The sequence below is a fragment of the Pipistrellus hanaki genome (genome assembly GCF_964339955.1).
Source record: "Pipistrellus hanaki genome assembly, chromosome: 8".
In the NCBI taxonomy this organism is placed as follows: Eukaryota; Metazoa; Chordata; class Mammalia; order Chiroptera; family Vespertilionidae; genus Pipistrellus; species Pipistrellus hanaki.
This window is the reverse complement of record NC_140510.1, coordinates 10,243,067-10,361,088: the sequence shown is the minus strand read 5'-3', so window position 1 is coordinate 10,361,088 and position 118,022 is coordinate 10,243,067. Positions and strand designations below refer to the sequence as shown.

At 43.9% G+C, this 118,022-nt stretch overlaps 2 protein-coding genes across 6 annotated transcripts; one reads left to right on the top strand and one right to left on the bottom strand.

Moving 5' to 3' along the window:
• Positions 1-2,141: 2,141 nt before the first annotated feature.
• LOC311626612 (UPF0538 protein C2orf76 homolog) lies at positions 2,142-94,723 on the bottom strand. 5 transcript variants are annotated; one of them, XM_084892243.1, is made up of 8 exons: positions 94,659-94,723; positions 65,132-65,249; positions 64,706-64,762; positions 63,458-63,602; positions 46,204-46,254; positions 41,478-41,515; positions 38,080-38,171; positions 2,142-2,666 (listed from the first exon to the last, which is right to left on the bottom strand). In XM_084892243.1, exons 4-8 carry the CDS (start codon positions 63,588-63,590, stop codon positions 2,651-2,653), a joined length of 330 nt encoding a protein of 109 aa, XP_084748369.1. In that variant the 5' UTR covers positions 63,591-63,602; positions 64,706-64,762; positions 65,132-65,249; positions 94,659-94,723; the 3' UTR covers positions 2,142-2,650. The 5 variants fall into 5 exon arrangements, with proteins under 5 accessions (XP_084748369.1, XP_084748368.1, XP_084748366.1 ...); XM_084892242.1 differs by lacking the exon at positions 2,142-2,666 and adding an exon at positions 21,489-22,008 and having other exon boundaries at positions 38,090-38,171; XM_084892240.1 differs by lacking the exon at positions 2,142-2,666 and adding an exon at positions 28,186-28,454 and having other exon boundaries at positions 38,090-38,171.
• A 77-nt stretch (positions 94,724-94,800) lies between these two features.
• DBI (diazepam binding inhibitor, acyl-CoA binding protein) lies at positions 94,801-99,980 on the top strand. Its single transcript, XM_084892246.1, has 4 exons — positions 94,801-94,939; positions 95,974-96,091; positions 98,213-98,275; positions 99,691-99,980. The coding sequence occupies exons 1-4, from the start codon at positions 94,931-94,933 to the stop codon at positions 99,762-99,764; spliced, it is 264 nt and encodes an 87-aa protein (XP_084748372.1). The 5' UTR covers positions 94,801-94,930; the 3' UTR covers positions 99,765-99,980.
• Positions 99,981-118,022: the final 18,042 nt, after the last annotated feature.

Below are 118,022 nucleotides of genomic sequence, written 5' to 3'. Positions count from 1 at the left end.
CAAAGAAAGAGTCGTGGCTGGAAAACACCTCTACCGCAGTGATTGTCACCGGAAGAGGAACCTTGCACTTGGAGGGTCATATTCTACTCTGTGTCTTCCCACACAGAATGCTGGGAGAGTTAGGTGTAAAAAGAAGTGACAAAATATTTTGATGAAGAAAATCACTATTCAGGTATGACATGAGAACTAAGGAGCAACCAGAATAACTCATATTAGTTCAAGAGAGAAATTATCATCTCACTATTTGACAAGTTGAATCTCTTCCACAAGCACTGAAGTGGCCCTCGGACATGGCAGCGCACCTGCCCGGCCACTGCCCTGGACTCCGCAGGAGAGCAGAAACACAGTCCCACCTGCCCTCCAACTTTTCCTAACAGACATGTCAAAAATCCCTTTTTACTGACCTTAAATGAAATTCAGAAGTAATGTAACCTACCTAAACATATGGTTTTCAAACATCAATTTAAGGTCTTCATTGAAATAAAAATTAGAAATTAATTTAGTCTAATATATACTAAAAATGAATAGTAATTATAAGTAATGTCCTTGAAATAAATGAGTTTGTTTTATGAGAAACACAATGATATTCAATGAACTATCGTTTATCCTCTTTATAACTGACATTTTAAAATAAGGATAAAAGGGGTGTGGGGTGTGTGTGTGTGTGTGTGTGTGTGTGTGCGCTTGAAACTGTTGGAGACTGGGAGAAGTTAAGAAGAGTGATGACAAAGAAATGTCCACGGATTTGGAAACATGGAAACTTTTTATGGTGAGGATTTCAGTGGAGGGTTGGAGGTAAAACCGATGAGTGGGAGTGGGGACATGGACTAATTCTGCTGTGCAGTAGCGGAGAGCGGGTTGGCCAAGGGAAAGCGGGAGGGCACAGAGTAGATGCATTATTTTATCCATGGTTCTGGCATGAGCATGAGTTCCTTTTCTGGAGAAGAGCGCGATGAACAGGCCTGCTTGACACTGAGAGAGAATGAGCAGACCGACTTTTCAAATTCGAGAAAAGGCCCAGCACAATGAGAGGAGGGTCAGGGTTTGGTGATGTGAGTGCGGAAGTCTTCTGATCGTGTCTGCAGCCTTTCTAACAAAGTAGCCAATGCCACCGCTGAGAGTGACAGGGAAGGGAGGAGGTTTGGCTCTGAGGATTGAAAAGGGAGGAAGATAAAAACAAATTGTTGGGTGAAGTGAACAGGGAGCTGACCAGAGAAGCATGTTAGGGTTAGACAAAAGCAAACAAACACTTGATTATAATTTCTTTTTTTCTCTAAGGTGAAGCATACTCATTGTATTTCCTGGAAAGTATGCAAAGTGGTTTTTATTCAGTTAAATTCGTTGGTCCCACCAATTTCTGTAATAATTCCAGGTAGTTTGTTTTGGTTCCCTTTGATCTCTAACAGCTACTCAAAGTGCCTGGCTTCTTTTCGGTTTTCTGTGTCGGGAAATGAACGAGCACACATGGAGCCTGTGGTGCACTCACCAACCAGACAGCCCACTCCAACCCTCCCGCAGCGTGAGCTCTCACCCCTGGGCCAGAAGCCTCGCATATTTGTTCCCACACAGAACCTACTCTTGGACATTTAATTTTACTCAGCAGTTAAAACTTTTCCCCAACTAGAGAATTCACTGGGACCTTCACTTCCTGAAGAAACTTCCTGTACAAAGCAACTCGTTCCTGGGCAAAGGACATACTTTTTAATGCTGAACTCTCGGAGGTAAGAGAAATCAGAAGGGCAAAAACAAGTGGGACACACACACACACACACACACACACACAAACACACACACACACACACACAAGACAAAACCATACTCTCCTTGACTCCTGGCAGAAGCAAATTCAAATTCTTTTTTGAGAAAAACAGTGCCAGATCAGATCAACCAAATAGGAGCTCAAATCTAAAATCAACAAAACATCACTGAGAAATTAGCAGAAACACAACCCCCCAGGACATCAAAGAATAGAATTATCCAATGTAGAATGATGCACCAACTATAGAAAGAGTAAAATAGAAGTAAGGTAACCTACCTATACATATGGTTTTCAAACATCAATTTAAGGTCTTTATTGAAATACAAATTAGAAATTAATTTAGTCTAATATATACTAAAAATGAATAGTAATTATAAGTAATGTCCTTGCAATAAATGAGTTTATTTTATGAGAAACAATGATATTCAATGAAATATCGTTTTTATCGTCATAAAAACAAGCTATATGACACTATGCAAGTGTTGTAGGCGATGAGAACAGGTGTTAGACCTGTAGGGTCAGACAGACCTGGGTTTAACAAATCAATCCTTAAGTTCTGGCTAGGAGAGAATTCAGAGCCAAGACTCAAACTATAAGAGAACATTTACTTAGAAAATCGCAGAGGTACAAGAAGTAGCTCGTAGAAGAAATGGAATGTTAAGGGCAAAGGAGCTTGGGAGTGAGGAAGGTAATGGTAACCCAAAGTGCCCTGGGCGGGGGGAGGAAGGGGGGAAGGGTGCAGGAAGGGGAGTCCTCAGTCCTAAGGGTTCTAAGGACAGAGATTGTAGGGGTGGTCCTAGGGGGAAGCTCAATAGAATATTCAGCAGCTTTCCAGGTGTATCTTTTCAGAGTTGTGGTCTCTGCTGATTTATCATTCGAGGTCAGGGCTCTCTATCTCTCTTCCTCTCTGTAAAAAATCAATAAAATATATTTTTAAAAAATACCATCAAAAAGACTAAAATACTTAAGAATAAATTTAACACAATTTTGTAAGTACACTGAAAACTATAAAACATCATTAAAAAAATAAAGTCATAAGTAAGCAGAAAGACACCTGTCTTTAGGATTGGAATTTAATATTGTTAAGGTGACATTATTTTCCAAATTGACCTACAGATGCAATCTAATCTCAATCAAAATTCCATCTGATTTTTGTTCTTGTTTTCTGTTTTTTGTTTTGCAGAAATTGAAAAGCACATCCCAAAATTCACAAGGAAAGGCAAATACAAAATAGACAAAATTATTTTCAAAAAGAACAAAGTTGAAGGACTCACACTTCCCAAATTTAAAACTTACTACAAAGCTACAGGAAATAAGACTGGCATACGAATAGACATATAGATCAATATAATATAATTTAGAGCCTAGAAATAAATCTGTACACTCATGGTCAATTGATTTTCAACAAGATTGCCAACTGAATAGTGAAAGAATAGTATTTCAATAAAGATGCTAGGACAGCTGTATAGTCAAATGCAAAAGAAAAAAGTTAGACCTCTACTTCACACTATATATAAAAGTTAACTCAAATGAATCAAAGACCAACATGTAAGAGCTAAAACTCTTACACAGATGTGAATCTTCATGGCCATGATTAGGCAATGATTTCTTAGATATGGTACATGAAGTACAAGCAACAAAAGACAAAATAGATGAATTGAACTTCATCAAATTAAAAACTTTTGTGCTTCAAAGGACACCACCAAGAAATAAAAAGACAATGCCAGAATGGAAGAAAATATTTGCAAATCATTTATCTGATGAGAAATTGTATCCAGAATATATAAAGAATTCTTGCAACCCCAAATAAAAAGATAAATAACTCAAATTTTAATGGACAGAACCAAAATGGTGGCATAAGTAAACATCTATACTTGCTACCTCTCATGATCACATCAATACCACAACTAAACAGCAGAACAACTACCATCTAGAACTGCAGGAAGGCTGGCTGAGTGGAAGTTCCACTAGAGAGGTAAAGAAGGCACATTGAGACTAGTAAGAGGTGCAGAGGCGTGAAAAATGTTGGTACCTGGATGTGCTGCTCTTTCAATCAGGAGGGAGATACAAGCTCCCAATTGCTCTCAAGTCTAGTTCCCGGCAAGACTCTGGGGGACCCAGGCACATACAGGGAGAAACTGGACTGTCTGGCATTGGAACAGGAACATGAGGTTGGCTTTCTCTTAGAGAGACTCACAGCAAACATTGTTCCTGCACAAAGGTGCGGGATACAGCGAACCAGGGTCTTCTCTGGTTCAGGGCTAACTGGCAGACATTGCTGTTTGCTCTGCCCTGGTGATTCCCTGAGACCCCACCCCACCCAATTTACCACCCCACCCAATTTACAACCCCACCCAAGCTGTGTGCATTGGCTTTTGCATGTGAATGGCCTGTTCTTTTGCCTAAAACCTGTCAAACTGCAGCTGAGTTAGAGAGCCCCAGAGCTTCCAAAAGAAGGCCCACGGCCCTGCTGGCCTTGCTTCATAGCTGAGCCTCATCTGGGCTCTTCCAAGCACCATACAAAGAGGAGGAATCTAAAGATGTCTCTGTAGCTCCTGGTGGGCGGCCCCAGACAGTGACTGACCTTGTACCTCCTTGGAGATCAATGGTCAGAGTCAGACCATACAGGATTACAACTCCTTACATCTATAAGAGATACACTCAAGGGGCAGACTCAGGGAGTACCAAAGCCCCACTGAAGTGAACCCTGCCCCATAAAGGGTGTCTCCTGTGCAATAGATATTCCATGTAGACACAGCTGGTCATCATAACCAATTGGCCTGGAAGGACCATACCAACACACATCATAATTAAAATGCCAAGGGTAAAAGACAAAGAGAGAATCTTGAAAGCAGCAAGAGAAAAACAGTTAGTTACCTACAAGGAAGTACCCATCTGACTGTCAGCTGATTTCTCAACAGAAACTATGCAGGCCGGAAGGAAGTGGCAAGAGATATTCAAGGTGATGAATATCAAGAACCTACAATAAGGTGACCAGACATCCTGCTTTTGGCAGGACAGTCCCGATTTTTAACAATTTGTCCCTCATCCCGCGGTGTTTTAAAAAAGTCCAAAAGATTTAAAAGAATCTTTCCAAAAATCGGGACTTTTTTTTTAAATGCTGCGGGAACTGTCCCAACAAAAGCGGAACATCTGGTTACCTTAACCTACAACCAAGATTACTTTACCCGGCAAAGTTATCATTTAGAATTGAAGGTCAGACAAAGAGCTTCACAGATAAGAAAAAGCTAAAGACGTTCATCACCACCAAACCAGTATTATATGAAATGCTGAAGAGTATTATTTAAGAAGAGGAAGAAGAATAAAAAGGTAAAGATAAAAATTATGAACAACAAAGTGACAACAAATACATATCTATCAACAAGTGAATCTAAAAATCAAGTGAATAAAAAAATCTGATGAACAGAATAAACTGGTGAATATAATAGAATCAGGGGCATAGAAGGGGAGTGGGCTGAAAATTCTCAGGGGTAAGGAGGTAAAGAGGAAGAGGAGGAGAAGGAGAAGGAGGAGGAGGAGGAGAAGGAGGAGGAGGAGGAGAAGGAGGAGGAGAAGGAGGAGGAGGAAAAGAAATTGGTTTGTTGCTCCATTTATTTATGTATTCATTGATTGATTCTTGTATGTGCCCTGATTGAGGATCAAACCACAGCCTTGGTGTATTGGGACAATGCTCTAACCAACTGAGCTACCTGGCCAGAGCTGGATTTGTTTTTAATGCACTTACTTATTAAATAAGGATCTGCCAAATCCACATCAATCTCTAAGATTTCAGTTATTTATTATTTAAATCTCAGAGTCTAAGAACTGTGATCCAGAGTCACACTGAGATCCAACACTCTTTTTTCTTTATTTATTATGGTATTACATATGTGTCCTTTTCCTCCCATTGCCCCCCCCCCTACACACACACACACACCTCATGCCCTCACCCCCTTGTTGTCTGTGTCCATTGGTTAGGCTTATATGCATGCATACAGGTCCTTTGGTTGATGTCTCCCCCTTACCCCCACCCTCCCCTACCTTCAAATGTAGGCAGATTGAGCTCACTTTCTGTAACAATCACCAACAGAATGAGGCAGTGGGGAAGCACTTGCTTGGGTTCCCACAGGCCTGGTCTCATCTCCCAGTGCAGCTCTGCCCTAGTCCACAGAGTGGCCCTGGGCAAATTTCACAGTTTATCTTAGCTCTGCAAAGGTGCCAGCTGTGGTGACAGATAAGAGAGATAGTAGGTGTTAAAGAAGATAATGCATGGCAATAATAATTCTGTGTAGCTCCACCCCTGCTACATACTAGCTCATAGCAGCAGTGTGTGTGTGTGTGTGTGTGTGTGTGTGTGTGTGTGTGTGTGTGCCTGGACATAACATTACAAATACATCTACTCCTGCAAGATGCCTCTATTGTAGCATCAACCTGTAAAAGTTTTATCTGAAGTTCCGGGATCCTCTGAGAGGAGTATGCTGTGTACAAGGTCAGATGCTTAATCAGAGATTCATTCTGCAGGCCAAGGTAGCAGCCAACCATCCTCATTTTAGTTCACCTTCACAATATCTGTCACTTCCAGATGGTGCATGAACTTTTTTCTTTATATCGATGTTTTCTTCAAATCAACTCACTTTTTGCTTTGAATACATTAATTTTTCAAGTGCTCCCTGTGGAAGCAGCATAGCACAGAGCTTAAGAACAGCATCTAGACCCAAATGGCCAGGTTTCAACACTGATTCCACCACTTTCTAACCAGATTTAACCGCTCATGCCTCAGTTTCTCTATCTATAAAAGAGGATTACAGTGGATAGAGTGTCGGTCCATGGACCAAAGAGTCCTGGGTTCGATTCTGAATGTATATTGGTTGCAGGTTCCCTGGCCCTGGTCTGAGTGTATGCAGAAAGCAGCCAATCACAGGGGCCCCAAAGCCTCTGCGCTAACCACTGTGTAACTGTGCCCATAGGATTCCCAGAGGGACCACCATGGGTCACTGGGTTTGTGCAGTTTTTATTTAGGTGTTTATGTCTGTGTCTTTCCCACATCAATGTTTCTTTCTGACTCTCTCTATCCTCTAAAAATCAATGGAAAAATATCCTTGTGTGAAGATTAACAAAACAAAACAAAAAAAAGAGGATTGCAGTTCTTGTCACAGACAGAGGTTTATAATTAGGTTATGGGACTCATAGAAGTTTCTCTTTGCAAAGTGTTTGAAACAGGCTTTCCACAGAATAAGTGTTATATGTTTGCTAAACAAATGCCCCTAATATAAATAGAAAGCCAGAATTACTTGCCATCAAAATCTTACAACAAATAAAACCTTAAAATAAATAAAAACAAAGTGGTGTTATTAAATCCTAGCTATAAATTTACCTGCTAGCATGCTTAGTGGAGTAGCCCTGGTCTCTCTTTGAAAGTATAAAACGGAGCCCAGCTGGCATGACTCAGCGGTTGAGCGTTGGCCCATGAACCAGGAGGTCACTGCTGGATTCCTGGGTTGCAGGCTTGATCCCAGTAGGGGCATGAAGGAGGCAGCCAATTGACATTTCTCTCTGGTCGATGTGTCTATTTCTCTACCCTTCTCCCGTCCTCTCTCTAAAATCAATGAAATACATACTTAACAAGGCCCAGTGCACCAGAGGGGCCCCTCAGCCTGGCCTGCACCCTCTCGCAATCCAGGATTCCTCAGGGGATGTGGAAGGCCCAGTCCCCGCAGGCCAGGCTGAGGGACCCACCAGTGTGCGACTCCATGCACTGGGCCTCTAGTATGATATAAGATCTTTGGTTAATCTCTTCCCGCCTCCCCGACTCCTTTCCTCTGAAATTCATCATTCTGTGTTTCCATGCCTGTGCATTGAATGTCTGCCCCCTGGTTGTCGTAGCTACCAGTAGAACAGTTGAACGGTCACCTAGGCTTTTATATATACAGATTATATATATATATATATATATATATATATATATACACACACACACATACAGAGAGGAGGGAACGAGGCTAAGGAAATCTCCAGGACAGGGCAACACCAAGCTGTGGCCTCCTCACTCAAGCAGAAGACTTGGAGGAAAAGCAAAGCAACCTTCCCACTGTGCTACCACCTGGAATCAGCCAGGCCCACCAAGAGAGAATGCTCTGGACAGTTCGGGGAATAGCCATTAAGATGTGGAAAGTCGGGAAAGTGAGAGGTGTCCTGAGCAGCACATATAAATGGAAATGAGACCTGCATTCCCATGTGGGTTCATTCGTCAGACATCCCTGTGTCGGGAGTGAGATATCTGACGCAAGCAGGTTGACTCAGAAAATGTTTTCCTTGTGAATTGAAGGTGTTGCTGCTGGGTCTGTCGCTCACCGAGCCTCCTCTCGGGTGACTCAGCATTTCCCCGAATGTGATTCCAGGTGACAGCCCACTGCCCACTTGCCTTCCACTCTTCTTCGTGGGCAGAGCCGGCCTAGTTTTCACGTGTTGATTTTTTTAAGCTACAGTGTCACCGGAGATGGATGACTAGCACGGTGGGCAGCAGACTTGGGATCGTGGCTCCGAGCCTCCCGTTGTGTGTGGCCACCTTGGGCCTGATGGGCAGGAGCACACCAGGGTCCCGCGTCCCTCCCTGAGCTGAGCGGGGGAAGGTGATTTAAGGGCAGTGCTCCAGCCTGGAGGCGGGGCCACAGACACCAGCACACAGTTCTGCACCATCATTCCCGCAGAACAAAAGTGGGAAGAGAGGATTTAAAACAATCCAAACTTCATAGTCCTGACAGGCATGTGATGGGAAAGGGAACGGGGTCCGTGTTGACAACGGACTAACGGGGGAAGTCCAGAGGACAAGGCCTGCTTGGCTGGACGAGGACGTGGCCACGGCCCCAGCAGCACAGCTCCGGCCCTCGGGTGGGCTCCTGGCACAGTCAGCGTCCTGCTGCTCACGCGGCACAATCATGGTCTCAGCCCAGGCTCCCCCTCCCTCTGAGCCTCGGCCCTTTCTCCCTGGAGCACTGGAGTCCCGGGAAGCCCTCCTGGGTAACCAGCCCCCAGTCTGGTTCTCCCTGTCCCTCAGCTTCAGAACCAGCAACATGCCCTGCTGACTGGTGCGAAGGGTGTGCACACCCAGTCATGGCAAGAGCTGTGCCCCTGGCTGAGCCTGACTTGAGGTGGCACAATGGTGAGCACTGGACAGAGTCCTGGGAGTTATTCTTGACCATGCCACGCACCAGGCCCCTCAGCCTAACTTCACGGAGAAGGAACATGGACTCAAAGTCAATTTCCCAGTGTCACATGGACCCCAGAGCCTCTGCGCTAACCACTGTGTCCCTGTGCCCATGGGATCCTGAAGAGACCTCCATGGGTCACTGGGTTTGTGTAGTTTTGATTTAGGTGTTTATTGTCTGATCACCTCCACCTTGAAAAGCTGTCACTACGCCGAGCGGCTGGTGGGCACCAGCCTCTGCTCACTGTACACTGTGCATCTTTTTTTCTGTCTTTGCCATCTAACAAGTAAATTATTTTTGTGTTTAGAACTTAAATGCATGTACATGGATAACAAATAAGAAGAAATAAATATGCCATAGGTGTTTGCCAACAGAATGTTATGGTTGACAGTTTTCTAAAGTATTTAACCCAGCCCTGGCCAGTGTGGCTCAGTTGGTTGGAGCATCATCTTTTCACAGGAGTCGTGGGTTCGATTTCTAGGCAGGGCACATGCCAGGCTGCAGGTTTGTTCCCTGGTCAGGGTGCCTATAGGAGGCAACTGATAGATGTTTTTCTCTCTCACAGTATCTCTCTATCTATCTATCTATCTATCTATCTCTTTTCCCCCTCCCTTCCTCTCTATCTAAAATCAATTTAAAAAACACATCCTTATTACATCAGATATTCTTCTAAAGGTTGCTGGAATTTATATAAAGATATTCAGATCCCAGCAATAATATCCAGATAACACAGCTGTGCCCACATTGCCTGACAAGATCATCGCAGCCTCGATGCTAGGACCACAGTTCTGTTTTTCTGGTATTCTCTCCACGCCCTGCCCCAGGGCTGGGTATGCACTCCCTGTTCAAGATGTATTTGTTGACTTGAGTTGGCAGGTGGGGGAGGGGACGGGGACGGGGGGGGGGGGGGGGGGGGGGGACAAAAGACACAGGAAGTGTAGACCTGCTGTTGAGGAAGGATCCTGTGAGGGAAAAGCCGCTAACAATCACTGAGACTCTGCTTCCAGGTCCCGGAGATGGCTGCACACCCCCAAAGCCCTCCAAGCTGCGCTGCCCAATAAAGGTCCTCCTTCGCCGCATGATTTGTTGCGGTAAAAACAAAGGAGGCATCTCGAGGCAGGTAAGGTCACTTTGTGCTGAGACTGATGGCGTGCTGTCATGTGAAAGCCGGTTCACAGTTACGGTGTCTTTCTCTCTCAGTGATTTCGTGCACAGTAGATAATTTTATTACATATGTGTATGTGGATGGCCTGGGCTTAACTAAATATTTTACTTTTAAGAATTTACAAAAAAATAAATTAATTAAAAAGCCCTAGCCATTTTGGCTCAGTGAATAGTGTCGCCCTGTGGATTGAAGGATCCAGGTTCGATTCCCGTCAAGGGCGCATACCTTGGTTGCAGGCTCCTCCCCTGGTCAGGGCTCATGCAGGAGGCAACCAAAGGGTGTGTTCTTCTCACAGTGATGTTTCTCTCTGTCGTCCCCTCTCCCTTCTACTCTCCCTATAAACCAATGGAAAAATATCCTCAGATGAGAATTTAAAAAATAATTTCATAAAACATGCAAACAAATGTGCATCTCTTCTGGAACCCTGAGCGGGAATGCAGGAGTACTGATGACTGTGGTGTGCTCTTCTGTAGATCAATGCTCTCATCTGGAATTCACAGCCCTGAGCCTATCTAATGCCCCTCCTTACAGGGAGAACCCAAGCTCAGACATGTTAACATGCCCACGGCCTCTGCAGCCAGTGCTGTACAGGGTAGGAGCGGAACCTAAGTTTATTCACAACCTACAGATATTCAAGTCTAATTTCATGGTGTGTGAGAACATGGTTAATCAGATATATATTTGGTAAGAGGTAAAATACATTTGAAAACAAGGAAAACCTCAAGTTTTGTTCAGAAAAACAAAGGGGAGTAGGACCTTGAAGATCTGTACAGGAGACATTTATTCAAAGACATGAGGAATGGTTTGATTGACTGAGTTTTTCAACACACATGTGACATGCACCTCTGCTGATTATGACGGAAACTGGTTTCCTCAAAATCCTTTCTAGGAAACAATAAGCTTCTCCTCACTCCTGAAAAAGGGGGCAAGATTCAGACATCTGTTTTGCTTGTTTTGTTTTAAGGAAATAGCATTGCTCTCACGTAAATGATGGAGAGGCAGGGTTGTGGGGAGGGAAAGAGAGGAGGAAGGAAATTCTGGGTTGAGGGCATGTTCTGTAAGATAACAGGTTGGGGTACAGTGTATACACTTACCAAAATGTAACTTAAGATCTTTGCAGCTTCCGGTGTTCAAATTGCACTTTAATTAATTAATTAATTAATTAATTTTTTAAAAAATAAAATTTTGTTGCCTTAACTGGTTTGGCTCAGTGGATAGAGTATCAGTCTGTGGACTGAAGGGTCCTGGGTTCAACTCCAGTCAAGGGCATGTACCTTGGTTGCGGGCACATCCCCAGTGGGGAGTGCGCAGGAGGCAGCTGATTGATGTTTCTCTCCCATCGATGTTTCTAACTCTCTATCCCTCTCCCTTTCTCTCTGTAAAAAAAAAAAAAACACAATAAAGAATATATTTTAAAAAATAAAGTAAAATAAAATTTTATTGGCTTAAGAAAGTCCTGTCCTCCCTCCACCCCCAACCCCCGGCCCACACTGAGTCTATAGCGGGAGCGGAATTAGTGTTGGGCTAAGAAAGGAGGATGGAGGCCCACTTGTCTAGGGCCCAAGGGCCAAACCCAAAGTGGGAACTAGAAATAACCAGAATGCTCAAATTTGTTGTCTCTGGGATTAGGGTGCTTTAATTTTTTTAGAAGAGAGGGAGGAAGTGATGGAGGGAGGGAGATTTCTAGTTGAACATAACAGACACCATATTCACTTTTTTACCTCCTCTGGAAACACCACTAAAAATGAAAGTAAAGGCATAATCCTATATAATAAAAGGCTACTATGCAAATCAACCAAATGAAGGAACAATCGGTTGCTATGACGTGCACTGACCACAAGGGGGAAGATGCTCAACACAGGAGCTGCCCCTTGGTGGTCAGTGTGCTCCCACAGGGGGAGCACCTCTCAGCCAGAAGCTGGGCTCAGTGGCGGTGGTGGGAGCCTCTTCCGCCTCTGTGGCAGCACTAAGGATGTCCAACTGACAACTTAGGCCAGATCCTCATGGAGCTGTCAGCTAGACATCCCTTGAGGGCTCCAGGACTGGGAGAGGGCACAGGCTGGGCTGAGAGATGCCCCCACAAGTGCACAAATTTCATGCATTGGGCCTCTACTTAGGTATAAACCCATGAAGACAAGAGAACAGCAGGGAAGACATCAGGGACAAGAGAGCTCAACCCATTTTTTAGGATGGAAAGTGGATAGAGGAGCAGGAATTGCCCAAGCAGATCTGAGAAGCTCCCACTGAAGTGCTGGCAGAAAGTGGCATCCCTAAGGAGCTGGCTCTTTCTCCTTCTGATCTGGGAGCCCCCCCGCCATTTCCTGGCAGGGACTGGAAATGTACTCTCGGGCTCTGGGACCTGGAACACCCTGGAAGAGCAGGTCCCACCAAAGCATAGAGTGCTTGCAAGGAGCTTTGGGGTACCTCATGCTTCAATATAAATGAAAGACATTTGAGGATGCTGGCACTATGTGAGAAAGAAACCAATGCAAGAGAACCCAGAGGAAACAAAGGCAAGGCAAGGGGCAGAATGAAATATTTAAAACTACACCTAACATTTTTAGAGAGAAAAGAGAAGATATTCCACCCATAAAATAAGAAAAAGATACTGTGGAAAAGAAATAAAGAACTAGAAATTGAAATTTGAAAATATAATAGCAGAACTATTTAAAAGGCAATAGAAAAATGGGAAGATAAAACTTAGTACATTTCCCAGAAAGGAAAAGCAGAAGACAAAAGATAAGGGCTGAATGAGCAATCCAGGAAACACAATACCTGGTGAGTAGGAATGCCAGAGAGTACAGAGGGAACAGCAGAGAGAGGAAGTATCGAAGAACCTGTACAAGGAAATTCCTGACTGAAGAAGGGTCCACTGAAACCAGCTGAGAGACTTAAAACTCTACCCACACCCACATACCAGACCTCTATTGATTAAGTCCTGACATATGCCAGGCAGTGGAGCAACAGTGAGACCTGATCCTAAGCTTGGGGAGAGCAGCACCTTGCAGGAAGATCTACACTAATAAAAGAGTAGCATGCTACTTGACTGTACCTTCGTCATGCCCACCAGCCAATCAGGAGTAAGAATACAAATTAGCCCAGCAAAGATGGTGTGTTAATTTGCATACACAGGCGCCCAGTGGCTGGGGGGGGGGGCGAGGGGGAGGGGAGCTTGCATCATGGCAACAACACAAGCTTCTGCACCACCCCAGCTGGGCCGCTGGGAAGCCTGGGAAGGCAGAAAGGTGGCTCTGGTCAGAGCGAAGGTGGTGCCGGCAGCCAGGGGAAGGAAGGCCCATTCCTGCACAAATCTTCGTGCATCCAGCCTCTAGTGGACATATAACAATGAAGCCGAGTGTGGAAAGTGCTATAATAGACTGGCCAGGGTGTGGAGGGATCTAAAGGAGCTTCTAGTCGGGTCTGTGGCCATGAGGAGGTGACAGGGATCAGGGAAGATGTGGATTCCAGGTGATCCGTGACACTGTCTCCCAAGCTGAAGGCAATCTGGTGGCAAGAGCGGGGAGGCCTGTGGCCAGAGCACCCGAGAGCAGGCTGTGGGGCAGGGGAGCTGCGGGAGGGGAGGAGCGGGTGCCAGGTCACACGGCGGGAGGAAGGCAAGAGGTGAAGCCAGGAACTCCGGTGCCTGTGGTGAGCTCTGCGTCCTGCCGGAGGGTCCATCACCAGGTCTAAACGGAGGGACATGGTCAGCTCGGTGGGTGAGTCCGCAGGGCGCAGCTCCGTGAGGACGCGGGAGAGGCGCCCCAAGGCCAAGGTGAGAAATGGTGAGGCCCCAGCACCTGGTCCCTCCTGACACCACCTGCACCCAGGCAGGCGGAGTGGAACTGTGAACGGAGCCCAGAGGCGGCGCGCCACGGCCACGGAGTCTCTGCCAGCCCACCAGCGCCCAGGACTGTGCTGTGATGTCTAGGTAACCTAGGAGCAAACCCCGGGGCCTCTTAAACCATCCAAAGGGCTCGGGTTTTGCCCACTCGCATGTGGGAACACACACACACACACACACACACACACACACACACACACACCCCGCTACCCGGAAAGGCAGGAGACACCACCTCAGGCCAATGGGAGTTCTGAGGCGGGGCGCCCTCCAGCGGGGGCTGTGCTCTGAAGGAATTTGTTTCAGCATCTCAGCTCTGCCCAAGGAAGTCACCCATAATGCCACGTGCTTGGGAGCCTTGGACAGAGAATCTGTTAGCACTTGCTTGTCACCTTGCAATCCTGGGCTTTCCAAATGTAATTTTCAGCAAGTAAGCTGGAGCATCTTGCAACGCGTGAACACGCCATCGGTATTCATTTCAAAAGTAAGGAAGGTCATAGAGGCCTAAGTGACTAAAGGTTTAGCTATTGGCTTTGAAATAATTAGCATTGACTTTTGAAATGAATCAACATGTTAGGCAGCAGCAAGCACATGCTCGCGTTTGAACATGAGTGTAACATTGCAAGTCATTTACCGCTGAAGGCTGTCCCTTCCAGCGCAGGGAGGGCTGGCCCATCTGGCAGGTGGACGGACCTACCCACCGGCTTTGAGAGAGGGCCGGGCTCCTCCGGCCCCCGGCTGTGAGGCCAGGCAGCCTCTGCTGACACCTGGTGGCCACAGCGGGTAGCGGGCCGAGGCCTCAGCCGGTTAACCTCCACCTGACCCGCTTCCTGGCCGCCGGGCCTGTGTCATGAATATCGATGAAAACCGCAGGGAAGGGGTTTCATTGGAATGGAAGGAAGAGCTGCTCCACAGATTGACAGATTAATGGCCTGGCATTAATCAGCACCAACTTTAAAATGTCGTCGGTCTCTAGAAGATTCAAATTGCAAAACCTGCCTGGGCGGGGTTATTCTTCCCCAGGATTCTATCTGTTTGAACAGCCCCCGCATCTACCTCAGTGTCCATTCGTTTCCCCCCTCCCCACCCCTCAGTCCCCACCCTACTCCTGTGTAAACCACTTATGCCCAGAGATTAGAAAAAGGGGAGGCTTTATTCTTCCCAAAAGTTTAAATTGTTCTGAGTTGTTAATGGACTCAGCCCTAATTGGAACAATTCCCACCAGAAGAAAGGGGATATGTGTCAGAAACGTCTGATAAGGGCTGTTTGCATCAAGGGCAAGGACCCTAGGAAAGAGAGTGGAAAGACAGATTTGGGGGGAATAAAACCTGAGTCCGCCCCCGGGTCCCCAGAACCCTGGGCTGCGCAGCTGAAGTGGACAGGTGAGGAGAGAGAAGGGGCGAGTGGCAGGGAGCACCTGCCTTCGCGGAGAAGACCTGGCTCCATGCCAACCTTGGAAGTGGGAACCCCTCATCCTGGGTCTACACTTCCCCTCTGTGTCACAGGATGAACAGTTCCCTGTGAAGTAGCAGCGAGACACTTGTCCCCAAAATAGAGCATGTATGTGCCAGGCACGGAGCCTCGGAGCGGTTCTGTGAGGTCCATGCTGTCCCTATTCAACAAAGAAGAAACCGAGGCTCCAGAGGCTGAGGGGCCTGCCCAAGGTCACAGCTCTGGGCTCGTCACAGCGCCTGCGTTTTCCCAAGCTGGGGCAGGCTGCCTTCAAAGCCAGTGTTCTTCACTCCTCATCACGTTTGCCTAAAGCAAACACTGGAAGATAAATAATTCCAATACATGCAAAAATGCACCATTTGCTGCTTTCAATTTGTATAATTTTAAATGTCACCACGAGTTCTCTTCTAGGTCACTTTTAAAACAAGCAACTTTGCTCGAAGGCAAGTGAGGGGGAGGGGGTCCCCTGCTGTAATTTGTATGGTTATAGACACCACCGTTCAGCCTTCTCCTCAGCTTTCCAGGGGCCGTTCAAACAGCACCGAGGACAGCTGGGACACCCCTTGCCTGCTGTGAGGAGCCGTGCGGCGTTTCCAGCTGGCAGGAGAGCCGCGGAGGAGGCGCGGGATCGCCCCAGGTGCTGGGAGGAACGGTGGGCAGAGAACTGTCAGCTGTGTGAACAGGCAGATGCAGCAGCAGCCACATTCAGACCAAGAGAAACAAATTGTTAACAAGATACTTAATCTCTTTTCCTAAATTCCATTGGAAACACATATTCACTCAGGCTACAGTGGGTATAAATCCAGATGACTATTTCAAGTAAAGAAGCTTCTAGAATTTATCCAATCTACATGTGTCTACTTTGCTATGAGACGAGCTTCAAGAATCCTGTAAAGTTTTGCTTTAAAATTGAAATACAATCTTAAAGTTATTCATTTAACCAAGAAATACTTATGCTGGCCCATTAAGTGCCAAGCACAGTTCTGTATATTGGGGACATTCCAATAGCAGGAGACAGGCCAGAAAATGGTGTGCTTTTTTTTGTTTTGTTTTTTTGTTTTGTTTTTAAGTAGAGTTAGAAGAACAGAGAATGCTGCAGAGGTATCTGCTGTTTTATATAGGACTAGAGGCCAGTGGCATAAATTCGTGCACGGGTGGGATCCCTAGGCCTGACCAGCAATCGGGGCCAATCGGGCCGTGGGAGGTCGGCCACGTGGAGGGGCTGCAGGAACTTGACTGTGAGAGCGCATTGACTACCAGGGAGCAGCTTCTGCATTGAGCTTCTGCTCCTGGTGGTCAGTGTGTCATAGCAACTGCTCGACCGACTGTTCAGTCATTTGATTACTTGGTAGCTTAGGCTTTTATATAGATAGATGAGCAGGGAAGTCTTCGTTAATGGCATTTGAATAGACAGCTGATGAAATGATGGAATAACTCACATGAATGAAGAGAGAGGCATTCTGAAGAAGGAAGAGCAAATGCAAAGGCCCTGAGGTGTATGTCTGGCCTACACCCAGAGGAAGAGAACCGAAGCCAAGGTGGCTGTTGCGGGATGATGGGAGATGCCAGTTGAGGTCAGAGTTGGCAGGGGCTGGTCAAGCCAGAAAGAGAGGTCTCACCAAAGAACCAAATCTGCTGGCACTTTGGTCTTGGATTTCCCAGGCTTCAGAACTGTGAGAAATAAATGTCTGTCATTTAAGCTATAAATAAATAAATAAATAAATAAATAAATAAATAAATAAGGTTGTGAAATTCATGAGATCATCACAGGAGTGGATATAATCAGCGAGGTCTGGAGACTGAGCCCGGAGTGCGCCAATGCTGAGAGGTTAAGGAGATGAGGAAGGACCAGCAAAAAAGAGGACAGTGGAGCACAGGAAGCCAAATGAAGAAACGGTTTGCAAGCAGGAGGTGTCAGCTGCTTCTCGGCATTAAAGCCTCTGGCAGGTTAGGGAACTTGAAGACAGAATCACAGTCCTTCGGCAACAAGGAACCAGTGGTGACTGTGACCAGAACTATTTTAGTAGAGTGATGGGGACAGAGGCCTGACTGCACAGTTCAAGAGAAAATGGGAGGAAAGTGGGGGAGAGAGGGTGTGGGAACATCTCTTAAGAAATTTTTCTACAAAGGGAAAATGGAGCAACTATTGGGGGAGAGTCAAGAAGGGAGACCTTACCGCATGCTGGTGGGAACCATCGGGGGAAGGGAGACGTGGTGATGCAGAGAGGTGCTCCTGAGCACTCAGGGCAGTGGGCGGGTGCTCCAGCCGAGAGGTGGGAAGGGGCTCTAGTCACACCACCACAAGGCGGGCACACCGGGCGCAGCATGAGCAAGCTATCTTCTGAGGGCCTCTACTTTCTCAGGAAACAGGAAGCAAGGATGGCGGCTCAGAGTGGGAAGGAGAGGTGTGAGGATTGAGGGCATAGGAACTACAGACATGTGGAACCTCAGGGCTGCGTTAGGAACTTACAAGCTTTGGAGTCATGAGCTAAAGCGTCGTTAGTTGGCCTGTTTTTACCCAGCCAGGTGCAGCTGTATCAGGGCAGGTGTGGAGAAGGTAGGGTGGAATTAACCCTGGGGCATGGGGATGGTAAGGAAAATGAGAGTCCATACGGAGGAATGATGAGCACCAGAGAAACTCAGTTAGGCTAAAGGAAGCGGCAGTGAAAAGACAGTAGGGTCAGTGACCTGTAGATCTGGTGAGGTGGAAGAGCTGCTGGAGGGGGCAGCGGAGGGACAGAGATGGAGAGACAGGAGCAGTGTTTGCAGAACGGGAGACACGATATTGAAATGATACTGTGGACTGGAGTGTGGTTGCTGCTGATGACTATGGCTAAGGTGTGATTGTGGGAGCAGGTGGCTGAGTCAGAGTTGATGATAATGTTGCAGTTGAACCGGGTGGGTGGCTCAGTGGTTGGGTGTCAACCTGTGAAATAGGAGTCACAGTTTGATTCCTGGTAGGGGCACGAGCCCAGGTTGTGGATTTGACCATGTGTGGGACATGCAGGAAGCAGCAGATTAATGATTCTCTCTCATCATTAATCTCTCTCTCCCTCCCTCTCTCTCTCTCTCTCTCTCTCTCTCTCTCTCTCTCTCTCTCTCTCTCTCTCTCTCTCTCTCCTCTCCCTTCCTCTCTGAAATCAATATATATATATTGTGTCCATCTTAGGCCTCACTGCCTGAATGGCAATACTTACTGAGCACTCAGATGAAGGCTCAGAAGCACAGAAAGAGCAGGGTCACTTGCTCTTTGCAATCGAGCTGGTCAATGACTCAAGAGGCCCCATGGTATGGGGAGGCTTGCCTACACTGGAGCAGGACAAGAGTGGTATTGGAGAGAGCAGCGGTGAGCAGGGAGCAAGGAGGAGCGGCACAGGGGCCTGCAGGTGTCTGCAAGAAGTGGGCGGGGAGGCAAGCAATGCATAGTGATGGCAGAAGATGCAAAGCTGCCTTTCAGGAGGAGGGGCCATGACCAGGAAATTGTGAGGGTTTTTTTGTTTTGTTTTTTGGGGGGTGGTGGTGATTGCTTAACAGAATTTAACACTGAAAGGACTGAGGATGCAGCTCTTGAACTTCCTGGCTCCCATTTCCCACCAAGTGAGAAGTGGCGGGAAGAAGCCCTCAGGATCCTCATCCTACCATTTGCCTTGGCCCTGTTAAGACTCCAAGAACTCTGGTCGCCGCTTTGATTGACCACAAGAACATCGTTGCTGCTGGAGAAATTTTCCTGTGTCTTCGTATGAAGGAGCTGAAACCAAAAGCTTGAGCCTCCGTGTCCACATTCCCAATCGTCTGCCTTCGCCTCTCTAAACTGTATGACATCGCCTGGGACCCAAAGAGGATTGTGTCCAGCTTGGGCCTCGCTGCCTGAATGGCAGCACTTACTGAACACTCAGGCGAAGGCTCAGAAGTCAGAAAGAGCAGGGTCACTGATCTCTGAAAAACCACACTGCACAGCAGCAGGACACAAATCCTCCTTTTGTTTCTTTTAAATCATCCCACATTATATGAGTATCTCACTGACTATCGAAAATGAGTCTCCAAAGGCCATTGTCCCAAGTCAACATTAGTCTTATAAACCAAAACGCACATTGGAGATGGGGAAGCGGTCTCAGTCTGATCCATTGAATAAATATAGCTCCTCTGATGGAAGGAAGGAACAAAGCTGCGCTCTCCTCTGCCCGGTCCTCACCCCCCATAAATGCTGGAAGTGCTGAGTGAAAGGTCAAGAGTGGCAATGAGTTCTATGCCGTAGGTTCAACATGAGAGAAACGTACTTTCCCAGCCTGCACACACCTGAGACCTGCTGTCTGGATGGTAGAGTTTGAAATACTAATCTCAAACCAGTTAAGTAGTTATTCTCCTTCCTCCGATTATCTTTGCTGATTTGATTAATCATGAAAGATTTTTAAAGCAGAAAATGAAGAGAAACTGTCAATAACCAAAAATCAGAGCCCTTTTCCCAACACACAAGTGTGACACACAATGAAAAGAAGGTGACAAGAGTCTGGATCCTCAGACACGGTCATACATGGACTTCTCTATCCGCTAGAGACATGGTACAGTAATCTCAGATTCCCTCTTCCCTCTCTGCCCTCCCCCCCCCCACCCACCCACCATTTTTAAAGGGGCCCAGGCCAGGCCACCTCTCTGGGTGTCCTAAACAGGCAAAGCATCATCGCCTCTCCTGCATGTGCCTGGAAGAGAAGGGAAATAAGACACCTTTGCTGTGGCAATAAGTTCCTCAAACTCATGTCACATTGTTAGCAGAGAATTTTGTTGCAATCTCTCCATTGTTAGTAGAAGTGGAGTGTCCACAGGTGGAAGTGGGGGATCCCTTTCCCCACGGGTGCTGGGGGTCAGGTTATTACAATATCTTGAGAAAAAGAATTTTCTGAGATTCACATGAAAGAATGAATGTTTTTTATCTGCATAGAATTATATCCCTAGGTTTGCAAAGTCCCATTTCCTTTAAACCAGTCCTGGAAGATGTGCAGCTGGGGCTTCAGCAGAGCCCAAAGCAAAGCCAGTGTCCAGTTTCTATCCCATAGTGGAGTGGAGCCGGCACAGCATAAACCTAATTTTAGTCCATCAAGCCACATATTTGTGGTCCACGTGGATGTGGACCAGTGTAGAGCGTGAGAGCACATGCCCTACAACAGGAATCCCAAGAGATCAAGAGGCCTAGACAGCCAATTCCGTGTTCAGGAGTTTATGTAGCTCAGATTTTACACTCATCTTGGCCAATGACCATCTCCCACGTGTGACTGACAGACAAGCACCCTCTCTACATTATTTAAACTTTACTGCATGAGTCTACTTGTTCCTTGTCCTGTCTCTTCCCCCAGGATCTATGGGGAATGAACCTGGAGAACACTAAGCTGCAGTTTTCTGGCACAAATGGCATGCCTGTATTATCTGACCTTTTCTTTTGCTCCTTTCTGGTTAGTTAATTAATATTATGATGATATCAAAACTAGGATACGATATTAAAACTAGGATACTTAATGAGGCAAGGGCCTGTATGTCCCTTGGTCATGAGAAAATAAGTTATCTTCAACTGAGAATGGCACAAATGCCATGTAGAAGGAGTGCCAGCCAACAAAAAAGGGACACTGTCACTTTACCCATGCTTGGGACAGCCTTCCTACCATGTTTCTCCAAGGGCCTCACACCTCTTGTTTTCAGAGTGGCAGAACATGGGATTTGAAGCCAGAAGAAACCTGCTCTTGGATTTATCATATTTTAGGCTTAGGAAAGTGGCTTAATATCTGACAGCATCAGAGTTCTTGAATCACATGAAGTTGATGCTCCTGAACTGCCCATAACAGTCATCGTAAGACATTTAATGAGCACTTACTACATGCTAGGCGCTGTTACTAAGTGCACTAGGCAATGTCTGCCTTGATCCCAGGGTTCTGTGAGGTGAGCATTATCCTCTCTATTTCACAGATTGACATAGCTCTGCCCAACTCCAGGATGTGGATGAGAGGACATACAAAACACTCATTCATTTGTGGAATATAATGAAAAACATAAACTGATGGACAAAAATAGATCCAGAGACACAGAAGCATCGAACAGACCATCAAACTTCAGAGGGAAGGCAGAAGAAGGGTGGGGGGTAAGAGATCAACCAAAGGACTTGTATGTACTAGTAAGCATAACCAATGGACAGACATTAGGGGGGTGAGGGCATGAGCAAGGGGTGCGGGTGGCCAGGGAGAGGCCAGTGGGGGAAAAGGAGACATGTGTAGTACTATATGTAGTACTTTAAACAACAAAGAATTTAAAAATTAAAAATTAAATCACATGCACTGTCTGGTACAGAATGATGATTCAAAACAAAATGAGACTCCTCAACCATATTGAGGAAAATGGTAATGTTTTAAAATACACAAAATGGTGGCCTGCTGGTGTGGCTCAGTGGTTGTGCGTCAACCTATGAACCAGGAGGTCACGGTTCAATTTCTTCCGGGCCGGGCACATGCCCAGGTTGCAGGCTCGATCCCCAGCGTGGGTTGTGCAGGAGGCAGCAGATCAATGATCCTCTCTCATCATGTTTCTATCTCTTCCTCTCCCTTTCCTTCTGAAATCAATAAAATATATATATTTTTTTAAATAAAATGGTCATACTTTGAAATGTATGTTTAAATAATTAAATGTGCACAGAAAAATTCTGAAAGTGTGAACACCAAGCCATGCAAGGAGTGAGCTTTGAAGAAGGGAATTTTTACCTTTTCCCTGATAATTGGTTGTTTTTAACACTCAAGTATTAGTTGTATAATTTAAAACTCACAAAAAAAAAATCAGAAATACTGAAAAATATACATAGGAAAAAATATTCTAGATGGAATATGACAGTGTTAATGGCAATTGTTTGATGGGTTTCTTCCTGATTCTTTTCACTTCCATACATGTTTTAGCTTTTATTAATTCTTAACTCAAATACATTCTCCTTATAAATAGTACACATAAGGCTTTTTACTACCCACACCTCCCAATTCTAGTCCCCTCTCCAGAGGTAGTCAATGTTACCAATTTGGTGTATATACTTTTGGGTATATGTATATGTGTATATCATGTGCATATTTGTATACATACGAAGTACATTATCCCTTTGTGCTTTTTTAAACAAGTGGCATCAGGTTATGAGTCCCTCTGAAATTTCATCCATCAAGATGCCTCAAAAACCATCCATCAGTAAATAATTTGGATGCCCCTTATTGTTTTAAATTAAGTAGTAATCCAGAATATAGATATATATGGATTATTTGGCTATCCCCCTACTGACATCACATAGGTTGTTTACGTGTCTTCCTATGACAAATAACGGCAGTGAACATGCTTACAAAGCCTCCTTCTGCAGGCTTGGGAGGGTTCTCTGGGACAGATTCTGAGAAGTAGAACTGCGGAGTCAGTGGAATACGCTAATTTGTTATTTTAATAGACACCACCCCAAGTTGCTTTCCTAAGTGACTGGACACAAATTTATACTCCCACTGACATTGTAGGCACACATCACTGCCAATACTTATTACCAAATCTTTTACTTTTTGCCAACTTGATAAATGAAAATGGTACCCTGGTGTTTTAATTTGAATTTCTATAAATAACAGGAGGTGCATCTTTTCACTTTTATAAGACATGCTTTCTATAATTTTATTTTTATAAAATGTGTCGTTTTCTTTTGTATATTTGTCCTTTTCTCATTGACTTACAGTTTTTCATATATTCTGAAAACAAATATTTTGTCTTTACTACCAAAACTTCCATCTATAAGCATGTAACACCTATATTTAGGTCTTTTATATCTTCTAGTAACATTTTTTAAAATTTATGGATTTGAGAGAGAGAAACATTGATTTGTTATTCCACTTGTTTATACACTCATTGGTTGGTTGTTGTATGTGACCTGACCAGGGATTGAACCTGCAACCTTGGGATGATGCTCTAACCAACTCAGCTCCCCAGTCAGGGCCTCTACTACCCTTTTTATAGCTTTTAAGCATACTTCATTTTAGGTTCATTATTAAGCACTCCGGAAGTCTCTTATTAGTTCTTGTAACTTTTCAGTTGATTCTTTTGCAATCATGTTGTCAGCAAATAAGCATTCTTTTCTTCCTTTCCAGTAGTTGTGGGTTTTCTGACTCCTTTTCTTATTGTCACCACAATGAGAGCTGAAGAAAGTGCCGAACAGTCCTGTTGATAGTGGTCACCCTTGCCCTAATCATGTCTAAAAGGTGTGTTCACACACATCTTCATTAAGTAGCTTTTTGCAGATAACGTTCATCAAGTGAAGGACATTCTGTTCTAAATTTTTACTCATTCATGGGACTGTATATCATCAAATGCATCTATTGAGATAGTAATTTCTTTCTTCTTTAATCTACAGATTGTGTGAATTACATCAATTGGATTTCTATAGTTTTGTACCAATGGAAGATTTCCATTTCTGGTAAAAGCCCATTATAATCATAATATATTTCTAGTCATTATTTTTACATCCTGTTTATAAGTGAAAAAAAGTCTGTATGTAACTTTCTAATAAGGAAAATAAATACACATCAAAAGGATTATATGTACATATTTTTGCACTGTTCATAAAAAGAAAACATACAGGTAAAGATATGCTTACTTTTTACTTAAAAACTTGTGTGTAAACTGAATGTTTATAAAATGATTAAATGAGAAGAAAAAGAAAATAACATAAAAATAAAATAAAAAACATAAATGAACAAATGGAATATGCTATAGTCTGTTCTTCTACTTACTAAATCCACGGTTTGGGTTAATGCTGTCACCATCAATCCAGTCACTTACTCAAGCAAGAATCACTGAAGTCTCCACACCTCCTTCTTCTCTTCCACCTTCCACCCCCAGTCACTCACCACGTCCCAACAATTCTACGGGCCATTCTGATACAGCGGGCAGATAGCTAGATATTAACAAAAGGGACCCCAGCAAACGGAACCAGGCATCAGATTAAGCCGGATTAACTAGGGAAGGGCAGTTTCAGCCACTCCAGACATCTGAGCAGGCAGGAATGATGCTGTTTAGTCCCCTAGGAAGCACCCAGCACCGTTCTGCCAGATTAACAGGAGGGGGTAGGGACCACCAAGGGAAATGCCTTTCACTAAGGGCATGTGCAGTGGAAGCCAAATGGTGAAGCAGAACTCTGAGGCATGCACAGGAGCCAAAATGGCAATCATAAAGGGGGTCGGGACTAGCCTGGGAACTTTGTGGGGAAAGATCAGTATGAGGGCAAGAAACCCTGGAAAAGCCAGGGAAGGGACAGGATGAAGGGAGGGCACAGGCAAAGCCCCGAGGGAAAGCCAGGAAAGAGAACGGATCATGTGAAAGAAAGTCTGATCTTTTCCAAACTCAAGAAAATATATGGAGGCTTAGCAAGGACTTCGTGCAGCCTGCCCACTCCACCTCTCTGAGGGTGTACCACCTCTTTTCACTCTAATAAACCTTGCCACTACTGCTTAAACTACCCCTCCATGTGTGTCCCAAAATTCTTTCCTGGGTGCCACAGAAGAATCCTATTTCCAGCCATGAGGGCAGCGCTGGGCTGTTCGTCCTCCAGTGATAATTCTACCTCAGACCTCGACCGAGAGGCCAGGTCAGCGTTTTTAACAGACCAGCCTCCGACCCCAACACACATCATTGCCTTGCCTTGAGTGAATCCCGTTACCTCTCTGGGCCCCCGTTTCCTCTTTTATAAATAGGTATGACACTATCAAGACTGAAGAGTTGTGTAAAAATTAAATGAGATCATGTATGCAGAGCACCTGACACAATGCATGACCAAAGGTTAACACTATCGCAAGGAGGTCTCCTCTTCTCCTCCCTCCGCGGTGTCCTAGGGAAGGCCTTCCCGGTTTCACCTGGTCTGTGACAAATGCCTTCCAGTCTTTCTGCCATCTGGACGATGCTCACTTCCTAAAATACAAATCTAATCATGTAATTTACCTGTTTACATCTTTTGACTGTCTCCCAGCTACCAACTAGATAAACTTCTAACTCCTTAGCATGACTTACAAGGCTCAACTTACCTCTGATTTTACCTTCCTCCACTTTATTTCAAGTGCTTTATACTCCAACTAGAGGCCCAATGCACACAATTCATGCAACAGTAGGCTTCCTTCCCGCGGCTGCCAGCACCGGCTGCTCCCAGCCCCAGCTTCGTCCGGAAGGATGTCAGGTCTAATTAGCTTATTATGCTTTTATTAGTATTGATGAAATTTGTACTTTCTAGTGAACACCCCACGCTTGTCCACAGTGCTTTGCCTTTATATATGCTGTCCTTCTTCCTCAATGCCTTTCCCTTATTTCCCACTAAGCAAAAATTCCTACTCAATCTTTTAAAATAAAACTTAATCCCACATAGAATTAATTATCCCATCATTAATGGTTCTGTAGCAGTTTTTCACTGCCATTAAAATTACTTGCTAATATATCTTTCCCCACTGAGGCAAAACTGTATCTTATTAGCCCCCAGAAGCCTAAATCATGTGTGCATTCAGCAGTTCACTTAATGAATGAAACAATAAATTTCTTTTAAAAATAGGCTTTATTAAATCTTTTAACAACAACAAAATCATCTTATTATGTTAACCACACTTTCAAAGTTGAGTTTTAAAAATAATGTTTTTTCTCAAGTTAGCCTCTACCCCCATGAAACAAACCAATTTGCCCTGATGGCAATTTTGAAGGTTCATGGAGTAATTCTAGTGCCAACAACCTGTCTAGGCGTTCCAATTAGATGCGAGCTGCCTGAGAGGCCCCTTTCAGCTCCTGCTCCTCAGGCGCTGGTGGGCACTACTCCTAGGAGCTGACGTTTTATTGCGAAAGAATGTGTCTTCCATGACTAGCCTTGTTCCCAACGAAGTGCAAACATCCTGGTACGTTCCTTCTCCAAATAAATGAGTTTGGTTTTATTGCAGTTTGCTTCTTAAATCAGAAAACATAGCTCACATAAAAATATTTCGGAAACGTTATTTGTGAGGCTGAAATATTGAAAGAAGAAACTTTCTTATATCAGAAAATCTTCCTAAAAAATATACTATTCAATTTCATGAGTGGTGGTGTGCATCACCGTGAGGTAAAAGATGGCTTTGATAGTCATAAGAGACTCTTAAAATCTCTGCTAGCCAAAGATAGCAACAGTGCCTTTAATGAGAAACTATGGAAAAATAAAGAACAAACAGAATCACATTAGTCTTACAATCTTTTTAAAGAACTCAGCATGCAAGTCACCCAAACAACCCTAACTCCAGAAAAACAAATTATGACTAAAGAACAAATATTCCATAGTGGTTTCTGGAAAACTATTTCTTCACTTTTAAATAATCAAACTTGGAAATTCTGGACTGGAGCTTTTAGTCAAGAAAGTGAAGTAAGTAAATACCGTTCTCACCTCCTCCCATGAGCTCATCAAAATTACAACTACACTACAGAGCAACCATCGAGAACTGCCTTTAGTCTAGATCACAAGTCCTGATGTTGTAGAAAACCAAGCAATACTTTTAGAGACAAGGAGTGACACTGCTTATTTACGCCAGCGGACTCGGAATAATTTTCCAAATCTGAATAAAGTAACATGCAGAGGGCTTCTTCTTTATAGCTCCCTGTGGTCTTTGTCCTGCAAATATGAATATGCTTCCGGTCCTTTCCTCAGGCATTGCAAGAAGGCCCCCGGGTGTTGTGGGTCTCCAGGCCATATCTGATGGTCTGGCCTGGCGCCAGCGTTAATAACCCTCCCTCCGGGCAGTGCACTGTTCACAGTAACAGGTTCTGCAAGACCAGTTCCTGGGAAAGAGGTAGTGACTTAATTATAGGTCATCAAGAATATACACTGGGCTTGCCGGCACAGATCCAGATTGCTAGCCCCCCAAACATCAGGGCTACATTGGAATTAGCCCTCTTTCGCCCTCTCACTGTAATTAAGGATGTGCAGAAGAAGCGTATGGAAATGGGTAGAAGGGGTGGCCAGGAGCTTGTCCCACACCCAGGTGGGGGGTTAAGGTAAGAAGGGAGCCCTGGCTGGTTTGATTCAGTGGATAGAGCATCAGCCTGTGGACTGAAAGGTCCCAGGTTTGATTCTCATCAAGGGCACATGCCCGGTTTTCAAGCTTGATCCTCAGTAGGGGGCGTGCAAGAGGAAGCAATGGATGATCTCATCCTTTATGTTTCTCTCTCTTTTCCTTCTTCGTTGATGTTTCTATCTCTCTCCCTTATTCTCTCTGAAATCAATAAAACATTAAAAAAAAAAAAAAGTTTAAGGGTTACCCTGAGGAGCAAGGAGTCCCAGTCCTGTACCAGGCTCCCCATCCCAGGGTTCCAGTGCCAGGAAGCAGAAGTTGTAAAAGAGGGAGACAAAGGGCTGTGGAGTCCCAGGTGTTCCCTTAAAGGGCCCATGCACAGACTTACTCAGACTCGCAAGCTCTGAGCTCCAGCACTGGGCAGGTGCTCAAAAAACTCCAGGGACATACAGGAAGGAACTGAATTGTCCAGGGCTGGAGGGGCAGCTTACTCCCAGACAGAAGTGCTGGCAGAGGCCATGGTTCCTTTGCTGCGTCCTCCTCCCACAGAGCTGGCAGACGGGTGCCATATCTGAGTCTCCATCAACCTGGCCCACCCTGCTTGCCCACCTGGTGATTCCCTGAGACCCTGCCCCACCCAACTTTCAGGCCCACCCGCGCCATTTCAAATGGCTTTTCCAGAAAAACAAATAAATAAATAATCCATCAAGCTTTTTCTCACAAATAAATATATTATTTTATAACCAGAAAGAAAGAAAAACAAGAATGGCAGAGAGAGAAAATACCACAGATTTTTACTCAAATAGCAGAGCCCAAGATTAATTTTTAAAGTTTATTTGTCAATTTAAAAACTCACTAGTGGAATAAAGAGCTTAATACAGGCATGCAAAAGGAAGCCCATGGGGTTTTCACCAGGATGAAATGGGATTAGCTTTGTAGTTCTTATAATCTTCTTCACAGAAGAATGCAATTTCAGTTTCATTGGCTGAAAAAAAGATAAACAGAAAGTGGAAAATAATTTTAATGTCAAATTGGATTTAAATAAGTATGGAAACCCACATTATTCTGACTTGGTGATTTAGATGCCTAAAGTGAGAGAGATGAGTTATTTGTTTGGTTTCACAGTTCACTAAATCAACAAGAAGTATAAATTGGAGTTATAACAGTGTAGAAATCAAGTAATTTAAAAATAAAAAGAATAATAAATAAAAAAACTTAAAACAATAATTAACACAAGAATCTGGTTTTCAGAAAATCATAAATTTAATCATTTATAGTCCTCTTAACAGTCCTAGAAAATAACAAACCTTTATTTTTTTCAAATTTGCTACTCAATTACTGAAGGAGGAAAAACTCTTTTTTCCTCTGAAATTAGCCTGTAGGTATAATAATTTAATACTCAGAGGATCAGTAGAATATTTTACAGATCACTTTACATTCTCCCTCATGACCCATCAAAATATGTGTCTGAAGAAGTTAATTTTTTGCCTGCCTATGATTAATTCATGAGGCTTCAACAATATGCAAAGTGAAAGACACAAATTGGCTTCTACCTCAATACCTTCAAATGCCTCTAATTATTCACAGGGGATACGGTGCAGCTAAAGGACCCGCCAGGTTCAGAGCAGTCACAATTCTTTCAACCTAGCAGGTCAAGGACTCTGTCTTCTAAAACAATAAGTCAGCACCATTATTAATTCAGACCGGAGACAAATCTGATGGAAAGCCTTCCAATTATTAAACATGCAATTCTTTAAGGTGTTGTGCCAACAATTCCACATTCGTTTCTTAAATTAAACCAGAAGTTAATACAGTCTGCTTAGCTCTTACCGAAAGAGCAAAAGGGCCTTCAGAATCTCGACAAGAAAACAGACAAGATTATTTGTAATGAATACTGATCAGTCAATTAACATATCCTCTAACAGCAGACAAGTAAACTCTTCAAGACAAATAAGGAGGGTAATGAGGAGGGGTGCCCAGGATCACCACTTCATTTACAATGCTCATCCCATCATCAGAATATGTCACCAAACAAGGAAATCAAACACTTAGTAGGACATTTCATTAAAATTGTTTTTGCTGGTTTTAAGAATATCCAATTTAATGTTTCCCAAGTGTAAGGTGCCCATGCTCATTACAGCAAATACAGAAATGTTGAAGAAGAAAATAAAATCACCCATAGCCTCAGACCCTCATTCTAGTCCACTACGCGAAGGTTCATCTTGATGAAAATCAGACTGCAAACTCTCATCACAATGAGCTGGGGGGGGGGGGGGGATGGGGGGAGGATACAGCAGAGAGAAACTGGGAATCAGCGAGGAGGAGCATTTCGTTAATTGCACCCAAAAACAGCATCTAAAAAAATGGGTAAGAGGCTCCAAATAGGAATCAGTAAAATGTTGAAAGGGGACTTTCAAAAAATCCAATATTCAAAGATAAGATATTTTGAGATCTATCCTTTATATAAAAAGCTCCTGGGGTTTCCTTTTGAAGGGAAGCAAAGCTAAAAGTAGACTTAATCATTTGCAAGTGATTTAATCATCTTTCTAATGGAGAACAAGCAAAAGCATCCTGTTCTTCATAATCACGCCAGGTTTCCTTTGCCACATGCTATTTACATGCAGCACTCCCCACAGCACCGCGCTGACACACACTACCTGTGATGACAATATTCACTCCCGGAGGCTGACGTTTGTCTGTGCCCCTTTTGAGAAACTAATGCAGCGTGCAGTAGCATTAGGTCCAGAATAAGCTGATGTAAAGAAAGGACTGACAGCATTTTTCTTTTGACAGCAGGTTCTCCTGGATCTAATTAACTTATAGATCAATCCATTATTCATATAAAGTATGTATGCCACCTCTCATAATACAGGCTCAAATGAGATAATCTAAGATAAAGATTTTATTGTCAGATGAGTGCATTTTTTTCAAGAAAACTAGATTGGCAAATGAGTTAAACTCAGATTCATCAGGTTGATAAAAAATTTTCACCCCTGCCCAGCTAGTGTGGCTCAGTGGTTGAGCACTGACCTATAAACCAGGTTACCCTTCAATTCCCAGTCAGGGCACATCCCTGGGTTGCAGCCTTGATCACCAGTAGGGGACATGCAGGAGTCAGTCAATCAATGATTCTCTCTCATCATTGATATTTCTTTCTCTCCCTCTCCCTCTCTAAAATCAATAAAAATATAGTTAAAAATTTTCACCCCTAACAAATTGGAAAACAATAAAAATTAAAAGTTAGTTTCTCTTATTTTTTTTTAAATATATTTTATTGATTTTTTTACAGAGAGGAAGAGAGAGATAGTTAGAAACATTGATGAGAATCATTGATCAGCTGCCTCCTGCACACCCCCTACTGGGGATGTGCCCGCAACCAAGGCATACGCCCTTGACCGGAATCGAACCCTGGACCTTCCAGTCCGCAGGCCGACACTCTATCCACTGAGCCAAACCGGTTTCGGCAAAAGTTAGTTTCTCTAAACATTCAAAAGTAAGATATAAAATGAATTTCTAACTTTAGGAATGTGGTCTCAAATAGAAATTGAATATGATGTTTCTTTTAAATCTGTAAAACTCTGTTGAAAATGTTTGAGAGAATGATTTAAAGCACTTATAATGCAAATTTAGTTGCCAATTAAAGTAAAATGAATTATGAAAGATTTCCAAGACCTCTACATAATCACCCTTCCCACCATTATCCCTTCAATCCTTGCTTCCCAGATTCTATTCCAATGGCTCCGGAGGAGCCTCGGGAAGCCCGCCTGGCGGTCCTCTGGGCGCTGGCTGTGAATTAAAGTGCTGCAGGCGGAGTGCACCGGTGCCTCCGTGTGTGAATGTGAAATGAACATGCAATCTAAAACCCAGCGAGCACACTGCCCGCTCCTCCCTTTGTCTGACTAGCAAATGAAACCAAGAGTCCTCCAAATACATCTGTGGATCATTTCAACACTGGCTTTCAATTTTAATGACATGAACACAAGCCAGCACATTCAAACTTTGGCTATAAAGTCAGTAATTTTGTTTCCAAACAGGACACACACACACACACACACACACACACACACACACACACACACACCCCTTTATCAGGAAAGTAATAATAATGACTCCATATAAACAAATATAAATACCAGTTTTAAATGTAAAATCTCAGGGGAAATGTAATGCAATGAACTCAAACCCAAATAACATCTCAATGAACTGGCTACTGATGAGAGTTCATGGCAGTTTCCAGTCCGAGCCGCGGCCCTGTCGGCAGCGGTGCCATGGGCACTGCACCTGCTGTCTGAGAAGAGAGCCGGACACATGACCCTGACTTTGTGGTTCAGACGAAGAAGGATCAGGCCAGGCTGCAATGTGGTAATAACTGCAGATGATTGGCAAAAGAACCCCAACCCCAAAAACTAATAGGAAGAGCTAGGTGTGGATTCTGCAGCAATTTGAGAGAGACCCAAAGGACAAAGTTCACCCTCCTTCCTGCTCCGGGCAAATACCCTATCCTTCCAAGTTTCATAAAATCCTAATCCACAAATCATTACAACTGTGCCAGCAGCTGAGTTATATTTCTAAATTTTCACCAAAGGAGGTCAGCCATCCAGGAAAGACGGTCCAAACTACTGTGCATTTATTTCCTGTTTGCTCCAGTGTCTGTTTCAGATAGTGGGCAGAGATTTCAAACTACAGTTTGAAGAACACAGTGAAATAAGCCTGGTATTTGGTAGGCAGGACACATGCCTGTGATTTCCACAGTGGGAGGGAGGAATAAGAGGAATGGCCTATTGGAGGCTCCTCTGGCCCCGGTCTGAACCCCGCTTGTTCGGCCCACACCTCTGCCCAGGCCCAGAGGAAAGCTAAACCAGAGAGGATTCAAAAAGTGTAACACTTGTAGAATGTAGCAAAACTAAAGATAAAATACAGTAGTGCCACAAAAAAACAACAACCCACCTTACATGCAAATTCATTGCTTAGGGGAATTAGTCCATAAAATTACAATAGTTAAAAACAAGGTAAACTTCTTTAAAGTGTAAGTAACAATTCTAGGCGGAGCCTTTTTCTTCCTTCCACAAAGCAAATCTTTTTGACTTATGTGCCAGCTCTGGTCCACAAACACCAACTCCCCACGTCAGGCAAACACACAGCTGGGATCTGCAGTGCAGATGAAAGGCCAGAGCGGGAACTGGAGAATTTCTCCAGGAGAAAAGAAATCTTCAAACAATTCTGTCCCCTGCACCCCCCACCCCCCACCCCCTCTCTCCTCTTCCTTTCATGACTCCTGCACAAAAGCCATAACGATACGTTCTGTTACCTTGGCATTATCCCCATGTCAGCTGGCTGCGAGAGCAGAGTGACTGCTCCACAGCCAGATCCGTGGTAAAGGGGAGAGTGAGGACTTGAATTTTTTTCTCTTAAACCTCTTAAAAAGCCAACCAGAGCAGCACCGAGGGAGGTAAGGTCCCCCAGGATAATCACACGCTTCAAGGATCCTTTCACACTGAAGCTCTCCAGGGTCCCCTTTCCCTGCACGCTGCGGCCTGTCCTCCGAGTGCATCACCACCGCTCTGGGCGACAGCGAGGGCTGTGCAGAGGAGAGAAAGGTCCCAGCAGTGGCCCAAGAGGCTCCTGACCAGGCTGCGGGCTGGCCAGCGAGGAGGGCAGTGGACATGCTCGAATCCCCCAGAGACTAGCGGGAACGCATGCGAAGGATCTGGTTCTGATCAAAGGCCTATGGCTGGAAAACGAGGAAGACAAACATGATGGAATTGATCCTCACCTTTACAGGTGACTCAGTACATGAATCTGAAATTAATGACAATTACGCCAACAATTCAATATTTTAATAAATTCAAAGCATTTGCCAATTATCTTCCCCAGAATGGTTCCTAAATAAAATGAATATTTTTGAGAGCTTTGCATGCATTTCTCCAGATGCTCTTGTATCCATGCTTTTACTCATCTTTGTGACGAGCCACTGAAATAGGCTTAATTACTTCTGTTTTGTTTTACAAAAGTCGAAACAGAAGTTCAGAGAGGCTGAACGGCTTACTGAAGGCCACAAAGTAAGTAAAATTCGAGCCTTCATTCAAATCAATTTTCTCTAACTCTAGGACTTTAATCTCTACACAAGTAGTAGATGTAATTTATATGTAAACTGTAGGCAAATTTTAAATTACAAGAACAATTCAACAGTATGGTGAGGAAAGAAAATTCAATTTTTAGCAATGTCACCTCCCTGAGAAACCATTTCTTTTCTCCATATACACATACAGACATGTAAATATGTACATTTTAAAAATATATTTTTGAGGAAAAACCAAGATGGTGGCATAGGTAAACCTAAACTGCTGCCTCACATAACAATTTCAAAATTACAGCCAAAAGACAAAACGTCTATCACCCAGAACCACAGGAAATCTGGCTGAGTGGAAGTTCTACAACTAGAAGGAAAGAGAAAAGAGCATTGAGACGTGCACAAATGCTGAAAAGCTGAGGAATGGAGGCACTCGAATCGGGCTGGTGGCGGGCAAATGGATGTGCTGTTTTCAACCTGAAGGGAGACAAGCTCCTGATTACTCTGAAATCCAGTTTCTGGGGAGACACTGGACTGTCGGCCAGGGTGACTTTCTTACAGAGGTGTGCCCAGCAATCATTGTTACTGCAGTGTGGGACTTGGGGACTTGGAAATGTGGAAACACAAAGAAGGCTGACTAGCAGCCATTGCTGTTTGCCACACCCTAGTCTCTTGGGGCCCTAAGACAGCTCCAAAACCACCAAACCCCAAGCAAAGAGGAGAAAACTGTAGTTCCTGCTGTAGCTCTTGCTGGGTGGCCTCAGACAGTAGCTGACCTGCACCCCATTAGAGATCCAGAAGCTAGTTGTCAGTGTGAGACGACACCAAATTTCAACTACTCTCATAAGGGACACGTTCAAGAGGCAGACTCAGTGAGCACCAAAGCCCCACTGAAACAATTCCTCCCCAATAAGCATGTCTCCAGCACAGCAGTTCTTCCACTATAGACACAGTGGGTCCTCATAGTCAATTCCTCCCAGTGACCCCAACAATCAAAACTTAACTACAACAAGGCTGTGCACACAGTCCACAAGAGGTACGCCAAGAGTGTCCATTTCAGGTAACTAAGAGGCTGACCCATTGGACACCTAGCACAAAAAGCCACCCTACCAACTCAGGGAAGCAGCGAAAATGAGGAGACAAGCAAACAGATCACAAACAAAAGAAATGGAGGGAAACAAGTGAATGAATATAGTGTTCAAAACCACAGTTATAAGGTTTTTCAAGAATTTCCTAGAAAAGGCCAATAAATTTAACGAGACTCTCTAGAAAAAGGACCAACTAGAAATTTAGCATACACTGACTAAAATAAATAATATTATACAGAGACCCACCAGCAGACTAGTGGAATGCAAGAATCAAGTCAAAGATTTGAAATACAAAGAAGCAACAAACACTCAACTGGAAAAGAAAAAAGAATCCAGAAAGTTGAAGATGGTGTAAGAAGCCTCTGGGACAACTTCAAGCGTACCAACATCAGAATAATGGGGAGTCCAAGAAGAGAGAGAGCAAGATATTGAAAACCTATTTGAAGAAATAGTGACCAAAAACTTCCCCCACCTGGTGAAAGAAATAGACTTACAAGCCCAGGAAGTGCACAGAACTCCAAACAAAAGGAATCCAAAAAGGACCACACCAAGACACATCATAATTAAAATGCCAAGGGCCAAATACAAAGAGAGAATATTAAAAGCAGCAAGAGAGAAACAGTTAATTACCTACAAGGGAGCACAAATATGGTTGTCAGCTGATTTCTCAACAGAAACTATGCAGGCCAGATGGGAGTGGCAAGAAATATTCAAAGTGATGAATAGCAAGAACCTACAACCAACATTACTCTATTCAGCAAAGTTATCATTCAGAATTGAAGGGCAGATAAAGAGCTTCACAGATATGAAATGCTGATAGGTATTCTTTAAGAAGAGGAAGAAGGAGAAAAAAAGTAAAGATAAAAATTATGAACAACAAATACATATCTATCAACAAGTAAATTTAAAAATCAAGTGAATTAAAAATCTGAGGAACAGAACAAACTGGTGAATTAAGAATCAGGTGCATAAAATTAGAGGGGATTGATAATTCTTAGGGGTCAAGGGGTGAAGGGGTTTCAGGAAAAGACTGGACAACAATCATACACCTATGGATGAGGACAGTGGAGGGGGAGGGTAAGGGCAGAGGACAGAGTGGGAATTGGGTGGAGGGGAACTATGGGAGGGAGAAACAACTGTAATAATCTGAACAATAAAGATTTATTAAATGAATATATATATATATATATATATATATATATATATATATATACACACATACATACATATATATATACATATATATATTTCAGAGAGGGAGAAGGAGAAATAGAAACATCAATGATGAGAGAGAATCATTGATTGGCTGCCTCCTGCACACCCCTCATTGGGGATGGAACCCACAATCCGGGCATGTGCTCTGACCAGGAATTAAACCATGCTGATTCATAGGTCAATGCTCAATCACTGGGCCACACCAGCTGGGCAGTACGTACACTTTTAAATAACAAAGGTATGACACAATATATTCTATTTCCAGTCAATAAATAAAGCTCCACAAGAGTGATTCACTAACGGGAGGCGAGAGAACACGGCCACCGCTCTGAAGACATCTCACTACCTCACAGCAGCCAGAGCTTGAGGAAGCAGGCTCCTGCTGGCATGGCGATAGATAAGACACCACGTTAAGTGTGAGGAAGTCCCACTGGTCAAACTGAAAGTTACAGGTAATGGACACTCCCACCAGTAGTTCTGAAATTTCCCCTTTCCCAGCACCAGCACTTTCCTCATGGCTGCTGGTCCTATAATCACCGCTGGTCCAAGGTCACCCAGCCAGTAAGTGGCAGATCAGCCATGAACCTGAGCACTCTGGCTCCAGGTCTAATTCCTAACCCTTAGACTAGTACACGACATATATCTATTTTCATGTGTATTTCTCATGACTAATAAGGTTGAATTATTTTTCATGTTAGCTATTTCTTCTATCAGAATTTCTTATTTATCTTTTTCAGACTAACTATTGGTGCTTCTTATAAAATCAGCCTCATGCATGTGTCATACATGATGCTAATACTTTTTCATAGTTATTGCTTCTCCTTTAACTCTGTTTATATTATTTTTAGTGCTTGTGGTCATGTTTAGAGATCTTCTCTTCCCCAAGATTATAAAAGTATTGGGCTACATTTTGTGTGTGTGTGTGTTTTTTTTTTTAATTTTACATTATAACACTTAATCCACTAGAATTTATTTTGGAATAAAGACTGAGATTAAAATTTTAATTGTAATTCCCCAAATGCTTTGGCATTGAGCCCGACATCATGTTTTGGTTAATTCATTCTTTTCTCACTTATTTGAGATGTCAAAAATTGATCAAATTGTGAAACCTTACTTTTTGTTAACTGGTTTTTAGATTTTCTATTCTTTTCCATAGATCTGTCGATTCCTGCATCAACACCAGTTGGTTATATTCATTATAGCGTTGTGCTAGGGGCCATGTGCCTCAATAACACAGGTGCCACCTGCTATAATAATACAACTGCATTTGAAGAAATATATACCAAAATAAAGTTTTTCTCAAATAATAACAATAAACTTTATGTATATGGTCAATCATAATATGAAAAGACACTAATCTAGCAAATAGCATGAACAAACATAGAAACCAAGTGTAACATTTCATAACATGTTATTTAAAAATCCTATTTAAATTATAAGATGTGTCAGTTACATATATCACTCAGAAGTAAATTCCTGACATTGGTGACTAAAGTGAAACAAGAAAACAAGGGAGGCTCCTAACACGGGCCCCCCGGACGTGCTCCTCAGAGTACATGTGGCAGCTGTGCAGTGTGGCTTGTGCCGTTTCATTAGTCATCAACCACAAAGGCGGGTCAGAGGCATAACGGCTTCGACTGCTCACCGCTCTCCCAGAATCAGATAAGCTTTAGGTGCGCATATAAGTAGAATTAGAGTGACATCTAATGGTCACAAAATATGTAACAGCATTTATTTAAACTATAACTGCAGGCCTTTTCCAGGTTGAAAAGGCTAAATCGGGCCATTTTTCAACTGTGCTCATGAGGCTCCTATTTGAGATTCCGTGACCTGGTTGGCCCGGAGTGATCTGGACAACTATGGAAACCATGCTGCCTGTGCTACAAGCATCACCTTCCGTATTCCACATCAGTTTCTACCAGGTCCACCTCTCTCAAATGAGGCTGATAAGAATAAGGAAGTTATTGAACAATAACCTGCCAATCATTTAAAATAACCCTCGCAGAATTCTAAGCACACCTTCCAAAAAGAACTATTTGTATTTGGGACATTTAGAGAGCGGATAACTACTGCCCTCGGTGAAATGATATGAATGTACATCCTTCTCATCCTCCTCTGAATAATTATCAGGCGGTGTTTAGGGCACCAAGAGTAGCCTTTACTTTGTGGTGAGTTATCCAAGTATAATCAGCCAGGGTCGCCATGCAGGCAGGGGCTCCTGCTGGCACCACACACACTCTTTCTCACCGATTCCAGCTGCTTTCAGAGTGTGGTCTTCTTTCAACATGAGTGTGTCGTCATCTTCCAAACTCAGCACAAGTTCGTTTGTCTAGAAAGAAGGAAAATCTGCATTTTAGCAGCACTTCTGTGCTTCGTATGTGGTGAGATTTCTCAAAGACACAGAATTGTTATGTCAGGACACAGCAATAACCCAAGTCAAAAAAATAATAATAATAACCCGAGTCACACTCGACTCCCACTACTGTAAGGAGAGGAGTGAATGGACAGTGAGCCCCTACGAAGTGCGCACACTGTGGAAAGCACCAGGGAGACAGTGCTGCAGCACTCTGCTTTGAGCTCCACCAATGTCCGGCTGAGTGCTCTCAATGAGCTACACAGCCTCTCTCAGACTTGGTTTCCTCGTATGAACAAAAGGGGAAAGGACACATCTTCTCCATTACTCTGTGGTGAGGATGAAATGAAACGAAGCATATAAAACACTCAACATAGTGTCGGTCACATAGCAAGAACTCTCCATTAACCGTTAACTGTTCTCTTGCTGCTACTGCCACACTACCACTACCACCATCATCACCATCTCATATCATCATCATCCTCTCATATCATCATCATCACCATCTCATCATCATCACAACCATCTTAGCCTACTACCACCATCATCACCATCATCATCATCATAATCACCACCATCTTATTCCACCACCACTACCATCATCACCATCTCATAACATCATTATCATCATCACTATTACCACCACCACTATCATCATCACCATCTCATATTATCATTATCCTCTCATATCATCATCCTCTCATATTATCATCATCACCATCTCATCATCATCACAACCATCTTAGCCCACCACCACCACCATCATCACCATCATCATCAGCAGCAGCACCACCATCTTATCCCACCATCACCACCATCATCATCATCATCACTATCTCATAACATCATCATCATCATCATCACCACTACCAATATAATCACCATTATCATCTTCACTATATATAGAAAATCCCAAAGACTCCATGAAAAAACTATTAGACCTAATAAACGAATTTGGAAATGTAGCAGGATACATAATTAATGCCCAGAAATCTATGGCCTTTTTATACACCAATAATGAACTCACAGAAAGAGAAAGGAAAAAAACAATCCCATTTACCATTGCACTAAAAACTTAAGATACCTAAAAATAAACTTAACTAGAACCTAAAAGAACTATACACGGAAAACTTTAGGACATTGAAAAAGAGAGAGGAAGACATAAACAAATGGAAGAATACACCATGTTCATGGATTGGTAGAATCAACATCATTAAAATGTCCATACTACCAAAAGGAATCTATAGATTCAGTGCATCCCTATTAAAATACAAATGGCATACTTCAAAGATCTAGAACAAATTCTTCAAAAATTTATCCAGAATAAAAAAAGACCTGAATAGCCACAGTAATCCTGAAAAAGAAGAACAAAGTTGGTGGGATCACAATACCAAATATCAAGCTATATTACTAAGCCACGGTTCTCAAAACTGCCTGTTACTGGCATTGAACAGACATATAGATCAATGGAATAGAATAAAGAACCCAGAAATTACCCAAACCATTATGCTCAATTAATATTTTACAAAGGAGGCAAGAGCATACAATGGAGTCAAAACAGTCTCTTTAATAAATGGTGCTGGGAAATTTGAACAGATACTTGCAAAAAACAAAACAAAATGAAACTTACACCATACACAAAAACAAACTCAAAATGGCTAAAGGACTTGAATGTAAGATGAGAAACCATAAAAAACCTGCAAGACTCCATAGGCAGCAAAATAGCAGGCATATGTTGTAGTAATAGCTTTACAGACACAGATCCTAGGGCAATAGAGACTAAGGAGAAAAGAAACAAATGGGACTACCTCAAAATAAAAAGCTTCTGCACAGCAAAAGAAACCATCAACAAAACAACAAGAAAGCCCACTGCAAGGGAGAACATATTTGCCAATGATATTTCTGATAAGGGCTTAATCTCAAAAATTTACAAAGTACTCATACAATTTAACAAAAGGAAGGTAAACAATCCAATCAAATAACGGTCAAAGGATGTAAATAGACAGTTTTGAAAGAGGACATACAGAAGGCCGAGAGACATATGAAAACATGCTCAAAGTCACTAATCATCCAAGAGATGCAAATCAAAACAACGAGGTCCCATCTCACACCTGTCAGAATGGTTGTCATCAATAAATCAACAAACAACAAGTGCTGATGAGGATGTGGAGAAAAAGGAACCCTCGGGCACCACTGGTGGGAATGCAGACTGGTGCAGCCACTGTGGAGAACAGTGTGAAGTTTCCTTAAAAAGTTAAAAGGGAACTCCCATTTGACCCAGTGATCCCACTTCTAGGACTATATCCCAAGAAGCCAGAAACACCAATCAGAAAGGATATATGTACCCCTACATTCATAGTAACACAATTTACCATAGCTAAGATTTGGAAACAGCCTAAATGCCCATCAGCAGACGAGTGGATTAAAAACTGGTACATTTACACAATGGAATACTATGCCGCTATAAAAAAAAGAAGGAACTTTTAACATTTGCAACAGCATGGATGGAACTGGAGAGCATTATGTTTAGTGAAATAAGCCAGTCGGAGAAAGATAAATGTCACATGATCTCACTCATACGTAGGAAATAATGATCAATATAATTTGATGAACAAGAATAGATCCATCCAGAGACAAATGGTGTGTGTGTGGGGGGGGGGGGGGCGCGTTTAGGAAGCAACCAAAGGACTTGTATGCATGGATAGTATTATAGCATAACCAATGGGCACAGATACTGGGGCGGTGGGAGCTTGCCTGAGGTGAGAATGGCTTGGTGGGGAGGGGATCAATTGGGGGAAAATAATTCATATGTAAAACTTTAGATGAGAGAGAGGTGGGGGAGGGAGGGAGGGAGGGAGGGAGGGAGGGAGGGAGGGAGGGAGAGAAGAAGAAGAGACGGAGAGAGAAACATCAATATGAGAGAGACACACTGACCAACTGTCTCTCACACACACCCTGACCAGGGCCAGGGATAGAGCCTGAAACCGAGTACATGCCTTTAACCGGAATCAAACCCGGGACCTTTCAGTCCATGGGCCAACAACACTCTGTTCACTGAGCCAAACTGGCCAGGACAAAAAAAATTAACCCATTTTAAAGAATCTACTATGAACAGGCATATGACTTAGACTTTTTTTTTTTTAATGGAAAAATAAAGCTGTAGTAGGGGTTTTTCCAAAATAAAACGCTGCTATGATGAAAATATTTTAGAAGTTCATGTCTTCATTCATTTATCACTAAGTCAATCAACACTGATTACTTGCTATGTGCCAGATACTGTACCTTTGATTTATGTGCTTGATGAATAATCTTCAATTTATCTGGGGGGAAAAAGCAAATTATCTTCTTACAAAGATTATTCTAAAACTTCATTTCTAATTATTAAAGAGAGATGAGGGAAAGGTGGCTATGACATTAAAATATTTAAGTCCTTACTTTATGACCAGGTTCTCTTAAAAGTCTACTATACAGTAAAAGGAAAATTACTTTTGTATATCATTAAAATTAAAGCTTACAGTACAAAGACATTTTAAAGCCTTGGTCTTTAACCATCCAGTGGTGTGTGTGTCATAACCTGAAGTCAACTCCGCACATGTCCCTCAGAACAGAAGACAAGTGAACCGTACCACTTTTTCCTGGTCTTTGAAGTTGCAAAATGTTAAGAATAGCAAACGGTGTAAAAAGTGTCTTAAATTAAGACAGACATTATCAAAAACAGTTCCAAAATATTCACTAATCACTCAGAATAGATCCAGTGGCAGGAGGTAAAAGGATCACAGTGACAAGTCATTAGCACACCAAGGACTCAAATGCCATCGCAGATCCCTGGAAACCCGAACCGCTGCTCACGCACAGGGAGTACCGACACCTGCCGCCCAGTGTTCACCCGCTGCCCAGGCTTCCCCCTCACCTGCTTCATCAGTCCCTCCTCCGCTCCTTCATCTGCTCACCCTACAGTGAGGCTGCACTGTGCTTTTCCAGTAAGAAATTCCTCCACACTGGGTATAATTCTGACTACCGATAACCAGCTCTTAATCATATACCGTATTTTTCGGACCATAAGACGCACTTTTTCCCCCCCAGAAGTGGGGGGAAAAAGTCCCTGCATCTTATGGTCCAAATATAGCCTACACATATACTGTAAAAAAAAAAGTTTTTTTACTTGCCCGGCTCTGTGTGGTCTCTGTGTGCTTGCCCGGCTCTAAAATGGTTCTAAATGCTGCTGTTTACTTTACAGGGTTGATTACATGTGTTTATGACTGTGATGTTGGGTTTTAATGCACATAAAATATTTTAGGACACTATTTGTTTCAGAATCTTTTTTTCTTCATTTCCCTTCTCTAAAAACTGGTGCGTCTTATGGTCCGGTGCGTCTTATGGTCCGAAAAATACAGTAATAGACATAGCATTCCACAGGTTTAACTTAAGATATTTTTCAATTTTCACTCAGTTTTACTTAAACATTTAATTAATGTATCATGATTACATGTATTATTATACCTGAATAAACTCTTAATCTTAAAGTGAAATTCATTTCTATCCATCACACTGTTTGATTCAATGACGAACCCCAACAGTAAAATGACATAACAGGATCTATTTAAAAGAAGAGGTCCTGAGCCCAGCCTGTGTGGCTCAGTGGTTGAACATTGATCTATAAACCAAGAGGTCATTGTTTGATTCCTGGTGAGGGTAGATGCCAGGATGTATGTGCTTGATCCCCAGTGTGGGGCATCCAGGAGGCAGTCAATCAATGATTCTCTCATCATTAATGTTTCCCGCCCCCTCTCTCTCTTTCTTTCAATCTCTCTCTTCATCTCTAAAATTAATAAAAATATATCTGATAAATAAGCAGACCCTGATTTAACTATGTTCTAATAATATAAGAGGACAGGAGTATCTATCCAGTTAAGAACTAGCACTCTGAATTATCCATTATTTTAAGTAGTCAAATTTCAATGATCTATTGCAATTCTTAATGCAAAGTCAGCCTAATCCTATGTATTGTTAAGAAATAAAAAGAAATCTAATCTAAGTAAAATATGAACATAAGAAATGTAAATATGCCACAACTGCTAAAAATTAGCTCACAAGGGTACAAAAGAAAATAAATAAATGTGGCTTTTGGATCATCGATTATTGAGTTATCTTCTATACTCCTTTTCTCAATATAGATAGATATCAGTTTATTAGACACAAGTTAGAGGACCCAATTCTGATTTTTAATTGCTGCTTAGTAAAAGGACAATCAACCTGCAAAACTGGAGTTTGACCTTATCAAATATTAATCATGTTCTGTATATTTTGTAATGCGCTACTAAATTAGAAATATCTTTGTTTTAATAAGTCCTGCAACACACAATAAAAAGGCCACATTGAATGGAAATTTTCACCAGATTTTTCTCTCCAACAGAAATTGGTAAGACTTGAAAGACACAGGAAAGAGAATCATGAGCTAGCAAAAGGTGTATTAATGTCCCTTCCTTTGCCCAATGATCTTGTGATTGTTTATACTTCTTTTTTAAAAAGCTTCAGAAGCAATATCTATGGGTATTGTTTCCTTAATGCAAATTCCTAGAGGAAAGTAACCTCATAAAAATAAAAATGTTTTATATTTGTGGGGTACTTAATGTGTTTGCATGTGCACTGTTTAATCTCATGCAGCCTTATAAAACAAATAGGATCAGCAGCCCCACACTGCACAATGGATGTGCCTGGGCAACAAGGATTTAAAAATAAAACAACATGCCCTGTGCTGTAGGAACACAGTCTGGTCAAGCTAAATAAAAAATAGATGTAGATGCCAACTAAATGAGAGGAATCCTATCTAATAAAAGGGTAATATGCAAATTAATCATCACTCAGTCACAAATATGGCAGCGCCCATAGTGGCCAGGGCGCTGGGAGAGAGGATGGGTGGGTGGGCCTCTGGCCAGAGGCCAGCCAGGGCACACAGGATGCTGACGTCATTGCAGGCCGGGCTGAGGGAACCCCCTGCCACTCTGTGCTCAAATTTCGTGCACCAGGCCTCTAGTCTATATATATATAAAAGCCTAAGTGACCTTTACGACCAAACAACCGAAACAACCAGCAGACCAGTTGCTATGATGCACACTGACTACCAGAGGACAGACTCTCAGCACAGGAGCTGCCCCCTGGTGGTCAATGTGCTCCCACAGCAGGAGCACTACTCAGCCAGAAGCTGGGCCCACTGCTGGCGATCACAGCTATGGCTCGGGACCCTCTCCCACATCCCTGGCAGTGCTGGGGGGGGGGGGGGGTATTGGAGTGGGGGCGGCAGTAACAAGCACAGCAGGGCCGAGATGAGCAGTAGCAGAGCTATACCCGGCCCCCGGCTAGGGCTCCTCCCTGGTCGTCTGCCACTTTGGCACTGCTACATCCCCTGAGGGGTCCTAGATTGTGAGAGGGTATAGGCCAGGTGAGGGGACCCTACCCATGCATAAATCCGCGCACTGGGCTTCTAGTACATTTATAAATGAATGAAGGGCTCTGAGAAACCTTAGACTCTCTGTGGCCCCGCCTGGCCGAGAACCAGCCCTTTGTCCCAGGGCAAGGAGTCAGCAACTAACAAAACTGAAATCCGCCTCTGTGCCCTTTCCACTCCCTAACACCCAAAGAGTTCTGTTCCCACAGGGCACGTAGCAGCCCTGGACAGTGACTGGTGAGAAAGTAACCCTTCAGCCTTCCTTGTTGAACACAAAGCAGCAGACTGTTGAGGAGCCAAATTCAGACAGAATCACTTGAAGTCTATCTAAGCCTTAGTACTTCTCTCATTTCTCACAGATAAGCATATTCATTTTTCCTGCCAATTCCTCTGAATAGTGCAGGAATACTGGGTTAAAAAGATATCAATCAGGTAAAATCAGGTAAAAGATACATACCCACCATGATGACTGGCAGCCAGGTATTGTGACCCTTTCATTACCTAAAACTTCTCTCTCATCTGAATATAGACACAAACCATGCAGAAGAGGGAAGCCATGAACAGTTTTTCTACGGAAATGGCGTCTGAAGACTGATTCAAGCTTCAGTTGCTATTCCAAGGCATCGTGTTTTAAAAGCCATGAAGGCCAGAACTGAGAAGTTTCATATTTACCTAATCATGCTTTTTATTCCTTTCTCTTACTCTGTATATAGTAGGTAAATTCTTTAAGTCCAATAAATCAAAGTACTTTCCACTCAGTGCCTTCAACTTCTGCCTGACTACCCCCAATGACCTCACAATTAGTCTCTGGATATTAAAATGCATACACACGGGGGAAGGCTGTGATTCAAAGAATTTTAGGTCAGAAGTTGCTCTACCAAATGGGAACAGAATTAAAAGCTACTCAAAAAAAAATTATCTAGGGTAATAAAATATTTATACTTTAAAATGTCTATACCAATTAGCAGAAATATTTATTAGATGCACCATAATTCTCGAGAGAAGTCTCAGTTTGGTGAGTATCACTATGCTAAAGGTTAATAACCAACTGTAGCATCTTTATAATGAACAGTGAAACCCAGCTTACTACTGCCTTATTACTACACTTTAAAATCAATAACTGAAACATGAAGGCCTGGGGTGGGAGGGGCGGTCTGGAGGGGGTCAACGGGGAAAATAAGGTGACATATATAATACTTTCAACAATAAACATTAAAAAATAATAACTGCAACATAAAAATTACTGCACAACACACTTAAGTTACTGGCATTTAAAATTTTAAATATCTTCTTTTTTATTCCTAGTCTTTAATCATTTCTCCTCTTCTGATTTCCCGGCAAAGAATTCATTTCAGACACAATTTGCCAACGTTAGTCCTCACAAATAGGCCATTTCCCTGCACAATCACATATATTTTAATGACATACTATCAGAATTTCTATATTTCTAAATAAATGTCCATATTGGTTTTTACTTACAAATTCATTTTTGTAAAGCAAATTTAAATTCTAATGTGACATTACATTAATATATGCTTAGAAAAAATAAGAAAAATTGGTTACCATATTTATAATTTCTGAATGGTGGTGGTAGGCTGGTCCTTAAAGGAATATCTGTAAGAAAAAGATTATTTTTATTATAAAAAGTATATGCAGTCTTTTGGTTCTGAACTCCCATAGCTCCAATCTAAACTACTTAAAAAAAAAAAAAAAAAACTGATGAGACATAAAATAAAGCTGACATCCTGGCAAGGTCCAAGATCATGTGAAACAAGGGAACCACTGATAAGATGCCGAGCTGCTACTAGCTGAGCCAAGAAGCCAGTGACACTACTGAGAAAACTGGCATTTTATTGGACACTAGAGGCCCGGTGCAAGGATTCATGCACATTGAAAGGAAATTAATTAGCAGAAATATTTTAGAGGCAGGGGAGGGACTAAGGGAGGTTGGCTCCAGGGTGTGTCTGGCTTCTTGCCCAGTCCGATCTGCTGGACCCCAGCAGCAAGCTCACCTACCGAGCGTCTGCCCCCTAGTGGTCAGTGTGCACCATAGTGACTGGTCGAACAGTCAGACACTTAGCAATATTAGGCTTTTATTATATAGGACAATCTCATCTATGTACATTTGAAATATAGAGTTCACATGTGTAACATTATCTTTTTATATAGTTGATGTTCATTTAGCATGTAAAATCTGGGAACCCCTTAAGTCTTTGGCCCATAGTGGAAACCAATGATCTAGTCTAGAATAATCATAATTATCTTACCAAAATTCAGATAACTCAGCAAAGAAAACAAAAACAGAGCAAATATTCTTTTTAAAACAGTATTACAAATATCAATATTAGCTTTAACTAATAACATCTGATGCTACTGTCCCTACAGAGGGCAATTTGGTAACATACATAAAAAATAACATGTGCATCAATTCCACTTAGAGATTTATCATATAGATTTTGCACTGTGTGTGCATGTGTGTGAAATGACACACATACAAATGTAGGAACTTTACTTGTTTAAAATAGCAAGTGCTTAGAAAAATCCAAAAGTCCTTCACTGGGGATATTTGTCAAATAAATTATAATATGCCCAAACAATGAAACATTTTTCAACTGCAAAACAATCAAAAAAAGGAGGAGGAAGTTCTCTACTAATACAAGATTTTCATGATATGTTGACAGCAAAGACAGCATAAAGTTTAACATTATTTAATAAGCCATCTTTGAGTAAAAATAAAAAATAAAAATGTATGTTTGCATTCACTTAACCTTCATGGGAGGGAGCATCTGTACTGGTCAGATAGAGAACATAAGTGGGAAGGAGACTTTCACTCTATTCCCTTTTATATTTTGATATTAAAACCACATGGATGTGTTACCTATTAAAGTAAACTCTAAAAACCCACACATCTGAATTAGGAAATGTGTTTTTGTTTTGTTTTTTAATTATTTGTCTTTTTTATTTTATTATTATTTTTTAATCCTCACTCAAGGATATTTTTCCATTGATTTTTTTTAGAGAAAGTGAAACAAAGAGGGAAAGATAAAGAGAAATATCAACATGAGAGAAACACAGTGATTGGTTGCCTCCTGCACACACCCTGACCAGGGCCCTGCCAGGAAGAAGCCTGCAACTGAGGTACATGCCCTTGACCCAAATTGAACCCGGAACCCTTCAATCCATAGGCTGACGCTCTATCCACTGAACAAAACTGGCTGAAGCAGGAAATGTGTTTTTTAAGTACATATGCTTTTTAGAGGTCAAACACATACAAATATAACACATTCACTTATGTTACAGCTTTAAAGAACCTATTACCAGATATTGTAGGGACAGAGTCAGTAAGAAGTTACCACCCAACCAGTGTTGAGCCTCGACCTATGGAGGTCAGGGTTCGATTCCCAGTCAGGGCATATCCCCAGTAGGAGGCGTGCAGCAGGCAGCCAATCAATGATTTTCATCATTAATATTTCTATCTCCATTTCCCCCTCTCCCTTCCTCCCTCTGAAATCACTAAAAATGTATTTTAAAAGGAAGTTTCCAAAAACAAGTTCCCACTCTTAAGAGGCCACATTCCTGTGAAAGTCCTGTAACAGAGGGATGTTCACAGCCAAGGCTACGTCTTAAGAGGGTGATTCTCACCTGCTGCACATTACAGTCGCCCAGCCCAGCACTAGAGCAGACTTGCAGCAGGCTGGTTCCAAGCATAAGCGTTTAAATATAAAATAAAAACTGCCTCAGATGATTCTGAGACAAACACATTTACAGGGGGCAGCCAGATGATATGAGTGAGTGAAGCGGGTCAAACAGAAGGTAGCCATGAGATCTGACAGCATTACACCTGTGGACCCTGAGAAAGAAGATACCTACCCATAAGGGCTACTGATGACTAAGTGGTCTCAAATTTAAAAGCAGAGCCTGGCAGCCATTTCTACACAGCTGCCTCTCATGCAAACCACACTTCAGAGAGAAATCTGCCTGCCTGCACTGTTCCTGCCATCTGAGCCAGCCCTTATAAAGGAGTTCCTGGGATCCTATTTCAAACAAAAGGATTGAGGCTTTCTCCATCCAATTGGAGCTGCACAGCGGTATCTCCCATCAGCATCTTCACTAATCAATCAGGGCAGCTCCATTCTGACCAGTAAGGACAGAGCCTTTTGAACCAAACTGTGAGAATTTGGAGTCCTCATTTGCATGAGCATGAACCAATCAGGGACCAGGGGTGCAGATTCCTGTCTAGTAAACTAGCTCCCCTCTGGCCCTGAACTGTATTTTTCCTTTCCACTGAAGACTGAAGACTTCTTTTCCCTGGCTGGAGCTGAAATATCAATACCAGAGATGAAACACTAAAGACATCTCACCAGACCACAGTGGAGCAGAGCAAACAGTGAGTAGTAGACTGACACAGAGCAAGTTGGCACTGCACAGTGCAGGGCCGAGTGAAAGAAGCAGGTGGAGCAGATCGGGGCTGCATCTCCCCAGGGCTACCTCACAGCTGTGCTGCTCTGCAGCTGTGATGCTTCACAAGTGAGCCTGCCCCCTTGAGTGTGTCGCTCATGTATGTGTAAAGTTGTAACATGGTATGTTCTGAAGCTGTCCACCAAGTGCACTGGCTCTGGGGCTTCTTGAGAGTGCAAAGTCAGCCACTGCCTGGGGCCACCCAGCAGGAGCTACAGAGAAATCCTCAGTTGGCTGCTGCTTGTGTTGGGCTTTAGAAGAGCCCAGGGGAGGCCAAGCTGTTCTGGACCTCTTATTGCTAGGTATGGGTCACACTGACCCCAGCCATTGCTTGTTTGAGAGATTTTAGCAGTCTAAAGCCTGACCCAGGACAAGGCATTCATATGAAAAACCCACTACAAACAGCTTGGGTGGGGCTTCAAATTGGATGGAGCAGGGCTGAGGGAATACCAGGGTGGAGTGAACACAGTGAACCACGCTGATGGAAACTCAGATATGGCTGCCAGTCAGCTCTACGGCTGCAAGGTCTCTGCACAGGAACAATGAACCCTGCAAGCTTCTCTGTCTGAGAGAAAGCCACTCCCATGCCAGACAATCCAGATCCTACCCATATGTCCCTGGATCCTCTCCCCCCCCCCCCCCCCCCCAAGCTGATGCCCCAGCGCGGGAGCTCAGAGAGAGTAAGTTTATGTAAGTTCATGTGCAGGCTCTTTAAGAGGAACTGCCTGGGATTCCAGCAGCCTCATTGTCACTCCATCACAATCCCCACTGGTTTTTAAAGCCGGAAGTTATGGGGACTTCTCTTCCTAGCTCTGGAACCCTGGGCTGGGCGTCTTGTGTGGGACTGGGACCCCTGGATCCTCAGAGGAGGCCTCTGCAGCTAAGATATCCCTCCTTATTATAAAAGCAGCACATGTGGGTGTTGGACCAGCCTGTTCTGTGCCTCTGCCCCTCCTACCAGTCTCAGTGCTTCTTTGCTTCTCTAGTTGTAGAACTTCCATTCTGCCAGCTTTCAGGTGGTTCTGAATGATGGCTGTTCTGTACTTTAGTTGTAATCTTGATGTGGTTGTGGGAGGTGGTAAGTACTGGTGTTTACCTATGCTGCCATCTTAGTTCTCTCCTCTGGCTGTTTTTCATGTTTTCTCTTTAGTACCAGTTGTAAGCAAATCGATTGATATGCTTTGGTGTAGCTTTTTTAGGATTTGTTAAACTGCCGGGATATGTGGGTTTATAATTTTCACCACATTTGTAAAATGTTCAGCCATAATTTCCTCAAATAGGTCTTCTGTTCCCTTGTCCCAGATCCTCTCCTCATGGACTCCAGTTACATGTATATTTGGCTACTGGAAGTTGAAGGTGCCCCATACTCCTCTCTTCTATGGCTCTGTTTATTTTTCTCTCAGTCTTTTTTCTCTCTGTGCTTTATTTCAGATATTTTGTGGCTATGTTTTCACATTTACTAACCTTTCTTCTGTTCATATTATCTGCATGTTAATGTGATCCAGTGTATATCTATCTCAGACATTTTATTTTCTATCTCTGGATAGTTGGTTTGGTTTTTTAAAAAAATATTTTCCATTTTCAACATGCTGAATCTTTCCTCTACCTTCTTAACTACTTGCAATGTAGTCATAAAAAAATGTTTTAATTGTCCTTATCTATAATTCTATCATCTGCAACATATCTGGATTGATTTAAATGGACTTATTTCTCTCCTAATTATGGTTTATGTTTTCTTTTTATATGACTGATAAGTGCTGATTTGTTACAGGACACTTACTGAGTACTGGATATATCTGCATTCTTATAAGCACCCTGAGCTCTGTTCTGGAACACAGTTAAATTACATGGCAACAGATGCTTTTGAGTCTCGCTTTTGAGCTTTGTTAGGTGTGAGCAGAGCAGAATCTAGCCTAGTGCTAACTTTTGCTTCTATCTTGCAGAAATCCCTTCTGGAAACCCCATGCAGTACTTGGTTTTCCACTGCAGCTGATGCAAAAAAAAAACTATTCCAAGCCCTTTATGAGCTCCGAGCATGTTGCCTTCTGTTATCGTCATGTGGTTCTCTGCATGGCTTCTAGTAGTTTCCTTACACACTTGTGCTGATCTCATTCAACTGATGACTCATGCTCTCCGCTTCATCCAAGTTGCTATGCATAATCAGAGCTCTCTCTCTGCACAGCGCTCTATTCCAGTACTCTGCCCTGTGAATTCTCTGGGCTCCACTCCAGACTGCGAGGTCTGACTCATACACTCATGGAACTTGCCAGGGTCTGCCTGGACTCCCTGCCCTGCTCTGTGGCCTGCACATTCTCTCCAGGCAGTAATCATAGGGGTCACCTGTTCATTTCCCCCATTGTGGGGACAACAGTTTTGTGCTTCTTGATGTCCAGTCTCTAAAAACCAATATTTCATTATTAGAAAGTTCACAAGAAGGTAACCACTAACTTTACTCATTCACTTAGGTCTCCAAAAGAGGGCATCTACAGAAAAATTATTAGACAAATAAGACAACTTAATAAATATACTGCTGGCATTAGAATGCCACAAAAAAAGTATAAAATGTCAAAACAAACAGATCAATATAAAAATCAATAAAATCTGAAAAATTATTAAAATATTAACGTTTAATAAAATAACTCATCATCTCACAGTAAAAGCTCTGAAAATAGAAGCAGTATAATAAGTAATAACTTATTACTAGGTGCTAGACCTATAATATCCTAAAACTCTAATCTAATAAGGGGTTCTATAAGATATTATGGTAATGTTCCAAGGGTAAGCTATATGAAATAACCTAACCATTAAAAGGTATGATGAACAGAATAAAAAAGTCACTGAACCCACCAACTAAGATTAACTAATGTGTACATATTGTCACAACTGCTTCAGATCCTTTATTTCTTTGGTTAAATATGATCTGAGCACAATTAAAACCTTCTTTCTGTCCTTCCCTAATCCCATTACCCTTGCCTTCCTAGAGTTAACCACTATTATTAATTAGTACACTCTCTTTGTTGTTATACTCATTCCATAAGTCACAGCCATAGGAAACAGTATTATCTTGTGTTTTAAATGTACATAGTTGAGCATTTAAACTAAAGAATCTATAGTACATTGTGTGATATAAATAGAAGAGCATCACTCCACACAGAGTTGGAAGGAACAGGTCCTTTGTGAGATGACAATGTGCTGTGACTCTGCTACTGAAAAACTAACCCATTCCGCCAAAACCGGTTTGGCTCAATGGACAGAGTGTCGGCTTGGAGACTGAAGGGTCCCGGGTTCGATTCTGATCAGGGGCATGTGCCTTGGTTGCGGGCATATCCCCGGTAGGGGGTGTGCAAGAGGCAGCTGATCGATGACTCTCTCCCATCTATGTTTCTAACTCTCTATCTCTCTCCCTTCCTCTCTGTACAAAATCAATAAAATATATATTTTTTTAAAAACTAACCTATTGCTTCCTAAAAAAGAGGAGCAGCCAGGAAGTGCTTCTTTACAGAAGAATGCCAGGAATCAAAGAGTAAGAAAAATAAAATCCCGATTTTGCAACATCAACAATTCATCAATAGGTGCTAAAACCACTGGAAACAATGATTACCACTCCATACAATACTTATTGATTTGAAAGATACTTTTATAACAGAGAAATCCGGTGGACAGTATCTTAACCAAGAGGATTCCATCTGTCTCATCAATAAGGGAACATAGTGGTATGCAGTGTCCTGATGTGATGAACGAGGAGGAACACAGATCAGGGGTCAGCGAACTATTTCTGTAACGGCCGGCTAGAAAATCATTGGGCTTTGAGTCATACAGTCACAACCACACAACTCTGCCAGTGAAGCACCACAGCATGTAAACACGTGGGTGTGGCTGTGTTCCAATAAACTTTATTTATAAAAACTGGAGGCAGGACTGCCTGGACCACGGGCTATAGTTTGTTGACCTGCAACCTACACAGTAATTCTGCTGAAAATGTTTAACCTGAATTGAATAATGAGAAAACAATCAGACAAATCCAGATTATGGGACACTCTATAAAACTCTGACATGATTTTTCTTTTAAAAAAATCAGTACAATGAAAGTCAAAATAAGGTGGGGAACTATTCCAGATTAAAGGAGACTAAAAGACATGACTTGCTGTGAAAAGACATAGACAAACCTTCATTCTTTCTTAATAAAAGAAGCCAGTCTGAAAAGGCTACATATTGTGTGATTCCAATTATTATACTGAAAAAAAATCAAAACTATAGAGACGATAAAAAAGATCAGTGGTTGCCAGGAACTTGGTGGGGAGGGTGAGTAAGTGAAGCACATGGGATTTTTAGGGCAATGAAACCATTGGAACATTATTCACTTGTCAAAATAGAACTTTATAGCACAGAGTGAATCTTAATGTATGCAAAGTAAAAAGAAGAAGAAAAAATTAGTAGGTCAGGGAATCCCAGGGAAGAATGAAGACGGTGACAAAACAATCTAACTCTATTTCAAATACATGAAACAACCTTACTGCAGGGAATGGAAGAAAGGATGTCGACTTAAATAACTTGGGCAATAAATGGATTTTGTAAGACGAAGGCCAAAGTAAATGCACAAAAGCACTGTTCCCTAGTTAACACCAAGCTGCATCCCACAGGCTACAGATGAACAGCTCTGACACTGCTGTAATGTACATGGAGTTAAACAATCAAGCAAATGGGTGGACGATGACAGGAGCCAGGCTTCTCACTGTTTGAGTTAATGCCATGTAATAACCCAGTTACCAATTTATTGAAAAGAAGCAAAGGGAAGGCCAGATATTTCGGGCATGTCATTTAGCAGCTTTGCCAGGAAGCTACAGTTTAGCCCATGCCCATTAAAGTCTGGGTGCCATAGGGAGGATACTTGTGTGTCAGTCACACCTGGGAACAGGTCACTGGCCAGAGTAGGTGTGGCCACTGCTAGCTTGGGAAGATCTGAGACACTTAAGTTCCTAAACAAAGGACTTTGCCCTCTTGTTGCCTTGGTTGGCACTCCTGGTTTGCAAACGCTCAAACTCCTGCACTCGTCCACAGGGCTCACAGGCATGCGGACCCCATACAAAATGGACTAATGGTGCAATGCCAACCTGGACCCAGACCTCTGGATGCTGGCTTTGCTAATAGCTCTGCTGAATCCCCAGCTGCACTTCTTCCAGGACTGGACTAAGGGAAATGGGACTTTGGAAACTGAGGAATATAATTCCATGCAAATAAAGCTTTCTACCACATCTCACCCTCCCGTGTGGGCCTCCTGATATGCTTATTCCAGCAGCACCCCAAGAACCCCACTCCCATTGGCAACAGAGAAAAGCCATCCATGCATATCTCCAATAAAAGGATGAGAATGTTCAGATCAGCAAGGGGAGGAAGCTAGAATGCCCATATGGTAGTGGATTAAAGTTGGAAACATCAGTAAGAGCTCATGCTTAACATATACATACAAGTGGTAACATGAAAATACTTATAGATATGTCTAGACACACAGGTTGAAAGGTTGATATATTTCTTTTCTCTGTCAGCTAAGAGAACCTAAAAGAAAATATTAGCAAAATGAGTTCACTAATATATTAAAAGTATCATACAACCATGATCAAGTGGGGTTTGTTTCAGAAATGCAAGGATGGTTAAACATATGTAAATCAATCAATATGATACATCACATTAACAAAATGAAGGGGGGGAAAATCGCATCATATCAACAGAGGCAGAAAAAACATTTGATAAAATTTAACATCCATTTAAAATAAAAACTCTCAACAAAGTAGGCACAGAGGAAACATACCTCGACATAAAAAGGTCACACATGACAAAAATCACAGCTAACATCATACACAACAGTGAAAAGCTGAAAGCTTTTTCTCTAAAATAAAAAACAAGACAAGGATGCCAACTTTACCACTTTTGTTCAACATAGTATTGGAAGTCCTAGCTACAGCAATTAGGCAAGTAAAATAAATAAAAGATGCTGTGGCTGGTGTAGCTTGGTTGGTTGGGATCAGCCCATGCACCAAAAGATTGCCAGTTTGATTCCTGGTCAGGGCACATACCCAGGCAGCAGGTTCGATTCCTGGTAGGGGATGTGCAAGAGGCAACCAATCAATGTTTCGCTCTCACAGAGATGTTTCTCTCCCTCTTCCTTCTTCTCTCTCTAAAAATAAACCAATAAAAATATTTTTAAAAAATAATTAAAAGGCATCCAAATCAGTAAGAAATAAGTAAAACTATTTTTAGAAAATTCTAAAGACTCCACCAAAAAAAATTAGAACTATAAACAAATTCAGTAAAATTTCATAATACATTAAGTCTGTGGTGTTTCTATACACTAATAACAAACTATTGGAAAGAAAAATTAAGAAAACAAATCCACTCACAACTACATCAAAAAGAATAAAATACCTAGAAATAAATTTAACAAAGGAGGTAAAAAATCTATACACTGAAAACTATGAAATACTGATGAAAGAAATTGAGGACACAATTAAATGAAAAAGTATTCCATGCTCATGAATTGAAAGAATTAATACTGTTAAAATATCCATACTATCCAAAGAAATCTATAATCAATGCAATCCTATCAAACTTTCAATGGCCTATTTCACAGAACTTGAATAAATAATTCTAGAAATTGCATAGAACCACAACAGATTCAAAATAGCTAAAGCAATATTGAGAACAAAGTTGGAAGCATCACACTTCTAATTTCAAACTATACTATAATAATCAAAACATTATGATATTAAAACAAAAACAGACACACAAACCAATTGAAACAGAATTGAGAGCCTGGAAATAAACCCACACATATATGGACAATTAACAAATGACAAAGGAACCAAGAGCATACAATGGAGAAAGGGAAGTTTCTTTGATAAATGGTGCTGGGAAAACTGACAGCCACAAGCAAAAAAGAAAAGAAAAGAAAAAGAAAAAGAAAAGAAAGAAAAACAAAGAAATAAACAATAAACTAGACCACTATCCTAAATCATACACAAAAATTAACTCAAAATGGATTAAAGATTTGAATGTAAGACCTAAAACCTAAAATTCCTCAAAGAAAACATACGTAGAAAGCTCCCTGACATCAGTCTTAGTGATGTGTTTGTGGATCTGGCTCCAAAGGAAAGAAAAACAAAAGCAGAAATAAACAAATGGGACTACATAAAACTAAAAGGCTTCTCCAGAGCAATGGAACCCATCATCAAAATGAAAAGGCAACTTACTGAATGAAGATATTTGCAAATCTATCTAGACTAATAAAAGGGTAATATGCTAATTCGACCTGGTTGACCAGACATCTTCTGGACATCCAACTTACTTCCGGACAATGCTACAGTCGGGCGATCAGGCCGGGAGGGGAGCAAGTAGTTAGGGGTGAGATCAGGCCAGCAGGGGAGGGCACTTGGGGGCAATCAGGCCAGCAGGCAAAGGCAGTTAGGGACAATCAGGCAGGCAGGCGAGTGGTTAGGAGCTAGCAGTACTGGATTGTAAGAGGGATGTCTGACAGCTGGTTTAGGCCTGATCCTGCAGGAGTCCAATTGGAGAGGGTGCAGGTGGGGCTGAGGGACCCCCCTCCCCCATGCATGAATTTTGTGCACCAGGTCTCTACTGTGTGTGTGTGTATGTGTGTGTGTGTGTGTGTGTGTGTGTATGCTTAGCGACCAAACAGCCTAATGGCCAGTCGCTATGATGCATACTGACCACCAGGGGTCAGACCCTCAACACAGGAGCTGCCCCCTGGTGGTTAGGGTGCTCCCACTGCTTAGCTGACCAATGGGTGCCAGACACTAGGCTTGTGGCTGGTGAGCGCAGCTGCACAGTGTGAGCCTATCCTGCCTCTGTGGCAGCACACTGAGCAGCAGTGGTGGCAGGCGCAGAGGGGCCAGGATGAGCAGGAGCAGCGTGGCATGTGGCCTGGGCTTCTCCCTCGCTGCCTGCTGCTTCTCACACTACTACATCCACTGAGGGGTCCCAGATTGCGAGAAGGCACAAGTCAGGCTGAGGGACCCAACCAGTGCACAAATCCGTGCACCGGGCCGATAGTATATAAGAAAGGGCTAAAAATCCAAAATATATAAAGAACTCAAGGCAACTCAACAACAAAAGAAAGCAAACACCCCAATTAAAAAAGTGGGCAGAGCCTTGGCTAGTGCTGTACTGGTCTGTGCACCAAAGGGTGATGGGTTCGATTCCGGTCACTGGCACATACCCAGGTTGGAGGTTCAATCCCTGGCCCCCTACTGGGAAGCAACCAATTGGTGTGCCCCTCTCACATCACTGTTTCTCTCTTTCTCTTTCTCTCTCTCTCTCTCTCTCTCTCTCTCTCTCTCTCTCTCTCTCTCTCTCCCTTCCCACTCCTTTTCACTCTCTCTAAAAATCAATGGAAAAAATACCCTCCAGTGAGGATAAGCAAACAAATAAACAAGCAAGCAAGCAAGCAGAGCCCTGGCTGATGTCGCTCACTTGGCTGAGCATTGTCTCATGCACCCAGAGGTTTGATTCCCGGTCAGGGCACTTGCCTGGGTTGGACACTCGATCCTCGGTGCAGACATGCAGGAGGCAGCAATTGATGTTTCTCTCTCTCCCTCTCCCTCTCTCTCTCCCTTCCTCTTCCTCTAAAGAATCAATAAAAAAAATTTTAAAAATAAAAAGTGAGCTGAGGATCTAAATAGGTATTTTTCCAAAGAAGACATACAGATGACAAAGAGGCACAAGAAAAGATGCTCAACATCACTAATTATTAGGGAAATGCAAACCAAACCATATTGAGATATGACCTCACACTTGTTAGAATGGCTATTATCAAAAAGACAAGAAATAACAGTGTTGGAGAGGATGTGGAGAAAAGAAAACCCTTGTACACTGCTGGTGGGATTGGAAATTAGTGTTGCCACTATGGGTAACAGTATAAAGATTCTTCAAAATGTTAAGAATATAAAATTACTATGTGATCCAGCTATTCCACTTCTGCATATTTACTCAAAGAACAAAAATATTCATTCAAAAAGATGTACATACCCCTGTATCCACTGCAGCATTATTTACAATAGCCAAGATCTGGAAATAACATTGTGTCCATCAATGGATGAATGGATAAAGATGTGTACAAATATACAATGAAATATTACTCAGCCATAAAAAGTATAAAATATTTCCATTTAAAATATGGATATACATTAAAGGTATACTGCTAGGGGAAATTAAATCAGAACGAGAAAGACAAATACTTCAAGTGTTCCAACATTCACATCATGGGGTGCAAGAAGAAGAGAGGGAGTAAGAAATTTAAAATCTACTTGAAGAAATAATAACAGAAAACTCCCTTCCCTGGTAAAAGAAATAGACTTACAAGTCCAGGAAACATTGAGAGACCTAAACAAGATGAGCCCATTGAGGCCCATCATAATTAGACACATCATAATTAAAATATCAAAGGTTAAAGGCAAATCTTAAATGCAGCAAGAGAAAAGGAGTAAGTTACCTACATGGGAGTTGATTTCCCAACAGAAACTTTGCAGGCCAGAAGTGAGTAGCAAGAAATATTCAAAGTTATGTAAAGCAAGGAACTACAATGATAGCAAAGCTATCATTTAGAATTGAAGATCAGATAAAGAGCTTCTCAGACAAGAAAAAGTTAAAGGAGTTCATCACCACCAAACCAGTATTACATAAAATGTTGAAGGGAGAAAGGCGAAGACAAAGACGAAGGTGAAGATGAAGATGAAGATGAAGATGAAGAAAAACTGATTAAAATACATGGCAATAAATACATATCTATCAATAATTGAATATAAAAATCAAAATAAATGAACAAGGAATGTAATGAGCAAAATAAACTGATGAATAAAATGGAACCAGAGGCATGGAAACATGGAACAGACCAATGAATCTCAGATTGAAGCAGGGAGAGGGTGGGTGGGAAGAGATTAATAAAAAACCTTATAGGCATATATGCATTACCCATGGACACAAACAATAGGATGATGAAGGCCTGGGGTGGGGCAGGATCTGGGTGGAAGAGGGCAAGGGGGTGGGGGAAAAAGGGGTGAGACATCTCTAATACTCTCAACAATAAAGATTTTAAAATGAAAATAATATTCAGAAAGGCAAGAAGGCATCTAAAACTACCCCCAAAAGATCATTAATCACAGTGAACATTGTATTTGTGGGTAAATTCACTAAGCCATAATCTCAAACCATCCTCTAGTTCTCAGATGAAAAACACTAAAGCAGTTGTGAATCCACTTGTTTCAATGATCCCACGTAAGCAAGGGAGGCAGTAGAGAAGAATAAGGGGCTCAGTGTTTCAGAGTACATACTGTTATGGTTAAACTACAGCTTTGCCTTTGATTAGTCATGTATCTCAGGCATTTTTTAAATATATTTTTATTGATTTCAGAGAGGAAGGGAGAGGGAGAGAGAATAGAAACATCAATGATGAGAGAATCATTGACCGGCTGCCTCCTGCACGGTCCCTACTGGGGATGGAGCCCACAACCCAGGCATGTGCCCTTGACTAGAATCAAACCTGGGACCCTTCAGTCTGCAGGCAAACGCTCTATCCACTGAGCCAAACAAGCTAGGGCTCAGGCAAGTTTCTTAACCTCTCCATTCCTTAGTTTCTTCACCCATAAAATGGGGGGAAACTTCCTAATTTACAGGGATGTGTAAAGATAAAATGAGATAATCTAGTTTTAACACAGTACCTAATACATATTAATTTCACAATTACTTCAAAAATTCCTCAGTATGAAACTCCTTGGTCTTTGTATGCACACAATTCATAAAAGGTAAATATGTGGTACAGCAACCTTTCAGAGCAACCCCAATCAAATGACAAGGTAGGCCTGGGCACAGATCCCATAACTCAAAAACGTCTGTACCCCAAAAATTCCCTTATAGTCAGTGGAACACACTTCCCAATGCCGTGGTTAAATCACTGCTCACACAGGTGAAAAGCCGTGAGTGGCAGAGCTGAGCCTCTAACTGTGACCCGCCTGCTGCTCTAAGGGGTAGGCGTGAGGTCCTGGGAGGGAAAGAACACAGTGACCCTGGGAAGAACACATCTTCTCGCCACTGTAACACCTCAAGCTTACGCTTTATGCTTGAGGACTTCAAGAACAACCTATTCTGTCCTGTACCAAGGGCCTCATAGCACTCACTGTATCAACACTGAAACACTGTAACCCATCACACACAGATATTAAGATAAAAGTGTAAGATTTGTTTCCATTTCATGAACATGCTTTTAGTGATATTCTTTCAAAAGCGGACTCTCAATAGTTGTCGGTATGTTAGTACCAACTCTCAATCTCCCTCTAACAAGAACACAGCAATAAGTATACCTATATACTCTAATAAGCCTAGTTACTTTAAGGAATAATTGTGTCTTATAAAATATTTTATAGTTACCACCAAGTTGACTGGTCAGTCTTCTCTATGGGTTTACATAATTCACCTACTCCTTACTCAGGTAATATTGATCAGTAAAACTACCCAAAATTAGACAGGAAAAAAAAAAACTGAGGGAGACCCAGCTGATGTTCAGTGGTTAAGCATCAACCCATGAACTGGTCAATGGTTCTTTTTCATCACTGATGTTTCTATCTCTCTCTCTCCCTTTCCCTTCCTCTCTCTGAAATAAATAACATTTTTAAGTGAGGAAAAAGAGTTTAGAAAATCTATAAAGTCAAATCGACAACATTTTAAAAAGTTAGCTATACACACTTACATTGCACAAATATGTATAAATCAAGATCTTGGTTTCCCAATACCATTCTCTGTAATGGGATCAGAGCTCCCCAGAGAAATGGCTGATCCTAGGGCTGCAGCAGGGAAAGAACAAGACAAGTCTGGAAGGTCTTACTCTAACAAAAACTAAGAAAGTGCTCAAAGGATGCCGGGTCATGTTAAAAGAACAGGGAGCCATATTTACGGAGCTACCATAGGCCAAAGCGGGAATAATTAGAGCATCAAAATAAATAATGATAGTAAAAAATTATAGTCCCTTTAATAAAGTAAGGATCCATAATTCCACTGTTATATAAACAAATGATCAAGTAAATGCTGTGGAGTGGGGCAGAAGGCTCTTCCTTCCTGTACAAAAACAGCTAATATACGTATCAGGAATGATGGAATAAGAAAAATCACCACCTACCAATCATCATCATCATCATCATCACTGATTCAGGCAGGAATCATCAAAGAATGCTAAGCTAGCTGAAACCGGTTTGGCTCAGTGGATAGAGCAGCCTGCGGACTGAGGGGTCCCAGGTTCGATTCCGGTCAAGGGCATGTACCTTGGTTGCGGGCACATCCCCAGTAGGGGGTGTGCAAGAGGCAGCTGATTGATGATTCTCTCTCATCGATGTTTCTAACTCTCTATCCCTCTCTCTTCCTCTCAGTAAAAAAATCAATAAAATATTGTACTTTTTTTTTTTTTAATTCTTTAAGCTAGTGGATGAAATTTTGAGAAGTAACAGGACATTCACATACCCAGTCTCAGAATATGCCTCCATAACATACTTTTCAATTGCAATTAAATTTGCAGAGCAGAAACTGGCAGGCACCACCTAAACTGATCTAAGTTATCGCTGCCAGTAATGGGGCTCATGGGCAGCAGAGCCTCCTGGTGACGGCAGCATCACTTCTGTAAGTTCTCTGCCAAAAGGCATAACCTAAGTCTAATCATGAGAAAATATCAGAAAATCCTAACTGAGGGACATTCTATAGAATAACTGGCCTGTACTATTCAAACTTGGCAATGTGATAAAACACAATAAAGGACTCCAGATTAAAGAAATTAATTTCATGTTAAAGGTATTGACTATAATATGATTTGAATTTTCTTTTGTTACAGAAAGATCTTGTTGGAAAAATTTAAATCTCAGTAAGATCTGTAAATTATGTAATAACATTTTTTCAATGTTAAATCCTAGTTTTCATCACTGTACTGTCATTATATAAGAGAATTCCTTGTTTGTAGGAAATACACACTGATATATTTAGAGATAAAAAGGAATCATGTCAGCAACCTACTTCTAAGGTAAGAAAGAAAACTGGGAGGGGGAGTAAGGAGAGTAAGAGAAGGAAAAAAAGGGGTAAAAGAAAACAAATGTACCAATATGTTCACATTTGGAAATCTGTGTAAAGAGTATCCAGAAATTCTTACAACAATGTTTTTACAACATTGCTGTGCCTGAAATTATGCCAAAGAAATAAAATAAAAGTTGGATATAAAGTGATACATCTGTCAAAACTCATGGACCAACATGCTAAGATCTGTACATTATAACATGTATAAACTACATTTCAGTTAAAATAATTAAAGCTTATTCTAAATATTTTATCAATATTGATGACTGGAAAACTTCAAAAATTGAAAACAGAAGTTAGAAACCCATCAAGGGCCCATCAAAATGGAGACTAACTCCATGTCCGCTGTTTTGGAACGTGCAATGATAAACTAGCACCAGCTAGTCTGGTCACTTCTGTGATGGCAGGGCCCCCAGCTCTCACGGCCTGCTGGCTGTGGAATCAGGCCTGCACCCTCTGCCAGCTCCCAGGAGGCCCTCTGTGTGCTCAGCTCATAGTATCAATAACCTTTCATACTATTGTTTAATGTATTTATTTCGTCCTAAATGAGCTTCACACACTCCCTTACTAATCAACCCCCAAATACAGAAGCCTGTCACAAACAAACCTGGACCTTAAATGTTTTTAATTTTGAGAGAGAGAGAGAGAGAGACCACATATGGCAGGAATACTCCCTGAAAATGTTACAGAAAACCGGAGAAGAACCAAGCAATACTTAGAGAGATGGAGTTACATTTATTATGCGAGCGGGTCCAGAGGAAAATGTCTCTCAAATTCTGGGCCCCAACATGGAGGAACTTTCCCTATTTATATGTTTTTAACCTTCTTTGTCTCCCAAATATGGGGTGTTTCCGGCCCTCTTTGTAAGTTCTTAAAGAGCCCCTATGTGCTGGGGCCTTGAGACCTCAATCAAAGGCTTAATTTCGACTGGGGAAGATGTAATGCCCTCTCTGAAGTGGGAGTAGTCTTATTTTCCTTATCATTTAAGCAAGCAAGCATTTACAGAAGCCAAACTGCAGGGTTAAAATTTCAAGCAGCAGTTTGCATATAAGATGGCTGCTTCAGAAAGACAGGCACTGCTGATAAGCCTTAGGTGCAGAAAGGGAGTCAGCCTGGCCAGCACCTGGCTTCTCACCTACATTAATACCTTCCAAAGTGTTTTTCAAAAGATTACTATTAGTGTAATAGTCAACAATTTTCTTTCAAAATACTAATAAAACAAAATGACTAAGGTGTCTCATACCTTGCTTCAGAAATACTATAAATTCCTTTACAGTTTGGTCTAAATTAACTCCTTGATATACCACAGGTTTGAAGTTCCGATGCTCAAAGGAACGAATGAGGCGAACTGTGATGGTCACTTTTTTGGAAGCCATGTGAAGAATCTCCTGTGGCAAGGGACATGAGAACAGTCTGTTTAACACCAACTCAAAGCTATGGCCTGCATTTCTGCCATCAGCTCCCTACACCCAGACCATGTCTCCCATACTGTCTGGCGGCACAGCCCCCACACCAACGCTGACTCTCAGGCACACACGAGAGTCCAAGGTTACCCCCCACCTATCCGCTGTCACCTGAACAGCCTTGTCACAGCTGCTGATAGTCTGACTGGCAGAAAACTGATGGCACTGAAGACGAACACAAGTGACATGTGGGGTGGGGAAGACTCAGGTTCATGTATGGGGACAAGCAGGGGTTGCCAAGCACAGATACCTGGCATACACACAGCTGCCTTAGATTTGCTATGCGGGGGGTCTCCTCACTTGGCCCTGAGATGAAATATGTTTATATCAGAGTCAACTATGAGCAAACCACATCTTAATCTCACAAATGCTGCCAGATTTCAGTGTTGATTTAATTATATGCCATAGTATCAACAACCTCTCATACTATTGTTTAATGTGTTTATTTCATCCTAAAACCATGTACTAGGGCCATGTGCCAGGTGTTAATGTTATTGCATTTTATTCTATCACCAAGTCATAAATTATAATATTACACTCATTTTAAGGATGAGAAAACAGACTCAGAGAGATTGTACAAATTGCCCAAAGTCATAAAGTTTAAACAAAAATTTAATTTCTAAGTCCAGGCTCTCTCTAATATACTACCAGAAAATCACCAGAATTATTTCCTCCAAAAAATCTGCAAAGTTGCCAATGCTTTAATGATACAACTACAGTACATTTCTAGCTAGTAGTAACCACCTCATGCTTCTTTCAACTTTGTATATAACTTTCAGCCATAATATACAAATGCTAAGAAAAAATACCTATGAAACCTAAGAAAAGATGTCCAATCTCAGTAGTGATCAGGGGAATTAAAAATAACAATGAGATATATCACTCATCAAACTGAAATAAAGTCTGACAATGGCTAGTGTCTGCAAGGGTGCAGAACAATGACAATTTAATCAGTGAAGGAGCGCATCCAAATGGTTACTACTTTAGAAATGGTTGGCAATACTTAGTGCAGCTGAACACACACATACCTTTCAATCTAATGATTTCATTCGCAGGTAGTACGCCACCTATGTGCACAGGGAGAACTGTAAAAGAACATTCATAGCAACATTACTGTTAATTATAAAAACTGGAAACAAATGACATCAAGAGAACAACAGATAAGTAAATCATGGATAGTACAGTCAATAAAAATGAATGGACTAGAACTATATACCTCAACATAGGGGAATCTCAAAAATATTATGGTGAATGAAAAAATGGTAGTCAAAGAATCAGAGTATATTACCATTTATACAAAGTTGAAAAACATAGTTGTTGTTATGTGGAAAAGAAGGTAATTACTGTATTTTTCCATGTATAAAACACTATTTTTTTCTAAAATCCTTAGACTGAAAATTGAGGGGTGTCTTATACACGGAAGTCAGTGGAGGAGTGTGCCTAGGTGCTCATACCTTGTCAAATAGGCTTCCTCCAATCCCGAGCCTTATTGTCACTGACGTCAGCTGATGCTGTAATTGGAGGTGGAGGTGTAGAGTGCGCAGATGCAACAGGGACCAGAACGTTCTGAGTCTATAAAGATGTCAAAAAATAGAAAGATAAATACCAGTAAGTGATTGTCTTACTATGCAAAATTCAAACTTAATGTCATCAGCTCTGCAAAAGAGCAGGAAATAGAGCTGCAGAGAGATAATTTGGACCTCCTCCCACAGAGTGTCTTATCATACAGTGGAGAAAACAGGAAGAACAGCTTCTGAAGATGCCAAAAAATAAGGCCTTATGTAACCAGCAAAATGGGCAAAAGTGGAGCTGAGGCTTAAGACTTGGATTATGGAGCAGCACCAGAGTGGCTTATGTGTGTCAACCACACTTATTCAATGTCAGGCAAGAATGTTTGCAAGCAAAATGAACATTTGATTTTTATAGGAAAGGCAAAATGGTGCTTCAATTTCATGAGAAGAGAAGGGCTGGCCATGAGAACACGAACAAAGTTAGCTCAGAAAATTCTACCAGTTTACGAGGATGGTCTCACATATATGGACAGTGACTCAGAAGACAGCAGTGATACAATAGAAGTTGAAGAAATCGATAAGTCTGGAACTAATAGTGATGAAGGAGAGAGCAGTGATGCAACAGAGGCTGAATAAAGTGATATGCTGCATAATATCATAGTACTGATATGTAAACATTACTTTTGATAATTACTAAATAAAAATGTGTTATGTTTTATGTTTAAAATATTGACTTCTTAATTTTGGGTTGGAAAAGTGGGGGGCATCTTATACATGGGGGGGTCTTACACACAGAAAAATACAGTAGCTGTCATGCTTGGGGAAGATGAAGAACACATGCACTTTGCTAGCCATTTATGTCCTGAACAGGACTTAGGTATATGGAGAGTATGTCATACTTTATGCCTTTTAGCATACCTGGAATGTTTCACAATAGACAGCAACAAGCCATACTAATGTGGCCTATAAAGTCTCTCTGAATCATAGAATGCTTATACAAACATTTACTAGGTTTGAAAAAATATATAGCATATTATATATAGAAATAAAAATTCAAGCAGTTTTAATACATAAAATAAATTATAATTACAATTAGCATACTATAATTAAATGAATGGTTCCTAAGGACTAGAATATTTTCCCTCTAAAATAATGTATCACCTTATAATCTTTAATGAGTTTAAATTAACAAATATTTTGATAATCCCAATACTAGCTACTATACTATCTGTATATTATATATACATATATATACATATATATATAATTTTATTGATTTAAGAGATGAAGGGATAGAGAGAAACATTAATGATGAGAGAGAATCATTGATCAGCTGCCTCCTGCATGCCCTCACTGAGTGTCGAACCCACAACGCAGGCATGTGCCTTGACTGGGAATTGAACCGTGACTTCCTGGTTCATAGGTCAATGTTCAACCACTGAGCTATGCCAGTCAGGCTATTCTATTTGTTTTAAATCTAATTTACAATGCTCCCCAAAATTCTGATCCTAGAACCTACCACATAATAGTAGTTTGGCTAACATCTACAAAATTATAATTTAAAATAGACTGAAGTACTTAATAAAGAATTCCTCTTGAGAGCGGGATATTATTAAAAAAAAAAACTAAAAAAAAAAAAAAAAAAAAAAAAAAAAAAACTTCTTATTTCAGAAGCAGTGTTAACAGGTGTTTAAGAATTATGACTTCTTGCCCCTCTCACCTACCCGCCCCCTCCAACAATATTGATGCCCTCCAAACACACCCACACACATGCTCACACAAACTGGGAAGGCCTAGAACACAGTCCCAGGCCCAATGAGGTTAGAGCTAGACAGGTGTAGCTTTAACCTCCAGTCTATCTCTTAGCCACAACGCACACTCAGATCACACATAGTAGGATCTCAATAAAAAGTAGCTGCTCTTATTGCTTGTCTACTTATGATAAAATAGGTTTGAGTATAAAGACAGCTCATACAGGCAGCAGATAAAGATACTAGATTCCCAGGTACAGTGAAACAAATCATGTAAATGATCTAACAGATAGGCTGGCAAACGCATGCCTATGAAACTGTTTTATAATTGCAGGGTGTGTGCTTTTTTCCACTTAATATAAAGCTGCCCAAATGTTGTACTTACCGTATTTTTCGGACCATAAGACGCACCGGACCATAAGACGCACCCGTTTTTAGAGAAGGGAAATGAAGAAAAAAAGATTCTGAAACAAATAGTGTCCTAAAATATTTTATGTGCATTAAAACCCAACATCACAGTCATAAACACATGTAATCAACCCTGTAAAGTAAACAGCAGCATTTAGAACCATTTTAGAGCCGGGCAAGCACACAGAGACCACACAGAGCCGGGCAAGTAAAAAAACTTTTTTTTTTTTACAGTATATGTGTAGGCTATATTTGGACCATAAGACGCAGGGACTTTTTCCCCCCACTTCTGGGGGGGAAAAGTGCGTCTTATGGTCCGAAAAATACGGAAAATAGTTGAGGCTTTCAATTATGTTGTGTTAATATCTAATTTTGGTCAACGCTGTACTGTCATCTTCATAAAATATTTGTTTATATACTCAGTAACTAAACAATAATTGATATTATCAGAAGGAAAGAAAGCATTATCTATGTTGCCTTAAAGATTATGGGAAATGCTGCTGGTTAGCTGAGGGAGGCAGACGTACTAAATAGATAGCTTATAAAGCTAATATTACAGATTATAAAATGACATTTTCCCCAGAAGTTTACCTTACATAAAAAAATTCAATCTAAAGAAGTTTAAAAAAAATTCTTCAAATGAAGAGACAGAGAAACCAAAAACAATAAACTTAGAGATAAATAATAAAAAATAGTCAAGCCTATAAAAAAAAGATTTAAATAAATGAAATAGACCATGTTCCTAACTATGAAGTCTCAAAATTATAAGAAATAAATTTTCTATAAATTGAAGAATACCCCACTCAAAATATACAAGAGTGATTTGGGGAACTTATCAGAAATATTTCTAAAATCCATCTGGTAGAATACATTTATTTTATTTTTTAATTAACAATTTTTTTCTATTATAGTTCACATTCAATATTATATTATATTCAATATTATCAAGTGTACAGCAGAGTGGTTGGAGATTTATGTAGTTTATGAAGTTATCTCCCAATAAGTCTAGCACCAGATATAATTACTATAATATTATTGACTATATCCCCTATGCTGTATTTTACATCCCTATGACTGATTTTATAGCTGGCAATTTATACATCTAATTCCCCTTTTTCAAAGAAGAATACATTTGTGAACTTATGAGCAAAGTCATAAAAGAAAAACGAGACCAGCAGCACCAGTTATTAGTATACCCTGTAAAGTAATAGTTAAACATAACAGTAATATATAAGAAAGCTTATAAGATTTTCATACATCTGCAAAATCAAATAACAAAAATTGTAAAGGATAATTAAGGTATAATAATTTAAGCTGTGATACTGAAACAGGACTAAGCTCACAAATCAGTGAAACATAACAGAAAACTCAAAGATAGATATAAGATTAAAAAACTAGAGGCCCGGTGCACGAAATTCATGGAGTGGGGGAGAGTGTCCCTAAGCCCAGCTTCACCCTCTCCAACTTGGGACCCCACCGGGATCAGGCCTAAACGGGCTGTCAGACATCTCTCTTGTAATCCAGGACTCCTGACTCCCAACAGCTCGCCTGCCTCTGCCTGAGGGGTTAGGGGCATGCTTCTGCCTGCCAGCCTGATCACCCCCTAACCACTCCACTGCCAACCTGATCAACACCTAACTGCTCCCTGGCTGGCCCAATTGCCCCTAACTGCCCTCCCCTGCAGGCCTGGTCACTCCTAATTGCCCTCCCTTGCAGGCCTGCCCCCCCCCCCCCCCCCCCCCCGCTCAACTGCCCACAACTGCCCTCCTGTGCCAACCATCTGTGTTCACATGAGGCAGCCATCTTTGGCCACCTGGTGTCTTGGAGTGATGGTCAATTTGCATATTACTGGTTTGGGAGCATTCGGGAGGCAACCAACTGATGCATCTCTCTCACATTGACGTTTCTGTCTTTCTCTCTCTCTTCCACTCTCTCTAAAAATCAATGGAAAATATCGTTGGGTGAGGATTAGCACAATAAAACTCAATTCGTTGTTCTGGATCCTAACAGGGCACTTATGAAAATGACTTTCTCATTTCACTGAAATGAGAAAATAATCAAATGATTTATGCCTTTCTTATACAGACTGTATTTAAAGGTTTTAAGTAGTTGATGAAGAAAAGATCTTTATAGAATTGCAGCTTAAAAGCTCTGAAAGAATGATAAAATTTAAAAATCATTATTTCCTCTCCGAATGGCTAAAATTAAGCTATTTCCCGGTGTACCTATATCTGCACTTTTCTAATGTGTTATACATCAACAAAAAAAGTTATTTCTAAAAGTAAGATATTTCCACTTCTTTTAAAAAGAGATAACTGAACAAAAGAAAATAATACAGAACTTATCAAATACTGTAAAAGATAGAGAGGGTCAGAAACTCCTTTACACACTGATATTCACTGGGGTAAACCAGAAAGCACTCCGCCGTCAGAGGCCCCAGAAGCAGGTCCCATGCCCAGAACAAGCCTCACCTTGTCTAAGACGCCACAAGGCCTCCACGCACGGCCCCTCCCTGCCTGTCTGACTGTATTTGCCACCTTCCTCCTGTCACTCCAGAGGGATGACATGGCAGCCTCCAGCTTCCCACACACCGTGCTGATTCCAGGCCTCTGCCACATGGCTCCACTCCCGCCTTTCTCCAAACCCCCTCCGCCCTGGCCTCCACTCTACCACCCGCATCCTTCAACGCAGCCGGGACCATCTGCTCCAAGGCGCCTTTGCAGAAGCTCCTATCCCTGCCCCCACCCCAAAACAGCTCCCCCGTCTGCCCACAGCACCTGATCGGAACGCTTGTGAGCTCCCTGAGGGAAAGAGCAGTGTGGTTACTTCCGTGTACCCCAAAACGGGTGTGGCATGAGGCAAGGTCTGGAGAACTGAAGAGCAGTGAAGGGTTGAGGAAAGCCTGATTCCTCCTTTAGTAAGGACACGCTGACATATTTGTCCTTCATTATAGGGTCTATGAGCTTTTTCCAGGGCCGTGAAATGTCTAAGATGGGATGGGGATACCTTATTACTCCAGAATGTTGTGGGGTCAAACCCTGGGTTCAAAATAAGACCACTGGAGGCTGATAATTTAATAAAAAAAGCAAACAGGAATTTATTGAACTGGCCAGGGCAGCCGCAAGAGTACCTCACGCAGGCGGACCCTACAGGACTGCGAGGGTTTAGGGGCAGGTAGTTATTTTTAAAGGTTCTGAGAAGGAAAACCCCCATTCTGCAACAAACTGTTGTTTGGAATTTTCTGCTGTTCTTCCTAGATAAAATGTTGCTTTCTAGTTTGCTTTATCCCATTTGAAGAATGATGAAGATAAACTTAGCTGTCTGACCTTGCAGGCCAGCGACCAAATACACCCACAGTCTCAATACCATGCCAGGTGCATTTTCTTTTTAATTGGACAGAACAGCATTGTTTTCGAGGCCAGCATCGAGATAACCACTAAATGTATAATACATAGGGCTGGCTCTTTAATGAAAAAGAAAGTTCTGCCTGTAACCTTGCCCAGAACTTGAACTCATCCTCCCTAAGCCCATTGCGCAATGAACAAAGCAAGTAAGTGAAGGTCGATGTCAGAATAGTAGGTTTAAAATTCAAACAGTAGTTTTTACCCAAGTATGATTCCTACCGTATTTCACAGAATATGAAAAATTTTAATTAACATTTAATTAAATATATAACATTTCAACAGCAATTCAACTCTATTCATAATTATATATATTAATTTAATATAGAGTATAGGTACATTTTATATGATTTAGGGTGGGGATTTGAAAAGTTAACAGCGCCTAGGGCTTACAAAGGTCTTTAAACTCCCTGCCTAAAAACCTGTTGTGGCTGGTATCTTACCCAGCGGGTTTAAGATGAAAGATAAGTCATAACCAAAGCAAAGCAAAGAAAACCAAGTTATATTAAAACCAAAGAAACAAGCAAAACCACATAGGAACCCCTAATCTGGAGCTCCCAGGTCCCTAAAAGGCACAACTGCACCCTCAGAGCCAGGAATGGCGTGGCCCAGCACCCTCTCCTCTTGGGCCAGTAGGAGCTGGTTTTATGGCTTAGGCTCCAATGGGTGAACGGGGAAGTGCAAACTCCAGGAAAACCAAGATAAGCTGCATGCCCAGTTCCCCAGCAGCCCAACGACTCCCATTCCCAAGCTGGTTCTTCTCCCTGCGCTAAGTTCCCAGGGGGAGAGCCAGCTGTAAACCAGCTGGGCCGGGCTGCAGAGGTGAAACATGGGTACAGTGCAGCACAGAAAGCTCAGAGCGCAGCGCAGAACATGCATACACACAACACACTGGTTACTGACTTTAGATTGATCTCTGCCGGCTAAAACAAAAGTACTGCCGCTGATTCCGGGTATTCCCAGCAGAGACCGTCTATGTAAAGTCGTCCCCAACGCCGAATGAATGAGTACTGACCTCTGCTCCTGAGGAGACACAGGCCTAGGTTCTCTCAATGCTGTCAACACCGATCAATAGATCACCTTATTTTATGTGTGTTTCCAAATAAAGGCCCCTATTTAACATGTATTGTTGATTCACCAACATAGAACTCAAAGCCAGTAAGTAGCATTTTAAGTCAAGTCTTACCAAAGCTCATCGAATACACATTTTCTTTGTGAGCCCCACACGGCCTTCATGCATTTATAAACACTAGACAGCATGTCAGCATTGCAGCACTGTGATTGGGGCTCTTTTAAAACAGCCAAATCACCAACAAAAAGCACAACACAGTGAAACCATGGCGCTGACAGAGCACAACCCAGACACTTGTTTATAGTGCGAGAGCTGGAAGGAGGCAGCAAGTCGCCTGGTCTGACCTAGGCTGGAAGCATGAACTTCCTTGATGCAAATTCTCCACCCCGCTGCACATATCCGGGAGTGACCGGGAAAGTATCCTAAATATTGCCTTTGGGATTACAATGTTAGCGAATAGGCAAATTTACAAACTCAGAAACTGCAAATACGGAAGACTAACTATAATTCTCACCACCACCCTCCCCCTCAAAAAACAAGTCCTTTTTTTCCCCGTTAACCCCAAGGATATTTTTTTCAATTGATTTTTAGAGGAAGTGGAAGGGAAGGAGTGGGGAGAGAGAGAAAGAAACACCAATGTGAGAGACACATCAATGGGTTGCCTCCTGCAGACACCCCCACCCAGGCCAGGATCAGGCCTATAACAGGGACATGCCTTTTGACCAGGAATCAAACCCAGACCCTCTGTCTGTGGGCTGGTGCTCTAACCACTGAGCAACCCGCCAATGTACTTCCAGTACTTCTTTTTAACCTTTTGACCTTTTTGTAAGAGAATGGAATTCAAACTTGTGGAGAGCAGCTACAGCGTTTGGACAGGTTCAAGCTTCAGACTAACTTGTGGCAAAGCCACATACAAGTCCCAGCTTGGAGGGCAAAGCCCTCCCAGCACAATTATAGCCAAAAGGAATTGGTCGTAAGCTTGTCCTTATAGACGAAGCCGGGCTGCGAGGGAAGCCGGGTGCCTGGCAGCGGCTGGAGGGAAGCCTGGGTCCCAGGTGCCTGTCAGCGGCTGGAGGGAAGCCAGTGCTGGCAGCTGAGAAAGGAAGGCCTACTCTTGCCCGAATTTCATGCATCAGGCCTCTAGTTTTTAAAATATAAAATTAGCTCAGCCAGTGTGCTCAGTGGTAAAGCATTCACCTTTGAACCAGGAGGTCATGGTTCAATTCCTGGTGGGGGGTGTACAGGAGACAGCCAATTAGTGATTCTCTCTCATCATTGATGTTTCTATCTCTCCCTCCCTCTCCCTACCTCTCTGAATTGAATAAAAATGTATTTAAAAATAAAAATACAGTAAAATATGAAACTCAGTATGCATTTATAGACAAGGACCATGTGAGGATTAGAAATTTGATAACCTTCTGGTCTTCCCCCCTCCCCCCCCCGCCCTAAACATTTATTTATATAATTCAAATCAAAGCCCATAATTTTCTATTATGTTAGAAAATTCAGTTTATTCATCTTTCACTAATATAAACCTTTTGAAAAAGACATTTTCAATGTATTAATTTACAAATGATCAACAAGTGAATCTAAAAACCAAGGGAATTAAAAAATCTGATGAACAATATTAATTGGTGAATATAATAGAATCAGAGGTATGGAAGGGGAGTGGACTGACAATTCTCGGGGAAAAGGGGAGTGGGGTGCGGGAAGAGACTGAACAAAAACTGTGCACCTATGGGTGAGGACAATGGGGTGTGGGGAAAGGACAGAGGGTGGGGTGGGAACCTGGTGAAGGGGAGCAATTGAGGGGGGGAAGAGGATCACATTTGTAATAATCTGAACAATAAAGATTTATTAAAAAAAATAATAATAATAAAAATAATAATAATTTACAAATCATTTTAAAGTCTTTAAGCTCATAACTCAGCAGTATGCTCATTTTGAGAGAGGTTAAAAAAATAAAGCCTTCCGCATTAGGTGTTTAGATAGCACATGTGCAAAATAAATATCAGCTAAATTTGACAACTCACAAATGCTTTTCTATGCTATAACTATTGCATAATGACATTGTTAGTGGCATTTCCTGAAGAAGTATTATAGTCTACACATATATATAAAGGCCTAAGCAATCATCGCAACTGAATGGACAACCGAACAGGCTGCGTGGGGCAACTAGGCCGGCAGGGGGATGAGTGAGGGGCAACCAAACGACTGAGCGGCAGTCTCCGTGTGGCAACCAGGCCTGCAGAGAGGGGCAACCAGGCAGGCAGGCAGGTGAGCAGTTAGGATCCAGTAGTCCTGGATTGTGAGAGGGATGGCAGTTGGACATCCCCCGCGGGGTCCCGGATTGGCGAGGGTGCAGGCTGGGCTAAGGGAACCCCCCACCCCATGCACAAATTTCGTGCATGGGACTCTAGTCAATTATAACTACCGTATTTTTCGGACCATAAGACGCACCGGACCATAAGACGCACCAGTTTTTAGAGAAGGGAAATGAAGAAAAAAAGATTCTGAAACAAATAGTGTCCTAAAATATTTTATGTGCATTAAAACCCAACATCACAGTCATAAACACATGTAATCAACCCTGTAAACAGCAGCATTTAGAACCATTTAGAACACATGTGTCAAAGACAAGGCCCGCGGGCCAAATCCAGCCCGCCAGGCCTTGCAATGTGGCCCGCACCGCGCTGTCATCACTGCACTCCGCTGTCAGTTTATGACATTGTCAGTTTATGACTGTTCAGTAAACCATTCGGCCCGCGATTTAGGCTGGATTTTAAATTTTGGCCCCTTCTCTGATTGAGTTCGACACCCCTAATTTAGAACCATTATTAACAAATACAGTCAGCAAAAGACAAAATGTACTGTAAAACACAATAACGAGAGACTTCAGCAATAAATTAGAATAAAGTTGAAGATTTATGGTAAAGGTTCTGCTGAGATCTACAGTACGCCTACCCAGTAGTCAAGCACGGCAACAGAGGGCGGAGAGGAATGATTGGGGGAATAGACGCGGCATTCTTCCGGGCACGGAGTACGGGCCAGCAAGGGGTACAGGCGATGATTACGGTTTAGATTACGCAGTTACCGTACACCGCACCTGGGCTGACATGGAGATATGGCTGCAGCGAGGGCATGGAGGCTGACTACCATACATGGGAACTCCTCTACCACTCGGGGTTTACAGAGCGGGGCAGACACTCTGGGCACGGAGGAATGGACAGTGGCTGCAGCAAGCACACAGAGCCAGGCAAGCACACAGAGACCACACAGAGCCGGGCAACTAAAAAAACTTTTTTTTTAAAGTATATGTGTAGGCTATATTTGGACCATAAGACGCAGGGACTTTTTCCCCCCACTTCTGGGGGGGGGAAAGTGTGTCTTATGGTCCGAAAAATACGATAATTTTATAAACGAATTCATGCACCAGTGAGGTCCATCAGCCTGGCCTGCGGAATTGGGCCAAAACTGATTCTCTGACATAACCCAAGGGGTCCCAGATTGTGAGAGGGTGCAGGCCAGGCCTAAGACCCCACTGGTGCACGACTGGAACCAGGGAGGAATGTGGGAGGTTGGCCAGCTGGGAAGGGACCACAGGAGGACTCCAGGGCGTGTCTAGCCCATCTTGCTCAGTCATATCAGCCTGACCCCAGCAGCAAGCTAACCTACCAGTCTGAGCATCTGCCCCCTGGTAGTCAGTGCATGTCATAGCGAGCAGTTAAGTGACCTCAGCATATCATTAGCATATTATGCTTTAATTCATTGAATGGACAACTGGACACTTAGCATATTAGGCTTTTATTATATAGGACTAGAGGCCCGGAGCATGAAATTCATGCACTGGAGAAGGTGTCCCTCAGCCCAACCTACACCCTCTCACAATCTGGGACTGCTGGCTCCTAACTGTTCACCTGCCTGCCTGACTGCCCCTAACCACTTCTGCCTGCCAGCCTGATCACCCTCTAAGTGTTCCCCTGCCAGCCTGATTCACACCTAACTGCTCCCCTGCCAGCCTGATCACAACCAACTGCCCTCCCCTGCCAGACTTATCTTGCCCCCAACTGCCCTCCTCTGCCGGCCAATTTGGTTCTGACTGGTCGGTTTCTATGCCAGTCAGTGTCAAAACTCCACCTCCTAGGCAGCCATTGGCTCCTCACAGTTGACCCAAATTTGGTTCTGATTGGTCTGTTTCTATGCCAGTCAGCATCTCTGGGCCTATCTCTAAACCTGATCATAGAGGCGGGCTGATCAGCAGCCACCCCAGGCTGCTGCCAAGTGACTGAACTGCTGACCTTTGGGAGAGAGAAGAGAGGCTTGGCTGCTGGTGAGGGAAGAGAGAAGCAGGGTCTGATCACCCTGCTTCTCTATCCAGGACTTGCCAGCAGCTGCTGCCACTGCTGATCAGCCCCGCCTTCCTCTCTCTCTCTGAGAGGTCAGCAGTTCAGCCCGCTCACCTGCTGCGCATGCCTGGTGAATGGTCAAGCCTCCCAGTCACTGCAATGTGACAGACCCAGGGTTTTATATATTAGGATAAGTCAATGATTGCTGTTCACCCACTGACAAATCATCACCTAAAATTCCACATACCTGCCTATGTAACCTTTAATTTGGGGCAAATACACAATATCATAACTTGTTTTCCCTGCTCAAAGGAGGTAAGATTCTCAGAGAACTAACTGTTGTGAACAGTTTAAGTTTCCAGAGGGTTAGAGGCTTAACCATTTGGAAAGAATATTTCACACATACATTTCTCCTTAAATAAGGTAACTGAATATAAATTCTACTTTTCTTGACCCACTGTCATCAGTGGGCATGTTAACTCTTGTCCAGTGTGTTGGGAGACAATTCATAAGTCTCTTACACTTCTGCATGTCTCATAAGCAAAGGCACTGGCTGCTTTAGTTCTGAACTATCTATTCAAGGATGTCTGAATAGCAAACAGCATACGAAGACTGAGCTATTATCTCCCTCCTGAGTGGAGGGCAGATTTGTTTACTGTCCAGTATAATAAAAACGAGGTATCTCTCCCTGGGTTAAGGTTGAGCAGGTCTTCTTGGATTACCTAAACTCGGGGTTCTGCAGCTGTGGACTTATGGGGAGGCAGACATGACACAGACATGAAGTTCCTGCTGTTGGCTATGCTTTATTACAGCGTTTTTCAACCGCTGTTCCGCGGCACACTAGAGATGTTGCCTGGTGTGCCGTAGGTGCAGACAAGACAAGAATTTTATAATTTTTCACTATTTTGTTTACTTAATATTTCATAATAAAGTAATTATAAAATACTTTCTTTGTGTTTATTTGATTCCTATTCAAGAGAATTACTTTATATATAGTCAATATAGGCACAGAGTTAAATTTTTTAACATTTTCTAATGGTGGTGTGCCTCGTGATTTTTTTCATGAAACAAGTGTGCCTTTGCCCAAAAAAGGTTGAAAAACACTGCTGTATTACAGTCCTTGGTCTCTGACCCAGGAATCTCATGTCTTCCCTCCGTCTCCAAGACACTGACCGGCTGGCTGACCAGCTTACCAGTAGGACTCTTCACAGTTTTCATTGACATGGGATGCTGGCAGAGGCATGGCTTTCCCGAACAGAGAAGACAGACAAAGATTCCATGAGCTTAAGGGAGATAAGATGATTCCCTGCAACCAGGCAGCAAATGTTCTTGTCCAAGTGGGGACTGTGGGGGAGTAAGAGTTAATTAACCTTTAGAGGATTAGAGCAAAAGGTAGGATTGAAACAAGCTGCCCAATGTTGATTTGGTTGTGGTTCTCTCTCCTCAATGAGGTAGCGAACTCCACAACCCTAGGTGGGAGGCACTGTGGCTGTAGCTGTTGAGAGTCCCCAGAGTGGAAACAATGATGGCAGCAATGAGGTTGTAGAGCTTAACTGAAAAGTAAATTCAGTTGAGCCATGAATAGCCACCGGGCCACTTGAAACTAAGAGGAAGTATGCCTTGAGTGCTGGTGCAGAGCTGCCCTCCCTCTCTACACCTCCTGATACCTCCCTCACCCTCCAGGAAGCTTTAAGGAAGGTGATTAGGAGCGGGCGGCCAGGGTCTCCCCGTCCCCAAGATACTGAAGGCATTATGCACCCAAATGTGTTGGGGAACTTCAGGGACGGAAGGAACTCAAACGTTTATGGTTTGTGGGTACAGGCACCCAAGGCACACCCTACCTTGCCCAGTGTGGGGAGAGGGTACTCAGGTTCAGCTAATGGGTTTTGGACAGGATTCACAGTGACGAAGGGAAACTAACATGACAGAGTGGATGAGGCAGGTTCAAAGGATTGTTGTTTCCAAGTCTCAATGTATAAATGATGTATTATATATTTGTAAACTTCCCAGTCCATTGCGCCAGAGGAGATTGATTGTCCCCCATCTGGAAGTGATCCGGGTCCAGTGGGTAGGTCAGGATTCATGAAATTGCCCCTACCCTCTGATGTATATAGGTTTCTATATATGAAATGCCCTGCTCACTGACAAGTCAGAAACCTCCATCTCAACGGTCCCTGTCTGTGCTGTTATCTCACCTCCACCAGCAGAATCCAAGGGTCTAGTTGCCAAGTAGTTAATTGGGATTGTGTGGGTAAATTCACAAAGCCCAATCCCTCTAGCCATCAAGGAACAGCTGGCTGGCCCTTCAGCCACCGATCACCAGAGGCAGCCTGGCATGTAGTGTTGCATGCTCTGTGACTTGTCGGTGTGGCCAGGCAGAGTGTAACAAACTTTAAAGCCCATAATCAGCTGACCTTAAATTACTCAAAAGGGAGCTCTTCCTGGGTGGGCCTGACTTCATCAGTTAGCCTTCAGGGAGGACTTAGGCCTTCCATGAGCCCACAGACTCCAAACTGCAGTGGGGGCCTCAGCGGCTCTCCCTTCCTCCTGACCACTGCCTGGGACCACAGGCTTCAGCTGGTGTCTGTGGGGCCAGTTGCTCCTCATCAGCCCTTCCCGTCTGCCTTTGGACTTCAGGATTGCTTAGCCAACCCCCACAATGGAGTAAGCCAATACCTTATGTGGTGTGTGTGTGCTTTATATTTTGCCCTGCTTCTCCAGTTGACCCTGATTAATACGGTCCCCTCTTGGACGTTCTAACTGGTCCTATATACTGGCTACACCACAAGGCAGCACCTAGTGGTGCCAAAATCGATCGCCTGCATGGAGAGCTGTCCAGCAAGCTGTGGTGCATTTGAGCCACACCACCTCAATGACCCCTTTGAGGTGCTAGCCTCTGACGATTTTGCCAACTGGAGCCTCTAGCAAAGGGAGGCAGCCTCCTTGAGATCCTGGAGTCTCGTCTCCCTGAATTCTCTTGTTGGTTACAAGATCCTAGATCACCTGATTACACTGTAGGCCAAAGTAGGGGACATAATGGGTCTCTGTAAGCTTTATAAAAATTCTCTTCAGAGACTAGGAATGGATTCAATAAAAAATGAAATTATTGCTACTGGAATGGGCACACAAATTTTTCTAGAGGTGGAGAAAAAAAATAACCTCCACATGTAAGGAGACAACAACTTATACCCAGGAGAGAGAGATGGGGAGGGCCACCCACTAACGACCTCTGTCTCTCCGAAATGCGCCTGGGCCAGTTCTCAGGACGCAAACCACTGCGGCAAGGCTCCACCAAACTGCTAAAAGCAGCTTAAATGTAACTGATGCCTGAATTTGGCAACTTCTGGCAGATGGCCTGATGACAACATGATCACCATTACCAACAAGTCTATCAGAAACATGTACCCCAACTCCTGTGGCTCTCATACAATACAACTGTTGATACCCCAACCTCTTACCCATCCCCACAGCTACTGGACATTCTGTGGGACAAACGCCACTCAGTAGCACAGATAAACCAGACAGACTGGACTGACTGTCCTCAGGCAGTTCCTCCAAATCCAAGTTGTAAATGCATGATGTGTACTCAAGTGAAAACCCTAATGCCTACCAACTGACGGAAGGCCACACTGGAGGCCCTGGACAACCTGTGCCCCCACGCACATAGGGCCCAGTGTAGATTGTAAAGAAACTCCTCCCCAGGAACACCGTGTACACCTCTACGCCTGTAATTTATTTGTGGAAGCCAGTATCGACTTAACCTCCTCCCCCCGCAAAAATACCCTTATTTCTATCTTAGACCTGCAGATGTTTCAAAGAACACCATAAGCAAACTCTCAGATGATCAATTACTAGACCATTGGCGGCAAGCTCTCCAAAACTGCCCAGGGAAGCTTCTAGGAGGGTTAACTGAATCATTATCTTAAATGTGCCCCAAGGGCAGTTTTACCTACAATGAGTCTCCCAATTATAAAGGCGGTAAGAAACCTTCAGACTTTAATGAAAGGGAGCAGCAATAGCACCTTGCCCTGCACGCATTCAGGTCAGTGGTTAGCTCACTGGCCGGGGTTGTTGTGGATGACAGCATCGCTCCAGGCCTCCTCCTTGTGCCCAGGTAGAATCTGTGCAATGGCTAGTACATGCTCCTGCCCTGGATTGAAGCCTCAAACCTAGTGGGAAGTCAAAGGAGAAACTAAAAGAAAAAGGCGGACAACTAAAATACAGAGCAATCAACCTGAACAACCAACTGAAGACTAGCTGAAGAGAAGTCTTATAACCAAGGCTTTACAGAAGAAGCCACATTCAGACTGGTAGGAAGTGTGGAGATGCAAAAAGGGCTTGCCCTGCTCCCACAGGCAGCGGCTGAGGTTCCTGAGGGCTATCTCACCAGGGAACCAGGGGCTGTGGGGGGAATAGGGGTGGGTAGGGAGGGGGGGAGACACCTGATCAGCATGGGCTCTCAAGCCCAAGCTGGGCTCCCTGACCCAGAGCACCAGAGCCTGGAAGAGGCACCCATGAAACATCTGATGGAAAAGCAGTGGGGTTTCCGTCCACTAGGGAGAGATGAAACTGCACTAGAAACTAGGCACCCTCTTAAAGGGCCAACACACAAAATCTTTCCCTCCACTCACCCTGGCTCTGGCAGAGGGAGGGCAGAGTAGACTAGAGTTATGTGAGGAGAGACTGGAGTTTGTGGCTGTGGAGAGAGAGTTGAGGGGACAACTGCCTGGACCCCTGTGCTGAGTCACTGTACTGCATGCAGACACCATCTTTCTTGGGTGGAACATGCTCCTCCATGTGACATTATCCTGGGAAGAGCATTGGCCCTACCCTATGGACTCCCTGGTGATCCACCCTGCATGGGCTAGGGTGTAGAGTATGGGCAGACCCACTTTCCCATAATCTTGACTGGCACCTCCCCCTAACAGCAGATCCTCTTGATTCTTGGTGGCTCCACCGTGCCAAGATTTGAGCAGAATCAGACAATCTGAATTGTGTGGCTCTGGGACAAGGGCCACCCCCCACAGCTTCCCACAAACCTACAGTCACCTCGCCCTCTCGACTCCCAATGGCCCCTCCCTGTTGAGATCAAGCTCCTGACAGAATCTGGGACAGATTGAGTTGGCTCTAGAATGGGGGAAATTTTTCCCTCACATCCCAACGAATGCAGAAACTTCCTTTACATAGCCAAATTTTGGTCTGTTTAGATCTGCTAAACTCTACTGGCCTCACTCCCTGAGACCCCACCTCACCACAAAAGTGTGCAAGCACCCAGCGGTAGCAGCTAGACTTAATATACCCTGGGACACTGGCTGAGTGGCCTCAGACCCAGCACTGGCACCAAGACTGAATGCCTATTGATCTGGAGAACACCTCTCACCCCTACTCATTAACTCACTGAAAACCACTGAGTGCAACTTGAGCACCGCCAGAGGTTCCCTCAGTGACTGAGCCTACTAGGTACCCAGCAGGCAGAGGCATCTGGAAGCAGACTTGGGGGTTCCCAGGGACTTTTGCTGACCAGCCCCCAGGTCCAGTGCTGATAAAAGCGAGCCTTGGTATGCCATTTAATCCTTCCAGAGCAAGCCCAAGTGCAGCAGAGGAAGCCACAAACTATGGATCACATTATAGCTCCAAACAGGTTGACAAGGGCCAGTCACAGACAGCATCTGACATTGATCTGCACTGGAGTCCCTCACAAGAGGCACCAGAACCAGCATACCCAGTGGCCAGCATCAAACAACATCAGAGCAGGATCCAATTAGCTTCACAATTGGAATATCCAAAGAGAGATCTAGCAGGCAACAGACTCTCCTGAGGCAAATTCAGTGAATGGTCAGCACCTGTACAGCAGCTTCCACACCTGTGGTTGGGGATGTAAATCCTCACCATTAGCCAGCCTGAGAATGACCCCAATATATTGTAAATGGGCCAACAGTAATCAAGACTCAGTTCTAATGGGAGGGCCCACAAAACCCCACAAGGGACATTCCTGAAGCACCCAGAGCAGGTGATCAAGGAGACTGTGCAGTGGGGTCCCACAGGACACCTACCACATAAGGCCACCCTTCATACACTGAAAGTCACAGCAGATCTACCCAACACATATAATAGAAACAAACACATAGTCAGCTAAAATGGAAAGACAAAGAAACATGCCCCAAATAAAAGAACAGGAGAAATCTCCAGAAAAAGAACTAAACAAAATGGAGGCAAGCAACTTACCAGTTTAGAGTTCAAAACAATGGTTATAAGAACACTCAAGACATTTAGGGTAAGATTGGAGAAATCAATGACAATTTAACCTAAGGGATGTAAACATAAAAAATGACAGAGGAACTATAAAAAACAACAGTCAGAAATAAAGAATAAAGATATCTAAAATGAAGAACACACAAGAATAAACAGTAGGCAGGATAAAGCAGAGGATCCAACCAGTGACTTGGAAGACAAGGTAGAAGAAAACACCCAATCAGAGCAGAAAAAAAATAAAAATAAAAAATATATATACAGCTCAGGTGACTGGGGAGGCTGAGCCACTGGGAACCTACAGGACATCTACTACCAAGGTCACTCTTCCACTTCCAGGAGATACAGCGGCTCTTCTTAATACAGCAGTTGCCAACCTTTCAGACCTCATGAATCACCAGTGATCAACCATGGACCACCGGTTGTCAAGCATTGCTCCAAATGTTTCCTTAAGTCAGTTGTTGCCAAACTTTCGGACCTCACAGACCACCACTGGTTGCTGACCACAGTCATAATACATAGAAACAAACACAAGGAAGCAGCCAAAATGGGGAGACAAAGAGATATGTCACAAATGAAAGAAATGGAAGCAAGCAAACTACTGGATACAGAGTTCAAAACCATGGTTATAAGATTACTCAAGGACCTTCATGAGACTTTCATGTTATCTTAGTGAGAAAGTCAAAGATGTGAAAAAGGACCAGTCAGAAATTAAGCATACACTAACTGAAATAAAGAACAGTTTACAGGGATTCAACAGTACAGTAGAGGAGTCCAAGAATCAAATCAATGATCTGGAACATGAGGAAACAAAACACCCAATTAGAAGAGCAAAACAAATAAACAAACAAAAATCCAAAAATACGTAGACAATGTAAGAAGCCTCTGGGACAACTTCAAGCATACCAACATTCGCACTATGGAGATGCCAGAAGGAGATAAGAGAGGGAGAGAGAGCAAGATATTAAAAACATATTTGAAGAAATAATGACAGAAAACTTCCCCTTTCTGGTGAAAGAAATAAATTTACAAATCCAGGGAGTGCAGAGTCCCAAACAAGAGGAACCCAAGTTTCTAGATGCTGAAACATTAGTGCTCCCCAAGGTCAGTACTACATCTGGCTTCTCTCCTTACACTCTCCTCTGAGAGGCACACCTCCATCTCCACACCCCTGTCTCTCATAGCCATATGTGTGATACCCACTCTCTAAAATGCATTCCCAGCCCTCACCAGTTTGGCTCAGTGGATAGAGCCTTGGCTTGTGGGCTGAAGGGTCCCAGGTTCAATGCCAGTCAAGGGCACAAACCTCTGTTTCAGACTCCACCTCAGCCCGGGCCCTAATAGGGGCACATGCAGGAGGCAACCAATCAATGTGTTTCTCTCACATCAACATTTCTCTCTGTCTTTCTCTCTCTCCTCCACTCTCTCTGAAAAATAAATGGAAAAAGATCCTCAGGTAAGGAATAAACAAACAAACAAATAAGTAAAATAAATTCTCAACTTTCAGTTCAAACTCATACATTAGGCGATTTGTTTCACTACCTAACCACCACAAGGCATTAACATATCCCAAACTGAACTTGGCAGTTTAAATCTGACCTCAACCACAAAGCAGATTTCCCAGTCTTGGTAATTATACAACCATCCACTGAGTTAATCAATTAGCAAAAACATATTTGAAGATAATTAAATATCTTTCTCTTACTCTCTAGCTAATCCATCAGAAATCTTATCAGCTCTTTCCCCCAAATGTATCTTGAATTTTCCATTTCTCCCCATCTTTACTACTGCCACCCTAGTGTCTGTCTCTTTCTTGAATAATGGAAAAGGTTCCCAATTAATTGGTCTTCCCATTACTGTCCAGCCCCTTTATCAATGTGGTATGCAGCATCAAGAGTGATCTTCTGAAAATATAAATCCAAGTATCTCTCCCCTCCTTAGATTCTCCACAGGCCCCCACAGCCCCTGAACTAAAGTGCAATCTTTTATGATGACCAGCAAATCTCTGTGATTTGAACCTAGACTCCGTCTCCCCCAAATCACCACCCAACAGTGACACTGGTCTTCTTTCAGTTCAATGCTGGAAACCTCGGTTTTTCTGAAGGTGGATCCTCCTGTTCCCAATGGAAATGTCACTTCCTGTTATTCTCTTGCTCTCTGTTGCCCCCACCAGGAGACAGTAATGCATGAGGGTAAGGACTATGGTTTTTTGTTGTTTTGTTTTAAAATATATTTTTTATTGATTTCAGAAAAGGGAAAGGGAGAGATAGCAACATCCATGATGAGGGAGATTCACTGATAGGCTGCCTCCTAGGGATTAAGCCTGTAACCCAGACATATGCTCTTGACCAGAATCAAACCTGGACCCTTCAGTCTGTAGGCCAACGCTCTATCCACTGAGCTAAACTACCTAGGGCAAGGACTGTATTTAACACCAATCTGCTTCCAGTGTTTAGAAGAATGCTGATATGGGTTGAATTGTGTCCCATTCCCTCCATCCACACACACACAAAAAAAAAAGATAGTTGAAACAGTTACTATCAACAAAGTCAGTATAGCTGTCCCCACCCAGTACCTCAGAATGGGGCCTCATTTAGAAATCCGGTTGTTGCTGAAGGTGTAATCAGTTAAGGTGAAGTCCTATGAGGGACCCACTGTGACTGGTGTCCTAGAAGATGGCCACGTGAAGATGGATGTGATGTGTCTACAAGCCAAGGAATGCCCAGGGCCCCAGAAGCTAGGAGACAGGCTGGGAACCAACTCTGCTGACGCCTTGGTTTGAGACTTGGAGCTTTTGGAACTTTAAGATGATAAGTTTTTCTTGTTTTACGCCACTCAGTACATGATACTTCATTACAGCAACCCCAGGAAACTAATAGAAAGGCCAAATTGGAAGGTCATATGTAGAAGTGAGAGGTGTTCTTACAGAGGGAAGGGCGGGCACAGTGACATTCCTATTATGTGTCTTTACTTAAAATAAAGCTTCTTAAAAAGTAATCTAATTGTGAAAAGATAGACTACAATTACAGTGAAGCCTCACTACTAGGCAAATGTCTCTTATTACACCAATCCATGTTAAAAGAAACCACAGATAAATTCTGACAAATTATATTGGAGTCAATGAAGACAGGCCACAGACTCAACTCTGTAACCTTACTGTAAGGACAGAGAAAGGTCTGAACCCTGTTTTTGTTACGAGTTTGCCTCAAGGTTTCTGCTTTAATAAATTGCATTAATGATTGTATAATAGCTACCCAACATGGTCAAACATTGTGCTAAATGCTACAGGTACATCATCAGAAATCCTCACTAACTACCAGCAAAGTCAGTATAGCTGTCCTCATTTTACAGATGAGGACATGGAGGATGTGTGAGTTAAGAATAATGCTGCTGCCAAAACCGGTTTGGCTCAGTGGATAGAGAGTCGGTCTGTGGACTGAAAGGTCCCAGGTTCGATTCCGGTCAGGGGCATGTATTATTATGTTGGTTGAGGGTACATCCCCGATGGGGGGTGTGCAGGAGGCGGCTGGTCAATGTATCTCTCTCATCGATGTTTCTATCTATCCTTCTCCCTTCTTCTCTGTGAAAAAAAAATTAATAAAATATTTTTAAAAAAATAATGCTGCTGATTCAGTAGCAGAGCCAAGACTTGTCATTTCCATCAAGAGCTTCCTATCATATTACAGATAATGTATTTGGCTCTAATAGAAACCAGTTTCCCTTGCAACACTCCCAGTGCTTTTACATATAATCAGAAAACACTGTTAAGAAAGATAAATTTGAAACTTACTTTTGGTATTATCCCAGAAAGGATGATTTTTAAAATAAACTATTTCTAGCCTGATCAGTGTGTTTCAATGGTTGGGCATTGACCTATGAGCCAGGAGGTCACAATTCAATTCCCAGTCAGGACATATGCCCGGATTGCGGGCTCAATCCCCAGTGTGGGGTGTGTAGGAAGCAGCCAACCAAGGATTCTCTCTCATCATTGATGTTTCTCTCTCTCTCCCCCTCTCCTTTTCTCTCAGAAGTCAATAAAAATATATTTTAAAATACACTGTTTCTAGAGGCAATATTTTAAAAATGTACATTTTACTAAGCACTAACCAAAGTTTGATTAAGCCCTACTGGAACTCATCTTTAATAGCCAAACCAATTAAGTATCTGAGCTCTTAGCTTCCTAAGAAGAGAAAACCCTGCTATTAAATTTGGTAGGGAATAAGCTTCAGCCACATGAAACAGCTTTCAAATAGCCACAACAGAACTAACACTCTCCTGAAGAGAATGGGAATAATGAGTCTTTATTCAACTTTTATAGCCACAACTTTCAGTTACAAATCAGGATACAATGTAATTCAGAGAAAATAATAAACTTCAAACCGCACTGCCCTACACTTCTGCTTCTGAGAAGATGGAGACGTACTTTTTCCTATACTTCCTGCTAAGTGCAACTAAAAATCCCGGACACGACATATAAAACATATGTAGGATCACAAAGGTGGAGAGAAGGGGGCAGACTAGCTAGGGACCTTCAGACCCAAAGAAAGACACAATGGTGAGCCCTGGAAGAAGTCAGTGTGAACATCAGCGGGTGAAAAACAGCAAAAGCCTGCCCTTCCCAGCCACAGAAACAGGGAAGGGGCAGCCGAGCAAGACAGAAAACTTTCAGACAATAAGCACTCTACTCCAGGGAGAAATCACAGGAGCCTGCCGCCCACCCACACTAGCAAAGGTGAGCTGGAGCAGATTCCTTCACTGGCTTTGATGAAGAGACCCCACCTCACCCACCCTCAGGGCAGTGTGAGAGAAGGCAGAGCAGGGAGCTGACTCTAGAAACCCAGTGTCAGAGGAGACCACCTGGGGAGCTCAGCCTCCACTGAGCATAAGGTAAGGCCCCTCCCCTTCCACACTGGTGCCAGGAGTGCAGCTAGGTCACCCATTGTACTGCTACTGACATCCCATTGTGCTTGGCCAGGCAGCCTGCAGGGACCTTAAACTGACACTTGCCCCCTCCTGCAAGTACATACCCTAGGCAGCAGCCCACAGAGTCACCATGATTCCCCCAGCAGTCCTTGTGAGCAACGGTATCCCATCCAGGCCTTCCCTTGCGCAGCCCCTGGAGCTTCCCAGAACCTGGAACTTTTGGTTTGAATTGACCAGCAGGCCCTAGCCTGAGGACCGCAAAGCACTCCGCCCACAGACCCTAATAAAGGCAAGTGCCCCAGCTCTGCCCCCTGTCTGCACGCACCCTGCCTTGACCTCCCCATGCGGCCCCACAAGGAGTGCCAGGTATCTCCTCCAGGACCTGTGAAAAAAAACTTTCAATTTCGCTAGCAATCTCTGGCTGAGCTCTGCGTCCAGCACCCTGTGCTCCACTTAACAAATGTTAATTTAGCAAAAATCATTAACAAGTAGTATCAGAGGAGTGGCAGTGAGTCAGAACTTTCACAACCACCCATCCATAATGAGGACACGCCCACCTCTACCTCAATGCCTGGGGAAGACACATGGGGAGCACTCTTACCCCTCCCAAACAGAAATTTATCCTGAGGAGGCCTAGTGGGAAGTGAAAACCCCATCCCACCTCAGGTGTCAACAGGACCAAATCAAGGACCTGAACTTCTATCCCCACCAGCAGTAGCAAGTCTTCTGCCAGGGAGGTGTCAGAAAAAGTCACTGAAACAGGAGATTTAGATAAGATGCAGAGGCTCACTATACCACACCCAAAGTGTCTAGGTATCAACTGAAAATCACTTAGCATATCAAGAACCAGGAAGATCTCAACTGGAATAAAAAAAGGCAATCAAGTGATGCCAACACCGACACAATAGAAATGTCAGAATAACTGACAAAGGTTTTACTCAGACATCATGTGCTTCAATGAGCAACTGTGAATGTGCTTGAAACCAACGAAAAATTATAAAGCCTCATAAAAGAAATGGGAGTTATAAAGGAGAACCAAGTGGAAATTTTAGAACTGAAAAACCCAGATCTCAGTTCAAAAACTCAGTGATGGAGGAAACACAGGGAAGAATCAGTGGACTGGAAGATAAAACAACAGAAATTACCCGACCTGACAACATAAAAATAGACTAAAAATAAAAGCCCTGGCCGGTGTTCTGACTGGTTAGCGTGTCGGCCCCAAAAAGGTCACCAGTTTGAAGGCACGTTTGGGAGGCAGCTAATTGATGTCTCTCTCACATCCGTGTCTCTCTCTCTCTCTCTCTCTCTCTCTCTCTCTCTCTCTCTCTCTCTCTCTCCCTCCCTCCCTCCCTCCCTCCCTCCCTCCCTCCCTCCCTCCCTCTCTCTCTCTCTCTCTCTCTCTCTCTCTCTCTCTCTCTCTCCTCTCCCTTCCATTCTTGGTCCTTCCAGGTACCAAGAAGTCACTGGTTGGATTCCTCCTGGTTAGGGCACATGCTCAGATTTCCGGCGCTCCATTCCCAGTAGGAGGCAACCAGTTGATGTTTTTTCCTCACCGATGTTTCTAGCACTCTCTCTCCATCTCCTTTCCTCTCTCTCTAAAATCAATAAAAAACATTAAATAAAAAAGAACCACAATCCATATACTATACACAGTGAAAATATTCCTCAAAAATGAAGAGAAAATCAAGGCATTCTCAGATGAAGAAAAACTAAGAGAATTTGTTAGCAGCCCACCTACCCTAAAAGAAAGGAAACCATGGACCAACAAGATCAATCCACCTACAAGATCAGCAATCCTAATGTGTATAAAAACAACGCTGTTAAATATGTGAAGAAAAAGTCTGATAGAAATGAAAGAGGAAATAGACAAATCCACAATTGTGGTTAGAGATTTCAACACCCCTTCCTCAGCAAATGGTAGAATAATTAGAGAGAAAAGCAGCAGGGATATAGAACACAATCATCAATCAACAGACTGTAATAGACTTTACAAAACATTCCACTAATGGCAGCAGAATGTACATTCTTTTAAAGTGCCCACAAAATATATGCCAATAAGACCATATCCTAGGCCACAGAAAAATACATAACAAATTTAAAGAAGTGAAATCATACAGAGTGTATTCTCTGATCTCAGTGGAATAAAAATAGAAATAAAACCCAGAAAGATATGGGATAAATCTCTAAACACTTGGAAACTAGCCAAGAGACTATTATACAATCCCTGGGTCAAAGAGGAAGTTTCAAAGGAAATTTAAAATACACTGAACTGGATGAAAATGAAAATACAACATAAAATTGGGGGGACACAAAAGAGAACTAAGAGGGAATGTATAGTGCTAAATGTAAACATTAAAATTTAAAGTCTCAAATCAATAATTTAACCTCTCACTTCAAGAATCTAGAAAAAGAAGAGCAAAACAAACCCAAAGCAAGCAAAAGGAAAAATTAATAATAAAAAAAATCAATAAAATTAAAAAACAGAAAGACAACAGAAAAAAATCAATTTTAAAAAAGAGCTGGTTCTTTGGAGAGATTTTTAAAAATTGACACTTTGTACAAGCTTGGCAAAAAAAAAAAAAAAGAGAGAGAGAGAGAGAGAGAGAGAGAGAGAGAGAAAACACCAATATCAGAAATAAAACAGAGAATATCTGCACACATCATGAGGACAACAAGGAATGCTATGAACAAATCCAGGTATGTAAATTTCACAACTTTGATAAAATGGACCAATTTCTTGAAAAACACAACTACTACCATTACCCATATGAGATAAAAAATTTTAATGGCCTATAATTTTAAAACGCTCAGAAGAAAAATTTCCAGACCCAGAAAATTTCATTGGATAATTCTACAAAACATTTAAAGACTTAACATCCATTCTAAGCAACTGATTTCAGAAAATTGAAAAGGAGAAAACGTCCTATATCATTGTATGAAGCCAGTAGTTCCACAGCAAACTAAAGACATTATTTAAAAATAACTACAGTTATTCCTTACGAATACAAACATAAGCACCCTTAAAATATTAGCAAATATAATTCTGCAATATATACAAAGGATTATACACCATGACCAAGTGGGGTTTCTTCCAGGGAAGTAGGGGCTAGTTCAATATTTGAGAAGAAATCCATATAATCTACCATTTTAATAGGCTAAAGAAAAATCATGTAATCATATCAATCAATGGAAAAAAGAAAAAAAAAGCATCCGATTGAAATATGGTAGCAATCATACTTGGGTAAAAACTACTGTTTGAATTTTAAACCTACTACTCTGACTTCGACCTTCACTTACTTGCTTTGTTCATCGCGCAATGGGCTTAGGGAGGATGAGTTCAAGTTCTGGGCAAAGTTATAGGCAGAACTTTCTTTTTCATTAAAGAGCCAGCCCTTTGTACACTTAGTGGTTATCTCGATGCTGGCCTTGAAAACAATGCTGTTCTATCCAATTAAAAAAAAATGCACCTGGCATGGTATTGAGATTGTGGGCATATCTGGTCTCTGGCCTGCAAGGTCAGACAGCTAAGTTTATCTTCATCATTCTTCAAACGGGCTAAAGCAAACTAGAAAGCAACATTTTATCTAGGAAGAACAGCAGAAAATTCCAAACAACAGTTTGTTGCAGAATGGGGGTTTTCCTTCTCAGAACCTTTAAAAATAACTACCTGCCCCTAAAGCAGCACAGTCGTGTAGGGTCCGCCTGTGTGTGGCTCTTGCGGCTGCCCTGGCCAGTTCAATAAATCTTGTTTGCTTTTTTTAATAAATTATCAGCCTCCAGTGGTCTTATTTTGAACCCAGGGTTCGACCCCACAACACGATAAATTTCAATATCCATTCATGATAAGAACACTTGGAATAGCAATAGAGGGAAACTTCCTCTACTTGATAAAGGACGTGTACGAAAAACCCTCCAGCCAATATTACACTTCATGGTGGAAGACTGAGCGCCTTCTCCCTGAGGTCAGGACAAGGCAGTACCCCCACTCTCATCAAAGACCCCCAGCTCTGCCCACCGCTCCCTGGTCCTTTCCCAGAACCACTTCCCAGGTGCCTCCCTCCCTCTAAAGCACAGGAGTCCCCTCCCAGCTTTCCTGGAGCCAGGCCTGAGGAGTCACATTCCAAGCACCTGGAAAATAAATACCAAGTGAATAGAATTCACCACGTGTTAATACTCTACCCGTGCCTTCTTGTAAAGCTCTGCTGTAACTGTATCCATTTTTTAATGATAGGCTACTTTTAGGAAGTGAGATTTCATTTATAAGGAGAAATCTAATATTAAACTACTATTCATACCCCTGGCCAAGAACTGCTTTCACTGCTGCTAATGCATCTTGCCTGACTGACTACCCTGAGAATCAGCAAAACAGAGATCCAAGAAAGTGAGGGCGAGCTGTTATAATAACAGCAGCCTGTCTACTCACCGGGAGGGGCTGGTTAGGCCGACTGGCTCACTTCCCTTAACACTTCAGGTGTTGTTTCCATGGCTGGGAAATCATAGAGATTATACCAGAGTTCATCTGCTTTACTCTAGCCCACAGTTTCACATTCAGTTCTAATAAAGTTAGCTGGTTTCCAGTTCATGGCTCATCAGAAGGAATACATTTCATAGTCAGAAAAGCACTTCGTTCATTCAGTTACATTAGTCGAGTGCCTAACAAGTTCCAGGCACTTAGAGACAGACATTGACCAATATATAGTGATCCCATCCTCCCTAGCTTATATAGAGGGGGCTCAGAGAGAAGAATAAATTAAAATTAAATTAAATAATTACAAAGTGTGACAACGGCTGACATGGCTACAAACAGACCTGAGGAGCTTACACTTTCTCCAGATATAAAAAGCAATTTCCTTTCCAACACTGATGAAATACAGAATTAAAAATTCAACCCTAGCTGATTTGGCTCAGTGGGTAGAGCCTCAGCCTGTGGTCTGAAGGATTACGGGTTCAATTCCGTCAAGGGCACATCCCCTGGCTGAGGGTTCTATCCCCAGTAGGGGATGTGCAGGAGGCAGTCAATCAATGATTCTCATCACTGATGTTTCTATTTCTCTCTCCCTCTTCCTTTCTCTCTGAAATCAGTAAAAATATATTTTTAAAAACTTCATATAATTTATTGGTCCCGAATATACTCTAAAATTTATTTTTTAAAGTAAAATCCCAGATGCTGGTTTGTTACTATTTCTATGTTAAAAGCTGAATGCCATTCCACAATCCTTACCAGTTCTATACTTGAGTTGCTTTAAGCACCTGTTGTAGACTCACGTAGACACAAACTACCTTGTGGGAAATGTTTTGTTTTTAGGAAAGTGAAGTAGATTCCAAACAAGCAACCAACAAATCAAGCAACCACTTAAACTGGAGACTGACAAAATAAAACACGAACCTGGCTTCCTACAATATTTAACTTCAACCAATCTAAGGTACTTTTTTAAAAATTACATTATGAGAGGTATCTCATCTTTTCAAATACGGTATGCCAACACAATAACCTAATGTTAAAATCTACTGACTAGCAGATACCGTGGACTGCAAATCTGACCCACACAGACGGCAACCTGAATTTCCGTCATGGAAGCTGTAAGCACCAAATGGTGCAGCCAAGATGCTTCCAGGTGTTACCTGGGCCTCACGGGGAAAACAGCTCTGAACTGTCACTTTGGGAGAAACCCACATTTCTTACAACGCAAATGTCATTTCTTCACATGTAACTCCAAGGCTTTTGTTCATCTGCTTGACTTTGTTTTCTCCAAATTATCCAGACTACAGGCTCTAGATTTATTCCTTACTATTGTACCTCTACTTCTTCCCATTTCATAAAGCCTCACCTACAGTAAGTTACTTCTGAAAGCTTCCATCTGGCTTTTATTTCTAAACACCTACAATTGTAAATGGGGGAAGATTTGTAGTCCAGTCCTCTTGTCACATATTAGGAATCAGAAAGGGATGATCTCTCTTTTTAATAATCTCCCTTCACCCACTCCTTTGTAACCACCAGGAAAGTCTCCCTTTCATCTCTTCGGCATCACCCTCAAACTCTGCCACCCACCTGTGCTGCTCCTTTGTGTCCATGGAGAACATCAGCTGCTTAACAACCTTGCAAGGGCCTGCCCCCCACCTCGCCCGCTGCCCCCACCACCACCCCCATCATCCTCTGCTCCAAAGCCTCTGGCTTCCCATCTCACTCCGAATAAAAGCCAAAGTCCCTATAAAGATCAAGCTCTGCGCCATCCAACTAGCCTGCCACCTCCTTAGCTCTCCAGCCTCACCTCTTCCCACTCCTCCCCTCCCTGCTCCCACCTCTACACTGATTTTCTGCCAGGAATGCTACCCCCTCTCCGTGAGGGTCTTTCTCAAACGTTACCTTCCCTTAAAAAAAAAAAATATATATATATATATATATATATATATATATATATATATATATATATGTTATTTTGTACAGAGAGGAAGGGAGAGAGATAGGGAGTTAGAAACATCGATGAGAGAGAGTCATCGATCAGCTGCCTCTTGCACACCCCCTACTGGGGATATGCCCGCAACCAAGGTACATGCCCTTGACCGGAATCAAACCCGGTCCCTTCAGTCCCCAAGCCGACGCTCTATCCATTGAGCCAAACCGGTCCCGGCCGTTACCTTCCCTTAACCCTCCACCCGCCCATCCCAAGTAAAACTGTAAACTTCCAACTCCCTATCCTCTAACAAACTTTCTATTTAACATATTTATTAACTATTATCCCTAATATAAGTTCTAAGGATGCAAAAAATTATGGGGGCTTTTTTTTCACTGCAGTATCCTGAGGGCCGGGAAGGTGCAAGTTACCTGACAAGAATTGAGTAAATATTTGTTAATGAATGCAAGTGTCATACACTTAAGAGAGATTTGTTGGAAATTGGGCCTGGGCCAAGTTTGTTAAAGATGAGACACTGCCCCTGCCTTGAGAAATGCACCACAAACCAAAATGTGCATCTCAGGGCTGCAAACTAAGGCCAAGGAAGGAGTGCCAAATGCTCAGAAGCCGAGGCCGGTTCAGCTACCCATCGGCGCGCAGTCCGCCAGGCATCGCCTCCAGGTTCCTTGGATGCACGGCAGCCCCCTCGCCGACCCCAAGCCTGGGAGGTTACTCATCAAGAGCAACTTCCGGCCGGTTTGCGTCCACAGGCCACGGGATTTAAAGAAACAGATGTAACGGTCTCTGCTCTTCATCCTCCACCCCTCTCCTCTGCCCCGTGGGTCACTGCCCCCCGCAGGCTGGGACTGAACCGGGGTCGGACCACAGCACCCTCTCCGTTATGTGCGCCCTACTTCCGCGGTCCCACCTGCTCCCGGAGTTCCCTCCGCCTCCTGTCCGCGCGTGCGCGTGCGCCAGCCGACCACGTGGGCTGGGGTGAGGCGGAAGGCGGGCGCCGCCCAGAGGATGGCCACGCCCCCTCCAGAACGGGCTTCTGATTGGCTGCCGGGCGCTCGCCCGAGCCCCGCGGGGGAGGCCTGCGGCTGCACCTCTAAAGGCGCTGCCAGACGGCGCTGCGCTACTTGTGCCCGCTCCTCGCTGCCGCCGCCAGTCCTGCAACCCTGCACCTATCCCGCCGGCATGTCTCAGGTACGGCACCTGCCAGGCTGCGAACGTGCCGCGGGGCGGGAAACCGCGTGGGGACCACCCGCAGGCAGAACCCTGGGAGGTCTTTCTCTCCCGACCCCGTTCTTCCTCCTGGACCCATGCCCAGCCCTGGCCCTCTGGACAGAGGCTGGAGAGCGGAACTCTCCGGTGTGGGGCTCCCTGCACCGCCATCCGCCCTGCAACTGCTGGGAAGTTGCCCAAAGAGTGGACTTCGCGGTGAAGCGGGGATAGAGGTGGGGGGGTGGGGGGTAGGGAGGAGGGGGGCCGAGGGTCCGAGGTAGTAAGACGAGAGGTATAGGGTTGCGTGGATGGAAGGAGCAAGGGAGCCGAGTCCCCCATCCGGAAGGACAGGCCATGAGTAAGGGCGGAGCAGGGAAGCCAGGAGGCGGTGGCTGAGCGCTTGGAGGTCAGAGAAGGGGCCGAGTGTCCCGCGTGCGGCCGGGGGAGGGTGCGCCCGCAGGGAGAGGGTGCGCCGGGGGAGAGGTGACCCCCGAGGGCTTTCCCTCCCTTGAATGTGGCCGCTTTTCCGAGCCTGAGCTGTGTCGGGCGACCTTTGGCTCCTCCTCTCTCTCTCTCCAGTCGGGCACTGGGACAGAGGTTGCGCTGGGACGCCCCAAACTCAGGGGAAGGGGGCCAACTGATTCAGGCCTTGTCCCTGCCGTACTCAGGCCCTGGCCCCTATTCAGCTGTTTTAAGCACCTGGGCCACCCCTGTCCGCAGCTCAGGGCTTCCCTGGGACCTCAGCCACGCCGCTTTCCTGCGGAGTAACTCCCACTGCAGGCAGCCTCCGCCCGGCTCCTTCCCGCGGTGTTTGCAGAGCTTTCTTAATGTGGTTATCACATAAGGGAACCGGTGAGCCACCTCCGTGCTTTGCTGGGTCTTTCTAGCTGTCCGGTTGTGGGGAGGAGGGGAGACACTAGAGAGAGCGCTGCTTTTCCTCACCTGCCTTACAGGAGTGCGAGCTGCCTTTGCCCCGTTAGAGCTGCACTCAGGCCTCTCCCCTCCCTCGCACTTAGGCTGAGTTTGACAAAGCTGCTGAGGACGTCAAGCACCTCAAGACCAAGCCAGCGGACGACGAGATGCTGTTCATCTACAGCCGCTACAAACAGGCCACTGTGGGAGACGTGAATACAGGTATGCCGAGGTGAAGCTTGGCCGCCCTGTTCTCCAAAGCACGCTCGGCAGCCTTGCTTGGTGCTGGAACTCTTAATCCGTGGGAACCCTGCCCAAAACTTCCCAGAGTTCTGAACTCTTTGGGCGGGATGGCAATGTTTCATGACGTTCCTGGGGTGTAGGCTGGGAGAGGTTCCCGGAAATCACGTTCCTGCTGGGTTTGCAGACCCAGCACTGTTATTGGTTCTTGGTAGCTCAGGCAGCAGAATTCAAATCCTAGACTTTACTGAATGTCAAGAGCACTTCCCACCTACTTGGGAGGTGGTGAAGGCCCCCAGCTTGGACAAGATTTGCTCAACTCCGCTGGGCTGGGCTGGCGGTGCTTTGTTGAAACACTTTGTTTCCACCCTAAACGGGCAAGATCAAAGTCTCAGAGCACTGGCAGTGGACCAAGCCTAAATCAGGAGCAGAGGAGCAGCTGGCTTCCTGGGACAGGTCAGAGCACTTTTGCTGAAACATTTCCTGGTGGCCATTCCCTGTTGAAAGATCTTGGTGTGCAGATTTTGAGGCCATAGTTTGAATTAACATATTCCATCGTACTGCCTTTCCTGCCTTCACCAGGTTTTATTCTGCCCCCAAAGTCCCTGATACTCAGGCGTATATTTTTGCTCTCAGGAAAAATCTCCCACAAACCAATAAGAAATAGACTAACAATTTGGTAGGAAAATGGGGCAAGGGTATGAACATACAGTTCAAACGGACACTCAGAAAACTAACCAGTAATGCATGAGGCAGAGGAATGGGTTAGGCAAGGGCATGATTCAGTCCATGCCAGGACTCAGAGGTGGCGGCCATGGCACCACATAGGAGGTTACCCTCTCCCCTCCCTGGTCAGGAGGGTGAGCATGGCCCCCAATTCCACTGCTGTTGGGTTGGAGGTGGAGCAGACGGGCTGGCTGGAAGCCAGCTGGATGCAGAAGTGCCCAGAGGTAGGGACCTGGTGCAATGCCAAACTAAACTTGGGTTCCCGGGGAGGCCTGAACTGAGAAAGGTCTTGTGGTGGAGGTGAGTTTTATGCTGGGTTCATACCCTGTATCGGCCTGGGAAGGGAGTGGAGAGATGAAGGGGGGTGGCTAGAGCTGCCAAGATGTTCTTCTGCCAAACAGTGTCCTCAAGAGACTGGGCCTGCCCTGCTGAAAAATCTTGGTGCAGATTTGGTGTCACGTGAGGGTAGGTAGGCTGGGAACCTGTAACTTCCCGATCTGGGAGGGATCAGCACCCTCTCGGGTTTCACAGTCCAGTACAGTAGCCACTAGCCACACGTGGCTATCTACCTTTAAGCTGAAGATAGCTCACATTAAGGAAAATCAACAGTTCAGTCTTCATTCGCACAAGCCACTATTCCAGGACTCCAGTGATGTGTGGGACACTGCAAATATACAGGGTTTCCATCACCACAGAAGGGCCATAGGGGCATGCTGCTCTAGAATTTGGTTGATGGCTGCAGTTTCTCCCGGGTTCCCCTGGGGGTGCTTCCCAGCAGGCACTCAGGAAGGCGCGAGGTTCCTCTGGCACAGGGTGCAGCTGTGGGCGCTGTGACTCCTCCCCTTGGCTCTGTTCTCGGCGTGGCAGGGGATAGGTCAGCAGGGAACTCGTGAGTGTGTTTCCCAAGTGCAACTGATAACCAGTCTGTTAGCATAAAACCATGGTGTAACTTAAAGAAACGCTGCTCTCAGGAAAAATCTCCACAAATCAAAAAGAAATAGACTAACAATTTGGTGGGAAAATGGGGCAAGGGTGTGGATATACAGTCCACAGAAAAGGACACTCAGAAAACTAAACAGTAATCCATAAGACAGAAATGGGGTGGGAAGGAAACTTTGCAGTATTTTTTTAAAGTTTTTAAAAGACGTTTGGGAGTTACTTAACTTAGAAGACAAGACCCTCTAGTAATGGGAACAGTTGCGCTTTTACTTTCCCTGGATTTTAAGTCTGTATTTCTGTACACTGCTCTGGGCCTGCTTACCTTCATGACAGAGTAGAAGGGATTGGTGAAATGAAGATTCTTTCATGACAAGAAAGCTGGTCAGGTTTTCCCCTGGAACTGGAAGCAGCCCTAATGTCTTTCCTTTTCTTTTGAAGAACGGCCTGGGATGTTGGACCTCAAAGGCAAGGCCAAGTGGGATGCCTGGAATGCGCTGAAAGGTAATTGTTCTCCTCAGTCTCCCTCGTGTGTGAAGCCGGCGATGGAACACGCCTGATTGTGGCATGCGAGGGGTGAGGAGGGGAAACGGGGTGAGGCACGGGCTGGAAACAGCTTGACCTGTGTCCGAATGGAAAAAAACTGGGCCACCTACTTTCTCTCTCAATACCAGCAATGCCTTTTCCAAAAGCACCATCTCCCAGTAGAGGTGTCATCGAGAGGAGGGCCACTGAGAAACCGATTAGAAGGCAGTATAGCTGGCGAGGGCTTCATATATTCTCAGAATTAGGGGAGCTTTGCTGCCCACAACTCCTCTCCCCCACAAGGCCAGGCAGTGACCCCATAGCCCAAACAGCCCTCCCTCTCCCCCCCCCCAGTTCCCTTCCAGCCAGAAAGGCAAAGAAAAGAGAGGAATGAGCTAATGCATGGCAAGCCTCTGGCACTCGTAGGCTCAGTGAATGGAGCTATTCTGTGCTAAGCAACAGCAGCCAAGTGTCCCAGCTCCGACTCAATCACGTGCCACCTACACTAGCAAGACCTAAAAGTTGGCCCTGAAGGGCCTGCCAGCTTTTTTGTTCTCACAACTAGCTTCTGAATAAGCCCTCTGTCTTCCTGCAAATGAGAAACACTTGAACTCAAAAAGGATCCGAATACAATAAAAACTCTCCTAGGATTTGAAGTAACTGGAACAGGAATGCCTGTCCGACTGTCTGTTTTCACTGGGCGTTTCCATGCCATCCGCAGGCCCCACACTCAGGGGCTGCAGACACGCTCCGCTTTCCGGCAGGTGTCTCTCCTTCACTGTGGATCCGGGAAAGGAGGCGCTACCGTCTCTGAGGAATATGTAGTCGGTGCCTCTTACACAGCAGCAGGAAGGCAAGAACTGGCCTCATCCCCCGCCAAGAGCCAGCTGCTTTTGCTCAGAGTTCTCAAAACTTTTCTCGTAGCTTCTCTCTGGGGAGAAAAGGGTGCCTGGCTCTGCTGTGTCACCACCTGCTTAACAGCTCCGGCAGTTAAGAGCCCAACAGAGAAATACTTGACAAAGCAAACCGGGAAGTCAGCACGACCCGTAAGGCCACTGTGGCTCCCCAAGTGCGGCTCTCCTGCCTGTCTGGAGGGCCCCCCCCCTTTCCCCAAGGCTCAGACTAACCCCTCACTCATGGCGGTGGGGGACTCACAAGGCCAGCAGGCCACTGGCAGCCTCAGGGCAGCCACACACATTGGTCAGTGCTTTATGGAGCCTGAGCATCCTCTGTGGGCCAGGCTTCTCCGTTCCTCGTCAGATCCCGTTCAGGTCTCCGAGGTGTGCCCCCCCTCCAATCCCCTTTGCAGGTAAAACTGAGCCTGGGAGCGTTCAACCAGAGCTGTGGGCTTGACTTCCGTGCTGCCTCTGACAAACACTGTTGATTCCTCACAGGGACGTCCAAGGAAGATGCCATGAAAGCGTACATCAACAAAGTAGAAGAACTGAAGACAAAGTACGGAATGTAGGGACTGGGCTTGGCTGCCAGCCACGCATGTCATCTAAACCGAAAATCATGCCTTGTTTTTCTAATACCACGGATGAAGTGAAATAATGAAGTTAACCTCCTTCCTGAACACGGTCCAGGATGCGGCTCCGACATTAAGGAGCGGAAACGGTTACGTACTCGCCTTGCGGAGTAGTTTTTATCTATACATCAATTAAAACTGCATTTGTTACTTTAAGTCTGGTAATCTGGTTTCTTGAAAGAATTGACACTTCCAATCTCACTTCCTTTTTCTAAAGATTTTGTCCGGAAGTGTGTGGGCTCTCTCCCTTCCCCCTCCTCCGCCGGGAGTGAGGCAGGAGTTCCCCGTTCCAGGCGCGGCCTCCAGGCAGGCAGCGGCCATAGGAGTGGCCTTTCCCACCCTCTCCCTCCCCGTTCCAGCCGCTCCCCTGGCAGAGGCTTCAGCCCCTCGGGAACATTGCTAGCCTGGCTCAGAGGAAGGCGGGGTTGACAGGTGTTTGAGGTTTGTCTCCGGCCAAACCAGTCCACAGTTCCAGAGCCAATGAGCACGGAAGGAGGCGCATCTGCCCCGGGCATTCCCGAAGGCCCGGGGAGGCTTGGCCGCAGGCAGCTGGGCAGGCAGAGATGAGCAGGGAAGGGAGATGGGGACCTGGGGGCGGGGTGGGCAAGGGGTTAGGCTGCAGAGAAGAAAGACAGTTTGACCCTGGAGGAAGTAGGTTGTTGAAAAGTAAAATGAGAAGAAGCGAGAGCTGCCAGCTGTCAGACCCTCCTCGCTGGATGTTCCCCTTCAGTCACGCCACAGTCCTGCAGGGCAGATCAGAGCTTTCCATTTTGCAGGTGATGTTGGGGCTGACGGATTGGGGAGGAGCTCTCTGAGGCCAGGCAGCAGTCAGTTCTCACCAACGCCTGTGCCCTGTCTTAGACCCAGTTCAGCCTCGCCCCAGAAGAACAGATCTCAGCGTTACAGTGATTTGCCCAAGGTCACTCCGCTGGAGAATAAACTAAGATCCATCATTCAGGTGCAGATCATGGCTCAGATGCCAGCACCCCCAGGTGGCCTCAGGCATGACCAACGCTGCAGTGGGAGAAGGGGACAGCAAGGGGGGTAGCAATGTGGCCACGCCTTCCCTGTGAGACGTGAAGCACAGAATGTGACCGTAGGTGATGGGGCGTGAGTACATGGTCAATGGCTGTTGAGAACTGATTCTTCCAGTCAGCCCAGCCTGCCCATGGGGAACCAGGCTGCAGCCCAGGGGTAAACAAGGGAAGGTGGCTCCAACAGAACAATGGGGTCACGGTCCAAAAGCCCAACATGTGGCCCGAGGGAGGTGAGTGAGGTGGCATTCTGAGGAGCAGTGTCCTTTATGTGGGAGACAGCCTTCCTGGAGCTGGTGTAACTGAGGGCGGTCGAGGCAGGGAGCCTACAGTCCTCTCCACCCCCCGAGCACCAGGGAGGCGGAAGGAGCCACAGCTACTCACCTGTACCCAGACCTGGACCATCTCCCTGGCTCAGTGATTGGCTGCTTCAGGAGTGAACCAAAGGGAAAACAACCTCTGATGGAGTCCAAGGCCTGGTTCTTGTCCAGACAGATCTGGCTCCAGGAGGCTGGTGCACTCCCCGGGGGCGGAGGTGAGCATTAATGAGATGACGTGAGAAGCTCCTGGCATGGAGTGCGAGGCCTGAGTGCCTCTTTATCAGGAGTTTTCCACCAGCTTTCAAACCAGCTTTTGTCCCTGACAGCATCGGAGTCACGGACCGAGTCCAGGCACAAGTGCTCACTCCTTGGGTGACGCTGCCCAGCATTCTGCCCTATTTCTAGCCCGTGAAAGGCAGCCTGGAGCCGTGTGCTCAGGCCCTGGGTCACCGCCTCTGGGGGACAGAGTTGGAGAGGAATGGGCCTCCGCCTGCGGAAGCCCTGATACAGCCTGTCTGGTGCCGGGAGCCACACTGGGCTGAGGTTGTCGTGACGACTCAGCAGTTCTCTGTGGGTGCGATGGGAGAGAAGCACTATGGGAGGGAAAAGCCTTAGGCCTAAGGCCCGTCTGCCCACCTCTGGTGTGGCCTCTGGTTAACGGCCATCGTTTGCTGAGAAGCTGACAGGCCAGGCTCCCACTCGGGTTCTTGGATTTGGTTCTCGAATGCATTCCTTGCAGTCCCTGAAGGAGGCCCTACTCCTCACTGTGCAGTGGGGATTCCTGTGCTCATTGTTCACGTGAGGAAATTAAGGTTCTGGCGATGTGTGTGGGTCCAAATGCAGGGCTCAGGTCAAAAAGGCCCTGCTCGTCCCCTTCCTTCATGTTCCTTCTAATGGCACTGGCTGCCACTCAGCTCTGTACCTCGCTGTCACTCAGATGATAGAGTGCCCCCCATCTCACTGGGCTAGCATAAGATGCGATAAATTCCTCGCCCGCTGCACAGCTCCTTCCGGAAGAGCGGCTTGGGAAAGCGGGTCACATCTCCACGGCTGGAGGGGGAACCAGACTTTTGTGAGTGAGTCTGAGGCATGGCCAGGCGGGAGGCCCTCCTCCCACTCACGGTGAAGTAGTGGGACCAGTTTCTCAGAAAGTAACGCTGGGGTGGTGTTCTGAGAGCACGCCCAGCAGCCTCAGGGCCAGCCTGCTCCTTGGCTCCTTCAGGTGCCCATGCGCCGCCGCGGGCGTGTCCCGCACAGGGGGTTATTTGGGAGCACACGAAGCAGTGGGAGCAGAGTGGGCCCAGGCTTCCCCACTCCTCTGTGACACGCCCACAGCACCCCTGTGACACTGTGTATTGCTAGTCTGGCTCTAGTGGCAGACTTAGCTGTGAATCCCACTTCAGCCTCTCGGGTACTAAGTCACTACCTGCTTGGAGACACACTGTGTGTGGACAATGGGCTGATAAGGTGTGCAAGTGCTTAGCACGATACCTAGCAAACAGCAACTGGCTAGCAGCCTGGGATCTTTCCCAGCTGCATCCTCACCCGCCCCACTGACCGCACAAATCCTGCCCTGGGGCCACAGAGCGAGGCTCCCCACTTGGCAGTGCTCCAATAATCTGGGGGTCAACCATGCAGGTCAGTGGGGGTTTCCTAGGATGTTCTCCCCGCACCAAAGTAGTTCCTAGGCCTGGGAACCAGTGCTGTGGACCAGGGACCACACAGCCTGCGGGACTGGGGAAGGCCGCTGGTTTCAGGTCAGAGGCCTTGCCCAGCGCCCAGGGTAGAGGCAGGGAGTGAGTTGTGTCTCTTGTGTAAACCTTGCTTTCTTCATCAGTAAAAGGGCTGGCCAGGAAGGTCATGTGTCCAGTGTAGATAAGGAGAGCCACGGGAGGGGGAGGAGAAGGCCCTGGGTGGTTGGCTTGGCGGAAGTCAGGCTGGGAAGTTGTGCGGGGGTGGTTTCTGCCGCCAGATGGGTAATGATTACAGTTCAGTTACAGGTGTTTGAAGTTGAGGAAGAGTCCAGAAGTACCCGGGAGGCAGGCTGCAGTGACACTGTGCCTTTGGTGCCTGGGCCAGGGCAAGGCAGCGCCTCTGCCCTCGGCCGCTCCCAGGGAAGAGAAACTTGGAACTTTCTTCCCTTCTTACTGTGTATAGTTGTAGATGATCTCTTTTCTGAAAGAACGTCGGGTAACTAAGAACAGACCATAAAGTAAGCAAAGTGGCTTCAGAATAGGTAGCTCAGGCGCCAGCCTTGCCTGAAAGAGCCACAGCACAGTGCAGAGCAGAGGCCCCCTGCAGAGCGCTCCCTGCACTGCCCCTGCTTTGCAACTCCCCTGCCTTGGATACAGCTCAGTCCTTGGAAGACTAGGACTTCGTAGACCCACAGCTTTTTTTAGGGTTTATCATTTTTTTCTTTTAAATTTTTAAAAAATATATTTTATTGATTTTTTACAGAGAGGAAGGAAGAGGGATAGAGTCGGAAGCATCAATGAGAGAGAATCATAGATCAGCTGCCTCCTACACACACACCGCCCCCCCCCCCCCCGGGATGTGCCCACAACCAAGGCACATGCCTCTGACTGGAATCGAACCTGAGACCCCTCAGTCCGCAGGCCAATGCTCTATCCACTGAGCCAAACCAGTTTCGGCTTATCATTTTTTTAATAGTATTTTTACTAAGTAACGAATTAACATGGGCCTCCATTGCAAATGTTTTCCTTTTTCTGTAAAAATCGCCTCGTAAATTTTTTCCAGGGAAATTGGTGAGGAATCAAACATGGCACTGGACGCTGCACGTGTGGGGCGGGGCGGTGTCCTAAGGGTGTGACTTGTGGGGTCCCAAGCACCCTGCTGCAGTGGGTTGAACTGATATGTCCAAGTCCTAAGGCCCCACACACAATGCCATGTAAATGTGATCTTATTTGGAAATAGGATCTTTGCAGATATAATTAACATAAAATATCTCAAAATACAATCATTCTGAATGTAAGATGGACCCCCATCCAATGACTGGTGTCCTTATAAGAGAGAGGAGGGGTGGAATAGAGACACAGAAACAGAGAAAAAGGCAGGCAAAGATGGGGCAGAGATTGGACTCGTGCAGCAACGGGCCGCAGAAGGCCAAGGGCTACCACAGCAGAAGCTAGACAGAGGCATGGAATGGATCCTCCCCCAGAGGCCCAGAAAAACCAGCCCGCTGAGACCCTGAATCTGGACTCCTGGCACCCGCAACTGTGGAGAACACATTTCTGTTGTTTTAAGTCACCCAGTTGATGTGATTTGCTGTGGCAGCACTAGGAAACGAATATGCCTGCTGACCCCTGTTACATATGTAACACCGCTGCCTGGAGGGCTTTGTTGTGAATAATTGATTAGGTTCATCTGTTAGAGACCAGGGGCCTTAAAGGTACAGGAATTAGCATAGTTTTGGTTGAAATCATAAAGAAGCTAGAGCTCAGGTTGCTGCCATGATGCCCGTGCTGAGAAATCATCACCAGCTCCAGGGAATCCGCATCCAGGAAGAAGGGAGGGAGAGGAAAGGGAGGGAGGGAGGAGGGGGGGAAGGAAAGAAGGAAGGGAAAGGAAACAAAGAGCCCTGCCCAGGTGGCTCAGTTGGTTGGAGTATTGTCCCCTACACCGAAAAGTTTGGGCATTTGATTCCTAGTCAGGGCACAAACCTAGGTTGCTAATTCAATCTTTAGTTGGGGTGCATACAGGAGGCAACTAATTCATGTTTCTTTCTCACATTATTGTTTCTCTCTCTCTCTCTCTCTCTCTCTCTCTCCCTCTCTCTCTCTCTCTCTTTCTCTCTCTTTCTCTCTCTCTCCCCCCTATCCCCTTCCTCCTTCTCTATCAAATCAATAAACATATCCTCAGGTGAGGGGGAAAAAGAGGGGACTGAAAAATGGAAGGGTTTGAGGAGGCTGTTAACACTATTTTGCCTAAGCATGGCCCTGTGGGATGCTGTCAATTCATCAGGCATATGTTGGAGTAGAAAGAGATGGGCTTTGCAGATACACTTGAATTTGAATCACAGCGTGGCCACTTTTGTTCTTCATGATCTTGAGGAAGTTTCTTATTTTCTCTGAGCCTCAAATATTTTGTCTATAAGTTAGGAATAATTTCTATGTTGCACAATTGAATGATGATTTAATAAATGTCTAATACACAAAAGAAAAATGAATATATAATAGCTATTATTAATCAAAAGAGTTTGAATAAAGAATGAATTAGTCTTTTCAGGGCTTTAAGATTTAAAAGATTCTGGTTAGGTAGCCTAGATGCCTCACCTTAAGTGTATACTCTTGTTCCTTTTTGCTTGGACTAACATCCCTTCTTTTGAAGAATAATTTTCTCTCTTATTCTTGGGGAATTGGGCCATCAGAAGCCTAGTGTGTACAGTAGAGATTATTTTTACTGACGGTCCCAACATAAAAATCCTAGGGAAGGAAGGCTTCCAGTCCAGATGATAGCATATGTAAATGCGGTAGTCAACCCACCACCACATCAAAATTACAACTGAACAACAGAACAGCCATCATTCTGAATCGTTTGAAATCTAATTGAATACAAGTCCTATAACTAAGGATATAAAGAAGAAGCCACATCGGGACTGCTAGGAGGGGCAGAAACTCGGAACAGGCTGGCCCCACACCCATGCATGGCAGTTAAAAATCAGGAGGGATATCTCGGCTTTGGAGGTCCCCCCTGAAAAGTGAGGAGTCCCAGCCTCACAACAGCCTAAGTTTAAGTCTCCCCCCCCCTCCCCCCCCCCCCCCCCACACACACACACATCCAAGGTTAAGTTCCCATAACTTCTGGCTGTAAAAAACAGCAGGGATTGTGGCTGAGTAAGACAGTGGGGTCCCAGGCAGTTTCTCTTAAAGGGCCCACGTACAGACTTACTAGGATTCACTCACTCTGGCTCCAGCACTATGGCAGCAACTCAAAAGGCACAAAGGACATATGGGGATGAACTAAAGCATCTGGCATCAGGGTGAGGGCTGGAGGGGCAGCTTCCTCCCAGACAGAAGTGCTGGCAGAGGCCATTGTTCCTTTTCTGAGCTGTTCCCCCACAGACCTGACAGGCGGGTGCCATATCTGAGTCTCCATCAACCTGACTAACACTGTTCACCCCGCCCTGGTGATCCTGAGACTCCACCCCACCCAACTTGCTGTCCCACTGAAGCTGTTTTCAGCGGCTTTTCTATATGAATTGCCTACCTTGGCTCATGCTTCAGACTTTCCTAAGATCTCTCAGACAAGCAGCATCTAGTCTCAGCATGCCATGTACCTCTCTCTAAGTGGCCTCAGGCCTGGCACTCGTGGCAGCTGGCCTTGGTTCACAGCTTGGCCTCTTCTCCTGGGCACCTTTAAGCCCAGCACAAGTAGCAGCTACCTCAGATTGCTTTGCAGCTCATGCTGAGTAGTCCCAGACAGAACGCAGGTGGTGAATGACCTTGGCCTGCCTCTTCTGGGAAGTCCCAGAGTCAGCAAGCACACCTAGTGAACAGCTTCAGATCAACTCGAAGCACCACTCACCCATCTTCACAACCGACACACCCAAAAGGGGCAGACTCAGTGGGTACAAGGCCTCGCTGAAGTAAGTCCTGCTCTGGGGGAGCAGGAGGGTGAAGGTACCTGTACAGCTGATCCTCCGAGGTAATCATGGCCAATTCTTGCAGCCAATAAGCCTGGGGGTAAATCCCTCCCGTTGACATGTCAGCAACAGTCAATGCTCAACTATAACAGGAAGGTGTACACAACCTACATGGGGGGCCCACCTGGAACGCCCCTCGGGTGATTGGGAAGGCTGTGCCACTGTGCCTTACAGGACATCTACTATATAAGGCCACTCTATCTAGCTTAGGAGGCCTAACAGCTCTACTTAATACATAGAAACAAACACAGGGAGGCAGCAAAAATGAGGAGACAAAGAAATGTGTCCCAAAGGAAAGAACAGAACAAAACTCCAGAAGAAGAACTAAACAATGTGGAAAAAAGCAATCTACTAGATGTAGAGTTCAAAACACTGATTAGAAGGATGTTCAAATAAACTTGGGGGATGAATAGATGAACTTAGAACTTCCAAGCATTAAAAAAAAAAAAAAAAAAAAATGACATGGAAACCATAAAAATGAACCAGTCATAAGCAAAGGATACACTAACTGAAATAAAGAATTGTTTACAGGAAATAAACAGTAGAGTAGATGAAGCTGAGAAGCAAAACAGCAATTTACAATATAAGGAAGCAAAAAACAATCAGAACAGCAAAGAGAAAAAAGAATTTAAAAAAATGAGGATAGTATAAGGAGCCTCTGGGATAACTCCAAATGTAACAACATTCACATCATGGGGATGTCAGAAAGTAAAGAGAGAAATTGAAAACCTATTTAAAAAATAATGATAGAAAATTCCCCTAACCTGGTGAAGGAAATAGACATATAAGTTCAGGAAACTCGAAGAGTTCCAAACAATATGAACCCAAAGAGGCCCACACCAAGACACATTATAATTATTAAGATGCAAATGGTTAAAGACAAAGAGAGAATCTTAAAAGCAGAAAGAAAAAAAAAAGAAAAAAAAAGAGTTATCTACAAGGAAGTTCCCATAAGACTGTCAGCTGATTTCTCAACAAAATCTTTGCAGGCCAGAAGGGATTGGCAAGAAATATTCAAAGAGATGAAAAGCAAGGAACTATAACCAAGATTACTCTACCAAGGAAAGTTGTCATTTAGAATCAAAGGATAGATCAAGATCTTCCCAGACAAGAAAAAGCTAGAGTTCAACACCACCAAACCAGCATTACATAAAATATCAGAGTCTTTTTTAAGAAAAAGAAGGGGAAAATAATTTAAAATAGTAATAAATACATATAAAAATTGAATCTAAAATAAATAAACAAACAAGCAGAATTGAAACAGATTCATAGATATAGAGAACATTTTGATGGTTGCCAGATGGGAGGGTTTTTGGAGGGTTGGGTGAAGAAGGTGAAGGGATTAAGAACTATAAATTGGTTCCTATAGAATAGTCATGGGATGTAAAGCACAGCATAGGAATATAGTAAATAATATTCTAATAACAAGGTATGCTGTCAGATGGATATGAGATTTATTGGGATGATCACTTAGTATCTATAATAATAAAAGGGTAACATGCTAATTAGACTGGACATCCTTCCAGATGAAGTCAGGGCCAGTGGGGAGCCTGGGTCCTGGGTGCCTGCCAGCAGCTGGAGCAAAGCCCAGGTCCTGGGTGCCAAAGGGAAGCTGGTGCCAGCAGCTCGGGGAAGGAAGGCCTACTCTTGCATGAATTTAATACATCAGGCCTCTAGTCCTATCTAATAAAAGAAAAAAAAGTAAATTGACCATAACTCTGCTACGCCCACAAGCCACACCTACAAGCCAAGCAAGAGCGAGTATGCAAATTAACCCAATAAAAATGGCAGTTAATTTGCATACACAGGTGCCAAGTGGCCTGGGTCCTGGGAACATCCTTGGGACCCAGGCCGCTCCTAGCCTGTAGGCCCGCACTTAGGCCCTGAGCGGCAGGGGTTTCAGAACACCCACTGGCCACTCCAAGACTATGGGTGCAGCCACTTGCGCATATACCGGCGCCAAGTGGAGGTTCTAGTCCAACTTATATAATACTAGAGGCACGGTGAACTCAGGGAGGAACAGGGTCTCTCAGCCAACCTGCACTCTCTCGCAGTCCAGGAGCCTTCGGGTGGATGTCCAACTGACAGACATCCTTAGAGCTACCTTGGAGGCAGGAGAGGCTCCTGCTACCACCACTGCGCTTTCCAGCTGTGAGCCCGGCTTCTGGAAGAGTGGTGCTCCTCCTGTGGGAGCACACTGACCACCAGGGCACAGCTCCTGAATTGAGTGTCTGCCTCCTGATGGTCAGTGCATGTCATAGCAACCAGTTGTTCTGCCGTTCGTTTGGTTTGTGTATTAGCCTTTTATTATATAGGACTAGGCGCCCGGTGGACAAAGATTCATGCCCAAGGTGGGTCCCTCAGCCCGACCTGCGCTGTCTGTAATTTGGGAGCCCTCAGCGGAACCCTCTCCAATCCAGGAGTTTCTGTCTGTCTTTTCAATCATATGAGCGAATTGTCAGAGACCCTCAACTCAGTTTGGTTTGTTGCTCACAGAATAATAAAGGCATTTTTGTTTGTTTATTTGCTTTTCTTCATTGATGGAGATTTCCTAGAAGTTTTAGGATATCTTCCCTTTAATTTTTCCTAGAAACTCTAATTTTACCTGTCTCTCACCTTTGCTTTCCCTCCATCCCCCACCGCAACAGTAACTTGCTCCAGGCTCACTTTGCTCTAGTATCTAGGAGACCTGTCTGCCACCAGAACTATGATTCCCAGCATTCCTGGTGCTCCCTGCACTCTAGGTTTTCCTTTCCTGCTCTGTATCTGTCCCACGGCCTCTCGCTATGTCAAGTTCTCCAAGCTGCCTGCTCTCCTGCTCTGCTCTCCACCCCATGCCTGTGTATGCAAATTAACCTTCCAACTTTGTTGGGTTAATTTGCATACTCACTCCTGATTTGCTGGTCAGTATAGTGGAGGACAGTCAATTATATGTTTCTCTTTTATTATATAGGATTGTATATCAATTGTAATTGAAAAATATTTTTTTTAAAAGAAAGAAAATCCTAAGGAAGAATGATTTCTTGTGTTACCTGACCATCTCTGAACCAAACCATCTTCCCAGAATTTCTAGTAGAAATATTATCAGCTACAGTTGCTTGCTGTCATTTAAACCAGTGGCATAGAGGATGCTATGTGCCCTGGCAATAAAATGATGCTCATATGCAAAGAGAAGCAGAGGCAAGGGATCGGCAAAAACACAAAGCTCTGCAATATAATCTGGGTTCTGAATGCAGCCATATAAGATGCCAGATTTGCCCAGGGCTTTTCATATTGATATAGCTTGGCTTGTTGTCATTTTCAACAGAAAAAGTAACAAACAGTATTCTTAAGTCTCCTGAATTGACCAGCTGGTGAGTGTATTAGGCAGTTTTTTTTTGCTGTTATAATGCTCTTAACAAATAGTCCCCACAATTCTACCTTATAAAAATAAGCATGCATTTCTTACTCATGAGTTTGCAGTAGTTTAGCTACGACCCTGATGGATTTTCTTGAGATTAACTGAGTTTGACTCCAAGTTGAGATGTCTGTTCCACATATCTTCTCATTATTTCTTTAACTCTTTTAAAAAAATATTTTTTATTGATTTCAGAGAAGAAGGGAGAAGGAGAGAGATAGAAACATCAATGATGAGAGAGAATCATTGATCAGCTGTCTCTGGCCCTCCCCCCGCCCCCACTCCATTGGGTATTCAGCCCACAACCCAACATGTGTCCTTGACTGGAATCAAACCTGGGACCCTTCCACAGGCTGACACTCTATCCACTGAGCCAAATCAGCTAGGGATTTAAAAATATATATATATCTTCTCATTCTTAACTAGCACTCACCTGGGCATGTTCTTCTCCCTGAAGATTGCAGAAATTTCAAGAGGTCAAGTCAAGCTGTTTACATGCATTCAAAGACTCTGCTTGGGTACATTTAAAAATAAAAACAAGTTTCAAGGCCAAGCCCGAAGCCCAAAGGTTGGGGATATTCACTCTGCTTACTCCAATGAGAGGCACTGCAGTTTCATGACAAGGGACATAGACATACAATTCTGTTATAGGAGGAGAGAAATTGAGAATAATAGTCTAGAAAAGAGAATAGGCTTGGGAGCTGGAAAGTCCTAGGTCACAAATGTAGCTCCACCACTCATGCCTTGACCAAAAGACATTCTCCTTGGTCTGTGGAGGTCATCCTTTCCAACCAAGTCATTGATTTCAGAAGGAACCACGTGGAATGATGAAAGAGAAAAGGGACACCCAAGTAGACATAATAGAGGGGTGCCAGCAGTTATACTGGACCCCGAGGAGAACTTGAGAATGGAAACATAAAGATAGAAGGATCCTGGTTCCTGATGATTCTAGAGAAACACTGAATTATCCCCAGGCAGCTTACCTGAAGACTTCTTCCTGTAAGAGAATAGTGCCTGTGTGTTTGGACTACCTTTTCCCGGGCACTGTCACCTGCAGCCAAATGCAATTCCTAATGGTGCTGTTGTAGGCGGTGGGAACAGCACCATGTGTCTGACCAGTGGGGCCAGACCAAACCTGGGTTCAGCAACCTCGGTACTTGGGGTCTGGCTAGGAAAGAAATCAAAGTCCAGACCCATCGTAAGAGAACATTTATTTGGTAAATTACAGAGGTAGAAGAAGTAATTGCTAGAAGAAATCCGCTTAGGAAACAATGGGGGTAAAGGAAGGGCCTTTGGATCTTGGGGGTGAGGAAGCTAATGGTAACATGCCTGGGAGGGAGGGATGGGAGGAGAAAGGAAAAGGCATGGGTGTGCTCCCTGGAGGGAGAGCACACTGAGTCATCAGTCCTAAGGACTTTCTTAAAGGGTGAAGATTTTATGAGAGGAACCAGAAGATCTCAATAGAATATCCAGTAGCTTTCCATAAACTGGGTCCATTCAGGATTGTGGTCTCCACTGATGGATTGGCTGGCACTAGGGCAGGCGGTCATCATTCCATGCAGCTGGTCCTGAGGCTGGTTTTGTTGCTTCTCTGGACCTGGAGCTGAAATACAACTTGAAGCCTACATACTATCTCTAGGGAGGAGAGGTCAGGGTCCAAACCTCATGACCATGATAAGCTAGGGGAGGAAAAGTCACACTCGGGGCAAGGTCCTGCCCTACAATTGATTGTCCACTGCTGGACACCTGGGGCTTTCCACCCTGGTGACCTTCTGCACCTGGCCCATGGTCTTTGCCCAGCTCATGTCTGTCTAACTGCCCACAGTAGTACAATACGTGATTAGTCAGGACTGTCCATATAAGATAAATATGGTAAAATTCTAGTGTACGCGATCCAAATTCTGAAATAGAAACGACTGCAATTATAGTTATCTGAGGGCCTTAAAAATTTTATGTTCCAAAAATAGAAAAAGAAGAGAATACAAATCTAGGTGATTTTTTTAGTAAGAAAAAATTCTTAAATTGGGGTTGTGAGTACATATTTCAGTATGTGTTATATTAGCCTCTTCATTTCTCCATATGTTTAAGTATCTTTTAAAAGAATGGGAGGAAAAGAAAACCCCTTTAATGCCCATTCTGATCACATAGTCTAATCCAACAAACTTCCCCACAGATGAGGAGAGTTTGGTTTATGCCACTGTGGTCAACCCTTTAACCCTCCTTGAGGTGGAATTTTATATCCGTGCCCTTAGCTATGTCCCTTTGACAACCCTCTCAGTAGAATGGGGCGAGTACTCACATCCATTCCACTGACTCTGGGCTTGGTCATGTGACTTGCTTTACTCAATGCAGTGTGATCAGACATGATGCAAGCAAGAACTGTAAATATGCTGACTTGGCTTGGCTTGCCCTCTTGTATTTCTGCCATCGCCATGAGAATATTTCTGAGAAGCATTGTGCCAGGTGAATGAGAGCCAAGTAGAGCACACCTGAACCTAACCCACAGCTTCAAGTCAAGACCAGCCGATCCCAGACAAACCTGACAGAACCACCATTAACTAAAGACCTTACCTGGTTCTAGGGGTTGTTGGTCACGCAGCATTATCAAAGAAGGCATCTGTGAGGAGGCATTCGGTGCTTTTGCCTTTGCGATACTCTGTCTCCCGTTCTACTGGTAACGATCCATCTTTCGTTTGAGCAACTGCCAAAAGGTGGCTCTGATAGGCTGCCAACACAGAACCTCGTCCCAAAGGTGGACATATCATGAGTCCATTCAAGGCATCAGGAAAGAGGAGGAAAACACAAAAGGTACTTTTTTCCTTCTCAGTATCTGTGGTAGGCAGACTGATGGCATCCCAAAGGTGTCCACGCCCTGGTCCCTGGAACCTGTGAATATGTTAGGCTACAAGACAAAGGGGAGTTAAAGTTGTTAATATTCTGACCTTAAAATAGGGAGATGAGTCTGGATTATCTTGGTAGGCCCAGTGTAATCACAAGTGTTCTTAAATGTGAAAGAAGCAAGGAGAAACATTAACGTCGGAATAACGCAACACAAGAAAGACTCAACTGCTGGCTTTGGAGATGTAAGAGGTCATGAACCGAGGCACCTGGCAGCCTCGAGAAATAGGAAAAGGCAGGGAAAGGACTCTCCCCTGGAGCCACCCGGAGGAATGTAGTCTTCCTGACGCCTTGACTGGAGCCCAGTGAGATTGCTGTCAGACTTCTGACCTCCGGCCCTGCAAGACAATAAGGGTGAGCTGTTTTAAGCTACTAGTGACTTGTTACAGCAACAAGAGATGATGCAGGGTTATAGGAATAAATGCAGGATCTGTCCTTAAAGAACCACACACACCTCTGCTTGTATCTCATTGGCCACAATTTAACCACCTATCCTTGCCTAGCTACAAGAGACACTGAGTACATTGTCAACCCAAATAAAATTGGGCCTGGCCTGTGTAGTAGTTGAGCATCGTCATATGAGCCAGAAGGTCACAATTCGATCCCCATCAGGGCACATGTCTGGGTTGTGGGCTCAATCCCCAGTAGGGAGTATGCAGTGAGGCAGCTGATCAATGATTCTCTCTCATCATTGAGTTTTATCTCTGTCTCCCTCTCCCTTCCTCCCTGAAATCAATAACAATATACTAAAAATAAAAAATAAAATTGGGAAGTCGTTAATCAGGGAATGGAAAAGTCTATATTGGGATGGGCAAGTGGCAACTAGGTCACCAAATTTTATTCCTTGAGCTCTAGTGATTATCAAAGGGTGGGCATGTGACTTCACAGACTAGCTCTGACCTGTGATTGTATTGGGTCGGCAGCTAAGTAATTGCGGATTTTTTAAAGAAAATCAAAGACAATTTTTTCATGGAACTAAATAACTTTATTCTGTAATGTATTGCCCATTTTGATCAATGACCTTTTGCCATCTTTCAGGCAGCATCATAATCCCACGTTCAAAAAACTTCTGGTTTTTATTAGCAAAAAACTGAATCAGGTACGATTTGACATCATCATCATTATTGAAATTTTTACCATTCAAGGAGTTTTGTAAAGATCGAAACAAAAAGTAATCAGATGGTGCAAGGTCAGGACTATATGGTGGATGTGGCAAAACATCCCAACCAAGCTCCATTAATTTTTGCCGAGTGACCAAAGATGTGTGTGGCCTTGCATTGTCAAGATGGAATACAACACCTTTTCGATTTGTCAATTCGGGCCGCTTTTCTTCAACTGCATTGTTTAATTTCGTTAGTTGTTCAATGTAGACATCAGAATTGATAGTTCGGTTGGGTGGTAAGAGTTCAAAGTAGACAATTCCTTTGTAATCCCACCAAACTGATAACAAAACCTTCTTTTGATGAATATCAGCTTTTGATGTTGTTTGAGTTGGTTCACCTGGCCTGCTCCACGATCTTTTCCGCTTGATATTGTTGTAAACAACCCATTTTTCATTGCCAGTTATCAGTCGTTTTAAAAATGGATCATTTTCATTACGTTTCTTTAGCAAATCGCAGCTGCTAATGCGTTGCGTTAACTGTGATTCTTTCAGTTCGTGAGGAACCCATGTATCGAGTTTTTGAACATAGCCAAGTTGTTTTAAGTGATTTACAATGCATGTATGTGATACATGAAGCTTCTCTGCAATCTCACGTGTTGTACTGTGACAGTCCGAATTGATTATTGCTTTGATTAGGGCGTCATCAACTTCAACTGGACGACCAGAGCGTCTTTCATCTTTGAGTGAAAAATCACCAGAACGAAATTTGGCAAACCAATTTTGACACTGCCGTTCTTTTAAGGCTTCGTCACCATAAACAGCACATAACTTTTTATGAGCTTGCGATGCGTTTTTCCCTTTGCGGAAATAAAAAAGCAAAATATGACGAAAATGTTCCTTTTGATTTTCCATTTTTCAACGAACGCCAAACAAAAACTACAAAACAGATCAAAAAACTTTTTTTACTGATTAACAGCTGAATATCCAACTATCAAATACAAAATGTGTTTTACATTTGTACTACGTCTGCAAACCTAAAAATTCAACTGAAGCCATATATGTGTGAAACCCGCAATTACTTAGTTTCCGACCCAATATTTAGACACCAGCAGAAAAAAAGTTATCTCTTGCTATGTAACAAGTCATCTCAAAAATCAGTGACCTCAAACAATAATAATTTCATTATTCTCACTAGGCTCAGCTGAGTGGCTCTTCTGCAGTTTGGCTCATGTGGTTGCAGCTAGAGGATGGCGGATGCAGCCATCTCAGACCTTCCTTCGTCATGTGTCTGGTGGCTGATGCTGGCTGTCAGCCAGAACACCTACACTCAGCTCTTCATGTGGCTTGAGTGTCCTCATAGCATGGTGGCGGAGTTCCCCGAGATCCAGGCAGCATCTGTATCCCTTTTTATGACTAGCCTCACAGCTCAGATAGCATCACTTCTGCCGTAGTCATAAGCCCACCCAAATCCAAGGAGAGAGAACACAGACCCCACTTCCTCTTTTTTTAAACGTGTCTTCATTGTTGAAAGTTATTACAGATGTCCTCTCCCCACCCCTATTGGCCCCCTCCTCCCGCCCCAAGACCCCATTTCTTGATGGGTTGAATATCAAAGTCAGTTGTAGGAAAGACCTGTGGGGTAGGAGACACTGTTGTAGCCATTTGGAGAAAATCTAACTTGCCAGAGATTAGCTGCCCTTTCTGGATAATTGGACCATGAGGCTTCCATCAAGCTGCCCTTTCTGGATAATTGGACCCTATTACATCATTCTTTAATGGCTCAACAATATTATAATGCACATCTCACTGGCTTGCTGTAAGAATTGGATGACTGAGTGCTTGCAACATTCACATCACAATGTAAACTGTAGTGGAAGTTCCTTCCCTTGCTCCCTCCCTCCCAGTGACCCTTCCCTTCCCCTGAGGATAGAGGGAAATTGCAGCTAATGCCATTGATGTTGCAAGATGGCAGCAGAGCAACCTTTACCACTATAGACATTTCACAGCCCTGGCTTGCAATTCCACTCTGGGAATTTTGTAATACATTTGTTCCAGCCCAATGCAGACAGAGCTCCATGCTTTAGTGGTAGTCTTTGTTCCTTCTACACATGGACTTAACATTTGCATCAATTGATTCTAAACTGGGATCTCAGTATCTTCATATTATAATAAAAAAAAGTTTTTAAATTGATTTTTAAGAGCTTGCTAAACAGGTATGGGTGAGGAAGAGACCATACCTGTAAGTTCTCTCAGCTAACCTAATAATCTAAAGATGTGAGACAGATAAGGAAGATAAAATAACCAAACTTAATATGGACATATGTATACACATGAGGTTCAAAGACCAAAAGGAAAAGTGCGTACTTTTAACAACCTGAGCCAAGAGGGGTAATATAAGGTGCCCTGGGGCTTCAAAGTATCATTGCAGGATGATAAGAAGAGCACCCACTTAGTAATTAGAAGCTTGCCCTGACATATACATAGGTAAGGAAATGGTTATCCTATATAATAAAAGGCTAATATGCAAATAGACTGAACGATGGAACAACCGAACAACCAGTTGCTATGATGTGCGCTGACCACCGGGGGTGCGTGCAGAACATGGTGGGCATTAGCAGCAGGCAGTAGAGTGGGGAACATGGCAGGCATCGGCCGTGGTGGGACGGTGGAGCAGGTGAGTGGGGATGCCAGACCAAGGTGAGGGTCCTGTGGCTGTCATGGGGTGAGTCTCTGGTGGTTACAGAAAATTCTTTGCTTCCATGCATCATGGTCCCACCCAGTGCTCACACCTGCTGCTAGTGCCAGCCCCACTTGCACCTGCTGCCAGCGTTGGAGCCGCCACTCACACCCTATGGCTCAGTGTCGTCAGCAGGTGCAAGCGGCGGTTGCCAGCCCCAATCGCCCCTCAGGAGCAGGGGGAGGTGGAGAAGCCTTGAGGGGCGATCAGGGCCAGCAGTCACCACTTGCATCTACTGCCGGCAATGACCCTGCTCGCACCTACTACCTGCCCCAGAGCTGCAGTTGACACCCTCTGCTGGTGCCCAGTGCCAATCTCACACACTCAGTGCCATCAGTGGGTGCAAGCAGTGGCTGTTAGCCCCGATTGCCCCTGAGGCCTTCTCTGCCTGCCCCTGCTCCTGAAGGGCGATCAAGGCAGCAGCCACCACTCACACCCGCTGACAGTGTCAGCCCTGCTCATACCTGCTGCTGGTGCTGACACCAGTCACTCTGTGCTGTCAGCACGTATGAGTGGGGTCATGCTGTCAGTATGTGAAAGTGGTAGAGACAGGAGCTGGGCGCCTGGAAGACAGGGGACCAGGGGGCCATGGCAGGAGGAGCCAGGTGGGGGCTCGGAGGATGGGCTGAGACTCACCCCTGTGCCCACTGCACCTCAGAGTCCACAGTTCCTTGCAAGGTGCACGAATTTGTGCACTGGGCCCCTAGTCTCTAATAATCTTTTATCAGCACATAAATTCTGTAGGTAGTCAAGTGGGTCAGTTTCTTTTGAGACCACAGGGTCTTAGTTGCCTCCAGCTCAAAATAATTGGCATATCACTGCCGGCATATCTTAGGGTGACTCATTCTGAATCCCCACACAAACCTTTTATGATACAGTTTCTTTAAATATATCATATCCCAAATTCCCAGGTAGACACATCTATATCCCAGTTCCAGTTCATTTAAAACTATGAAAAAGAGAACAAAGAGTCTCTCATAATCTGCACACATGGCGTATAAAGTTCTATAACTTGATTCTCCCCTAAAAATGTCTGCATAGCCCTGGG

Excerpts from the sequence above, each read along its gene's own strand:
- DBI (XM_084892246.1), top strand. Across the intron at positions 96,092-98,212 it reads TGTGGGAGACGTGAATACAG|AACGGCCTGGGATGTTGGAC; the intron begins GTATGCCGAGGT and ends TTTCTTTTGAAG. Across the intron at positions 98,276-99,690 it reads TGCCTGGAATGCGCTGAAAG|GGACGTCCAAGGAAGATGCC; the intron begins GTAATTGTTCTC and ends GATTCCTCACAG.
- LOC311626612 (XM_084892240.1), bottom strand. The coding sequence starts at position 63,590 with ATGGCTTCCAAAAAAGTGACCATCACAGTTCGCCTCATTCGTTCCTTT. Across the intron at positions 41,516-46,203 it reads ATTCAGAAATTATAAATATG|ATAAATTGAAGATTATTCAT; the intron begins GTAACCAATTTT and ends TTTTCCCCCCAG. Across the intron at positions 28,455-38,089 it reads TCTGAAAGCAGCTGGAATCG|CCAATGAAACTGAAATTGCA; the intron begins GTGAGAAAGAGT and ends TCTTTTTTTCAG.